At 36.2% G+C, this 122,863-nt stretch overlaps 6 protein-coding genes across 10 annotated transcripts; 3 read left to right on the top strand and 3 right to left on the bottom strand.

Annotated features, from left to right (window-relative positions):
* Window positions 1-19,232: 19,232 nt before the first annotated feature.
* Window positions 19,233-26,298, top strand: LOC139146316 (serine/threonine-protein kinase MARK2-like). Its single transcript, XM_070717722.1, has 9 exons — window positions 19,233-19,445; window positions 20,369-20,476; window positions 21,365-21,567; window positions 21,789-21,844; window positions 22,577-22,715; window positions 22,887-23,002; window positions 23,600-23,718; window positions 24,543-24,720; window positions 25,514-26,298. Exons 1-9 carry the CDS (start codon window positions 19,233-19,235, stop codon window positions 26,296-26,298), a joined length of 1,917 nt encoding a protein of 638 aa, XP_070573823.1.
* A 798-nt stretch (window positions 26,299-27,096) lies between these two features.
* On the bottom strand, window positions 27,097-60,600 carry LOC139145907 (RING-type E3 ubiquitin-protein ligase PPIL2-like). Of its 2 annotated transcripts, none has more exons than XM_070717356.1 (18): window positions 60,466-60,600; window positions 59,159-59,208; window positions 58,546-58,600; window positions 58,034-58,148; window positions 57,445-57,496; window positions 56,780-56,871; window positions 55,140-55,305; window positions 54,105-54,205; window positions 52,256-52,300; window positions 51,928-52,003; window positions 51,299-51,405; window positions 47,012-47,101; window positions 46,143-46,176; window positions 45,556-45,673; window positions 37,074-37,130; window positions 35,855-35,987; window positions 35,286-35,422; window positions 27,097-28,183 (listed from the first exon to the last, which is right to left on the bottom strand). In XM_070717356.1, the coding sequence occupies exons 1-18, from the start codon at window positions 60,495-60,497 to the stop codon at window positions 28,084-28,086; spliced, it is 1,560 nt and encodes a 519-aa protein (XP_070573457.1). In that variant the 5' UTR covers window positions 60,498-60,600; the 3' UTR covers window positions 27,097-28,083. The 2 variants fall into 2 exon arrangements, with proteins under 2 accessions (XP_070573457.1, XP_070573458.1); XM_070717357.1 differs by lacking the exon at window positions 60,466-60,600 and adding an exon at window positions 60,158-60,333.
* Window positions 60,601-61,008: 408 nt separating this feature from the next.
* On the top strand, window positions 61,009-68,645 carry LOC139145899 (uncharacterized). Its single transcript, XM_070717345.1, has 3 exons — window positions 61,009-61,289; window positions 62,753-63,734; window positions 66,447-68,645. The coding sequence occupies exons 1-3, from the start codon at window positions 61,089-61,091 to the stop codon at window positions 66,566-66,568; spliced, it is 1,305 nt and encodes a 434-aa protein (XP_070573446.1). The 5' UTR covers window positions 61,009-61,088; the 3' UTR covers window positions 66,569-68,645.
* A 2,503-nt stretch (window positions 68,646-71,148) lies between these two features.
* Window positions 71,149-88,603, bottom strand: LOC139145902 (centromere protein Q-like). The gene is made up of 10 exons (XM_070717347.1): window positions 88,475-88,603; window positions 81,146-81,368; window positions 79,009-79,066; window positions 78,400-78,517; window positions 76,489-76,560; window positions 76,047-76,122; window positions 75,529-75,605; window positions 75,065-75,152; window positions 73,484-73,570; window positions 71,149-72,199 (listed from the first exon to the last, which is right to left on the bottom strand). Exons 2-10 carry the CDS (start codon window positions 81,332-81,334, stop codon window positions 72,062-72,064), a joined length of 903 nt encoding a protein of 300 aa, XP_070573448.1. The 5' UTR covers window positions 81,335-81,368; window positions 88,475-88,603; the 3' UTR covers window positions 71,149-72,061.
* Window positions 88,604-88,665: 62 nt separating this feature from the next.
* On the top strand, window positions 88,666-97,853 carry LOC139145901 (replication factor C subunit 2-like). Its single transcript, XM_070717346.1, has 9 exons — window positions 88,666-88,917; window positions 90,252-90,363; window positions 91,157-91,263; window positions 92,964-93,065; window positions 94,247-94,347; window positions 94,912-95,069; window positions 95,662-95,727; window positions 96,238-96,432; window positions 96,826-97,853. Exons 1-9 carry the CDS (start codon window positions 88,799-88,801, stop codon window positions 96,928-96,930), a joined length of 1,065 nt encoding a protein of 354 aa, XP_070573447.1. The 5' UTR covers window positions 88,666-88,798; the 3' UTR covers window positions 96,931-97,853.
* Window positions 97,854-99,248: 1,395 nt separating this feature from the next.
* LOC139145880 (coiled-coil domain-containing protein 74B-like) lies at window positions 99,249-119,602 on the bottom strand. 4 transcript variants are annotated; one of them, XM_070717309.1, is made up of 7 exons: window positions 118,563-119,602; window positions 114,779-114,856; window positions 112,479-112,547; window positions 106,813-106,942; window positions 104,882-105,074; window positions 102,667-102,779; window positions 99,249-101,777 (listed from the first exon to the last, which is right to left on the bottom strand). In XM_070717309.1, exons 1-7 carry the CDS (start codon window positions 118,864-118,866, stop codon window positions 101,591-101,593), a joined length of 1,074 nt encoding a protein of 357 aa, XP_070573410.1. In that variant the 5' UTR covers window positions 118,867-119,602; the 3' UTR covers window positions 99,249-101,590. The 4 variants fall into 4 exon arrangements, with proteins under 4 accessions (XP_070573410.1, XP_070573411.1, XP_070573414.1 ...); XM_070717310.1 differs by having other exon boundaries at window positions 114,809-114,856; XM_070717313.1 differs by having other exon boundaries at window positions 106,885-106,942; window positions 114,809-114,856.
* Window positions 119,603-122,863: the final 3,261 nt, after the last annotated feature.

The following is a 122,863-nucleotide window of genomic DNA, read 5'->3' as shown; positions in this document are numbered from 1 at the left end:
AGAGACTCATTGGACGAGTGCCAGAACATGTCTCCCACGCGCTCTGTACATACGTGTGTAGTGCACACACACTATCCTGAACCTGCAGAAGCGCGTCCGAGATAGCATTGCATTGTACATTGAAGATACTATGACATAACATTATTGAAAGCTATTAGACATTTTTTACTTTAGCTGATTCCTAATTTGCATATTTAATAAATTGTCTAATTAAGGCTATATATCTCGATTGACATGAGCAAAGTTGACGAAACTTGCTACGTACATTGATGATACTATGATGCAACATTATTCAAAGTCATTCAGCATTTTTACGTCAGCCAATTCTTATTAGCATATTTAGTGAACTTTCCTAATTAGCGATATTTATCTAAATTGATGAGACCAAAATTGATGAAACTTGCTATGTACATTAAAGATACTATGATATAACATTTTTGAAAGTCATAAAGCATTTTCCTCCAGGCAATTCCTAATGTGCATATTTAATGAACTTTCCTAATTAGTGATATTTATCTGACTTTACTTGATCAAAGTTGACAAAACTTGCTATCTAAATTAAAGATACTATAATACAACATTATTGAAAGTCGTTAAACATTTTATGTCAACCAATTCCTGATTTGCATAGTTAATGAACTTTCACAGTTTGGCTGTCAGGTCTGTAAGCCAAACTGTGAAAGCTTATTAGATATGCAAATTGTAAATTACCTGACATGAAAATGTCATCGCTTAGGACCTGTATACCAAATACTTAGGCTATCAAACCAGTTGTTGAGAAGAAACAGATTTTTGCCCAAAAATAACATAATTTGTTTAAAAAATACAAATTTCCATATTATATCAAAATTCCTATAAATTTGATCATGGTTATCCCTGGGGACCTGTACTCCATGGAATAAAGGAATTAGAGTTTTTTTGAAGAAGATTTGAATGTAAAAAATTGATGAATGCTGGACGACAACACACACCCACTTATTAGATAAGCTCGGTGGAGCTAAAAACATGAAAGATGAGGTAGAACTGAAACATTTAGGTAAATGGGTTCAGCATTGATAAGAAAACAACATTATGAAATACGTGTCTCAGTCACTGGCTATTTTGCAATTCAACGCACAGACCATATGAAAATGAAAACATAGATCTCCACACAATTATTTGACGAACAGATCATATCTTAAGTTATAAATACATATACGTTTTAATCACATCATAGTTGTTGTTGTTGTTTAATAGTTTTGTTCATGCTGGTCTGACAGACTTGGCTTGCTTCCTCTAAGCTTTTTGCTTGCAAATAGTTTCTTCATAGTTTGGTTCACGCTGGTCTGATAGTCTTGGCTCCCTCCTCTCAGATTTTTGCTTGCAGAGATAATATTCCAAAAATTCCTGCCTAAGCTTAACCCAGCAGTATACTCACACAAGGTAATGATTAATGAATTGCACTGCTATAAAATATCTGAATCTGTTTTAAAACTGCAATGACTTTTAAATGCACAGGCTGAGTGTCAAAGTCATGATTTCAACCAATAGAATTGTCCCTTGTGAAAGGAGATCTCTGTAAATACAGAGTCCAGATTTGTTTGGTCCATTTTGCTTTGCTGTAGGACCAATTGTGGAAGTTAAGATGTAACCCTCTGTTGCAACTCTACTTCAAAAGATGGTACTTGAGGTGCATGACAAATCCTGGTAGTGTGAGATCAACATAATAAGGTCATCATTCTGCTTCCCTGATCACAGCTGTTCATGTTTGTTGACATTAAATAATGCTAAACTGTTGACTGACCATTTGGCACACTGTCAAGCATAGGCAATGCATCTCATAAAGGTTGTCTCTTATAATTTCTTGCAAGGTATCATAGGTATTAATGATCACATCAACATAAATTGTCCGCTTGAATGAGCTGTCTGGTGATACCATTATCAAACAATATCTTGATGGTGTTATGGAACTTGAAAATTGCCTGATTGGTGAATACATATTCTTATAGATTGCACCCACAGACACTGTGGAACATTTTCAGCGTGCTCATTCTATCTTGATGTACTTTCCAATCTAGAAAGGGCTCCTTGGCAGTCGTATTTTTGTTCTTCAAGCCAGACACGGTGCTCCTCTTTCTTTTTCATTCATCTTCAGTTTCAACACAATTTTCTAGAATTCTTCTTTCAACTGGATGCAGAAAGGAGTACAAAGAGAGGTTTCAATTGGGCAACTGTGGTCGTAAAGAGGGCGCTGTCACCATAGCAGACAACCTGAGGAGTATCACAACAATGGTCGTTACTGACTGCATGAGAAATTGTCCAAAACTTTTCTGAGTATTACCAAACTTTCTATTATACAATGTCATTATTGATATAGGAACACACATATATCAATGCCTTAAACAGGAAATTACACGACCGTGGGCGCACAATAGGGGGATTACTGATGACGCAGCCATGTGCGTAACACTGGGCAGGAGTGTTTGAATTCTCATAGCATTGCTTTGACCGTGTGATAAATTTGAATAATCATGATGGGCACTTTCATGACATATGCAAAGCGGGGTCAAATGGTCGTTCAGTGAACACATTTTGAAACACGTGTTCTGCAACAAATAATGGAGCATTTTTTCAGTTTATGTTTGACCCAAGTTTATTCGCTATATATTCACAGACATCATATGCAATGTTCAATGACAATGAATGCCTGAAACATGGCAAAATTATGAGATTATGGGACCAAACAATGCACTCCTATCAGTAGCGTGGCTTTTTTTACATTTGCATTAACAACATGTTTAACAACAGTTAGGGGCCGTGGATAATAAAGCATGTGCACGGTAAACAAAACTAAATGTGTTTGGGCTCAACCCCCTCTAAACGAAAGTTTTGAAGTGCAAAAATCCAACCCATCCTCATTCTGTATCATACCTACAATCTGTAATTACATCACTATGAATATACAGTATTTTCAATTGGGTCGAACCCACAACATGGCATCAAGTCACCTGGTGGAGAAGCAACAGACAGAAATACTCAGCCAGATCATGGCTCCTAACTCTAAAATCAATCTTTGTATGCCAGTGGTGGTGGGATCGTATCCATGGTATCTGGCAGTCACTGCTCAATGATTTTTGAAAAAAATCTATGACAGTCAGTGTTTATACTCACCAAAACTGACGCATTTCTTGTCTGTGTTTCCTATGAAGTCTCAGCATGGCTAACATGCACAACATAATATACACGAGCTATAGCAAGTGGAAACACAGAGTGAAAACTGTGGCAGCTAACCATGACAGTTCTGAAATCATCTTGGCTATACTACACAGGGATATCTGAAAGAAAGGTCAAAGGTTATTATTCTGAAGGTTATAACGTGACCAACAAATCACAAGGTCATCTTTGATGCATTTCTTTCAGCATTTCTTCCACAGGTTATTTTGTTTCCTATTAACCTCATCTAAACAACTAAAAAGAAAGACTGGTGTATTGTTATCATTGATACAAATATTCATATGAAACAATGATAAACACGTAAGGGAGGATTTCATCACTGGGATGATAGGTGTCCCATTTGAGTACACTACCATTCTGCTGCTTTAATATTGTATAGGTATGTATTGATACCTTAAAGAAGATATTTGTTGTTTCAATTTTTAATTCTCGATCAATATGACACATATTGAAGTTCTTGTTGACAGCAAAAAATGTCTATCTCAACCAACAGCAAAAGTTAAAGAGGAAGCCATTGATATGTTAAGAATAGCAGCTACCAGAGATCAAATTATGTATAAAGCACCTCTGAATTTCAATTTTTCAAAAAGAATTCGTTTCAGTCTGGCATTTGTTTCTTCAACGCAAATTTCAAAGTATTATTAAGGAAAGACATGGAAATGAAATGACGTACTGCAAATAATAGATTATACTGAGTGCTTAGACATTCAGCTCATTGTGATATTATGGAAATTGACAATCACTGAACACTTCATGGAAAAATGTTGTTTGAATTCTTTTAGCTCACAGGACTTGAAATTCCTGGTAGCCCCGCATCCACAGACTACCAAAGTTGGTCGTTGGGCTACCAAATTACACACTTGGTAGCCCAGATGGGATACTGAATTTTTTCAGGCGATCAAACCTGTCAAACTTGATATATTTTTTTTCATTACTATGTACACGCTGGGGGAAAAATACTGTTACTTTGTTAGAACAAGAACAACTAACTTTTCACAAAAATTATGGAGCTTGAAACAATGTAGCATAACTTTATTTATCACCAACTTGAAAATGAAGCAGTTCACCTACAACAGTCACTTAAGAATTGATGTATTCTGACATTGACACAGCATACATCTGACAGCCCACTAAGAATGGTTGCTTATCTTGGATGCCTATGTGAGTATTTGGTCTGCTTGAAGTTCATGACTTCAGAATTTTGGTGGCAAACAGATCCCTTCTTGCTAAAATGGCATTTCTAATTGCCTTTTGAAGAAGTCTCCAGCAACATTCAAATCATCTGTAGCTGATTGGACAAAGACCCTGCCATGCCTGAAGTTTGAAGGTCACATTATAGTGTATGCTAATTACTTCCATGTACAGTCAAGATCCCCCTGCTTGATTGTGGCTGATCTCAAGGAACCAACTAGCTTATGAAAAACAATGCTATAGCAAGTTGTGCTAGTTGTAGGGAGTTCTTCCAGATTTTTGGTGCTTTCAATCTATTGTTTTGCAGTATTCATGCAATGTCTAAATAAACAACACAACAATAGGGAACTTTCTATCAGCAGTGTCACAAAAAGAAAAGGATTTTTATTGTCTTAGATCACTTATAGCAGTCATTGGTATATTGATTCATCGTCTCATTTATAACCTTGACTGGCAAAAATCCTGCTAAAATAAATGAATAAAAGACACTGGGAAATTTGACCACTGGAATGTACCGTAATCTTTTAGTATTTAAAATTATAAATACAAGACCTCTTTGTCAAAACCTCACAAAGGAGAGGTACCCCACAACCTTAATTTCCAAGTGAACACATTTAATTATCATCAGGTAGAAAATGAAACCCTGAACACAGCTAGAACAGCATGTGTGTAAAAGATCCATAAATATTTCTAAGGTACAATTTGCAAAGAAGTAAAACCAAAATATGCAATCATTGTTATGAGCTACCAGTCTGTAACTTTGGGCTACAAACTTGAAAACATGGTACCAAGACAAAAAACAAATTTCGAGCCCTGGCTGGTGATAGACAATGAGAAACAAGGTCAAATCAAGGGCATGATTAATTCAAGGAATAAAATCTTCTCTTATCAGATGCCTTTGCAAAGACTTTCTTTCTTTTACCGTACCTATGTCAACAAAACTGGACTTGGTCAACTGAAAGTAGTCTCTGTCAAGAAATACAAAGAGATGAAGAATAAACCACAGGCACTGATGTTGGAATCTTGTCTTCTAGTTTCTACTATTATAAATTATGAATTTTAAATTAGTTTTACAATTGTAGGAATAAATGCAAATATGATTTTGCAACTTTTTCATAACTTGATGGTATTTTGCCAAAATACTCTTCAATTGGTTGAAAGGCTTTCATATAATTCAGAGCTGGGCTAATTTTAATTCAATTTATGTTTACAAAACGTGCCTGACATGCCTTGATATTCTCCTACCACTCTTTTAAGTGGGTGCGCCCTCTTGGGGTGACATTTAACAAATCAAGTGAGGTGAGTTCAAGGTTGCTATACATAAGCTTTAAAAATATTCTACAGTAGCAAATGACTTGGAAAGTACATGCCTTTGCACATGATTTGCATTCTAGGGCCAAGTAGATGTATAGTGGCTTGCCTTATAATGAGCCCATGAAACATCGCCTGTAACAAAGTTGTTTTTCCTTCAGTGTTTACATTCTAATGAAAACAATCAAATTTGACATGATTGACTGTCTCAAAAATAAGCAATAAGCTTTATGGGCTACCTAGTGTGTAATTTGTTATCCCACAGACGTCATCTGTCTGTCGACTCTGGACTACAGTGAACTCATTCTGATTAGAGACCCACTGAAGGGACACTGTTTTCAATTTTGTGTCAAAAGATGCAAGAATGTGGTCAGGGAAAAACACCGTCTTTGTAATGTTTTGGTTTGAAAATATTTTGATTTACCAATTATAAGATATCCTTGTTGTACATACAAACATTTTGTCTGAAAGTAAACAATCAAGATTCTCCAGAGTAGGATCCCTTGAAAATCTTTGAGGTTTTAAGGGTGTAATCTTCAATAAATTATTGGAATAACATGCTAGATCTCTGAACCTTTGATCTTAAAAGCAGAGAATTCAATCTTACAGTGAGACTAAAATTTAGTAAAGTGTTCTGACATTGTGAGCATCATATGTAGAACCAGTCCAGCATCCTATAGACTGCCAAATGTATCTTGTATAAGAGTCTGGCGAAGGATTTTACAGTAAAAAGTCACCATTCTTGCAAGAATTGGTGATCAGGCTGCAAGGATTGACAAATATTGTAACCTATGGAGAAAAACAAAATATGCTGAGATGAATGACTCTTTGGTATTTAAAAACTTGATGAATATGTTGCACAGATATTCTTGGAGCTCCTGTCAGTAAATGAATAAGGAGATGTTTTGTTCCCACAAACCCTTTCTCAGATGCGGTTTAGTAAAAACCACTGATTTTAACCCTTTCAGGCCTGACTTTCCAGTAACTTACCAGAGATACCCCTATATGTACCGGTAGGGTTAAGGCCTGAGAGGGTTAATCATAAAAATAAATCTGATACACAGACCTACAGCATTTTCAAAATTACTCTGAAAGTAGTGGAGGGGTTTATACATCAGCAAAGGGTTACACTTGGTTTAGTACAGTAGTACTAAATATAGGAGCTAGGTCAAAATTACAAAAAGGAACATATTTTCAGTTTTTTTCATTGTGAAATAAATGTTTGTTCAAGCCATAAAAACAATTGAAGACTAATTATCAATAATTGTACTTTACAAGCATCACAAAAATTAACTCCCCTGTTGGTGAAAGTATTTTCAAAGGAAATGAACAGAAACTCACCTGGCAAACAGGTTGTTTAAGTCCAGCAACCTGAACATGAACATGTATATAGTTTGCATAAAACCACAACTGGTTGGCAGAAATCTTCATTTAGGGACAGTATAGCATCTGGTTGAACTCTGTCAAAGATAATACAAAAATACTTTCATTACTTTTAAATTTGCACAACTGCATTTTAAAAGTTAACAGAGGTCAGATTAGACCATAAAAAATACAGTGGCTTAGAAGGTGTAAGCTGATAAGTTTTAAGATTTAAATGATTAACAGCAGTTAAAACAATCTGAAACTAAGGGTATTAATACTATTATGAAGTTGACTTGCTTTTTTGAAATGATTCATACACATCAATGATCAATGATATTCATACACATCAATGATCAATGATATTCATACACATCAATGATCAATGATATTCATACACATCAATGATCAATGATATTCATACACATCAATGATAAATGATATTCATACACATCAATGATACATATGGATGATATTCTCTACCAACCAATCAGCTAGAGCTTCCAAGACGCTGCACAATGCCAGATTTTCTTGAATGCGTTGAATTTCTAATGAAGCTGATTTGCAAATGTTTCTAAAGTTTTTATTAATAAGTAAATATACTAAATAACTTATGAAACTCAGTGACTGTGTCATCACAAGTACTGGTATACATAGTGTCATCCACTGACACACTTTCAATTCTTTTCCTGACAAATCTACACAGCAAGATAAACTTGATAACCAGCTGAAAAAAATATTTTTAATGCATATTTAACCAGAGCTGACATTGGAAAATTTGAGCTCTACAAGTGGAGGATAATTCTTTCACTCTCTTTCGGTCTGCTTGGTTGCTGACAACTTTAAACACCACTGAGCAGTTTCGTAAGATACGTTTTTCATTAATAGTATATTTCTGTTCAGTAAGAACAAATGCACATATCATGCAATGAAGTCAGTCACAATTGTACCCACTCTAACTTGACATAATTTGTCAAGTGTTACATTGACACTGGCATACATACTTTTGCAAGGGTCAGGAATTGGTGTACATGTGCAACCATTAACACTTGAATTTGGATAATACTGACTCACATCCATTGTCTTTTTCAATTTGAAAGAAGTTGGTGGAAATGGTTGATATGACCAATGGAATTGATATCAATAGGCTGTTTCCATGACAACTACCTGACCTGACAATCCTTCTATGCCTAACATTGTGAATTTTGTTATTCAAATTTTCCTCTCAAAAAAGTCAATTCGAGATAAGAACGCATTGAAGTTAGTACCAGCTTTTGATATGAAAAAAGGTAATGTAAGGCAGAAACATCCACATGAGAGACAGTATCATCAACTTTTGAATATACCAGTAGCACAATTCCTTATCTGTACCATTTGTAACCATGACAACATCACAATATTCTGTTTGTTACCATGACCACAAGCATATTTGTAAAAAGAAAATATCTCTCAAGCCATATTTTGGTAGTTGTACATTGCTTTGTCATCGTAGAGCAAAGAAAAGAATATCCACTTACAATTAGGACATCCAAAGAGAGAGACAGTACAGCTACTGCAAGGTTGAACACAGCTTTCTTGGTTACTGTATGACTGGAGTAGAAATACAGCTGTGGGGGAAAGACAAAGTTTTTGAACAAGTTAAAATTACATATCGTACATTCAACATTTCTTGAATTGAGATATGAAATTCCTGTTCCTACAGTACCATACTTGTTAGCATCATAATATTTATAGTAATGGAAACTTTAAAGGGACAAAATCCGCCATTTTTTCATGAATTTTGTTTGATATGAGATACTACTTATATTGTTTGACATGTTGACAGATACTGAACGTATAGGTAACCATGCATATATATTTAAACCCAGTTTTAGACGCAATACATGAAACCATGGCGAAAATTAATTTATGGTCATGACCATTAATTCATTTTTGCAAATCGTTCTATGTATCGCGTCTAAATTGGGGTCAAATATGCATGGTCACCCATACATTCAGTATCTTAAAACATGTAAAACAATATAAGTAGTATTTCGTATCAAACAAAATTCATGAAAAATGGTAGACTTTGTCCCTTTAAAACCAACAATCATAGAAACGCCTTAATTTTGTGGAAAGGCAGCAGTATTTATCCTCAAAAACGTAATGAAAGTAAACATGGCTACAAATGGACATTATCTTGGGAAACGACTTTGGCGGGAAATAGTTGATGAAATTATTTATGCCATCATAATTGCCTAAAATTCCATTAATGCAACACGCGGTCAAGGTGTCCCCTGTTTGTACCTTTTTCACAGTAAAACCAAAATTGTTAACTTTGAATACCCCAGAATCCACAAAATCATGGAAGAACCCAAAGGCAAAATGCGGCAAAAATGGGAAACTCAATCAAAGTGTTATGATATGTGCCCACTACATATAGTTAGAACACTTTCATTTTATAATTATGGTAGTGACTGATCATGATGGGACTGATCACATTCTTGGCCTGGGTGTGCACACCCAATGTAATACGTGTGTATTACATTGATCACACACCTGAAAATTTCGGTTACGCTGATGACATGACTTTACTCAGTCCAAGTGTGCAGGGCTTACGCCATCTTCTCAGGATATGTGAAGTGTATGGCAAGAAATATGATATAATTTACTATTATTATTATTTCTTGCTCAGGCAATTGAAAGCTTTTATGAGTTTTCTACACTGCTATACATCACAAACATTTGATACATGAAATCAATCAACATGTATCCAATTACTTTTGCAGAGCATGGCTTCAATCCTCTGCAGAAAGAATTTCATTCTGAATGTGTTGTTTTATTTTCAAACTCATACATTTGATTGACAAGTGCTATTGGCAAGGTGTGGAGGACAGAATATGCTGTGTATATCATAGATGACAGTGTTTATCTGAATTTTAAACAGAAAGCCTGATGTAATGTACTAGGCTATCACATTTCAACAAACTATTCCATCATAAAATGATGGATACTTTGATTGTCTATTGAGATAAAATGACAAACACATGAAAAATAGTTCAGAATATTTAGTTTTAAGGGTCTAGCTGCTTTATGAGATATGTGAGAGCAGCTCAAACCCCAAACTGGGACTGCAAGTTGGTTCAAAATGCACTCTGGGACCGCTTCCGCAGGCTTCTAGGACCAGCCCAGTTGGATTTTAGGACAGGCCCCATGCCTGTTGCAGTCCCTGGCAGTAGCTTTCAGGACCAGTTCCAGTTGGCTTTCAGGACTGGACTCAGTCTGTTTCCGGTTTCAGTTCACCTCTAGGACTATATAGACCTAGAGGTGAACTAAGGTGTAACTGAAACCATATGAAATAGGAATTCCCACCCCACCACATTATGTCCTTTATATAAGTATGCATTTCATTCATTCCTGTTCTGTGTACATATGCTGTTGTAAAAACTGTATAATATTGTTTGTGTAGGAAAGCTATAATCTCCCCGTTTCATTCTGGGACAGTGTGGTCTTGTTCAATTCTGGGATGTATATAAATTACATAGAGCTATGACAGACACACAGACTAAAATCAAAAAACACTGAGACAGCAATTAACATTTATATGCGTCATATCTACTAGCTGTCAATGAAGTTTTGAAGCAGTGCTTGTTGTTAACTTCTAAATTAGTATATTGAAAACCCTTTGAAGTAAAATATTATCACCTCATTGATGTTTCCTCCCATAACAGGAAATGATTCTGCTGTACATGCATTTCTATTGTTATAGACCTAACCACTGATGATTGCCTCTCTCTTTATGTCATAAAACTAGGTCCAAATTAAGATATCAATCATACTTCTGCCTTCAAATGAACTGCAATTCTATTAAACATGGCAAGTTTTTGTTTAACATTTTGTTTGTTGTTTGTAATATAAATTTTTCCTTGAGTTGCTAATCTTGCATATTTATCTCTCTAAGTTTCTTCTTTTTTCTTATGTACACAGTCTCTCTATCACCATGATCAGTACACAATCTCTCTATCACCATGATCAGTACACAGTCTCTCTATCACCATGATCAGTACACAGTCTCTCTATCACCATGATCAGTACACAGTCTCTCTATCACCGTGATCAGTACACAGTCTCTCTATCACCATGATCAGTACACAGTCTCTCTATCACCATGATCAGTACACAGTCTCTCTATCACCATGATCAGTACACAGTCTCTCTATCACCATGATCAGTACACAGTCTCTCTATCACCATGATCAGTACACATTCTCTCTATCACCATGATCTTTACACAGTCTCTCTATCACCATGATCAGTACAGTAGGGCCGTTCACATTAGCCAAAAAAGACTAGGCCCTTGTCCTAGCCAGGTTCGTGGCCGACCAAAAAAACAGCTGTGAACGGTTCTGGCCAGCCACAGTCTGGACAATTTCTATCCTAGTCGAGAGGGGTGGTTTGTGGCCGACCCAGGTCTCTGGCCGAGCTGTAAACAGCGTATGTGAACGCGTTTTGTCCGACTCAGGTCCAAGTTGACGCCCTCTGTAGTTGACATGCAGTGTAGTCTTTGACCTATTCGACGATTCAGTATCATTTTAGACATGGCGAGTCGAGGAGTCAACTGGGCTATGGAAGAAATCAAGTGTCTTAAGGCATTTGGAACGAAGATATGGTGAAAAATCTGATGGAGGGCACGTCAAGGGATCGAATCGCCTACAATATCATCTCACAGCGTTTGTCAGAGCATGGGTTTGATCGTAGCCCAGATCAATGCAAGCGTAAGATGAAACATTTGAAGTCAGAATTCAAAAAAGTTTCTGATAATAATAGGACAAGCGGTCGGGGAAGAAAGACCTGTATGTTTTACGAAGAACTTAGCCAGATTATGGGCAGCAGACCTGCAGTAAATCCCGCTGCAGGCTCGGTTGTGGACAGTTGCAGTTTAGGCGAAGAATTGCAGCGACAGCGTTGAACGTAATGTGAACGCGGACAAAAGATTAGCTTATCTTCTCACATTCTGCCGGATTAGTTCTGGCCGGCCCTGGGCCTAGATGTGAACCCCATAAGTCTCTCTATCACCGTGATCAGTACACACAGTCTCTCTATCACCATGATCAGTGTCTCTCTATCACCATGATCAGTACACAGTCTCTCTATCACCATGATCAGTACACAGTCTCTCTATCACCATGATCATTACAATAAGATTTCCACACACACCATGGCACAGGACGTACTACTGCTAAGAGCATGTAAATCACAGTTCGGCCAAAGTAATCAAATTCTTTGTTTTGCGTCCACTCAAAATATTGAAAACATGAATGCGATGGCAGTACCAAAATGCACATAAGAAAATTAAAACAAGTGATATTATTTTATAATTTAGCCTCAAGTAAATCTGATTGAAAATCACCGAAATACATTACCAACCATAATTGTCTCTTTGAAATCAGGAGAACATGTCCACTGCTACCAAATGGTAGAAAATAAATATCAATGAAGCAGACACACAAATTGTACACCTTTTTGCTAGACAAATTTTTAATCAATCTCCCCTAGAATTGGAATTTTCTGAGCAGTGAAATTCCAACAATGGTGGCGCTATACAAACTCTCGCTAACAGCTAGTGTTCACTACATATAACCGCAAGTATGCTTCACCAAACCAATTAATCTGTTAGACTTGATGCGAATGCGATCAACATCTCCCACTATGGTGAAATAGAATTGAGGATCTTGGATTCATTTTTATATCATTAATATTCTTTCAGCTGATTCAGCAAAATCAGAAGTTTGCTTTAGTTTATCTAAACTACATACCAAAAGTATGTCAGCATCGTTTTCTAAACAATACTAAGTTGATGGAGATGTTGAAATTACTGCAATGTTTAACATCACAACACAATGGAAAAGAACTTGTAATGGTTGAGTCTACACTATACAGAGAGGACATGGTATGGAAATTTAGATTACTTTCTCGGTTTAGGATTCCATTTGGAAAAGTTGTGATACTTTTATGCAGATTTAGATACTGACAGAGACATAATGACTTTTGTATACTGTCCTATAGTACTATCAGAGTAACTTTTCAAATTTGTGTTATTCTGCAAAATCCACTGATAGGTCATTCCATTAGTTACTCGATTGGCACGGCGACCGGCCGTACGCGACCTATTAAAATGCATATGCATGGTCCAAATCAGCGAGCAGTGATACTTCTATACATGTCCTTCAGTTAGCACATATATAAAAACAGACTTTGGTTGGAAAATAAAACCATACAAATAATGCATAAAAATTCACAGCTAACTTACAGACTATTTAAGACAAAATTTGAATTTGAAAGTTACTTGCTAGATATAAGATCTTTTACCTATAGGAGGTGGCTGACAAAACAAAGAATTTCGGATCACAACCTACAAATAGAACTGGGTAGAAGGTCAATAGCGTTGATCGCGATTTCAGATTTGTTACTAAATATAGCTGCACGCGCGCAACTTTCGGACAAATATGCTGAAATTCGGACAAATTTTGTCGTTGTATGCGCGGCTATTGTTGCAGCTTGTAGTCTCAGTCGTCAATTCATACGAACAAGTGTGATGCTAAATAGCCTTTCTAACACTCGCAGGTTTTATTTTCGTCGTTTATGCGGAAAATACGGACAAATGTTTATTTATGCATATTAATGAGAGAACAGTGACGTCATTTGCGATCAGTGCTATTCCAAAAGTTCCTGCAAATGAAAGATTCTGCAAGTATTGTAAGTCTTTAGTTGAGGATGAATTTCACTTTGAAATAGAATGTCCAAAATACAGAGCTTATCGAGATAGTCTACTTTCATCCACTAGTTTGTATAATCCTGGCTTCTTGATTTGAATGATAGAGAAAAGTTCATGTATATCTTTACTCACAAAGATAAACTACCTCTTGCCAAATTTATTTCTTGTACGTTAGTTCCTCCCCAGCAGCAGCTTCATCAAGTGTTTGTTGAGTTTTGTAATTTGGCCTTACCGCACTCCTTGACTGAGTGTGTTTTTGAGCGATAAAGTAAAGTAAATCTATACTCATAGGGCTAGCTATAGCACAAGCACTTGACCACAGGCGCATATACCGTCGCTACGCGAAGACGGCCTGTATACCGGAGGAAGTTTCTTCAGGCCGGCTTCGCGTAGCGACGGCATATGCGCCTGTGCACTTGACCCGTACGTCGCTTTACGATAGGTACTGATTCACGGTTCTCTCTGTTTCTGTGAATCAGTACAGTAGACAGTGTACCGATCGGGAAGCGACTGGTCAAGTGCCTGTGAGCTTGCACCGATTTAGTCATTGTTACGATCTCACCACTCACCTTCGCCATCCTTTCGATCGCACTATAAATGTGTGAAAAAAGCTGCATCTGTTCCTAGCCTAGTAGCCATATAGGCATAGCCCATGTTTCATGAGGTGTTGTGCCGCCATTTTGGCCCTAATAAAATATAAGAGGACGGATCGCGGATCCCTCACGCCGGTTGTAAGTTCTTTCTAGGCTTTGTCTCGCACTAGCATATAATTATCCTTCAGACTACGGCAATGTCCAACTTACAGGGCCGTGCTGGTGACATTTTCAATGATACGCTCATACCACAGGACAGGACCGAAATCACTCTGAACAGATAACGCTCTGAGTCCAACGTAACTTTACACCAATCCCCAAGCCTGACGTCGCACAAACGCAATACGCATGCGCAAAAATCTGCTGTTTGTTGTACTGACAACTATGGATTTATTTATTCAGCAGTTACACATACGTGACATTGGCATGAAAGAAATACAAAACAAAAGAATGACGAGATTGAAAAACTTTGCAAGAAAGAGATGAAAAACGCCATCTTAAAATTACATGTTATAAGCTTTCATCAGCTCATTAAAGAACTTTGCAGTAATATGCACAAAGGAATCATCAGAACAAGACATTATGTATTAGAGCCTGAATATCAAAAATTATAGAACTATAGTGAGTGTCTCTTAAACTTGTGCAGGTGCACTTTGACAAATCATAAGAAAATGAAATTCATCTCCAACATCACTTTTGTATAGTGTACAAAGTCTAAGGTGTCTAAGGATATTCTCAATAACGACCGACTTCAACTGGAAAATATAATTTGAAGTTCTTGTTTTTGTTAATGCTATTCTATCAAAGGATTTTTAACAAGGGAAACATACTTTTCATATTTGAAAAAAGTTTTAATCTTACAATAAATATTTAGTTTCTCATTACTTTCTATGGATTTCTTCAGGACATCAACAAACTTTGCTTTAAAGGAATGTTTACTGTCCTATAACTGTAGAGAATTTAAAATTCTTCACTCTAATGCAGTGTGAACAATTACAGAATGCAAGACAGATTTAACAAAGTCTAAAATGTAGATAGACCCTTCTCATGCAGTTTGTTTTCAAGTTCAAAAGCTACAGCAAGGAGACTACTGTTTTTAAGGCTTTCTAAACGATCCCAATATTTAATCACATTAATGATAATAGGCCTATATAGCAGAAGTGGGAGACGCCCAGGTTCCCCAAAACAAGCATGAATGCATGCACTTTCATTGACACCAAGACTGGTGTTTGCATGCTCTTTGACTTGTCTACGTTACTGGTTGATTTTATACGTCATTGGTTGATTTGACCCCAAAGCTACATTATGGGTAGATTTGATACGCTATCGATCTATCTATCTGTCAATCCGTCGATCGATCTATCTATCCATCGACCCCCCACACATGCATATATATATATATATATATATATATATATATATATATATATATATATATATATATATAAAAGGAATCTGTATGTTTAAAATTTTTCGGCCCGTCCTTCTGGCGCACTACTTTAATATATATCAGACATATGCATAAGAAAGCAACATGCACTAATATTTCACAGTACATTATTTAGTACAGATAAATATTTCAGAAAGAGAAAAATGACAAGATTCTCTAGGTTCTCATTTATCTCAGTTATTTTCCTTCCTGTCACAGGTTTTCAAATACTAGGTATTGTCTTTACTTTACTGCTGTTCTCTGTTTGATATTAGTGACTGACATATATTTATGTACAACAGTTCTTAACATCTGGGTATGCATAGAAAGTGTGAAATACATTCACAGTTTATTCAAAATACTCTATTCAAAACTTGAAAATTGAAAATTTTGAATTCCTATAATAAATCTCGCATGTCGAGAGAGAGAGAGAGAGAGAGAGAGAGAGAGAGAGAGAGAGAGAGAGAGAGAGAGAGAGAGAGAGATTTATATTTCACCTTATTTCACCTTGTTATCGATATTTGGAATAGGAGCTGGTCACCCTGCTTTCGAAAGTTAGTATAGGAGGCGTCAGCCACTTTCTGACGTCCGCAAAAGATTATCCATCGCTCCACCCCGTGCCAAAGATATTGACCAGTCCCTTACCTTGCTGCAACTTCCCTAAGGTTGCCATTATGTGCAACGCTTTCAGGTGGGAAGGTACACCTTGCTTATAATTTGGGATATGACTAACGTTACGGCAGACAAATTCATTAAAAATAGCAAATGTGCAAAACCAAACTTTTCTACGTTTTTGCCATTTTTTATTTTTATGTATGTGTATATGGATGAATCAGGATTAAATAATCCGAGAGTTTGCTACAGAACGTATTGGCATAATTACTGCCTGTGTCGAAATACACTGGTACACGAAAGGACCAAACTTGAAAACTCACTGTGCTTGTCAGCATTTATGGAAACCGTTCATCTTAATGCCTCGTTCCACCCTTTAAAATGAGGAAGGTTCCCATACCAATTCTTTATAAAAAATTTAAGAGTCAGCAAACTCGATGGCTGGAGACGTTGTCGAAGACAAGTGGCCGAAACATCGTAATGGTGGAGATCATCTGTAAATGCAGTTCTTACACCAGTACGTTTTAACAAAGGCTGAAATTTCATGAGGTATTACACTTTACTCTCGTGGGATGCATGAATAGAGACTCTTGACATCGTTTTGTTCTTATATGTAGACAACGATGCTTACAAAAGAGCCCGCTGATGATAAAAAGCTGATATACCAAAACGTCTATCCAACTTTGTACCTGCTTAGCTTAATTAATGTTGCACTCAACCCACTATATTAACTCAAGGTAAATCTTATCATGCAAACAACTTTAGAAACAGCGATTTGCACATCTTGACAATTGGCGGGTAATAATTTACATATCTTGATTTTATAAGTGATAGTATGAAGTTACTCTAAAAGGAAAACTAATTAATAAATCACCAACGAAAACAACAGATTTTATTACAAATGTCTACCTTTAAACTTCCAGCTCGTTTATACTGACATCAACTATAGACGACATCGTATTGTCTAGATAGTATGTATTTATATTACTTTACCATCAACATTGAGTCGTTTCAATTATCATGAAACTGTAAGATTTCATGACATCAGCCTACGTAAAATGTATTGATGGCTTACATTAAATCATAGACAGTAGGTCTGCTGTCTATGATAAAATATGTCAATCTTTGTACCGGATAAAGCAACGAAATCGAAAGTTCTGCAGGTGTGAGTTATCTCCTTAACAGAGGCAAGTTCCCTTTTCCCCTGATGGTGTCACTGTTCGGAGGGAAATGGGTATCCATGCGTGTTCCCAAAATCACGGGAAAGGGGGGTTTTATTCTCTATCACGGGTCCGTGAAATCGAGAAAAAGGGGTACTTGTCCTAAAATATGGCCTTAGAAAGGTTTGAAATATCCCGGAAAATATCTATCAGACACTCAAACTTCACCAAAAGTTTCATTGTGCGTTTCCTATGCTTTGATCGGGTTTAAAACTGTGATTCGAAATCCGGTTCGGGACTCACCCTGCGATACGATCCCTGCTCCCCTAAATGGGTTGTTTTGTCCTGGCTATTTAATCTGTTGTGTATGTTTAATTTATGAGTTTGACACTCCTGTTCAAAAGTTAAAAGTTACTTTCAAACTCTGATGTGTTATTATGTGAAAACAATATCATAATTAAGCATTGACCTGACTCTAACATTGCGTCTCCCTCTTCTGGATTTTGTAAGTAAGGGGACATTTTTTGGTCGTATTTTCTCCCATACTAGGGGTTTCTTGAAATTTTGTGGAACGAGCATGGATGCCGATGCTCTCTGAGAGTGTCACCACCGGGCCTTTCCAGCTGATTACGGTCAAACGAGGACTGTAACGAAACCCTAAGCAATTGTACAATAAGATGTACACTTCATTTCTATATTTGCCCTCGGTTCTCCTAGCCTCTTTCTAATACAACTTTCAAGTGTTACATCACTTTCTGTATCTCTACCTGTTCTTTCTGCCGAAGACCTATCGACAATGCAAGACCAACAAGCGCAAGAAAACTCTACGACGATCACATGACCACCATCAGCGACGGAAATCTTCTTCACTTTTGATAAATCATACATCACTGCTTCATCTCATATTCAAAAAAGCTGTTGCTTCAATAATTTAAACAAGTTATCGCTGCCTTTTTCATATTATCACTTAAAAACATCAAAGTGTTTACAATTCAAAGGGAAAAAGAAAATTAGTCATGATATATAAGTTGATAGTACGGATGATTAGCCTACACATGGGAAAATTACATCGAATGAGGAAGAAATTTTCTGAACAGGTATCCTTTCGGGCGTGTTTTAACCGAGGAATAAAAGTGGGTCATTCCAATATCCTGTGGTGCAATGAATCGGCAAACACACTGATGAAGTAGTTGATGTCTAGATCTCTTCCTTAGGATACCTTAAAATTGAGTGAAATACTAGCGTTACATGTCGTGGCCATCACCTTGGTGACGGGAACATCGGCGTCGAACTTGAGCGTCGACGCGTCGCGTCGGGCGAGAGGAACCATGGAACATTGAGTGCGCCCTGTCACATGACTCGTGATGGAAACAGAACATGACTTGTGAACATCTGTGTTGAAAGGAAACTCGTGTAAATGAATGTTTACACCTTCACCAGTGGTTTTCCAAGTATGAAGTATACGCTGAACGCAAATTTAATCATGCAAGTTTTACGCTGTGAAAGGGTGGTTCTGTGAGTAACAAATTCGGTAAGTAACTACCGTTTGAAAGTTTGTACATCAAGCGAAGAAGGCCGTTGTCAATGAGCTCATGGAAAGAAGCAAGATGACCAAGAGAACGTCGTACACCTACGAGGAAAAGCATTTTCCGTACGCTTCGACGGAGGCTGAGGAGTGTTTACGTCACGGGTATGTTCTTTCCGATCGGACTCTAGGTAGCGGAGCGTACGCCAAAGTGAAATTGGCACAAGCAATGGAAAGCAAGTTCGACAGAAACGCTAAATTGGCTTATGATTTAAAAAAGAAAGACCACAATATGGTGAGTACCGAATAACTCGTCAATGACCTTTTCCATCGCCTATTTCAAATATTTTCCGGTGTTCAAAACTGAAATTGTAGTCGACTTTAACCATTATTCATATGTTTTGCTCATGCAGTTTATTAGTGTAGGCCTAGGTCAGTTTCGGGGTTTCGTTGTATCTTCTATCGCACCAGGTTGTCAGTCGGTCTTTCCACTCTTCATTTTCAGGAAAAAAATCTTCACACGTCTTTTACTAAAACACGTGGATGGAGAGACTGTGATTGAAACGACAAACTGGCCCGGGATCATCTCGCGTTTTATTTCTGACCGATATCTCTGTAGGTCAACTATACAAAAAATCTATATCCACAGTGGGCCCAGTATATCTGGTTGTTGCTGTTGTTTGCATTGTTGTTTGTGTTTATGTGTTGTTTTTGTTGTTGTTGTTGTTGTTGTTGTTGTTGTTGACCAATAATATTCAACGAATATAACTATTGTGTCGTTGTTGTTTCAAACGTAATGTAGATGTCATAAGAAACACTACTGACAAGGACACTATCATTATTTGACCTGGTGTAACTGTCTGCCAATGTACAATCTCTCCCAATACCTCACTAGCATAGGTAGAGAGTGTACAATTGGAAGAGAGTTGTATTGGGTCAAATAATGAGTGTGTCCTTGTGGTGTTTGTTATGCAATCTACATTAAGTTTGAAACAACAACACACTAGTTATGTATTTTGAATTGTACTAGTCAACAACAACAACAAGACAAATATATACATAAGCAACAATACAAACAACAACAACCACATTACTGGGCCCACTGTGGTCTACCCCTACCCCCTTCTCTAATACAATACTGCATAGCCAGTTCAGACATGACTACCATTTTGAAGTGTAGTGGTAAAACTTTGGTGTATCTTGTTCATCTTTTGTCAGGTTGCAATCAAAATAATATCTAGGAAGGATGCACCTTCAGAGTACATACATAAATTTCTACCCAGAGAAATCGAAGCCATGAAGAGTACATACAGACATGAAAACTTGGTAAGAAATTAACTTGACATGTAATATTCAGAATCACCATGACAGTTTATACTGTAAAACACTTAAAATTAACTGCATGTTTTATTAGCAATTTTGGATTTTCATTGCAATCAATGGGTTTAAATTTAGCTGAAAAGACATCTTGGCCATTGTTAATATGGGGAAAGTGATTAGTGACATCTTAATAAACACTTGGCAAAATTAGCAAAAAAAGGATGCTGGCTAATAGGTCTTGTTTTACATGATTCACACATACTGTTTATCTGCCTTTGTGTATGTATGCATGTATGTTCATATGTAGGTATATATGTGTGTGTATGTATGTACAAATGTATGTATGTATTTATGTATGTATGTATGTATGTATGTATGTATGTATGTATGCATGTATGTTCATATGTAGGTATATATGTGTGTGTATTTATGTTGTATGTACAGTATGTATGTATGTATGTATGTATGTATGTATGTATGTATGTATGTATGTGTGTGTGTGTGAGTGTGTGTATGTATGTAGAAATGTATGTATGTATGTATGTATGTATGTATGTATTATGTTACTCTATACAAAAATGACTGGTTGTTAATTTGAACCTTTGAAATATTAGTTCATATCTGTGTTTTCCAATGAATTGCCATTTGATGGATACACAGTGGCTATTTTGATGTTCACATGAACTGGTGAGAGAAGACTGCAATATACTGTGGATGATTCATAATCCACTTGTATGTATCGCTTTGATCATGCGATGTAATAATATATAAACATGCATCTTTTCCCTCATTTTAAAAAAAATGTTGATAAACAGTTCTACAGTTTTCACTTGTTAGAAACTGTAAAAAATTCATATTTATAAGTTTGTTTCTGAAATGTTTCATTAACTTCAGATTCAGCTATACGACACATTCCATAGTGACCTCAGAGTTTACCTGGTCATGGAGTTTGCAGCTGGGGGTGATTTGTTAGAATTCATCAACAACACATCCATGAAAAATGGTCTTGGTGGAATTGGAGAAGAGATGTCCAGGAAAATGTTCCGGCAATTAGTGTTAGGAATTGCACACTGCCATCAACTCAATGTTGTTCATAGGTGAGTTACTGATACTGTCTGGTTGAATTGGATCATCATTATGAACTTTCAGCATGAGGTTGGGTCAAAGGTCAGAGGGTCAGGGTGGGTCTGTATCTACCTGTAGTTGACAGCAAACACAATTTAAGCAATATGCATAAAGCATTATATCCAAGACATTGTTTAGGTATAAGTACATCACTGAAACGTGTCTCACAATCTTTTTCACTTTCATCTTCCAGGGATTTAAAATGTGAAAACATATTGCTTGATGAATACAATAATGTCAAGATTACAGGTAGGTCTACTGTTCAATTACTTTTAGAAATATTTAATAACACATGTTTGCCGTGCCTGTCTTCTTTGTTGTATTCTTACATGCAATATCCAGTGATAGTAGAAAAAATATAGTCAGCGAAAATCATTGTATCCAATGAAACATACTGTAAAATACTCTGAATAAGCTATACGCATTTTTAGTGTCTGAGATTTTCATTGCAATCAGCATGTTTTGAATTTAACTAAAAAGACATTCCAAGTATAGGGGAGAGTTTCAAGTAGCAAATTGATGGACATATTTTATCAGCTAAAATGTTTGCTAGCTGAAAAGATATGTTTTACAGTAGACCCAGGACTGTGGCTCAGGTCAGAGTTTTCAGAAAACTAGGAATGCACAAGTGGTATAATTACATCCCATCAATCCCTGTTTCCCTCAAAAGAGGTCCACCATTGTCATAGAAACAAAAAGGGCCTACCAATGTTTAAAGAGGTATGAGGGCCTGGCTTTAATTCTTCACAAAGTTAACCTGTTCATTCCATTTCCTGTAAATCAATCCAAAATCACCATTGATGACAATGGGATTGGACCAAACCATTGTGATGAAAGGGGTAAACACATATCAATGCTGTTGTTCATTAGATTTACCGTACTGTACAGTACATTCTAGTATCCAAGACTTTGTATTGTCTTGTAATATTTGAATGCACACAATGAAATCTTATTGAATGATTCCCATTTTTCTCTGAACAGATTTTGGATTTGCTGTCAGGGTTCCAAATCATAACAAATCACATCTCTTGAAGACATTCTGTGGATCCTATGCTTATGCTGCTCCAGAGATTTTAAATGCAACACACTACGACGGAAAACTTGCGGATGTTTGGAGTCTGTAAGTCAATATTCTGATGAGATCTACAATATATATTGTGTTACTTTTTAATATTTTGTTTCCTTTCAATATGATGTTATAAATTTATTATTTAGCAAAATTTTATGCAGATTCTATTCATTGCACTATTCATTGAATAAATAATTTTTCCTTCTCTAAATTATTTTTCAGAGGTGTGATTTTGTTTGCCATGGTAAATGGAAAACTTCCATTTAATGACAACAATTTGAAGACCTTGTTGGAACAGACAAGACAAAAGCTGGAATTCAAACCATGGATAACACACGGTGAGTACCACACTAGCTCCTTATGCATTCCTGCGCATTTTTTAAATACTTCCATAATTTATCCTGAGATTATTTGTAATACAGTGAAACTTGTGGAATATTACTGATATAAATATATACATTTCAAACGGTCAAAATGAAAATAATCTCTTCCTTTTGATGTGGATGTCATTTATTTTTATCATTCAAAGTAAAAATGTTGACCCCAGAGAATGCATGGATAATAATTTACCTTGGTATGGCATATGCAGATATCATTGAAAGTGGAACAGGGTTTTTGTTTCTACAGAGGCTTTTATTGTTTCAAATCTGACAAAAGTGACCACTATAAAGAGGTGACCATACTGTTGAGGGTGAACAGTGATAGATTTGCTACAGACCGTCAACCCAATACAGTATTAGGACTTATTCACTCATTTTCTGTTTATTAGCCATCCTTAAGTTGCCCTTATTGTACTCTTCAAACCTGTCCAACATTGATAAAGTCAACTTTTACTGAGATATTTATGTTTGCACAACCATCACTTCAAAAGAGAAAGACCAAAACATTGCTTGTCCTAATTGTCACTAACATTGAGTTCATTGACCTCCTTCCAGACTGCCAGGAGCTGGTTCGTAAATTACTCAGGGTTAAGCCATTATCCAGGCTAAAAATAAATGATATTCTACGTCACTCTTGGATGACCAGAGGTAGACCTAAGAGTCCAAGATTACAGGTCAGTATATGCACATACAATTTACAATATCCATCTTTGAGTATATCCACTCAGAGACAAGTCTGTGTGTACATATATCTCCATCACTGAAACACCAAACAGTTACAGCTGGATTTATGGAAACAACTTTAAGAAACACACAGAACGTCTTTTGGAAAAATTTGTTCACTGATGAAAATAGTAAACTAAGAATGTACGCAAAATTAAACATCATTTTAGATTAGAATCCTACTTAACACAATTACAAGGTGAGAAAAGAAAATTACTCACCAAACTTCACATTAGCAATCATGATCTAGCAATTGAAAAAGGGAGACACACTGTTCCAAAAACCCCAATTACTGAAAGATACTGCAATAAATGTAACACTTACAATATTGAAGATGAAATGCTCTTTTGGTTTGTCTTGAAATGAAAAGCACTGTAAACTGACTTGTGACAAATTATTCCTAACCAGTACACACAGTTGAATTATGCAGTTTTACTTCTGTTCAGGCACTTTTCCATGTCAAAAGGTGCAAATAAGTGCAAGATTTAGAACTTTTGTCCTGAGCAATTGCTTCATGTAATTCCTGTCAGTGATAAAAATAATTTGTCAGTTGAACTAACTGTGTACACAAAACTGTCTGGCACAGACCTATATTTTTGCTGGAGGAAGTTTTGTAGATGTGAATTTTGTATACGTATACAAGCATTGCTCCCACTGTCTATGGCAGACTACTTAAGTTGATATTGAAAACATAACTACACACAAGTAGAGTCTGACATTCACATGTTCACTGTTTATCTTCCAAAAACTTCAGTTTTACCTTTTCCATTGACAGAAGCTGTTGAAATTCACAGAGGCATGTCGCATTTCGCCAGAAGATATGAGTATAGAGGACATTGAAGATAACGTGGAGGATTTCCAGTCCGATCACAACGACTTGATTTCAAGAAAAACACCATCTTTAAGAATGTACAAAGCACCAGGAACTGGTAGGAAAATTGCTCTATCTCCAGGTGAGATGTGATAGGAAAACAAAGTGACACAACCAACTGACAAGTCCATTTCAACTTTAGAATATATGATTCCCATGACAAATGTGCAGTATTACTTGATACAAGAGCATTGAAAGGATTGATGTGCAAAGGTTACATGAAGTGCTATTGTAGATGATTTCCATAGAAAGTCAAGGGCATTTTGCCATTGCTATAATTCTACAAAACAACAAAGCTCAGTGTAAACTGATATGAATTTCTAGAATGGTAAGAGTTCAAACAATATGCAGAGACACACAACAGTAATTTGATTGACAAGGAAGAAACGGAGTACAATTTATCACTGTCTAGATTGAACAACTTAACTGTCTGTAGATTTTTGTTCAAGATATGGAGTACAGGGATATTATCTTTGTAATCATGCCAAAATGACTCTTACATCAATGTATTTTATTAGAAAATCATGTGAAACTAGCAACTTTAACTCGTTTTAGCAATGTGCAAAAAGCACTGTACAGGTAGTCATATGTACTGGCTGCATTGCAAGTTATAGAGCTATCACAGTCCCTGGCTTTTGTTCAGTATTGTATTGTACAATTCTTTTTCGTTCCTGCTGTTTCTGTTCCTGGGTTCCAATCATGGTGTAAAGTGATGGTGTTCACAACAATATACAGCCCACTAATTTCTAGTACAAAATCTACCAACTGCCATATGAAGAACTAATTTTGAATCCAGAAACTTTGCATTTTCTTTTCAACAGATGTGTAAGAATGAAAGAAAAAATGAATAAAAAAAAGATATCTTTTTTATTCAGTCAAACAGGTCAATACTGCTGCACATTGTCAAGACCTAGTGCTGAATGGTGAAAATGCACTCAGATATAGTAAGTCCAAGTCAACTCAAGAGGGCGCTGTTCCATCAGATAGCAATACCACTGACACATTGAAAAAGAAAACTCAACCAAAGCAGAAACCAAGGTACACATTGTCTAAACTACTTCAACAAAAGAAAAAAAGTGCTAATGAAGTTCGAGACAGGAAAATACTTGATGTCAAAGCAGCTGGTGAGAGCTTGACTGCAAAGAGTGTTTATAGCAAACAAACAAAAGGGACACTACCAGGGTCACAGAACAATGCTAAGGAACAAAAAAAAGAGAAAAGACGACGAGAAATGCGACGGAAATTACTTGGTATCCCCATGTTGTATGGAGATTACAAAGACTACCTGAAACCTAAACAGTATGAAAAAGCAGCAATGTCACTGGGACCATTGCATGGACTTGGAGCTATGTCTCAGCGGGGAAACCTCAGCCATGCAGAAGCCCGTGTTGGTTTACCAAACATTGGTACTGGAGTACCTCTCCCAGCGTTGCCACCAGCTTTGAAGGAGAAATTCAAAGAAGAGCCAGTCACCATGTCGTTCAGGTACAAATATTCAAAAGAAAAGAAACAGGATGAGTCGAAGGATCCACCAAGCAAGTCACAACAGAAGATGAAGAATGCAAACAGGAAAAGCCAATCTCAACAAGATAGCTTCATGAGACGTCGAGCTAAACAAGCTCTGGAAAACCACTGCAAAAGCTTGACTGAAATTCTTTGACATACACTCATAGGAAAGCAAAAACAATGAAGATACTGAAGTGAAAAGCCCTTACCAAGCTAAGGACAGTCGCTATCTTTCACCATACATGGCAACACCAACAAAATTCAAACCACAAAAGTTTCCAAGTCTTCAGCACAAACCAGCAAAGGTTGTGGTCAACTAGTTTTCATATTTACCACTGCAATCATGGAAGTTGATAACTTAAAACAAACCTCATCTTGTCAAAAAGAAGATGATGGGAAAGTGATGACATGCTGCATAAATGGACATGTTACTGTGATATGAGAAGTCAGATATTTGAGGACACTGACTTCTGCAAGACTTTGTGTTTGGTATTTATTTGTAGCTACAACAATCTCATCAATATTCTATCTTGTATAATTTTGATGAAAATGCAGGCTTTGTAAATGCAGAACACACTGGGAAATTTCTCTGTTCTTTTGTAATAAAGGAATGTTCTTTTCTGAAAATTACTGCAAGTCTTTTAGCATTAACTTTTTCAGCTTTTCTAGACAGCTAGCATGGATGCAAGGCTTAACCCTTTGAGCCTGAAATTCAATTTTTGTCACCTTTATAAAATACAGCCCAGACAATTTTTCAGGTCCAAACATTTTTCAGATTTTTCTCAAAATTTTGATCAAAAAGTGTAGCCTATGAAAAATGCTACTCATTTGGTCCAAATTATTAAAAGAATTATAGAAAAATCCTAAACAGTGGTAAAATATTGCATAACTTTTTGGTGTGAAAATGTGATGTATTGACAGAACATCAATCACATATACCCAGACAAAGAGATGAAATGTAGAAATGCTACATACATTCAGTTTATTACATATTGCATGCTTTTACAGGGAAAAATAACTGAAATATTATAAAATGGCATTTTATATGTATCAAGTAAATCCACAGCAGGAATATGCATGTTCAATGGGACAAGTTACAAACTTGTAACATTATTTTACTCATCGGTGTAAGAAATTTTGTATTCTACTGAGCTGACCAAAATATTAATTGATGTGTTTTGGTGCTGTTCACATGTATTACAGTAAAACCTGTCCCTGCCAACATTCATGTGAGCTATGAAGTATAGACACTGAGTCTCTTCAAATAGGTCTTACTGTAAATGTTCTGTGATTTCTGGCATATGCCATAAATTTTGTCATCAAAGCCTTTTTTCCACAAAATAAAAGAGAGTAGAGTTATGACACTAACTGTCTCTATTCTGCAGTCAAGTATATGCCAAATCTTATCTGTAACTAAATAATGGTTATTTTGCACAGGTCTTTGGTTTTTGGCGACTTAAAAAGAAGATTTTACCACAAAATTGACAGCCATTTACAATCACATTTAATATCAACTCAGCTTAAAACTGCATGTTGGTCTGAACTGTGATTTTTTTTGTCCTCATAAAGTCTCCTGTCCTTCAAGTGGGTCGACATCATACAGTATGGAAAATGCTTTTTTACAGGAAAAATGGGATGACATGTACTTTGGGAATATTAATACAATAACAGGAATCTATATGAATTTATTGTATGTTTGCTTCTGTTGGAAATGACAAAGGTTTAAACTAAAATGTCCATTCTTGCCATCAAATTGGGTATGAACTGAAATCAGACACTTGATGTTAAAAATTGATGACAATCTTTAGTCATCAAGTCTGTCAGATTCTCATTATATTCTAACAGCTGCTCAAATTCTGAAAGTGAATATCAGAGAGGGCATCTTTTTCCAAAATCTTCCAAAATATTCAGCTAATGTTTGGTCTTATCACTCATACTGTTACCAAGAACTGAAATTTCCAAATCCTCCAGAACTCTTTGCTTTCTTTTTTGATGTGTATGACGATGTGGATTCCTCTTCCGTTAATCTCTTGGATGTGCTGAAACAAAAACAACAAGTAAAATTTTGTATCATTTAATAATAACACTGCATGTACAAGCAACAAAACAACACTTTATAGAGACAAGTGAAATTACAGAGATCATCTTTGAGATAGACAAACATAGCAACGATAACAAGTTTGCATCCCTTCAACCCTTATTGCAAATATGTATGGATCCAGACATATCATTTAAACAACCACTGAATTTAATGTATGGATCCAGACATATTTCGAGACAGTAAGAACAGTCCGAGTCATTTCCAAAATTGGCGACTCATTATGATAACGTATTCCGACTATAAGCCAATCATTGACCAGATTACATCATTAATAAAGTAGAGGTCATGTCAGGGTCACTAATCACTAGCCTAGAGTGAGTGGGATTTTTGTCCGCTTATAAGCCTCTGTCATATGAAGTTCAACAAATTTCTATGTCAACATGATCTACATGTTCTGCACAAGATCATAGCCACCAACGAGTCCGGTAATGGAACAAGCGACCTAGCGGCCGATATAGCTCCGCTGTGTTTATGTAGAGAATAACTATTTTTGACACATGTTGATGAAGAAGGTGGAAATCTTTGATAGCTCAATGCAGTGGCCAGAAAAAGTGGCTAAAATAGCTGCAAAAATACACAATTGAAGATTTCATCATACTTTGAATATATCACATCGGATCATCCCTAAGAACATGTCAACCAAAGCTATCTGATGAGTAGTTTTTTGAGAATAAAATTTTCTGACCAAAAATGGCAACAATTGCCCCAAAAATAAAAATTGCAGATTTCATCATCATTTCAATAAATATCATTTAGTTAATCTATAGAAACCTGTATACCAAATTTCAAAGCTATCAGATGAGTAGTTTTGGAAATACATATTTTTTGACCAAAAATGGCAAAATTGCCCCCAAATTACAAAATTGCAGATTTCATCATAATTCAATAAATATCATTAAAGTGATCTGTAGGAACTTGTATACCAAATTGCAAAGCTATCAGATGAGTAGTTTTGGAAATACACATTTTTTGACCAAAAACGGAAAAATTGCCCCAAAAGTGCAAAATTGCAGATTTCATCATAATTTCAATAAATATCATTTAGTTCATCGTAGGAACCTGTATACCAAATTTCAAAGCTATCAAATGAGTAGTTTTGGAAATACACATTTTTTAACCAAAAACGGCAAAAATTGCCCCAAAAATACAAAATTACAGATTTCACAATAATTTCAATATATATTACTTAGCTCATCTGTAGAAACCTGTATACCAAATTTCAAAACTATCAGACCAGCACCTTTTGAGAAATACATTTTTTGACCAAAAATGGCAAAAATTGCCTTAAAAATGCAAATTTGCATATTTCTGCACAATTTGAACAATCTGAAATAGATCATCCCTAAGGACATATGTACCAAATATCAAAGCTATCTGACTGGTAGTTTTGAAGAAGAAGATTTTTAAAGATTTTTTTACCAAAAATGACAAAAATTGCCTTAAAAAATACAAATATGCAAATTTCACCAAGATTTGAACAAATCTAAATGAGGTCACCCTCAGTAAACTGCATATTAAATTTCAAAGAAATCGGACAAGCGGTTTCAGAGAAGAAGATTTTTTTACCAAAAACAGCAAAAAATGCCCCAAAAATACAAATATGCAAATTTCACCACGATTTGAACAAACTTAAGTGAGGTCACCCCAGTGAACTGCCTATAAAATTTCAAAGCAATTGGACTTGCGGTTTCAGAGGAGAAGGCAATTGTTGACGGACGACGACGACGACGACGGACGACGACGGACGACGACGGACGACGACTGACAACGACGGAAAATCAACCTATTTGATAAGCTCCGCGTCGCTGACAGCGGAGCTAAAAACACAGTCGAGATATTTCCCATTCATTTCTACCGCCAGTTTATCGATTTCTCTCGAGTACCAAAAATAATGTTGTAGATAATCGTCATCTCTATTAGAAATACTCTTTTCAAGGTTATTTGTATAGGTACGCATATGGCATTTCACTAACAGTAAGAGCAATGTCAGAGCTTTAAAATGATACCTAAGTTGTGGTTGTCTGACTCAGACTAAAAATAGTATGTGATTTTGAAAATGTATGTTGACAGAGTGGCCACACAACTGTTTGAGATTATGACAGAATACGGTGCGATTAATTATTATTTCACAAACTACATCCGTATTCCCATGAAATGTGCAACGCAAAGTGTGTTGGCAAAACCCCTCTTTCACAACTGACAATATTTTTTACACAGATCTACGACAATACACGAAAAAGTATTGTGAATGGTGCACGGGGGAGTTATAGCAAGATTGATTTCAACACACTATGGCGTACGTAACCATGGACACATCTTAAGGTTGCCAGGAAATACAATTTTTACATTATATGTAACATAATATGGTATAGCATCGCCAATTTTGGAAATGACCTGGACTGAAGAAGTCTAAGGCCAGTCATATGGGGAAATGACTAGCAAAACAGCCAGTCATTTGATGAAGTTGTAAACAGTTTGGTGATTAACTTTGCTGATAGCATGGCCACTGTAAAACTGGCCGTTGGGCTCCCCTGTTGCTAGAGAGGGTTGTAAATGAGAGATTACAATGGTTCTACTCCGGAATAAAAAGGACGCGATGCGTACGCCGTTCTACATACTCAGTACGCCAAAATAATCACGTGATGCCGGTACAAACAAACCCACATGTGTACTGAACGCGTATGGAAATACACGTACGTCTGTGTGCGTTTGCGCACATGGCTTTATTGTACCGTGGTCGATTCGAATTCCGGGTTTGGCCTATTGGCATCCGTGTTCAAGATTGAGATAATATTACCATGCATAACACCAGTCCATATACAACCGTCTTGTCAAGACAACTTATTTGTCATATCTACACGATAAGCAGAGGGAAAAAGTAGTGTTATTGTAACTTACAGACTATTGTCTGTAGACCAAAATTATTTTTCTTGAACATAGTTTTCGCCTTATCACGGTGTCTCTTTAGGTTTACAAAAAACAGTGCAGCTGATTTCAATTCCCTGAGATACACTGTCTGCATTAAATACATGATTCTATAACACTAACAGCAGTGATCCAATAAAAGAGGGATTGCTTCAAATAAACTAATTATTGAGTACTGGCTGTAATGTATGGAAGTGGTATCTTGGACATTTCAACAGGGGAGCTCCAATTTCAGTTTTACAGTGCCCATGCTGTCAGCAAAGTTAATCACCAAACTGTTTACAATTTCATCAAATGACTGGCTGTTTTGCTAGTCATTTCGCCATGAGTGGCCTTAGTCTTCTTACTCTCTCAGAGTAAACAACCAAAATGAACCAACATATGATTGTAAACATAGGGCCAAAGTCCCTGAAGCTACTATAGACATGGATACAAAATTAAGTATTTCCTGACTGTATGAAATTATCTCACTAAGGTCATCCTAGGGACATTTTAACTTTCAAATTAACATTGTAAGTAAGTTCTGTTGAATAAGTTGAGACTGTACGTACTCAGAGAAAGCACACTGAAGAGACAAATGTTTGAAACTTAAGAAGTTCAAGGTCATCAAAAGCATTATAAGGAATCATGTTACACTTTCATTGCACTGTTTACACAGATTGCATAATTGCTATAAATAGCACATGAGGAATCTTACAGCCCAGCTTACCATAAAAACCCTATCACTTTGACCACTCTTTTAATTGACCACTCTATTTTTTTCCTCAAAAAGTAATCTTATTTTATCCTTACCAAGTCAACCATAAATGGAAATTAGAACTTTCTCTATCTCTATTTATTTGACCACCCTATCATGACAAACTATTATGAGCAATTTCTTTTCGATAACATAAATGGTGGTTCAGAATATATCAAAGTTGGGATTCAGGAAAGTTGCCTTTACAGTTTTAATCCTCAATTCACGATGAACTGTAAAAAAAAGTTGAACTTTCTGATAATTCCACACTAAAATTATTTTGGCTTTGACGATTTCCTAATTAATTCAATTATTTAAAATCATATTAATTATTTTTTTTCTGGGTGAATTGATAGGGTTTATACAGTACAAGAATTACATACAATGTAAGTCAAACTTTGACCAAAAATGACAAAAAAAATTCCTTAAAAATACAAATTTGCATATTTCATCACAATTTGGACAAATCTAAGTTGGGTTATCCTAGGGACCTGTATACCAAATAACAAAGCTGTCTGACCAGCGGTTATGAAGAAGAAGATTTTTTACCAAAACACCTTTTTGGCATTAATTTGCCTATTTTCAACAATATCAAAAAATTAAAAAAAATAGTTTCTCAAAATCATATTTTTCATCTACACAACAAATATCAAATCAGTAAGTACTGCGGTTCTCAAGATATTTGAGTGGACGGACGCCTCACAAACGGACATACATACATACATACATACATACATACATACATACATACATACATACATACATACAGACTGACGACGGACGCCGGACGGATACCCATCCCAATAGCTTCTATAGACTATAGTCTATAGTAGCTAAAAAGGGAAATGTGATTATGATATTTCACGCTCAAACACAAATAACATCACACAGATTGCTTACTTTCATAAAAGTTGTGATGGGGCAATTATTTTACAATATTTAAAAATAGTGGCAATGTCACTGTTCGCTCCCATATAGTTATCAAAACAAGCCAACAATTGTATGTAACATACACAGACTGGCACAGAGTGATGACATTGGCCCTCAAGTGTGCCTTGGCCCATGGAGAGTGATAAAGATATAAGAAACAGCTGAATGTAATGATAAAATAGTTAAATATAGGCGAGCAGGCACTCAGGGTGAATTTGTTACAGCAATTTGATTAGTTTCTTTTCCTTTTCTACTTCTGTGATAATTTTTAAGACAATCAATCTGCAATTCAGTTTATGTATTGACAAATATGTTATCTTTTACAAGCACACAGCAAACTGTTCTTGATTTTTCATTTACAATATTTAACATAGACTGAAATACATAACATGCAACCAATGTTTACATTTTGCCCACACACCAGATACATGGAGAGATTTCAACAAACAATCATTAACTCAGAAACCCTACAGGGAAAAGTAAACATTGTTTTCTTCCAGAACAACTGGTGCATCCACATCTGGAACAACTTACAAACTTAACCAATTACACAAGGATGATGACACAAGAGATAAAGTTATATACTGCATGGTTAATTGCCCGCAAAAATACATCAGGGGTGGACCATTTGATAAAGGGGGTGTCTGGAAGATTGATGAGGTATATTATCTTTTTATCCGATCCATTGTACATTCTTTTCCCCCTCTCCCACCTTTTCTTTTTGTCAAACCTTCTCTGGCTGATTTTTTTATTGACATTTGTTTGGATTTTTTTCAAAATCTGCCAGGAACCCCCCCCCCCCCCCAGGATATCAAATGGTCCATCTCTTTGTATTAACCATCTTTGCATGAGATATACAATGACCAGATGACAGGAAGTGTGTTAACTATTTACAACCTTGATACTCTTAAACATTGAACAAATTTGGAATATATTTGTTGGAAACCAAACCTGCTAAAGTCACCTCAGCTATGTTTTCTAATGATTTTTTACCTCATTTCAACACCAAATACAGTTTACCATATCAAATGCTTACTAAATCACCACATTATATACTCTTAGTTCCAGTAGGTATAAAATTACCGAAAACAATCTTGAAAATACAAAATGAAAGATATCCCTGTAAAATTGACAGTTTCGCAAAGTTGCCCCAAAAATTCAAAATTCCAGATTTCAACCTAATTTCAATACATCATATTAACATAAACCCCTAAGAACCGGTTTACTAAATATCAAAGCAATCATGACCAAACATGACAAAAATTGCCCCAAAATACAAAATAGCAGATTTCATCCTAATTTCAATATATCTTATTAACATAAACCCTAGGAACCTGTACACTAAATATCAAAGCTACCAGATCAGTAGTTTTAGGAGAAAAAAAATTTTGACCAAAAATGGCAAAAATTGCCCAAAAAATTAAAAAAATTTCCAGTATCAACCTAACTTCAATACATTATATTGAGATAAATCTTAGATACCTGTATACCAAATATCAAAGCTATCAGATCAGTACTTTTTGGATAAAAAAAATTTTGACCAAAAATTGGGAAAATTGCCCTAAAATTACAAATATGATAATATCAACACAATTTGTACAAACTAGACTGAGGTCATCCTGAGGAACATGAATATTAACTTTCAGAGCGATCAGACGAGCGATTTCAGAGAACATGATTTTTTGACTAAAAATGAAAAAAATACCCTAAAAATACAAACATGCAAATTTCACCCTAATTTGTGCACACATAATTTAGGATACCTAAACAAATCTGCATACTAAGTTTCAACCCAATCTGACCAATGCTTACTGAGTTTTAGCCATTTGCAGGATTTTTCTTTTTTCCCCCTCATTTGCATATTTTTGGCACTGACATGTTCATTTGAACAAATTCACATCTCCACCCCTAGGTGCACCTGTACACCAAATACTAAGACGGCAGCCATTGTGGTTTAGGAGTTTTTGATCTGGACTGAGACTAACAGACATACATACATACTTACATACATACACACAGACGCCATTTTGCCACCTTATAAGAATACCTCCCATTTGCATATATACATATGCATATATGGGAGCTAAAAAATATTAAATTTACAGTACTAGGAAAACTACTGTTTTTATAATGTATTCTAGCTATAATCTTATCTAATATGTTGTTTTGCATGGAGATACAAAGAGTTCTTATACAGCTAAATTTGTGTCCAAGATGGAAACACAAACACTGCACATTGACAGACATGTATGTGGTTGGGCAGAAGATGTGTAATCACAAGGTACTCCAGCCACAGAACAGTGTTGACACAACAAGCTTTGGCTGATTATTTTAAACCTTTCTTTCTCAAAGGAAATAAAATACGCATAAAATATGTTAATTATTACTGGCTACTGTTCATTGTCATTATTACTAATTAATTAAAATGTATTCTATGATGGTATTATACCTTGGCGTGGGTGAGATGTACTTGCCAACACCAGATCTGTAGGTTTTCGGAGCCTCTTCTGTCTTTGGTACAACTGATGTTGCTTTCATTTCTGCTTCCTTCTTTTCCTTGGCATCCTTTTCTCTCTGTATCCTGAGCTGAAAATTCAAGGAAAGATTCAAAATTTAGAATATAATTGCTGGTTATGTTGATTCACATAGTAAAAGCAGATGTACTGCTTAAAATTCTAATATACATGTAATTGATATTGTGAATATAATTCAGTGTGCACATCATATTATTCATTAACAGCTTGAGTCCATTGTAGATTTGCAACTTCCTACACTAAATGTGGCAGTTGCCCTGTAATTTTCAAAATTGAGTTTTTACATTTTGAGATGAGATGACTTCCAAAGTGTCATTACTTACACAGGCTTAAAAATACTTAAATATATTATACCACTGATACAACAACATCTGTATATGTGGTACAAAGTCATCATCAAATTTCACCAGAGTTTTGGTGTAACACTGAAAGAAGCTATACGCATAAGAACTAAAACTGAGAGTAAATGCTACATATGATTTACCTTTTCATCTGCTTCCTCAAAGGGATTGACAAATACTTTGATTGTTTCTATGGTAATGTCATCCTTGGGTCTGTCCTTTTTATCAGTCTGCACAGCTTCCATTGCATTCAGTACCTCTAAACCTCCAACAACTCTGAATGAAATCAAGTGAAGAAATCAGATGTTTATTATCTATGTTTAACAATGCATTTGAATTAGGGCCCTACCACAAACCAGACTGGGACAAGGGCTTGTAATCAAAGAAGCTCCTTACAATGTAATCATATTTGTCAACTCATGTTTGCACTGTGTCTCATCTGTACGTACACATTCCAACCATGCTTTCCACACTGCTCCAACAATAATATACCACTGCGTCTGATATTGTATTGTCACTGGTGGACAAAACTTTTACCCATCAGGCCCGACTTGACACACACAGCATCCCTCCCATGTGACAATTTTTTGACCAATCCCTGTGACTGCGGTGAGTGGTGACTAATGCTCTCCACTTCATTCAAGGTTATATGAAAGGTGAAAAAGTAAACAATTCAGCTAGAAATGTTTACATAAAATAATGGAAGTACATCATTCACATGTCATTAGTCTGAAAGGTGTGTGAGATCACAACACTGCAACCACAGCTGAATACATTCTTATATATGGGATTTCAGACATTGGGAGAGGGGGGAGAGGGGGCAGCTACTCTGCCTAGATAATTACAAGACGGTGATTCTAAAATAAATTGTACATAAATGTCTGAACAACCAGCAAAACAGACACCGCTACATAACAATTTATTCAAACTAACTTGAGGAGCTCATGCAAAGCAAACAGGATAATAGGGATAGTGGTACCACTAAGACACACAACAGGACATGATATACAACACTTCCATACATTTGCCATCTGAAAATACATGTATATACATTTTTTCATACATTTGACTTTGTAGGGTTTAGCAATCAGGCAGAATATTGATCAAAGTACTTGCACATTACTTTTGCATACACAAATAACAGAATTTATAGCATTAATTATCAGGGGTAATAAAACGCTGGTTAGATATTAATGTTTGCCATCAACAAATTCTTGGGGGAAAATGAGCTGAAGAACTGGCATCAAATGTAACAGAGTGAGTTATGGTAGGAATGGCTGAAAGGAAGACGCCAGGCTATTGTTTAAATGGAAAGGAATAAATCAGACTGAGAATTTCACTCTTTACAAATGCTACACTCACCTGCCAAAGACTGAATGCTTGTTATCCAAATGTCTGCATGATCTGTATGTGATAAAACTGAAGAAAAAAACACCACACAGTAATGTTAGGCTTGATCCACCAGTTTACAAGTCTACAGTTTGTTATCAGAGACTGCAAAACGAATTGACCAATGTGTTTACACGGAGATTTACTGGTCTATTACTGTACAACACAAATCAATAGTTGTCTGGGTAAAACCATCATAGATATTAAGGAATCCCCTATGACCTTTTGATGGTGAAAACATTTGCATGACAATGGACTGAAGGGTCAAGATTTAAATGACAATTGCAATGGAATATTTTTCTTCTTTAAATGACTATTGGCTATTGTTATCTAAAGGGTAAAAGATCGCTAATCAAATTTAATGCTTCACTGCCTCTGTCACTTTACTTTCAAGTTGATTTTTTATGGGATGTATTTATACAAACATGTTCCCATTACCTTTCTGCAGCAGAAATTGGGGCAGCTGTTTTTCGCAAATGCTTGTTATACCTAAAACCATGCATTAACTGCAAATTAGTGATGTTGTCATCTCCAACAAGGAAATTTATGACCAGCCTTGTATATTGATCAATATATATTGCTACTAAGTAGCATTATGCAGGGCTGTATCTAGGCAACACAGGCGACAATGTCAGCATGTTCTATATTACTGAACATGTACAAATCATCAAATACAGCAAAAAAGAAAGATCTGCATGTTGAATATTTGGATCATTCTTTTTGCTGTCCGTGGCCAGATTGGCTTCCATAGGGGTCAGGGGTTAACACGATGAACAGGTCAAACTCTTGGGCAGTCTGCGGTGTACAGTCAAATAAATCAATCTTGAAATCGTAACATCTTGAAGGTTGAAACACGATTCTTCCAACTGCTTCATAGAATAACAGTACAATGGCAATTTCATCAGATATCACATTTCAATTTGGCCCAAAAATAATACACGAGATTGATATACCTTGTAGCATAGCCATAGCAACAACTATGGTCAACCATATAGGATATATCAGTAGTCTTGATACATACCGGCATTATTATATATTAATCATCGAGAACAATATATTGTTGCATGCACTAAGATGCCATAGGGAATGGGTGTTCTGTTACATTGACTGTTTCCAGGCACCCTAAGCACAGTGCACTCTATGCATGCCTCTGTGTCTTCATTTTTGAAACTTTCAGTTTCAAGGGACCCAGTGGACGATTGCCAGAATGTGTATTATGCTGTGTATATGGAGTTGCACTGGCTACTAGGAGCAAGTCAAGGATAGTGTTCCATACTTAATCCACAAATCAGAAGAAATATTGTGACATTTCATGGAAATGGTCACTACTTGGCCATTTCATGTCCCAGTCATAAATGTAAGAAGTGTAGTGATTAGGTTATTGAAAAACACTGCAAAGGATTCACTTGGATATGAGCACTGTGCATCACCCTATGCCAATCAGGTGATACACTGTGATAATGTCCTTATCATCCTTTGTGGTATTTCTGTAACAATCTTATGTTATACAGATCTGTTTACGGAACCAACATACACACACACAGATTCATGTATTCATTCACACAACTATTTCATTGCTAGCAATTTTCAAGTCACTTATATGCCGTTCATACACAGGCCATTGAAACGCCTCTGAAACGGTTCTGGGCCAATACTGACACAGAAAGTCATGTGTGGACACTCTGAAGTGGTTCTGAAGCGTTTCAGATTTGAGACGGTTTAGTCGGCCCGACCAGAGCCGTTGTAGGGATTAACTCTATCCGCAAATCGCTGTGTGGACAGACTGAGCCGCTTCAGAAGCGTTTCAAACGCCCTCACGCGACAGGTATTTGTAACATAAAACAAACAACAACCAACATACAATATTCACTTTCGCCATGGCTGCCGAACACAGTACTACATCTCGCGGTATACTGGTCCGACGAAGAGATAAGCTTGCTACCAAAAACCCTATCAATTCGACCAGAAAAAAATAATTACGATTTGAAAAACGTCGAATTAATAGGAAATTAAAACTGCCGAAATAATTTAGTGGTCGAATTTAATTTGGAACGACGAGGATGAAATTTAAGCGAGACATGTTTGCCATGTTGAGACTGCTTCAAAGCATGGACTGTGAAATTTTGTGAGGTCGACAAATTAGGTAACAAAAAAACCTCAAACGCATGTTGATGTCACATCAAAATCAAAGTGGCCGCGATTACAGACGGAACAATCTGTGACACTGCCACCGGCCGCTCGACGGACGACACGTAAATTGACATCGTGTGCCAGCCCTTGGAAATATATTGTAACTCCTTGACAGGCAGATGAGATAGTCTTATGGCGTTTGATGCATTGAAAGTTTGTAAAAATAATAAAAAATTACATCACCCATCATAAGAAACGTGGTGTTGAAGATAATAGTTTTTAAGAGAAGACTATGATGACCATATTTCTGTAAGTATTATCTAACTTTAGAAAACCAACATCTGAAGATTTACTTCAACCAACACTTTTGGATTTGTTCTACTCTTTATTATAAGATTAGTCGAATTTCTGGAAAGTAGGTGTACATTTTCGATGTCTGTGTATCGTCTAAACTGAAGTCAAATCCGAAAGAGTATAATCAGTTCGCGACAGCGTAAACCTCTCTCTCTCTCCCTCTCTTCTCCGGCATTTCAATGTTTTATATTGTTGACATTTAGGCCTATATATCAGTCTGAAGTTTCAGGTCACTGCTCAATGCAAGTAGTTGATGTCAATTTTTCCGTATCGGGCATGGTCTCTATCGTCACTCTAATCGTTAGTGTTTTCCTGTTATATTCTATATCAAACTCAAAACACAACGTGAACAACGCTGTATGTTGCATCTTTCGTATCGAAAACCGGTAAAGTTCGCAACTGGTGACATGTCACGGCCTGGAGAAAGTTCATCACCATCGATCGAATGTCCGTGGCGCTTTTGCTTCCAAATAGACATATTGAAATGCACAGGAAACTTCGCGGTATGGCAATTATATGAATTTTACCTTGAAGAAAGTCTGTAACTTTAAACTGGCCATACAACCAACAATAAACATGGCGGAGCAATGATACCGATTTCAGAGACTTCGATTTTTTTTTCATTGCGACCTCGACCGCTGGTGAGAGCGAGTCGTCTAATTTTTTCCCACTGGCTATTTGGTTTTCAATTGCCATCATGTGCTAAGTTAAAGCTAAAAACAAGACGGGCGTTCTCTGTAAATCAATAAGCCTTTTAAATATGAAAAAATCGGACATCTGAACCTCAACACGCAGCTTGAAAGTTGTTCTCTGAATCAGGACAGGGACATCGGCCCGGGACATCGGTGAGGCCTGATTTCACGTAGTAGCTATGGAAACCGACGGCTCTTTCGTTGTAAGAAACCGTGCGATGTGCGCTCCCTTGGTCCCTGGAATTCGCCGTATCGCCTCTACAGACTACACCGTCTATTACCTAACCATGCTAATAAACAATCACACGATAGTTCAGTAACATATATTTTCATTAATCTACCGATCATCGACCGTCGAACACTTCGAAAACAATGGTCGCGGTCACGGATTCAAAGACATTCACAAGAAGAAACTATCAATAAGTGGCGCGCAGAATTATTTTTACTGGTTTTGAGAACTTCTAAAATAACTTGTAATCTGCATATCTTCGCACATCGAACCGATATTGTATACCTATGACCGTCAAAGTTTATGTCTTTCACTGTAGAGTTCTTTTCATCCAAAACACATATCCAGAAGAGTTCCACAGAATGGTCAAATGAAAGGATAATTGCTTCAAACGAATGAAATTGCACGAAAGAATGAAAATCAACAGCACAGCCTGGACGTGATTTAAAACAATAGCGCTTGTGGATAGGACTATTCTATTTGAGTAAAAAGTGCCGTTTTTCTCGCAATTTTAGCAACTGTAACGACCCTTTATTCTTTAATACCTTTCCATAAGTTTAGGGCTTATACACACAGTGTACACTGATGTACAGAACTTTAAAAAGTATTCTGCAGGGAACGAGCAGGGGTTTACACTCTAATGGGCGCAGTAAAACAATGGTCACGTCCATAGGTTCAAGGCCGTTCACGGGGAGACACGATGGCAAATAGTGCAGTGTCGTAAAATTGCTTGGACTAGTTTTAAGAATGGTACAATATCTGGCCATCGGTGTACCGCTACCTGTGAATCGAAACGACAAGTGTAGACCTATGGCTTCGAAATTTTATGGGAGAGACACCACGACTGAGGCCGACAGTAGCACAACAAACTACCATGTTTAATATAGACATCTCTGTAGGTGATTCTGGTTTCTCAAACGAATCAAAAGTCCGACATTGACAAAATTGACATAAAATAAGTCCGAAAAGTTATGTTTTATTCATTGTCAACCAACTGATTCATCTCCTTTGATATCCCCTAAGCTACATGTAAACAGTCCGGAAAGACTGACATCGATGTCTCCCGGGCCCCAGTTTCTTCACCGTTTTGCAAAATATCTCATCAACCGGACGCATGGGCAACGTGTTTGTACGTTGGTCAAAATTAATGACAGTATAGGTCAGGATGTAACATCGGTCAAAGTAATATTGAATATGGAAGACGAAAATGCTTTCATCGATTGACAAAAATGAGAGGGAACGAGTCAGTAAATATCGAACCATAGAGGGGAGATCGAGACTGCCATCCCCCATGATTAATCAACTGGGAACAAAATATATATTTCGATCAACAGACTTATACAACCAGAGACAGCATTTTATTCAGCTTTAAAATAAGTCACCGCCTTTCCTATAATAACACCCCTTTTGCGTTTCGATCTACTCTGCTCTGTCCCCGATCGGTATGGCCGTCTGGGTTTCGCATGCCATACTGACTGATACATGGTTATTTCTTCACATATTTTTTCATCGTTTGGCATAAAATACAGCATCTCTTTTGGTGCACAAGGCAAATCAACGTTTAGAAGGAAAGTCACAGGAGGTTAGGATATTATATACCGTAGGTGAAATTAGAATGGAATATTGAAGATGAAAAGACTTTTATCGGTCGACAAAAAATACCGTAGGCCTAAACCGAGAATTGAGATTGCCTATTATTTATTAATTGGGAACAATATATACTCGATTGAGTCATTAAGTTTGTGTTTGATTCGTTTCAAAAATGTGTTCCTACATTCTTATCCGACTGTTTGTGTTAATAAAACTGTTTGTTTCGCCTCGGATATTTGTAGGGAAGTTTGGATTAGTGTGTACGGTAATGTTTTGTTTGTGTGGGGAAAGCTTATGGCGAGGCGAAACAAACATTTTTATTAACACAAACAATCGGATAAGAATGTAGGAACACATTTTAGAAACGAATAAAACACAAACTCGACACAAAAACATTTGGATAGTTAGGTGGGGAGCCTCTTTCACATTCTTTACAGCCAGTACGACGTCGTCCATTTCAGCCATCTTGTTACAAACAATGCTTGGCCATACACACCTTTTGAACTCGAGAGGGCGCATTAAGACGTCTTAAACATCAAAACAATGGCTTAATTTTGTGCATGTGGACGCAAGCGGACTCAATCTATTAATCCCCTGTGTTTACAAATCACAAATAGTGTTGCAGAAGCGTTTCAATTTTTCCCTGGTCTGAACATAGTAAAATGCTCATCTTTCGTCTGAAATAACTCTACAGCCTGTCAGATTCATAAACTAAGAACACTTATCGATCATTAATATACTTCTGTTCTTGTTTACATCTTTTGCCCTGAAATCCAAAAAGTTAGACTTTCCGAAGCATTATCCTTACACTGCTCAGTCAGAGGTATTCTGTATAATGAGCACTGCCTCTATCTTGTTCTTTTATACTTTCATATTTACTCATTTTACATCCTTCATTTTACTGTGACAACGATACAATCCTTATTGAATATGCAAGAGATGGTATATTCTGTCAGCAGGCACGGTTTAGACTTGGTAGATATGATCACTGTGTTAGATTAAACGGGAAGTTACAGGACCATGGGCGCACAGTATGAAGATTACTGATGACACAGCCATTTGCATACACTTGGAGGGGGGGGGGTGAATTCTCATAGCATCACTTTGACCGTATGAGAAATCATGATCAACACTTACGTGACATATACAAAGAGGTGTCAAATGGTCGTACAGGGAAAGATTTTGAAACATATGCATTCTCCGACAAAAAACGGAACATTTTTTCAGTTTATTTTCAACTCAAGTTTAGTCACTATACATTCAAAGACATCATATGCAAGATTCAATGACAATGAACGCCTAAAACATGGCAAAATTATGGGATTCTTGGACCAAACACGGCATGTCCGATCAGTAGCATGGCTTTTTCACATTTGCATAGATTTATGATAATCAAGCTTTTATAGGGCAAGTTCCTATTTAAACTCTTATCAACATGTGCTTTAATAAAATAAAATTGTCAAGGTAAGTATAGCTATGACTTGTGAATGAAGAGTTTGTCACTAAGATATTATTTATGAGACAAAATCACAATCACATTTGAGGTGTACAGATCAGTTCTATGGAAAACCAAAGGTGTTAATACTTCCCTGTCTGAAATCACAATTCCAGACAGACAGTGGTTGAACTGCTAATTATCATGAACCTTGATTAACCATGTGCATACAGCTTTGAGGAAAGTGCTGTCATAGTTATTTAGTAATTTACTATGCTACATCTTGGCCTAATTGTTATTGATTTGTATGAAAGCTGATCAACTGCTTTCTCTGTGGTGATGAACGGTATGTGCATCGATATCTGTTATCATTTGATGTTGATTCATGTACAATATTACCAATGCAGCTGCTATTGGCTGAATTTTGGAGGATTGTACATTATGTACGATACAGCGTTTGGAGGCCATATAGTAACCTATGAAGTGAGACAAATATTTCACAGATAAAAGTCTTTCCTTGTTGATGAGCTGATATGCTCTCCTTTCCATAGATGCTGCCACTGTATGGTTTATTTCTTTTCATTGCAGAGAGAAATCCACAATCACATGAAAAACATGCATTATCTGTCAGCTACACCACAAGATGTTCACAGAGCAATCTTTGCCAATGCATGTTTGTGTAATAAAAATTTGACAACTCTTTATTTGGGCTGAATCCTAATACATTAGCATTACTATCATAAGTCAAAATCTATACAGCGGTTGCAGCTATGGTATATTGTCAGGTTAGATGCATGATGTTTGAGCTAACTTTCATAAGAATGTCATCGAGAAAGACAGATGAGTAGCATACAAAAATGAAAAGAATTTGAAATTTATTTGGAGAGTGCATGTATGTTTGTCCTTCACTCCTACAATAGAAGCTTGACCTATCAAGTGTAAAATTTCCATGAGGTGCGTGGCTGTCTGCAGAACTACCTGAGATTTTTTTAAATGAGTACTGTCGGAAATGAACTGGTTGGAGATTTGTGAAGTCTTTAGCACAATGCAAACTGTGCCTATAGCAGCTTGTGACACTCAGTGATCAAAACACAGTGAGACAGACTAAGGTAGAACGCACCTCAGGGACAGAAATTCGGGTCTTCAAATTTTATCAATTTTCTTCTGACCTACCACTTGTGGGGGCTCATTTTGAAGCTCTTGGCGAAAGAAAAGCTTTCATGGTCTTAGTTTTTCGAAAATCGAAAATTTTATTTTTTTTACCATAGAGTTAACACAGGGATGGCGGCCATTTTGAATTTCAAATATCGAGAAAACGCAAGTTATTTGTCTCTCTAGTGCCAAAGTTTGCACGGTGACCCCCCGACTTTTATTCTTGCTTTCGTAAGAGAATGGTTGAAAGTTTCACTGAGGAAACTTTGAGCAAAAGTTTACGTCTTTCACTTTCGAGGTGCATATTACCTTAAAGCAAAATAGCAATGCAACGAGAGAATCATCCTTAATGTTATATGTACAGGGCTTGTAGCTTTAAATTTCAGTGATTTTCTATCTATTTTTGTTTTGTACATTGTATATCAATCAATCAATCAGTAAAATTTCATATAGCACCAAAATCCAAAGGAATGTTGTGCTCTGTGAAATTTTATGGTTGGACCACACTGTATGCACTGGTCAACAGATGGGTTTTAAGTTTTTGTTTGAAATCTTCCAAGTTTGTAATTTCTTGTTCTATTCCCCATAGCATGTTAAAAAACACCAACTATTTAGCTTGTCAACATGTCTAAATGTGTAAAATGCACTGTTATTGTTTACATTTGAATTCTAGTCAGGATCAGACTTAATGTCAACAATAACAATGCAGTCTACACATGTACAGGCTGAGTTGATGAGCTGAATACTGTGTATCTCAGTATGCTTTAGGGATAAGAATAAGAAACTGTAGTTGACAGTTAAAAAAATTTGACATCCTCAAAAGTTACACATCCTTGCCCTTCAAGATAATAGTAATAGTTAAGGACAACTTACAACTGTGACTTGTTAGTGTTGGTTCCTGAGTTTGCCATACTAAGAACACCTCGGCCAGAATGGGTCAAATTAGGTTTGAATTCATCTTTGAATTGACCACCCCACGCTGACTCTCCACCTACAATACAGTAGAAAAAGATAGCATATTTGTTGTATGTCAAATAACGTGAAGTGAGATTCTTGAAAAATGAAAAACAATACCAGAAGTGCTGAGATAAAATTATACTTGTCTGAATACAGAAGTAGTAAATGTCATACAAACAAAATAAACCCTTGACAGAAAACAAAGATTTCCAATATTTATCTCTTTACCTCTTTTTTGTAGGAGACACACTGTAGATTTCTTCTCAGTTTTTTGTGGAACTTATCAGAAAATTAAAATGTTTGAACAGAGACTTGACAACAATGCATTTTATCCCAAATTGAATGCATGTACCAAGCACACCTAATATTGACTCTCCAGGATTTTACATTTTAGAATTCCTTAACAGTGAGAATATGAAGGTTAGTGTTAGCGGCAGATTGTCACCAGGTAAAGTTTATCTATTAGAAAAGCCCTGGCATGTGATATTAACTAGAGTACATACCTTTGCCTGTACCTGTGGGGTCTCCTCCTTGAATCTGATAAAAGAAAACAGAAATCAGCATCTTTGACACTGTAATAATTTATATCAGTGTTTTAGTCTCATTTACATTAATATTCATCCATCTGATATCAGTTCACAAACCTTAATGACTTTTCAAATCTTTCATGACACTGTCAGTTCAATAACTGATGTATTCGCTGTTAATATATACCTATGACCAGAAGTTCCATATCTACCATGATATTTATGGTAGTTTATACACTACGGTTCAAATGTGTTTTGGGAAACATGTCAGGTGATCTTATGATGTACTAAGCTGTCACTATTACTGTGAAATTAGTCAGTGTTTTGTAAGCATTGTTGTACACCATGGGTGGTTTTGAAAATATGAAAGTGGCAATATGGGGTCATATATACCTATGTCAATGGATATAATCATACTAATAGGTAATACCAGTAATGTAGGAATACAACAATATCCAAGAGTGCTTTTCTGTATACATTAGACGTTAGGTACCGCATTATCTAATTTGATAGTAAAGTCACTATTTTGTGTGTGTATTTATAGAATGCTCTAGTCTTTTGTATTATCTTAATCTGTATTTGATGAGTCTGAAGGCAAATTTCTACATGTATTTGTGGACAATAAAGTATTTGAATGAATTGAATTGTCTAAAAAGGTGAATATGTGTCCATATTTTGTTCTAATCTTTGATGTTCAAGGTATAGTTTGGGCAAGAATGTAGAGCAATCTCAATAACATTCATCAAGACATGGACAAAGATGAAAGTCCTCCAATATGTTTCCAAGCTGTTATGTGAGTATCGACATGACAAGATCATAATATCTGTAATTTCTTTCTGTCTTACCATGAAGTTTCTTATTGATCTGTGGAACTGTGTATTATTGTAATATCCTTTGGAACTTAGTAAAATGAAGTTTTCACATGTCTTGGGTACCTGTGTTGATTAAATGATAGTCAAATGTTACCAGTAGTAATTATCTAAGTGATTTAGTAAAATGAAGTTTTCACATGTCTTGGGTACCTGTGTTGATTAAATGACAGTCCAATGTTACCAGTAGTAATTATCTAAGTGATTTAGTAAAATGAAGTTTTCACATGTCTTGGGTACCTGTGTTGATTAAATGATAGTCAAATGTTACCAGTAGTAATTATCTAAGTGATTTAGTAAGATGAAGTTTTCACATGTCTTGGGTACCTGTGTTGATTCAATGATAGTCAAATGTTACCAGTAGTAATTATCTAAGTGATTTAGTAAGATGAAGTTTTCACATGTCTTGGGTACCTGTGTTGATTAGATGATAGTCAAATGTTACCAGTAGTAATTATCTAAGTGATTCAGTAAAATGAAGTTTTCACATGTCTTGGGTACCTGTGTTGATTAAATGATAGTCAAATGTTACCAGTAGTAATTATCTAAGTGATTTAGTAAGATGAAGTTTCACATGTCTTGGGTACCTGTGTTGATTAAATGATAGTCAAATGTTACCAGTAGTAATTATCTAAGTGATTTAGTAAGATGAAGTTTTCACATGTCTTGGGTACCTGTGTTGATTGAATGATAGTCAAATGTTACCAGTAGTAATTATCTAAGTGATTTAGTAAGATGAAGTTTTCACATGTCTTGGGTACCTGTGTTGATTCAATGATAGTCAAATGTTACCAGTAGTAATTATCTAAGTGATTTAGTAAGATGAAGTTTTCACATGTCTTGGGTACCTGTGTTGATTAAATGATAGTCAAATGTTACCAGTAGTAATTATCTAAGTGATTCAGTAAAATGAAGTTTTCACATGTCTTGGGTACCTGTGTTGATTAAATGATAGTCAAATGTTACCAGTAGTAATTATCTAAGTGATTTAGTAAAATGAAGTTTTCACATGTCTTGGGTACCTGTGTTGATTAAATGATAGTCAAATGTTACCAGTAGTAATTATCTAAGTGATTTAGTAAAATGAAGTTTTCACATGTCTTGGGTACCTGTGTGATTAAATGATAGTCAAATGTTACCAGTAGTAATTATCTAAGTGATTCAGTAAAATGAAGTTTTCACATGTCTTGGGTACCTGTGTTGATTAAATGATAGTCAAATGTTACCAGTAGTAATTATCTAAGTGATTTAGTAAGATGAAGTTTTCACATGTCTTGGGTACCTGTGTTGATTAAATGATAGTCAAATGTTACCAGTAGTAATTATCTAAGTGACTCAGCTTCAAAGCAAACAAACTTTAACTATATGTTCTTCTATATATATGTATTCATGCAAATTCAGAAATGTTCTTCATTCAAAAAAGACAAACTTTCAGACTGGAAAACATACCACACAGCTCTCAGCTTTGCGATACATATGGGTGTAAGTAAGATTTGGGTAAAATATGCAACATATAGAATAAGCCAATGGGCAATTGTATCAAATTAACACCTCTTACTACTGTCTTATATTAAGTTTTGTGTTCCTGACATTTAAAAGTGGGTTTCTGCATAGTTTTAGCATCTACATAGGAAAAAACAGATTTTAATTCATCTATCTTTGTCAAACAGAAATGAGCACTTGAGACCAAGAGTTGTTACATAGAGGGATACATGGCATGTGGGAATATATGTAGCTATGATGGTGGAAATGAGGTAGATGACAAAATGTGACAACACAGGTAGGTGAAGTGTAAGCCAAATGTTCTGAATAACTAAATCCTAAAGGCAAAAAAGTTTTTAAAGTTTTTAAAATCTTTGATCTCCATGTTTTTTATCATTAATACTTCTAACACCGATTTTTGTTATTATCTAAATGCTCCTGGATTCAGGTACAGCACTGGCCATCTACACTAATAAGCCGTCTGTTATAGCATTTGTATATTACCACTGCCTGCCTGAGCTCTCATCCAATCAAAATGAAGCATTAGTGTAAACACTGATATAATATCATTCATGGTTTTTATTATATCAATGAACTGTATTTCAAATGTTTGATCAAGTATTTTTCGAAAGAGTATATCAGCATCAATATCAATTGCACACCACAAGCAGATACCAGGTACTACAATAACTAGCAATATTACAAGATATTAAAATGTTCATATGTATGGTTGTCATCACTGCAAGTCTCAATTTTAAAAAATAGTGACAACATCACTGTTCGCTCCCATATAGTTATCAAAACAAGTCAACAATTGTATGAAACATGGTCATACATATACAGACAGACTGACATACGCAGACTGGCACAGAGTGATGACATTGACCCCAAGTGTGCCTTGGCCCATGGAGAGTGATAAAGATATAACAACAGCTGAATGTAATGATAAAATAGTTAAGTATAGGCCTATACAGGCACTGAGAGTCAATATGTTACAGCATTCGATTAGTTTCTTTTCCTTTTCTACTTCTGTGATAATCTTTAAGACAATCAATCTGCAAGGCAGTATAAGTATTGACAAATATTACAAGCACACAGTAAACTGTTCTTGATTTTTCATTTACAATATTTGACATAGACTGAAATAAATAACATGCAACCAATGTTTACACTTTGCCCATACACCAGATACATGGAGAAATTTCAACATACAATCATCAACTCAGAAACCCTACAGGGAAAAGTATACATTGTTTTCTTCCAGAACAGCTGGTGCATCCACATCTGGAACAACTTACAAACTTAACCAATTACACAAGGATGATGACACAAGAGATAAAGTTAAACTGTGGTGAACTTGACTATTCCTTTCAAATCCTTACCTAACTTGACATCTTAAACTAAAATACACTGCATGGTTAATTAGGCACAAAAATACATCGGGACGGACCATCTGATAAGGGGTGGTGTCTGGTAGATGGATGAGGTACATTATCTTTTTTATCCGATCCATTGTACATTCTTTTTTCCCCACTCTCCCACCTTTTCTTTTTGTCAAACCTTCTCTGGCTGAATTTTTTATTGGCATTTGTTTGGAATTTTTTCAAAATCTGCCAGGATTTTTTTACCGCATTTCAACACCAAATACAGTTTACCATATCAAATGCTTACTAAATCACCACATTATATACCCTTAGTTCCAGTAGGTATAAAATTACCAAAAAAAATCTTAAAAATACAAAATGAAAGATATCCCAGTAAAACTGACAGTTTCGCAAAGTTGCCCCAAAAATTCAAAATTCCGGATTTCAACTTAATTTCAATATATCTTATTAACAAAAACCCTGAGAACCGGTTTACTAAATATCAAAGCAATCAGACTGGTAAATTTTGAGAAACAAATTTTTTGACCAAAAATGAGAAAAGTTGCCCCCCAAAATACAAAATTGCAGATTTCATCCTAATTTTGAATATATCTAATTTTAACATAAACCCTAGGAACCTGTACACTAGGTATCAAAGCTACCAGATCAGAAGTTTTGGGAGAAACATGTTTTGACCAAAAAGGCAAAAATTGCCCCAAAAATAAAAAAAAATTGCCAGTTTCAACATATCTTCAATACATTATATTGAGATTAATCTTAGATACCTGTATACCAAATATCAAAGCTATCAAATCAGTAGTTTTTGGATAAAAAATTTTTTATCAAAAATTGGGAAAATTGCCCCAAAATTACAAATATGACAATATCAATACAATTTGTAAAAGCGTGACTGAGGTCATCCTGAGGAACATGAATATTAAGTTTCATAGCAATCAGACAAGTGATTTCAGAGAACAAGATTTTTTGACTAAAAACGGAAAAAAATCCCCTAAAAATACAAACATGCAAATTTCATCCAAATTTTTGCACACATAATTTAGAATACCTAAAGAAATCTGCATACCAAGTTTCAACCAAATCTGACCAATGCTTACTGAGTTTTAGCAATTTGCAGGATTTTTCCTTTTTTTCCCCCTCATTTGCATATATTTGGCACTGACATGTTAATTTGAACAAATTCACATCTCCACCCCTAGGTGCACCTGTACACCAAAAACTAAGACAGTAGGTGCTACGGTTTAGGAGTTTTTGATGTGGATGGACATACATACATACATACATACAGACGACATTTTTCCACCTTATACAAATACCTCCCATTTGCATATATACATATGCAGATATGGGAGCTAATAAAATACAATATACAATGGTGAGAACTCCTCATATCACTTACCATGTCACAGTGCAGTTCAACATTCAAATTTCCTTTATTGGTGATAATCCTGACATAACCTTTAGATTTGACAAGTGCATATCTGACAATATCTTCATCAATGACAGCTGTGAACAAAACAGCAAAATTAGCAACTATCAATTCTTTCAATGATAGTCCAGAAATACTTGGGTTTTTTTCATTAATGTCAACTATTACATGGTGAAAAGCACTAATATCTTGTGATTGTAAATTACATGGAAATGTGTCATGGTTTAGCTGAGAACAACATTGGAAAAACTGATTGATTGAGTTGGCATGGTTGAACAAAAGTTTACTATGAAAAGAAATTATATCATGGAACAACTCTGCACAACAACTAACTAGCAGAGTTACAACTGTGACATAATGACAGGAATGGAAAATCTTGTCAAATTAGACATGTTATTCCATAGCGATGTGACATCCTACATCTGTGCTATATGGTGATATGATTTCTTTGCTATTCAAGTATAGCAGAGTCATAGTCAAAATTCAGGAAAACTGGTACTGATTGTCTCACTGTTCATCTCTCTAACTGATATTTACATATCATTGTTTGCAAGAAATGACACCAGTTAGGGTATTTCCTGTGAGGGCGCTCTACTTACCAGCTTCATGTTCTGTGACTGGCACTGCAGCAGTTGATGTAAAACTGGCAGCTACTGCACCCGTACTGTAGTGAGCCTAGACAACGTAAATGAAAGGGGGTGTGAAAATTCCATGATAGAATTCCACTCTGAGGCTAAACAGACAATGGGTATATTATTGGTCTGTCTGACCAACCACGCAGCAAAACATGTCCTGTATACATCTGAGATTTTCTAATTGATCTCACATTTAAATCTTAATAAGAAACTTGAGAAAAACGTCTCTTCCTACAAGAGGTGTGACAGATTATGCCAAAATACTGAAATTTCAAAAGTGGACCATACTTACGGCATTTGTTTTGTCAGCTTTCTTTGCATCTCCTGCCTTTTCTTCCTGTAACCATGGCAACAAATACATGAAAAGTTAATTTGAGCACAGTACTTCACGGTTGTGGTATTCTACAACACTGCATTGAAGAGAACAACATGTGAAGTGGTACTTTCATGACATGTGACACAGTGTTCCCTCTAAGGTTTTGAGAAGGTGCCCAACTTGAGATACGCCTGATTGCCTCACAGCTGGGTCCATTCATGTATATGCTTATTTATTGGGGTATGTCACAACGTACAATGAACGTTGGTGGCAACTGCGCCGCCAACGGGCGCTAAACTTGAAACGCGAAAGTAAAATCTACGCTGATATCGCACATTTCGCCCTGAGTTATCGTTTCCAAAACTAATACCGATTGAAATGACAGACTAAAGTTGCGCAAAACATGAAATTTCACTGCGAGAGCAGTCGAAGACACTGCGCAATTAGCGCGCAAGTAAGCCTTAGCGGGAACACTGATGTGACATGTGACCAGCTTTAGACTGCATATTAATACAAGTTTGGATTTGACACCTTTCTCTCACACACTTTTACATTTTTTAGTTGTAAAATTGTAGAGAAAAACTTCTCAACTGCAATTTGCTGCAATTTAAAACCTTAAACATTGAATGGGTATTGAGCTTTTCAATAAAACAGTAACTTCGTGACAGGTAGATACACGCTGATGATGAACATTACTGTATCCATTGTTTACAGTGAAACTTATGTCCCCAACAATTTTTAATTGAGTTATAAAGGTATTCCTTGCGTATCATTTACACAAACACTGTGCATTATATTACCATGCCCTGCCCGTCGCATTTTGATTGGTCGAGCTGAACCACGTGACTGACCACAAATACACAGTAATGGTTTGTTTGCATGCCCGTGAATATGAATAATAAGATTAACAACTCAAAGTATCGTAACTTTACACCTCAAACGTAAATCATAATCAATCACAAAATAAAATGGAGCACTTGTAGGTCAAGTTGAGATACTTTTTTCTGAAAGCATCTCCGGATTTGCCAATTTTTTACAGCGCGCGTGACAGTGCGTCGCGTATTGCTCAGTTTCTGGGGCCAAGTTGTCGTTCGCTCCTGTAATTTCGGAAATTTTGACGGTTTTCTTTGGTTCTCTGATAATATAATGGAAATAACAGACTCCGCTCTGACCATTAACGTTTATTTGTGGGCGCGGGCTCGAGGAAAGCCAAATTAACGGGCTCGGCAAGCCTCGCCCGTTAATTTTTGGCTTTCCTCTTGCCCTTGCCCACAAATAAACGTTAATGGTCAGCGCGTCGCCCGTTATTTCTATAGTATGAGTTGCTGGTGGTGGTAAAAGTGACTTGGATTATTACAGGTATTATAGCGTATAAGAGACTTTCAAGGAATTACTGCACTAGCAGAGTTGCAGTAAAATAAAATTTCAGTGGTCAGACTGCGCAATACCAGTGTTTTTTCAAACATCATATTGAATAAAATACAATGTCTATATGGTGTTTTATGTGCTTATACCAGTAATTTCAGCATGTCCTTTCTGTGTCTTTTCTGTGAAAGAGCTAGGGTCATCCTAGAGAACTGTGATTTGTGTTGGCTCTCAGCAAACACAGCAAACAAAGACACAATGAATCCCGGATGTGTATCTTTGATCATCTTTCATTGGTGCTTGAGACAAAGATTTTCAGTTTTTAGTTAGACCTTGGACAGCAACGCATAATTTCACTTTAGTTCAAATTTTGTTTTTCAGCCAGCACAGATGTACACATGTATATGGGCAAAGGGTTATATTTGCCATATTAATGTACTACTAAATTGACTTGCTTTACCTTGGGTTTGTAATCTCTATAAAGCTCTTCTAAGATATCTCTGGTTTCTGCTGAAGTTGTCTTCAAATGATATGATGGGTCCTCTCTTGCTTTTTTCTCTTCTAAAAACAAAACAACAATAACATCATTAAATTGAAATACAGTGATTTACCTAGGACCTGTGGAAAGCAATGAAATGGAAACTTGAAAAGGACTAGATCATGCATTAAACAACAAATGATGAATAGTGTTAGATTATTAGAGATTATAAATGTTCATAAAATACACCCAATAATTTAGGACTTTACTGTAGAAAACTTGATCATTTCAAATTTACACAGGCAAGGTGACCTTGTTCAGAATCAGTGACCTTGTTCAGACCACAGTCCCTCCACACACCGGTTGGGAAATGCCTTGGTCCCTATTGTTACGATGCGCTGTATGGTTTGATAAGATGTCTGTGTTTGTAATTGTAGGGCTTCATTTCGATTTAAATACAATCAAACCCCACACCAAAATAAACACCACATTTCATAAGATACCTGTTTTAAAAGTTTATTATCAGGCGACTGGTAAGGTGAGAAAACGCCGTTTACTACATTGGAATGCAGGCGAGCTACAGTAACCGCCATTTTGTTTTACGGAAATCAAAACAACAAAACCAAATGACCGATAACCTAATGGATTGTTCATTTTTTTGAAATAGTTGACGCAGGCTTCACATATTTGAGTACAATATCAGTGGTTCTGGGTAACAAATGTTCGAAAGAAAAACACGACAGAAAATGGGTATGAAATGCCCATACAATTCCTAGTCCAGTACTTCACACGTTAAAACAATAGATGATTCCCAACCAGTGTGTGGAGGGACTGTGTTCAGACTGACAAAATTTATAAGTTCCAAAAGTTTTCTGATACAGCAATACATCCTTGATAGTGGATCACATGAAAACTGAAAACCGATCTATTCTTGTAAACTCCACTGTGTACAGCAATACTGACTGTTATTTTCATGCGGTCTTACCAGATGACTTGTACACATAAGAGAGATCTTACCTTCATCATCTGCTTTCAGACTGTTTTTTACATGATGAAATTCAGCAATATTAAATTTGTCCAAGTTGTGTGGATCTTGTAATGTGATGATATCTTTTCTGCTGAATGGTTCATCAGTCAACAGATCCATCATGTGTTTTGGTTTAATGTTCAGGGTTTCCACTGCCTGCCAATGGTGAAAGCAAAACACAGTCATAATAGAAATACCCACCATGGTATGTGGGGATATTGTCATTTGCACAAAGTTGAAATTGTTACAGGTAAGATGACAGTGTTAATGTGATAAAAATATTAGGAAAGCAACTGAATTATGTTGGCAACGTATGAAATATAGTCAATGAATGTTTTAACAGGCATCATGGTGGCATGTACAATACACATTTCATGTAATGATGTACATGCAAGTTTTTTCTTTTATTTTTATCTGTAGCCAGACTTCAAACTTTATGGGCTGAGTCTGCTCTACTTTCACTTCTTGAAGAAATATACAGTCCCTTTGATAACTTATGCGCAGATAATGATTTGTGTATCCTTGCATCTATCACCGTATCTGCAAGCTTTACATAGCAGCCAAATTTTGAGACTGGCCACTTTAATACAGTCCCAATGCAATTTACATCCAAAATGGCTGTGACATAGCAGATACTTTGGTTCTGAGTATCTTTTACTTTAGTAGTTTAAACCTTTCCAATGCGAGTACAAAAACTGCAACAAGTGGTTGGTTGCATTCCAGAATATCAATCTGCTGAAGTTACTGTTTTTGTCAAAACTTTTTGAAATACTAGGCTGTCATTTAAAGTCACTGAGATGACAAGAAACAAGAAAGAGTAAAGTAACACAATTCATACCCTATACAGTGACATTTTGAGTAATAGATTGAAGGAGTACGACTAATTACTGCAAATAGAATGTTCTGGGCTTAGCTAAAGTCTTACTTACTCTTCGAAACAAAGATATCAAAGTTTAAAGCCAATTCTTATCTGTCCACACAGAAAAATTCATTTTAGCTCAAGGTTTGCATCTCCTGGCTGGCCATGATACAAGAAACATTGACTACAATGCACTAAATCCCTGCCATGTCACTAGCCATCCCTTTGCTTGAGATGGTATAACCTAACAATCAAGATAGTGGAAGCACACTACATTGCAGTTGATGCTGGCAGAATCCAGGTCAGCTGCGAGATGCAAGTCATAAGCTGAAATGAATTTTCCTATGTGAACTGATTTTAAATTGATATCTTTGTTCAAAAGAGTAAAATGGAATTCAGGTATATCTTGGGCAGTTTCTAGGCAGTAATTTGGAGGACCTGATTATGTATGCCGAAAGAAAATTGTTGATTGAAAAGTTAAGAGACATTTGAAAAGTCAGGTTCTTCTAAGACTGTCAATCAAATGGTTGGCTTCTGAAAAGCTGGTTAGCATTGAGCTGTGCAATGTGTCAAGTTTGAAGGATTAATACAACTGCCCTGCTGCCAGAACTAAGTGTCATCATAATCATCATCATCATTATCATTTACATTGTTATTCTTATACTTTTTTTACAGAAGATAGTTTGAGTTCAATTTGTAATTTCCATCAGAATCCTCTGAGAAAGTGGAAAAAGTACACTTTCTGTACATGTATATGAAAACAGAGCTTACCTCATTTGTATACACATTGCCAGTTGGTTTGATGGCAACAATATGTGAATTCTTTGTGAAGACTTTGTAGGTAACCGGACAGTGGAACTTTCCTATGGACATGAAGTATAAATGTACACACGTATAAATAAACCATCTTTACATGAAAATGTGACAAAATTACTGTTGCCATTATATTTGTCAAGTCTTTTAATACTACCTGCACTTGAAAAACCACTAACATTTGTCAGAATTTTGAAAAGTGTTGAAAGAATGGTTGACAAAATATATATTCAGCCTTGCTTTTATAAAGAACAGGTGATGAAAAATATTGACATAATTTCTGGTACCTATTAGTATATACTGGTATATGCCAATGAGTTTATGACTGCTCTGCCGAACTGTAAACTTCTGCATTCAGTGCAGCAAGACTTAATCTGACACTCAAGCTGCAAGATGTCAATGTTTTTAATATCATGATTGATTTTGATCATTTTGATAAGAAGAATGCTAAAAACTGCCAATTGTCCCTGCCTCTCTAACCAAACATTGATTTTCTCCTACCAATCTAAAACTGATTATCATTACAGAAAATATATCATGACAGAAAATACCGTATTGATAATCTGTATTTGGCGTTTGGTAAATATACTGAAACCACAAGAAAACAATTCTGAGTTTCTCACCGTCTGCATTTTTATGGAAATGAAGCTTTATCAATCCCTTGGCTTCCATCGGCTGAAAGAAAATAGTTTGTACAGGATAAACTACAACTAGTAGCTACTATCACTTGGTAAGAAGAAAAAATGTATGGAAAAACAATGTAAAGATAAATGCACTTATAATTTCATTCTTTGAAAAATGCTGAAACATGGAAGGTTTGTAATTTGATTTTTTCTGTTACAGGACAATGATGTCAAATGAATGTATGGAAAGTGTTATCTTTGATATGATTTCACTGAAAATAGTCATAATTTTGAAAACTGAAAAACCCTGTCACAGTATAAAATGTAAAATATGTAGTGAAACATCAACAATATGAAAATTATCAGAATGAAATGGTTGATGTAGGAACCAATTTTCCTTCACTGTTTAATGTTACCTATTGTAAAAAGAATCCCAGTGTCACAATGACTATGTGATCCTTTGAAATAAATCCGTGGATGATTTCAAGAGTCACATTTCTCATAGAAAACGGAAGGTTGTCATGAAATTTAGTTGTGAAGGGTCTGGGTATCAAAGTAGTATATGCCTGAATATGTTTGGAAATCTCACCTCTCCAGTGATAGGATTACTTCCATATTTCTTCAGGTATGGTATGATGTTTGTCAGATCATAGACAGTGCCATCTGGTGTACAGTAGGGGTGTTCAAATGGTTGAAGTGAAAGACTGCAAATACAAAGATCATTCTACTTAGTCGGTGACAGAGAAATAACATATGTTTTAACATGTAAAGGGTTACACCATATTTTGCCTCCTATACATCTTATTTAGAATGGGACCACATTACAGATCCCATCATTCATACACAAACAGTGTCTGCAATTTTCTATTTTACATTCCCTGCTTATCACAGGGGCTTGCAGTAAAAAGCAATCACTAGTGCTATATCTATATGTACCATCGCATCAACTATTGAAAATTAGCTAAAGGACATCAGATTGATATTACATCATTTAAGAACTGAATTTGATGATTCCCAAGCAAAAAGTATCTTGCTGATATCAGTTCCAATCACAGTTTATGTAAATTGTACAAGTACTGCAGTTAGGCATACAGTACATACCTGCAATGATCAAATGGTAATCTTCTGAATGCTGCTTTCTCACCAATATCAGATCCTGCAGGAAAAAAAGGAGGAAAATTGAGTCCTACTTGGCAAAGCTATTTTTGTAATGCTCTCACCATTGAGAGAACCCTTGGTATTGGCTAAAAATATCTTTACTTGAGTTGTAATTTTTTGGTCAAATTGAAATTACCGGTGATTACATACAATTACTTTTTTTGTGATAATTTTGAGAACTAGAGATTTCATATATTGTGTCAAACATTATGCGACCATGCTAATAATGAAGCATTGACACTGGGTATAATATATTTGCTATGATGAGACATGACAGTGGTAGTATTGATTCTTGATACACAGCTTATTTAATTGCATCATTGTGAGTTTAACCTATTGTTTTTTTACAGTAAAGATGGACACAGGAAACGGAGGTGACTTATTTATCTCTTCACTGTTGCGGTTGTACCAAAAGGAACTTGATAATGATTTTCAAATGACAGACTGAAATCTTCTATTCTGTAAATTATTTCTTCTCCCATAAATTGTAAGATTTGTCACGTCCCTTTTGTAAATTATTAGAGAAAAATGACAACTATTTCAATCTTTCATTTACCTGCTTGCTTTCCTCCATATTGTGTAGTCCATTCAGTGTACGTGATGTACCTGGTAAAATAAAGACGTTTATGACAAAGTGAATAGCAAAAATGTTATAAAGGCCTAAAGGTGTTAGCATTAGCAATTCTGCAAAGTCCAGTGGCATAACCAGGAATCGATGGACAAAAGCTCATCAAAGGGTAATTTGTTAAGTGGTAGGGAAGCAGACAAGACACCTTCTCCACTGCTGCAGATCCGTGGCCAATACCTTTCCCTGACGCATGAGGATGGAGGGGGAAAAGGGCCCACCTCCGGGAGGGCGATGGTCCTATGGAGTATGGCTATGGAACTGCAGCAATCCTCTTCGCTGCAACCTCCATGATCGGGGCTTGCCCCTTCCCCTATACTTATGAACTTTATTGATGGTGAGGCATATTTTTAATGAATAAATTTGATTTCAAAATACCATATCTCGTTACAGCATAGGTGATGGAGGGAGCATGTATGCCACGATTTAGCACAGTAGTACACTGTACTGCTACTCAGTGTAGCCCTGCGTACCGTGCTGTGTTTCGGGTGTAACGCCCGAAACACACAGCACGGTACGCAGGGCTACTACTCAGTGTAGCAGACAAGGTAATGGTCGTTTCGGCACCAAGTCGTTTCGGCCCAAGTCGTTTCGGCCTCGCAATTTCCGGCCCAAAGTCATTTCGGCACCGCAACCCAAGACGTTTCAGCATCCCTGTTTCCATTTGTTTTCAAACTATTTAGTAATTGACTGACCAGTCATATTCGTAAGCGTGACCTTTGCGTTCTGACCAGTACTTTTCTGTGCATTTGTGTGACATTTGCCGTGCTGTTTTGGCACCGCTTTCAAACATTTGCCGTGTCGGCGGCTATTGCTATCGATAAACTTGTGTCACAGATTTAAAAACGATATGAAGTTTTTTTCTTACGGTCTCTTACTATGTTCTCACGAAGTGAAGCATGATGTACATGAATGTTATTTGACACTTACTTTTTTAGTGCTTTGATTTGCAACATTCCATTACGCTCCAGCACTAGTTCCCTCAGATAGCCCTGAGCAGTGCCGAAACGTCTTGGGTCGCGGTGCCGTGCCGAAACGACTTGGGGCCTGAAATCGGGAGGCCGAAACGTCTTGGGCCGAAACGACTTGGTGCCGAAACGTCTAGAAACCGCATACAACACACACTCTGTAGCGTAGTGGTACGATGAGAGTGAATGTAAACTTGTGTAGTGAAGTTATGACTGAGTTCCAGTTAGATAAGAGACAAATTTCACGTTCATCATATACTCATTACTTACATTTTATCCTTTTGGTGTTGACGTTTCCCCATGTTGATCGGTCGTTCCTGATATAGTGCAACTGTTCAAGTTAAATTTTGTAAACAGACGTACAGTAGGACGTTTTCCGGTTTACTGAATACATTACAGGAAGTCCAAAAGGTTACACAACCTTACATGCAGGGATACACGGCACCAATTTAAAAGCTATTACCGTCAAAAGACACTGGTTTATACGACATAAGTTGCTTTTATGTGGAAAAGAGACAGGTAAATTCGAGTTGCTCGCGCAATGACGAAATATTCCTGAATTTCCTACTGACATGCCTAGAAATTTAGTGGAACGTTCCAAACGAAATTTGTTCTACGAATTCATGCACATGATGTTACAACTTAAAATCCGTTTTCCAATTCCAAAACTGTGTACTTGTCAAAAATTAAGCTTTCTTTGATACTAAAAGTATTACTTCATTTTTTTATTTTGATTTTTGTAGGACGCCAAGAAATTACTTTTTCGAATAAACTAACTAAGTATATTTGATATTGTCAGTACAATATACCTTTTGGGAAGTTCAGCTAGCTCAATGCGACAAGTGGTGTGTAGATAGTATGTACGTGTCCCCCTTACGTGTAACAGTAGCAGAATGTCACTCCGGTATAATATTATCTTGTCAACTGTCGTTATTGTAGTTTTGTTAGACTCTGGTATTTATAGTAAACCACTCGATTCATTAGATAAGCTAAAGGCTTCCCTTGACGACAAAAATGGACGACTGTGGACACTCTTCAAATCGAGGAAAAAAATCAGCGGTATCGAAACAGCAGGAGCGGGTCAAGCTTTGAAGGTGGGTCAAAGTTTGGTGGGGACAAGTACTTGTTTACATCTTATTTGTCACCTTTCTTTCGTATTGCCGTTCTGTTGAAACAGAGAAACAGAGACCGGTTTAATATGAACTCTCTGTTGGAAATATTCCAGTAGCTTGTATACAAGCCGTTCGCTCTTTAAATCATTTGTGAGTGTGTTAACGATTAAAGATTGTTGAATTGTTTTACTATTGTTCATTTGTTGTGTAACTGAACTTTGTCCGATAAAGCACAAATCATCGCTTATATCTAATTTGTACAGAGTGTATCAACACGACATGCACCATGGAGGTCAAAATACGATATCTCTTTTAACTCCATCCATGGCAACACAAATCTCACAATAAAGAATCTACGTAATCTATTGCATGACGATGAAAATGACGATGATTGTAATACTCAGTGTATCTACGTTTCTTCAAACATGTTGCTCCAACAGTGCATTGTGTCTGTCATTTATATGTAAATCTTATTTTATACCTATCCTATGAATAATGAAATATATACAGTTTTCTGTTTTCCTGTGCATCTGAAACATCACGGAAATGGCTTGTCAACTAATATTATGGACTATGTCATCAAATTTCATAAGAATCATTATTCCTGTACATGTATATGATTGTGTATTTCATTACTCATGCAAAATACACGACAACTTATTTTCTTTTTTTGAGATCATTTGCATTTCAGAATACCTATTCTCATAATATTTCTCAGGGTCTAACAAAACGTGCAAGGTCAAGAAAAATCATTGTTAATTCAAATCATGTTTATCTGTGTGAAGTACCTTTTTAGGAAGATTAGCTGGTACCGTAAATTTTCTTCTAGAGTTATTTTCCGAGCAGACTGCATCGTATTTATAGAAAAAACTAATGTAAGTTGCCTGAAGAAATGTTTCCATGCTGACTTACCTGTGTAACAGACATTTCCTGATCATAGGGAAAAAAAGGTTATATGCATTGCACAAAGGAGTAGAGTCCCATTCTCCAAATTATAAATTTAAAACGGAATGCTCAAATATTCAGTTCCTTTGTGATTGAAAGAGAAAGTGGATGTCTGGACTGTTAACATGGTAAAATAGCCTCACATTTCCCCATCACTTAGCTCTTCTACGTTAACATTTAGTCCTCCAGGCATCATACGTATTGTCTTCTGAAAGTTTGCCATATGCCATATCTGTAAATGTCTTCAACCAATTCTGAATGGGTGCAAATTACTTATTTGTTTTGTTGAACAATAACTTTTTCATCTTTAGGCCAGTTTTTATCACAAAGATTAACTATTTCTTGCACATATTTGAGATATTTGACTTGTTGCTTCGTAAATTAGTTTGTGAGAATCCTAAATTTTTTAAGCCAAAAATGCATTTACCTGGTGTTATTTTTGAGTATTTAAGTGATGTAATTTGATGTGATTTCTACCGCATAATTTCATTTCTTTTAAGATGGCACAACTGGAGCATAAGATGAGCCATCCAAAGGCACTGAAATTGGAAAGGTTTAGACGGTCACAGAATGACATGGACCATACGTTTGATTCTGAGAAACAGAGAACATACAGAGAAACTACTGGCACTGGAATCTCAGAGTCACCAGCAAAAGCTGAAATAGCAAAGCAGCCAATGGTACATGGAATTCAGCCCACTGCTGCAAAGGTCGTACCAGGTCAAGGTCATGCATCGGCCAACCCTATACAACTACCAGATAAGGATAACCCAACAATCAAGCCTATCACAGTAGTGGAGAAAGCTCCAACAGAAAAATATGTGCAGGAAAATAACCAAGGAGAAGGACCTATTCCGGATGACCTTGACCAAGGCCATAATCAAGTCGACAATGACCCTGGTCAAGTGATTCCCAAAAAGACAGTCAAACCAACTGAAATAGTGCATCCAGCTGTAAAGGTGACAACTCAGAAAGTTGAGTCAGAAACATTGAATCGGGAAAATACAAATCAAGATGAGCAATCCAATTTGAAAACAACTGTTATAGAAAAGCCTGCAGTAAAACCAACAAGTACGATTGCAGTGCCAGATGAGGGGAACAATGGATTAAAACCAGAACAGCCTAATCATGTATCAGAGCCAAGTATTGATAAAACAACCAAAGCTCACAGGACAATTCAACCAACTGTGAAAATTCCAAGTGAAGGTATCACAGTGTCAAAGAATACACCTGCTACAAAAAGAAATGAAAAATCTAGTGACAGTGGGAAAACAACTGTCAAACCATGTGAAGGCAATGAATGTATACAAGTACACATGCCAATTGGAACAAATAAGGATGCTTTGTGGGCTCTTGGAAGCCTTACTTTTCTGTTGTTGCTGTTGACTGGAGCTGTATTGTATACAGGACTCTGGAAGAAAAGACACGGTAAACTAAAAAGATGGCACAAACATGACAGGAGAGACTCTCTTAGCGTTGCAGGTATGTCATAGCATCTCACCCTAAGCATTATAATTTTGCATTCATGATAGCCATAGTGTTCAGGTATATCACAATATTGCAGATACACGTATAGCATCATAATGGTGCATATTGTATGTCATTACAATTACATGTAAAGTGTTTCAGGTGGAGCATCATAATGCAGGCGTTATGAATGTCACAATGTTGCAGATATAGTATGTCTGTGTAATGTTGCAGGTATGACATGTTACACTTACAGGAAGTATGTGATCATATCAATGTGATAGAAAGAAACATATCCAAGTGTTCATCATTTGGTGTTTTGGTGTTTGAGAGCAACAAAGTTGTTCATGCTTTCCAAAGACTTTCATCACAGCTGTATAGTAGTGTCTTTCAGACAGATGAAGATTAGTATAAGGCTGAAATCACAGTGTCCTTCACATTGATTGATTTTAGCTCCCATAGCCATATGTATATATGGCAATGGAAGCTATTCTTATAGGCTAGGGAAATGTCTGTATGTATGTATGTCTGTATGTCTGTATGTCTGTATGTCTGTCCGTCAACATCAAAAACTCCAAACCGCTGCACATTTCATCTTGATATTTGGTGTGTACATGGATGATGAGCTGTAGATGAGATTTTGTTCAAATGAAGTTGTCATTGCCAAAAATATGCAAATGAAGTGAAAAAATGTAAAAACAGTCAAAATTGAAAATCTCAATAACCACTGAGCAGATTACATGAAAAATTAGCATGTAAGTACTTTGGGCTGACCTGAAATGATTGTGCTTTTTTTGATTTTTTTGATATTGTTGAAAATATGCAAATTAGTGCCAAAAAAAGGCGTTTTTGGTAAAAAATCTTCTTCTTCATAACCGCTGGTCAGACAGCTTTGATATTTAGTATACAGGTCCCTAGGGATAACCCAAGTTGGATTTGTTCAAATTGTGATGAAACATGCAAATCTGTATTTTTAAGGAATTTTTTTGTCATTTTTGGTCAAAAATTTATTTCATCAAAACCGCTTGTCTGACAGCTTTGATATTTGATATACAGGGCCCTGGGGATAACCCAACTTGGATTTGTTCAAATTGTGATGAAATAAGCAAATTTGTATTTTTAAGGAATTTTTTTTGTCATTTTTGGTCAAAAATTTATTTCATCAAAACCGCTCGTCTGACAGCTTTGATATTTGGTATACAGGTCCCTAGGGATAACCCAACTTGGATTTGTTCAAATTGTGATGAAATATGCAAATCTGTATTTTTAAGGAATTTTTTTGTCATTTTTGGTCAAAAATTTATTTCATCAAAACCGCTCGTCTGACAGCTTTGATATTTTGTATACAGGTTCCTACAGATAAACTAAATATGATATACAGAATATATGATTTTTGCCAATTTTTGGTCAAAAAATGTGTTTCTCAAAAACTACTTGTCTGATGCCTTTGATAATTGGTATACAGGTTCCTGGGGGTTCTCTTAGTGTGATACAGTGAAATATGATGAAATCTTCAATTTTTGTATTTTTGGGTCAGTTTTTGCCGTTTTGGGTCAAAATATTTGTTTCTCAAAAGTTACTCATGTGATAGCTTTGATATTTGGTATACATTTTTATACATAATTATGATGAAATCATCAATTTTGTATTTTTGCAGCTAATTTTGCCATTTTAGGTCAGGCCATCCTGAAATGAGCTATCAAAGATCTCAACCTTCTTCATCAATACATATGTCACAAAAAGTTGCTCTCTACATAACACAGCAGAGCAGACCATTGGGTCGCTTGTTAGCTCCCATAGCCATATGTATATATGTTTACAAGTTTACATTTTATTGAAAATCTCAATAGCCACTGAGCAGATTAGATGAAAAATTAGCATGTAAGTACTTTGGGCTGACCTGAAATGATTGTGCACGTCTTGGATCAGTATCTTGGACTTGCTATTTTTCATGAATTTTTTTGTAATTTTCTCCCATTTTTGGTCAAAAAATCTTCTTCTCTGAAACCACAGTCTGATTGATTTGAAACTTGGTATGGAAGTGCATAGGAGTGACCTTTCCCAAGGCAAATCATGGTGAAATTTGCATATTTGCATTTTTGGGCTATTTTTTTCATTTTTGATCAAAAATTTTTTTTCTCTGAAACCACACGTCCGATTGAGTTGAAACTTAGTGTAGAGGTTTTTACGGGTGACGTCAGTAAGATTTGATCAAATTCTGGTGAAATTTGCATAATTTTATTTTATTGGGGGAATTGTTTCTATTTGTGATAAAAAAATCTTTTAGTTGATTCTAGCTTGTTTTGATAACTATATGCGAGCGACCAGTGACATTGTCACTATTTTTTGATATGCTTGTGGTATCATTGTTGCATATAAGTTATGCAACAGCATTTAATGTACATAATTTTTGAGCAAGGCAGATAGATTGAAGTAACTGGTTGTTACCATAGATACAGTGTGCCTGTGATGTACATTTCTGCTACCCTGCCCCCTAGGTCAATTATGAAGTCTGTTATTTGGATGTAAACATGCAAACTGCAAACCATGTTAGTGACAGAGATGCATGTAACCAATATATTCCCTACCAAACCAATATATTCCCTACCATACCAATATGATATTCTCTATCAAGCCAATATAGTTATAATAGATTGAAAATAAATGTTTTCTCCAATGTCTTTTTCTCGGTCTCAATGCTTTTACATAAACTTTATTCATCAACAGCTCTCCTGAAGAAATCTTCCAAGTCTGCTGGCAATGGCTACCATCAAAATGGTTCAAGAAGTGAAGCTAAGAATCTGTCAAGAATTGGAGAAGAAGACACTACCGATGATGAATTTATGTGAATATTGTGTCAAGATAGGATGAGAGAGCCAATAATAATTGTCAGTGATCAACAATGCATGATTGTCACTGTAAATGACTAGGGGAAGGATAGACAAGGGGAAGGATACAGTTGTTTTGTATAAATATCAATCATGAATGTTTGTGGGATTTGCCTTGAGGAAAAGATATAATTAGACTTTTGGTGGTACAGGAATATTTTGGGTGCCGATAGAATAAATTTGGGAAGCAGAACAGAAAGTTGTTCATATCTTTGTCAAGCAACCAATCTCAAAAGGCTACAAAATATGAAAGGCAGTATTTTGAAAAGATGGCGTTTAAACCTGACAGCATTTGATGTGGATTATGGTTTGATAACAATACAGCCATCTTCACCTATATTGCTGCATTCATGTCAATTTTACACAGATGGTGACACACTGGTATGACATCTTTGATCCATTGATGTCCAGGATAATTTTATACCTCTGTCCAAGAAAAATAAAGTCAATTTACCAGTATGTCATTCACATTTCTTCTTAAATATCAAGGCTAACTAACATTAGGTGAAAATATTCTAAGAATCAGTGTGCTAAATATTCCTCCTGAACCACAATAAAGCAATGCTGCATAATTGCCAGTACAAAATCTTAAAATTTAATTGTATTTTTGAAATTAAATCTTTTCATATTAATTTATTTTTATACAGAAAGTAATAATTATGCAACTTTTCACAAGATTGAAAATCTTTAAAAAAGTTTAGTCTGGTGAGAATGTCTTGAAGTACTGATAGTTTGCTGAACCTATCACTCTGAACATTTTACTACCATTAGAGACTTATTTCAAGCATTCTTTGAATTGGAATGACTATATTGTGTATATGTATGGTCAATTATTATTCGTTGGTACTTTCATAAACCTTGTCTTCTTTGTGAAACCTTTAGTTTTCAGTTGTTAGCTTGCACAAGTAAGTAAATGAAATGTTCATGTGAAAAGATTCAGATCTAGAGAATGTTTACAAGATCATAAGTTTATGTAGAATTGTAGGTCAGTTGAGAATTACTTGACAAGTCTGGAAAAGTAGTGAATTGAAGATCTCAGAGATTAGATATATTGTTCTATTTCACGTATTGTAATTTTGTGCGTAATTTTCTTCCTGAGAAGTAAACTCATGCTCTATAAACTTCAGTTTCAATACGATCTACACGGCACCAACATCTCTTATTAGCACCAACAACAAACTTGATTTCATGGACCAGTGGATGGAAAACGATGCTTTTAAGAAGAAAATTGTTCTCTTTCAGACCAATGTAAACAGGTAGCAGGTATATGTGGCAAATACCAGGTTGTTTGTACCATGTACTTGCATTTACCTTTGCTCACTTTTGTTTGTTGAAATAATTGTTGATATACTGTACTGCTAGTTTGTGTAAGCCCTGCAAAGTGAAAGATTTGATTTGCATCAAATTTTTCATCTTGACCTACCCATAGAAAATGTTTTAACTGTTTTTAGGGAGCCATTCATTTTACTTTGATAGGGTACAAAATAACATTTTATTGTCTACAATAAGTGTGATCTTGGTCAGTTGAAAGAGTATTCAAGCAGCTTGTTCTGTGTTCAAACATGATAATTAATTACCTATGTATTATTTATTGTCATTTTGTGTCATCATTCACTTTTCTAGACACTGCAGCAGTATTTCATGTTGTAACACAGACGTAAATTTGATGTGGAAAGGGCTTTGAGTCTTTCATTCCACAGTACTGCACGTATCAGCAATGTTGGCACATTTATGCAGACAGATACTATCCTTGCTGAGGTTAGACAATACAGGTTAATTGCTTAGGAACACGACCATAACTTGTCTTGTAACTGCATACAAAAACCTCTAGGGTATTGTTGGTAAAACAATCGGGAACTCCACTAATGTTTACTACTACAAGCTGCCAAATCATGTACTGGCCAAGCATTGGTATGGTAAAACAAATTTCCATACATCAGCCATTGCAAACTGAAGGTGTGGCTTGTGTATAAGTTAAGGGTAACAGTTTACAAGTTAACTTTGAAATAATATTGGACTCCATTACTCCTATTTACTACTGTATACCGTTTTATTTTTGCGAACGATTTATTTTTGCGATATTCGCGATTGCAAAAATCGCGAACTTTTGACGTCGCAGACATAACATGCTCACTGCTCCAATGTACCACACTGCCGGATTGATTAAAATTAATAACCAACTCCGGGGGTATCGCCTCCCTTTCTACTACGTCAGCAATACGATGTAGAAAATCGTCCTTAATTTCAGTGAAATTCTCGGGTAGTTTTCTTGCCGCACGCGTACCTTTCCTCCTCACATACCCCACTCTCTTGAGAAACGATTCAGCCCGTGTGCGAGAAAGTTCAATGTGGCCCCCATTTTCGCTCAGTAGTGCTCGGTTGCGTTTCATCACAATGCCCTTCGCACCAGCAAGCAGTATGGCTCGGTTGACGATACCGCCGGAATCACGCACGCCAGTGACGTAGGCCTTGACACGCTCATCGAGGTCACCAAGTAGAAGGGGCCTCCCACGCTTACAATGAGGCAGACAGGTTACGGGCTCTGATCTCGATGATCTCTTTTCTTTGAGATAGGAAACTTTGAACGATCGCACCGTACTCTCGTTGATTTTTCGACCAAGTTTTACTGCAAAATGACGTACTGCTTTCATGTTGCCATTTTCGACAGCAAACTTCCCAATCTCAGCTCGGAGCTCGGCGTCATAATGTGAATACTGACCTCGCTTTTGTTTCAACCCATTCGTATTCAGTTCAGCTAACACGATGCGAGCGATGTTATCACCTCGGGAATGCAGTGGAAAGTGAAATACTAGTATTCTTGTCAAAACCTCGGCTTATATGCCATTTTTTTGTTTGATCCCCAGAAATTTACATCGAGAACAAAAGATTTACATTCAGAACTAAAGCTTTTATTTTCATGACGATGACAAGGCTAATCGGTGATCACAACGTGTCCATGACAAGTCTGTTTCTTGATGTTCGTGATCGCTGTAATAACACCTGGGCGTGAACAAAGGTATCCAATTCACGTTGTTTGTTTCCTGTTAGTTTTACCGCAATCTGTGAGACTTCCTGTAAACGCAAACTTAAAACGCCGCAGAGTGCTACCCTTTTACAAAATCGCAAAAAAAAATATTCGCAAAAAAAATACGGTATACAGTATATAGTCCTATTGCTGTCAGAGAGGTATGGTTTGACCCATATACAAGGAGATAATGGTTAAACAGCTGTTACCTGTCTCTGTGTGAACTACAATTACCGATAACCAATGCATGCCTTTCCAACATAGGTGATTCCAGTGACATTGTCATCATATTTTAATCACATTTATTTTATTCACATTTTAATCAAAATATGCTTAGCCAGAAAGTTGGTTCTGGTTGGCAGAAATTCCCTTAACTGAAGCATTATATAGGCATAACAAAAGTATGTAATATAGCAATTATATGCAATTTATAAGAATGTAAATAATATATCTAACAAGTTTCAAATGGTCTACTTAAAGAATTTTATAAATATTTATGTAAGATTTCCAATTTTGCAAACTGTGAAATTATGAGCAGAAATTCCCGAACAAAATTCTGAATAGAAAGATGTGACTTTGCACTACTTGCAATCAGCGTTCACTCAATATCAATTTTGAACAATACCTTGATGAAAACTAGTGTGTGACTTTACAAATACAAACTTATTCTGATTTGGTATTGTACTAATGGTAGAATAAACAGCAAAGCCAATGAATAATTTCCTCAAAATGGATTGTCCATGAGTGGTTTAGCAACTGTTACCAGGTTCTGTGTATTTGCTGTTAAGAAATAAGAAATATTAATTATTGAGTGACTGTTACTGATTAAACTTTTGAAGGTTGTCAGGCAGTGTTCAGTGAAACAACAATGCAAACATGATCTAAGTATTCAACTGTGGTGTAACCTTTTGAGGAGTATGATTCATGATTTGAAAATCCTAGTAGTGTTGCAGAACTCTTTGGACTTCAAATTCTGATAGCTATCAGAAATGTAGAGGCAAGACTAAGAAAAGGCATAAAAGTGATCAAATCAGGTCTCCATACATAGAAATGAATTGATTAACAAGCTGGCTGTAAGGCTGTGCTGACAGTGTTTTTTCACAAATTATACTACCGGTAGTTTTCTGCAAATGTTGTATGATCATACATCACACATTCCTTTCATTTAATCATGCATAGTAGCCTTGAACAAGCAAATTAGGTTTTCAATTTTTCATCATCTATACCATACTGCCAATGTTCCTGCAGCTGGTATTCAGGATTGGAAGTGAATTTACTAACACTACTCACAAATCTTGCCTAGTGACATTCCAGATGCCAAATGTTAATTATTGGGTTCTAATTCAATACAGATTAATATATTGCTGAATCACCATTTTACTAACTTGTCTGTATATCTCCAAAACAGCTGATAAATACAATGTACTTTGAGTTATTTGAATGTAATATTCAAATGAGTGGTTTTATTTTTGTTGTCATAACACTGAAATAAAGTTGGTCGTTATTCAAATAGTGCTGGGTTTGATAGTTTATTTATCCATCATATTCCATTATGGTATACCTTGCCCTACATAGACTGGTTAAACACACAATCAAGCTATTTGATATATCTACCATCAACTTTTTCTTCCAAAGCTGTTCCATGTAAACATATAAGTGCAATACATAAAATTTTTTAAATTCACGATACATGTACCTACTACATTGATACCAGCAAATATCTATCTCTAATACATTATTTACAAAGGTTGCCACTAATGAGGGCCAATCTTGCTTTGAGACTGACATGGGCAAGGAACCAGTAGGCCTCATACTTGGCCTCATTACAAAAACATAAATTTCAATGAAAAATGGTGGCAAGTAGTGCGATACATTGTGCATTCCTGATGTAAAACAAACAACAACATCAGCTGTCAAATTTATCTTCTCAACCTGTTGTTATATGTAATGCTCATTGATTTTTGAACACCAGTTGTTGCTACATTCTGTGAAAGGAAAGTCTGATTTTAAAACAGATATGCCCAGCTTGCAAGATGAATTTGAAGTATTTGCTGACACTCAGAGTCTGTACAAAAATTCAACTGACATGATGAAATATATCTGCATATTGAATATATAACATTTTGATAAGAAGTACAAGTAGTCTTTTCTTTTGGAAACTGTTCATCTAATCTGAATTTGTCAACAGAATTTCTAACTGTACATCTCTAACCCCAATGTCTATCAGCATGTTTGGAGCTTCAACCAAGATTGGCAGTGGAAGGACATAGATTATTTGTAAATATTCAACTCCTCATCGATATGCTCACTAAAAATCAAAGTATATACAATGAATTATGACACAAATCAACATTCACTGGCAAAAGATCAACATTGAAGTGTGGTATGTATGGAATATCATGTTCCTGTAACAGATGTTCATTGGTAATTCATTTTCTCGTTAGAACACTTGCCACTGTAGCCACTGTTTCCACATACTCTGCCAGTTCATTTGCAGTATGAGAACTTTGTAAATCTGTAAGTCTGTGCAGTAATCTGGACTGATGTACATCTATGTCTTCATCAACCTAGAGGAATGAGCGAGAATGGAAATTTTTATCAATTAGAATTTTCACTGACACAGGTTGATAATTTTCACCTGTGCAGTCTCATTGCTACAATCATGATTAATTTTAAAATGTTTCATCCTTCGAACGTAATTACATTTTTTATCTCAGCAGTGTAATGGTACTTCTACCAGTTCTGGGTAGAATCAAGAAACACTACACTAACTTTTCATATCTCTGCCATAAATTAACAACTGTCAATGCATCTCAAGTTAGGTGAAATCTTTACCTCAAAGCCTGCAGGGACTTTGTAATTCCTAGATGGTTTCAAATACTGACTTGCCAATGAGGAATATATATTACATATACTATTGTCTGTGACATTATTACATAAATACCACATTTTACTTGCACTGGGGCGAGTGAGCATTTAACTGGGATTTGCGCTGCAGTGCAAATACCAAAAACATGCCATAATCTTGTGGTAATGAGCATAGGTAACCGGGACTTTTTGTTTGCAAGGAATAATTATTTTGAAACTGTCTGCAAGTGTGAGATTTAGCTACAACAATCTTAATGCCTAATAAGACTTCAAAGAAAACACAGGTTGTTTTGTGTCGTTCTTTCCAACTGTGAGTGCAGTGAAAGACTTGAACAAGAACTGCTCCGCATGTTCACTAACCATTGAACTGTAAACAAGTGAACATCACACTACACAATCAGAATTGGGTGTGTGGAGAAATTAGCCTGTAAGAATTCAATGACATTGTCATACCTCAGACTTGATTACAAAAATAGGAACGTGATATTATTATCATGAGGGCTTGCCATTATTCTGCTGTCCTCACACTCACTAGACACTAGTGTGGGGAATACACTGCAAGCCCTTATGCAAATACCTTGAGTACAGTGTGCTTGCACTGCATGGCCATTAGGTTCTGTCATATTAGTATATGCCTCGAATGTGAGTGCAAATCAGTGCATTGATTTGAGTAGGAACATCCGGGGAGTTAGCGGGCTGGTGAACGATGTACTGACTGCTTTCCACTGTTACGCGGTCCAGTGAAGCCCTTTGACGTTTTCGACGTCAAAGTAGACGCTTAACGCCCTGCATGTCTCTAAATTCCATATAGCATTAACTGTGAAGAGGCATGTAATAAAAATATTATTGCCTGAATACACGGGTTTATGTGCCCTTGCAGCAGGAGACAATTTGCCTGACACCAGGAGGCAAATTGTCACCTGCTCTTGGGTACATAAGGCCATGTATTCAGGCAATAATATATAGTACTGACATACATGTACCTGGGATATGGGCAATTTAAAACTGTCCTCTGGCAGTGCAGTTAGATTCAGTTCATCTTCATAGTCTTCTCTGAGTATAGGATGCAACTACAAATAGAAACAGTTTGCTGTCAATGTTAAAGTATCATTTAATTGGCATCTACAGGTATATGACAAGCACAAATAGAAACAATTCTTACACCTCGTGTATCATTCAATTATTGTGATTGGCTTAGACTAAGTCACCTGGCATATTTTAAAAAGTGATAAAACATGGTTTAGGGAACTCTTGACCAGTATGTGAGGTGATCTTGACCACTGCAGATGTACATCTTTTCTGCACTGAACAAATTGTTGTGCACTGTGGTAAAATAGAATGTGAACTCCAGGGTACAAGTTGAGACACAACTCCAGTTGAGTATTAGAATACATTTTGGTGATTAAAAAGTGTATATATGACTAGCTACAAACAATGCTGTGTCTGTACTTAGAAAAATATTTGAAATTTTAGGCATGGTGATTGGAAAATGAAGCCATTCACAGCAGTGATTCTATGCCTGTGAGTACGGTATATACATTCTACACAGCTGCAATGATTGTAGTCTAAGGGGTAGTTTGATGCAGTTTGATATTGACTTCCATATTTGCTCCCTCAAGATGGCGGTCTAATTTGAATTTACTGTCTGATCAATTGGATTAACTTTCATTTTGCAGCCAAAAGAGAGAGAAGTCCTCAATTTGATGTGACATCACAATTTCAAAACGATAGCGGAGTAAGCCTACATTGAAATTTGCACAAGTGGAGAGTTGCTGGAAATGCAACCCTTGATATGCATTGCAGATTTGCAGTGTGAAATTGCCATTGTAGATACAAGGTACAAGATGTAGCCTTAAACAGGAGAATACAAAAGTCAACATCGAACCACATCAAACAATCCCTTAGGCTACAATTACTGCAGCTATGTTCTGCTATGACCACGATTTCTATGCCTAGGTTGCTACACAAACATTTTGTTGTAACATAATTGATAACACATGATAGCAAGAGCAAGATCATGATTTGTAGCTCACTTGCAGCCTGGTGCTCACATTGATGATAGTCATGTCTTCAGCCTAGCCATCATCAATATTACCGTCATGAGCAACAAATCATGATCTTGCCCTTGCTATCATGTATTGTTATTAACTACAGTTGACATCAAGTGCTTCTTTTCATTTATTGCACATGGCAGAAAAAAGTCCAAACCCCAACTTTATGGTTTTCCTGCATTTGAAAATTCTTGGCATGCGTATATGATAAATCTGTTCATACCCAATATCCCCTGTTCCTTATTCGGAGTAAGAATAGTGTATTTGTGCCGTGTCAGACATTTGACTTCGTCATGTGTCCAATGCAGTACAAATGACACTCATCTTGATACGGAAGGAATTATTATTATGTACTATTATGTACTGTAATATTTGACGTTGACTTTTATATTATATATTATTATGTACCATAATATATGTGCACTTTACTGTTTCTCAAGTATAATATGCACAATTGACAAGGAATGTTGATGGTTTACTCTCTAGTTACTTGATGGGTTACAAGATTTGTACCTTTTTCTTCCAGTTTGCCTGGTTGTCATTAAAATCACTGACAGCATGTTCCAGTTCGGCAACTTCTTCTTGTTTACCTTCAACGGATCTGAGGAAAGTACATGAACAAAAGACAAAAATCATGGTTTCTTCATTCCTAGAACATATTCTGAACCTTTACGTTAACAAGGTTTGTTCAAAACAGATACAAGATCTGATTAAAACGTAAACATTTTTCAATAGGTGAGTGTTTGGGTACATTTTTGCTATTCTACATCCAAAATAGGTAGATGTGTTTGTATCCAGTGGTTTCAATGGTCTACTTTCAACGTTCCCTCAATGAGATAAAAACTTCCATATATATATTGTTTCCCTAAAATCTTCATTTGATAACCAGATAACACACTGCTATTGTCCTCAAAATATCTTTTTTCCTAGGTTTGTCGACTTTTAAAGGCAAACCGATAAATATATTTATTACATACACATCCAACTGTTCAGCTTGATCCTCCATCAATTCCACCTGTAATGAACTCTGAACTAAAACTTCTTCAAGAAGTTTCTGTAACAAAGAAAAAAAGCCAGAAACTTCTTAAGTCACATGATTAATGGATGTTATACAGAGCTATTGCTGGTCACTGGAGAAAATCTCAAAATCTCAAAATTCTGCATAGTTTTGGGTCAGATTGCACTAAAACTTGTGACCTTATTGCCACACACTTACAAGTTAGCAAGAAAACTAAGTCTTTGTCTCCTGTGTTCAGTGACATTAAAGATAACTACATACTTTTCCCTCATTTGATATATAGTAACCAGTGCATCTAATATCATGCTAAATTCTATCAAGGGAATCAACTTTCATATTTTCACCCACATAGGCAGTGGACTCTAAAAGTGTAACAGTAACAGTATAGGGAATGCAACAAACTAACAATTAAGTTTTAAGAAGAATCTCTCAAACACATTGATACAAAGTGCACATATTACTCTTTGTTTAACTTACACAGTGACTTTCCATTTTCTTGTAGTCTACATATTTGGCAGTTGGAGCCTTTCTTTTCTTCAGCGTAGCAGTAATCCTAAAAGAGAAATGAGAGAGTGTCACCACTTATATTCTAAGTAAACTTTCACTTGCTGTTCTCAGATGTTCAAAAGTCAGTCCATTATCCCTACAAAAATTGATTTGTGGCATAGAGGCACATATGGCATGACTGATGCAAGATTTAGCTGTCATCATCAATATGAATGTAGAAATTTAACCACCGGTGAGTTGAAGGAGTTCAAGCTGTACTTTTTCGGATTGCTTTTAAAATACTTTAGTTGTACAATCATCAATTAGTATGCCAACATCACATTAAAACTTACACTCAGCCCATCTCAAGGAATGTAAGACAATGCTGGTAGATGGGGAAAGAGCATAAAATCACATGAAGAGAGGTATATACCTGGTCTTCAAATTGTCCAGATGTTCTTGAACATTGCCATAGCTCATAGCACTTGTCTGATTCAGGGAAGACCTTCAACAAATAAGTACAGAAAGGAGAATTAACATGGATCTGGGTGTTTAGGGCCCAATAGCTGTATCTTTTAGCATTATTTTTGTGATTTTAATTCCAAACTAAAACAAGTTCATGGGAATGTACTCATTGAGAATGTACTCATATACAAGTAGGATAAACTGTCCACTGGGAATGGATGTGCAATTTTGAGAAAAATAAATAATAAACGTTTGCCAAAACATAAAATGGCGCCCTCATGCAAATAAAGCAAAAACAGTGTATGTTGTGCATATATGTATTGGAATCTTCACAGAAACAACAGAGTAGTCCAATATAATGCATAGTGTTGAAGGTTTTCCACTTGAACATCATATGCTTGTTTTCTTTGTTATATTACTAGTTTTTAAAAATGGCGGGAATAAAAATAACACTTAAAAATTAAATCTACTTGTCCAACTTTTCAGTAGTAGAAGACTACATGGGGACAGTATATCCTTTAAATTTGTAGAATTTAAAGAAAACCAGAGAAAATAGGAAGCCCTTTTCAGTTCAACAAATTTCAAGAGTTACAGCTACAGGGGCTTTAACAACTTTAGTGTGAGCTTACTTTTTTTATCAACTGTAACATATACAACAACGTTCAGACAGGAAAAAATTGGAAATGTTTCTGTGACACTGTTTGTGATTTACAAACCTAGGAGATTAATAGTTTGAGTCCGCTTGTGTCCACATGCGCAATATTAAGTCTTTGTTTTGTGTTTCAGCCGGCTTAATGCACCCTCTCGATTTCAAAACGTGTATATGGCCAAGCAACAACATTGTAACAAGATGGATGACATGAACAATGTAGTACTGTTGTACTGCCTGTTGCTGTCAACAACTCCCTTGTACTTAAATTTCAGTGCCTTTATCTTGCAGTGGCACTATTGCAGAGTCCTTGCAGATTTTTTGTAAATGATGGGGCTGTGTCAACAGGTTCCATTTAGAATTCTCTGTTTACTTTCGTCAGCCCAGACCATCGATGTACAGAGATTTTGTACATCCATGCCCAGACTCAGATAAGCAGACTGATCTCATCATCAGACCAATTATTGCCACGAGATGTAGTGCTATGTTTGGCAGCAATCACGAAAGGAAATTAAAAGTTGGTTGTTGTTTGTAATATGATACAAATATCTGTCGTGTGAGGTGTTTAAGATGGATCAGAAGCGGCTCAGTCCGTCAAAACAGCGAGTTGCAGATAGAGTTTATCCCTACACCAGCTCAGGTCTGAACGGCTAAACAATCTCAAATTTGATATGTTTCAGAACCACTCTGGAGCGTCCACACATAACGTTTTACACCAGTATTGGACCAGAGCCATTTCACAGGCATTTTAATAGCGTGTGTGTGAACGGCACAATTTAATATTACGTGGTTTTTGTGAACTTGTTTACTCAGGGGTGAGCAAATCCACTGGTCTAAGCTCATGGACCAGTAGTTTTTATTGATTCAGTGAGTAGTTTTTCTGTTGTGTTAGTAGGTTTTATGGTTGGGCAGGCACTTTTTTATGATCAGGCCAGGCTAGTAGGTTTTATGATTGGGTTGGGCTGGTAGTTTTGGTTGGGTCATTAGTTTTTTGCTTCTACAGGCAAAGGTGGATGAGTGAATTATTCAGCTGGCAACTAAAACGTTGACTGATGCACTTGTGGGAAACTGACACATGGTTTGTGAATTTACTTTGATACCAGCCAGTGAGGCTGGTGGGTTTGTAAATTATTTGCTTAACCCTGTATATTGTACATAATGTTGAAGACTAGCTGGGTGGGGCATGTGTGTGCATTTGTTGCATAAAGAGATAAACAGCATGAGACTCACAAGATGGCTTGATTCACAATATTGCTGACCAGGTCTTGGGTTGATTTCTGTATTGGTTTCCATTTTAACAGAGCTCTTGCAGAGACCCTTTTGTCAAGGAAGTCATCTTCTCTTTGAACTGAATAAAAGAAACAATTGAGGAAAGGTGATACAGTTATGTGAGTTGACGGCCTCACTAATTTTTCTGATAACTTTACATGCTCAAAATCTTTTTCTTTTTTTTATCTATCAAATCAAGTAATCGAAAATACACCATTTGCATAGTGTATATCAATGAATAGCATCTGGATAGATTATTATCTACAATGATAGGTAGATGAATTTAGAAAAGAAGACAGGGAAAAACATTCACCTCAGCTAGCTGTATACAGAACTACATGGTCACCTAAAGAATTTCCATGGGCACATCATCCTCTCCTTACATTAGGTCAAATATTTGACCATGGTATTGACTTGTCCTATGATCTAAACATGTTACCGGGGTGACCCTCACATTAGAAACTCTTTTCAATTTAACTTTGAATGTCACAGGATGTACTTTCAATGGTAGATGGTGATCTTAGAAGATAAATTTATCTTTTCTGTATTGTTGTATATATTAATCCTTACCCTTCCTCTTCTCTGTTTTCTTGGTCACTCTCGGCTCTTGGGTTCCTCGCTTCTTTTTCTACATTTTGAAATCAGAGATAATAACACTTAGTGTGTAATCAGTCATAGAAACATGACTTAGTATACTGACTCTATTAAGGAGATGTTCAGTCTGCAAATAAAGTGGTGGACACACATTCACTAATTACAATGAATATTATACTGGTATATTACAATAGTTTAAAGTATGTTAAATATTCAAACTGTTTCTTTTTAAGAGGATAATGTAATTGACAAATCAAAGACTTATTACAACAATATTTCGTTAGATGTTTGTTTGTTTCTTTGTCCTTACAGCGCCTGTGAGAGATTCTTGTTTCAAAACAATGTATTTTGTGCATGATATCTAGTTGCATCTCATCATCATGGCGGGAACATTTAAATTATACAATGTAGATTATGACAGACATGTTTTAACTTTCATCAATCACCATCGTACCTTGGATACAGTGTTTACATTGGTTGTATGGGTCCCATACAACCTTTGGGTGCGGTCCCTACGACTGTATCCCGTAATGGTTGGAATAAGTCCATAGCACGTACTTGTTTCAAGGAGATTATGCCAAAGTCAATATACATAATTGATTTTCTACTGTTATATTTGTCTGTTAGACCATATCATAGCTACTTTTATTACTGTGTAATACTGACCACTGTCAGGGCCGTAAACTGACATATTACATGTTGTTTGTTAAATGTCCAAAATAAAAACAATTTAAATAAAATGAAGATGCACAGCTGATAATGGACAGTCACACTGAAGCAAAACAGTCAATTTACAATTGAATACCAGTACCAAACAAATAACTTTCTATTCAATCATAGACCCTCGAGAAATTTCTCGAGGGTGTATGATTCAATGAATATATATTTTTCACATTTTCTTTGATTTATTTCAGTTTATGGAAGGTATGGCATAATATATCATACTTCATAATGATGAAGAAAAGGAAAGAATGGTATATATGTATTGTGATTAATGCAGAGAATGATGAAGAATGTTTGAAATGTGCCATCTCATGTGTTTAGAAGTAGTGACTGGTGCTGCAATAAATTACAAGATAGATTCCACAAAACAGATTCAGTTTGCTTTTGTTGTATTGAATGATTGTAAAATTGATCAGAAAGGATACAACAGAAAATATTAAGAAGGTTTAATTATTCAATTAGCCTGTAGTCTGTATTTACCTCTTTTTTCACTCTTGTTGTACGATTGTGAACAGCGGCAAAGTGAAATAAAACCTTGTCAGGTAGCTTAAATGATCTAGAGGGAAATCCTTCACAGAATTATAAGGCCCCTAACTCATAAACAATACCAGTTGTTCAGTTTCATACAATATGATGAAAACAAGCAACACAGGCCCATACAGGAAAAATGTAGAATTGATATTACCAACAGAATAACAGAGAACAACATTCTTGATAGCCCATGCTTGAAACAGAACTAAAATTCTAAGCCAGAAATCTGAGAAAATTGACTAGGCAAGAACTATTGTGTTTTTATCATCTCCATCCCTTCAACACTTTATTTTCACATGACTAATGACACAATGTTTCAATTATGGTACCCTACCCCTGTTCAGTGACACCCAGTGAAACCATACTCCAGGAGGGTATGCTTTATGATTTCACAAAATTTAGCATAACTACTCGACTGGTCCCTCAAAACTTTGTACAAAATGAATTCTTTTTGACAAGTTTGACTGCGCTTACAGGTTAGGCCTGGCAGACCTTTAATTAATTAAGAGATCTTGCAAAGATCTCTGATGACACATATCCTCATTATTGTTTGATCAAGTAATAAAGACCTTAGTTGTCATTAGTTGACACCAACTTGCCTGGCTTTGCTACAGCTGCGCACCAATTGCTCCAGTTTTTCTGTCCACTTAAGACGACAATAATATGTTGTGTGTGGTCAAGGTAGTCAATTTTATGTCTTTATCAATTCCTGAACTTATCATCTGAAATCATTGCGTAATAGTCATTTTGTCTTAGGCCATCTGTATGGAAATTGAGACATTGGCTATTGCAAAACATATTGAAATAACCTTGGCCTAAACCATTGACAAATGCTGACAACTCTGTCATTCAAACTGACCTGTGCTGTACTGGGATTTCTTGAAGGGCTGACAGATCGCTTTTTCCTTGATGTCACTTTCACTGTTGGTGTTTTAGATTTTCTGCCCTGCTTCTTTGATTTTGATGTTCCAGGTATTGGGGCGATTTTCTTTGGTTTATTTCGATAACTTGAAGCAGCAGTAGGAGTCTTGCTCTTGCGAGGGGGCATTGTAAAGACTTCACTGATTTAAACAAGGAACAGTCTGGAGGAAAAAAGAATACTGTGTGAAACAAATGTAAGAGCCATCTGTAGTGAGGTGCATTCTCATACATGTATCAAAAAATAAAAAAAAACAACAAATAAATAAACAAATAAATACAGCAAATACTGTATACAAATATTACAGATATCTCATTTTGTCAAAGAGTCGTAATAGTGGGGAAACTTGTCATGTTTATGTTTCTTACACATACAATATTGTACTCAGTGTTTCACAGGTAGTTTCCTTCTCGGGACAAGTCCTTGGTACAAGCAGAGCGTATGTGTACATCATTAAAAGACAACATCGTACCTGCAAAGGCGTATACAATGGAAGTAGTCTCACTTCTACCTCCATGAATATAATGGTGCCAAGTACAACACTGATAATTAATACGACAATCCCTCCTTTGGTGGAGGGGCTGTGTCAATACAAACAGAGTTGCGGTGTGCATGGATGGGTTGCTGGTTACTTTGATAAACCGTAAGTCACTCCTGGTCACCTCAACCCTTCCACCATACTCACTTCAACCCCCTTGGGCCCTCATACCTTTCCCTTCAGCATTACAGTGACAAACTAGTATCACTATCGTGTTAGTACCGGTATGTTGTCAGTTATGTTCAATGCTCATGGTGCTTTGCAGGGTTCTAGCAGAAGCGAGGAACACCAGGAATGCACAACACCGCACTTTGGGCTAGGCCTGGGGCCATGGAGGTGTCTACACGGCCAATCACTACGGCATATTGTATGTGTAGGCACTAGTCTAAGCCTTGCATGCAATTCACATATTAAAACAGCTGAATGTTGTTTTGAACTGAAGCCAGCAGATTTCTTCACAGAAACATCATTTCCCCAAGCCACGTTGTATGCTATAAATGCTGTCATACAACAAGAAAAGTTTGACGAGGTCAAAGTGACCTGAGTAAGGGGGTTGAGATGACCACAAACAGAAACAAATGAGAATACAAGAGAAATTGGCCAGTAAGGGTATCCAACAGAATATATGAAAGACTCTTAGTTCCAGCCATCATGCAAAGGCGATCTTCATGTCATGCATTGGTGTAATGTTTGCCACCTTTCTTGAAGTTATTGTACATTGCAATCCTAACTACACAATGACAACAACCAATCTATATGTGCTCAGGGTGGTGGACTGCTGTGCACCATTCTCTGAAACCAAATTTCTTACAAGTGTATGTGTATTCTTGACCACTGAGTGACGTCAATTGGTGAAACACGTGAGCGAGGTGAATGAGAGGATTAGATGATACAAAAGAGCGAATGATACAGAAATTGTGTCGAAAAAAGCAGAACTGAAAGTTATGTCATTTGTGTATATTGCAACTTTGAATATTGGTTTGGTGGTTGAAAAAAAAACTTCAATTATTTGTTTTCATCGCTATGATGCAAAAATAACACAAGTACCAGGATGGCCCGCAGTTGAGAATATACATGCTATATAATCATGTGCTAGTAAAGGATTTTATATTTCTGTTGTAGAGGATACATTCCATAGTCAAAAGTATTAAAATAAAATAACCGTGCTGAGACCAAGACCCCCTTCATCCCCATCCATGGCCAGAAGTCGGGATTTTTTCATTTTAGACATTTTTACATTTTAGTAGTGCATGTTTGACATGTTAGGTCGGAACTAACGTGACCAAAAAGCCAAACTTGCAAACCTATCGTGTATCGTGCAGACCCAACATATCCACACCTATCGTTTCTAAAATGTCTAACTTGTATGCCTGGTCGGAACTAACGTGCCTAAATGCCAAACGTGCAAACCTATCGTGTATCGTGCAGACCTAACATTTAAGAACCTATGTCTAACATGCACAGCATTTAGGGCGTACAAATAAGTCCTATTCTATCATGCCAATCGTGCAAACCTATAGTGTATCGTGCACGCCAAACATGGATGCACCTATCGTGTCTAAAGTGTCTAACGTGTATATCACGACTGTACGATTGGCATATGGTACCATTCGACTTATCTGGACATGCACGTTAGACATTTTAGACACGTTAGGTCCGTACATGTTGGGTCAGCACGTTACACGATAAGTTTGCACGATTGGCATGATAGATTTTGACTCGTGGACAACCTAAAATGACATACACGTTAGACATTTTAGACACGTTAGCTCCGTAAATCTTAGGTCGGCACGTTATACGATATGTCTCAAGATTCACGTGATGGCCTACAAACACGGTAAGGTCTAACTCTATCATGCCAATCGTGCAAACCTATCGTGTATCGTGCAGACCTAACGTGTACGGACCTAACGTGTCTAAAATGTCTAACGTGCATGTCATTTTAGGTTTTCATCATGAGTCAAAATCTATCATGCCAATCGTGCAAACCTATCGTGTATCGTGCAAACCTAACGTGTACGGACCTAACGTGTCTACAATGTCTAACGCGTATGTCATTTTAGGCTCTCAACATTGGTCAAAATCTATCATGCCAATCGTGCAAACCTATCGTGTAACGTGCCGACCTAACGTGTACGCACCTAACGTGTCTAAAATGTCTAACGTGCATGTCATTTTAGGTTCTCCACATAAGTCAAAATCTATCATGCCAATCATGCAAACCTATCGTGTATCGTGCAAACCTAACGTGTACGGACCTAACGTGTCTAAAATGTCTAACGTGTATGTCATTTTAGGTTCTCAACATGAGCCAAATCTATCATGCCAATCATGCAAACCTATCGTGTATCGTGCAAATTAACGTGTACGGACCTAACCTGTCTAAAATGTCTAACGTGTATGTCATTTTAGGTTCTCAACATAAGTCAAAATCTATCATGCCAATCGTGCAAACCTATCGTGTATCGTGCAAACCTAACGTGTACGGACCTAACGTGTCTAAAATGTCTAACGTGTATGTCACTTTAGGTTCTCACATGAGTCAAAATCTATCATGCCAATCATGCAAACCTATCGTGTATCGTGCAAACCTAACGTGTACGGACCTAACGTGTCTAAAATGTCTAACATGTATATCTGACTGTACCATTCAACTTATCCGGAGACCCTACAATGACATGCACGTTAGACATTTTAGACACGTTAGATCTGTACTCGTTAGGTATATGTACGATACACGATAGGTTTGCTCGATTGCCATGATAGATTTTGACTCGTGGACAACCTAAAATGATATACACTTTAGACATTTTAGACACGTTAGCTCCGTAAATCTTAGGTCAGCACGTTATACGATATGTCTCAAGATTCACGTGATGGCCTATAAACACGGTAAGGTCTAACTCTATCATGCCAATCGTGCAAACCTATCGTGTATCGTGCAAACCTAACGTGTACGGACCTAACGTGTCTAAAATGTCTAACGTGTATGTCATTTTAGGTTCTCATCATGAGTCAAAATCTATCATCGTGCAAACCTAACGTGTACAGACCTAACGTGTCTAAAATGTCTAACGTGTATGTCATTTTAGGTTCTCAACATGAGTCAAAATCTATCATGCCAATCGTGCAAACCTATCTGTATCGTGCAAACTTAACGTGTACGGACCTAACCTGTCTAAAAAGTCTAACGTGTATGTCATTTTAGGTTCTCAACATGAGTCAAAATCTATCATGCCAATCCTGCAAACCTATCGTGTATTGTGCAAACCTAACTTGTACGGACCTAACGTGTCTAAAATGTCTAACGTGTATGTCATTTTAGGTTTTCATCATGAGTCAAAATCTATCATGCCAATCATGCAAACCTATCGTGTATCGTGCAAACCTAACGTGTACGTGTACGGACCTAACCTGTCTAAAATGTCTAACATACATGTATGTCATTTTAGGTTTTCATCATGAGTCAAAATCTATCATGCCAATCGTGCAAACCTATCGTGTATCGTGCAAACCTAACGTGTACGGACCTAACGTGTCTAAAATGTCTAACGTGTATGTCATTTTAGGTTCTCATCATGAGTCAAAATCTATCATCGTGCAAACCTAACGTGTACGGACCTAACGTGTCTAAAATGTCTAACGTGTATGTCATTTTAGGTTCTCAACATGAGTCAAAATCTATCATGCCAATCGTGCAAACCTATCGTGTATCGTGCAAACCTAACGTGTACGGACCTAACGTGTCTAAAATGTCTAACGTGTATGTCATTTTAGGTTCTCAACATGAGTCAAAATCTATCATGCCAATCATGCAAACCTATCGTTTATTGTGCAAACCTAACTTGTACGGACCTAACGTGTCTAAAATGTCTAACGTGTATGTCATTTTAGGTTTCATCATGAGTCAAAATCTATCATGCCAATCATGCAAACCTATCGTGTATCGTGCAAACCTAACGTGTACGTGTACGGACCTAACCTGTCTAAAATGTCTAACATACATGTATGTCATTTTAGGTTTTCATCATGAGTCAAAATCTATCATGCCAATCGTGCAAACCTATCGTGTATCGTGCAAACCTAACGTGTACGGACCTAACGTGTCTAAAATGTCTAACATGTATGTCATTTTAGGTTCTCCACATGACTCCAATTTCTATCATGTCAATCGTGCAAACCTATCGTGTATCATGCAAACCTAACCTGTACGAACCTAACGTGTCTAAAATGTCTAACGTGCAGACTTTTATTGTGTTTAGTCATGCACGTTTGCCTTACACGTTTGGTGTCTATAATGTACAATGGCATACAACTCCCATAGCACAATAGCTTCAACAATGTGAAACGTGCATTTTTACCAACTACTGGCCATCGCTCTTCATCCCAGCTCTAACCCCTGGGGACGGACATGTCAACTGCCCCTAAGCAAATATTCGCTCACTACTGTAGTTACGGATAGCCTCATTACTAATTAGTTTATAAAGTGTGTATGTGCGATGTATGATAGTGAGCATGCGTGCGTGAGTGCTTCACGAACTCTACAAAGTGTTGAGCGGTCTCAGTCAGAAAAATGTAACAACTTAGCCGGCTATTGAACCACTTTTTTTTGGGAGTGGAGATTTAGCCGAGCGGTTGTCTGTGGCCTCTCAGCTAGGCGACTGATGCCGTATGTTGTGGGTTCGAATCCGATTGAAAACTAGCCGTATTGGTAGGGCTAAGTTATCCATGGGCCAAACCAAAATTTGGGGGCCAGGAAGATGCATAGACGTTCTGCCAGTTATCTGCCTAAAGTCAAATAAAACATTACAACCCTCGACTGTTACACCATAAACAGAAAATTTTGTTTTCAGTCACATAAGTAAAGCAAGGCACACTAGACCAAAAGGGGGATTTTCTCCTGATCGGGAGAAAAATTGACCACCTGATCAGGAGAATTTCTCCCGATAGTGAGACTTTTTTTGATAGAGTAGTTTTGCGCAATTTAATAGACATTTGCACATTTACAAAAGTGTACCAGTATGTTCATTTATCAAATTTTAGGATGGGTTACCATTTTTCCGAAAAAGTTCACCACTGCTTCCTTTGAATATTTTCACACTTATTAAATAATAGTGATACCCTCTGTAGAAAATGCATACAGCAAATTGTCACTTTATATAAAAAATGTATTTCCGAAGTCAGGATCAACTCCATTTGTACTTTTAACGTCAAAGTCATGTCCCGGAATTCATTCGTTAACATTTTCAAACTGGTACACATTTTGGACAAAGTCTCCCGATCAGGAGATTTCTGTCATTTTTGAGAAAAACTGTCATCGAGTAGCTGTATCTAAATACATGTAACATTTCTAGGAAGTCTCCTGATTGGGAGAGAATCCCTATGTTGGTCTAGTGTGCCTTGCTGAAGAAGCTGCAGAGCTGTAACTCAGGTTTTTCCTGGGTATAATGTAAGTCGGTCGGCAAAAACAAGATTTGCTGGCCGGCTCGCATACTAAAGCAAAACCTCCATGTGGGTCCCACAGCATAGCACATTGTATAGCCCTACGAGCGCGAGATTGTCCGGCTTTGGATATGCCGCAGGCGGCGAAGCCAAAGCCGGACACTCTCGCCATACTCGTAGGGCTACACATTGTACTGCAGCTATGGTTACGACACAGGGCATTGAGTAATCTTGTTGTTGTTGTTGTTGTTGTTGTTGTTATTGTTGTTGTTGATGGTGATGATGATGATGATGATGACGATAATAAAAAATATTAAAAAACAATGTGTCATTCCTTGCTGTTGTTTGTCGATGTTGTAGATAATTGTAAAAGAAAACCGTAATCGTGACCAAAAAACGACGTAGGTCGCCCAACGTCACTCCTGTCCTACTATTAGTAATCTTGTTGTTGTTGTTGTTGTTGTTGTTGTTGTTGTTGATGTTGATGATGATGATGATGATGATGATGATGATGACGATAATAAAAAGTATTAAAAAACAATGTGTCATTCCTTGCTGTTGTTTGTCGATGTTGTAGATAATTGTAAAAGAAAACCGTAATCGTGACCAAAAAACGACGTAGGTCGCCCAACGTCACTCCTGTCCTACTATTAGTAATCTTGTTGTTGTTGTTGTTGTTGTTGTTGTTGTTGATGATGATGATGATGATGATGATGATGACGATAATAAAAAGTATTAAAAAACAATGTGTCATTCCTTGCTGTTGTTTGTCGATGTTGTAGATAATTGTAAAAGAAAACCGTAATCGTGACCAAAAAACGACGTAGGTCGCCCAACGTGTAGCCCTACGAGTATGGCGAGAGTGTCCGGCTTTGGCCTTTCCCCCAACACAACCAACAACAACAACAACAACAAGATTACTCAATTCCCTGTGGTTACGACTGTAACTAACAGTAATCACAGGCACTACTAGACACGTCGCTTGGCAATCGGTACATGTACATGTACTGATTCACAGTGAACAGTCTCTCTTTGTTTACTTTTGCTGCGGTTCCGTAGCCCTACCACTCCCTTTGCTGGTTGTGTTGGGGGAGTGGCATTCCCCCAACATAACCAGCTAAGGGAGTGGTATAGGTACTATAGGGCTACGGATCCGCAGCAACGTTTACTGTGAATCAGTGTGATTCAGTACCGATCGCGAAGCAACGTGTCTAGTGCCAGTGGTAATAATAACCTGACAAAGTGCAGCCTGTACCGCATGGAAATGAAAGCAATGGGTATTAGCTCACCTGTAACTCGGAATAAAATTGCTCATTTCGCTTCAAAAAACAGGCTGCCTATCTCAGTACATGTATCTCTCATGACAGGCCCGACGACAGTTCGAAATTTGCGCTGCTGTACATTTACATTGTGCGCATGAGCAAAGACCTCAAACGACCTGAGCCAACCCCGACATGTTCTGCATGCAACGGGGCTTGTTATTCGTTCACAGTCTACTACTCTGTAGTAGTCGTCCAATAGATATGTCCTTTACATTTTGGTGGCAATCTGTATTTACAGAAATATATGGCGGGAAAGTCTTACGTGGGGAGCAATATTGAAACAAACTGAACATGGAGGAAAAAACAGGGGAAGCGATGGAAGTAGGTGACGGCGCCAGTACCAGTAATAAAGAATCAAAGCCAACAGCGACGAGACCTGGGAAATCATCGTCAGGTTATGAACTTCCATGGTAAGTATGATCATAGATAGTGAGTCTCACATTTCCAGTGTAGACTGAAACAACGCAAAGCATAATATGCTGTGCGTTGTTTCAGTCTCGCCGTTCGCCAGTCCCAGTAGGCTACCATTACCTGCAAATTACTGCCCTTGTTATTCAAGGTGGTGCAAGGACCGGGTCCATCAGTACGATAAATAGAGATTTACATCATGACAGTGAAACATACTTGTACACAAGATCAGACCGGAGACTGAGCACCAGGACACTTACATTGAAGAATGTGAAGATTGTATTTGTTTATTTGTTCAGTACTGTAGATTATAGCACAGACTATAAATTATAGTATCGGAGGGTGGAGAAAGGTACGATAAACTATAACAAACGAAGTATATTTGATGAAAACGTGGCATTTATGATCATATGCATGATGAAACTCGTAAGTGATATTTTTGTTTATGCATAGAGGTAGTTAACCGTGGTTTATGTCACTTTGTCATCATGATTCATTGAGCTCAGCGATACTCAGCCAGTACAATGCGAGGAGGGGAAAATTTACATCGTTGCAATTAATAACAACTAGAGTTTTGTTTTGTTTTCTCAACATTCCGTCATTTCTTATCCTGGAGTTCAGTATGAAAATGATGATCTGCATCATCCATGCGATTGGTTTCCATGGAAACAGAAGTTTATAAAGGATTAATGAGTAATACATTTCCCCATGAGCTCAGTGTCAAATATTCTTTTTTTGTACCATGGTCGATTTGCAGTCCCTTATGTCTATTTTGGCAGGCTGTAGAGTTATTGCATGTGACTATTGCATGTACGGGGGTACTTGGCCAAGGTTTGTGCTTACCACATAATTGGATTTTTTAATCATTACAAAAGTGAAGTCAACGAACAAAAAGGACACAACTACCTGTCTAGCATTTGAAGCATAACGCTATCAATGTCACAGCTTCATGTTTACATTGTTAGTTCAGTGCATGTACAGTTCTAAGAAGCAGTGTTTCATCCAGGATGGTATCAACAGGGGTGATTTCCAACTTTAACTAGACCAGTTCATGTGTTCCACTTGTATCTGTAAGGTGTGACTGGCACCATTTCATGGGGGTGGTCCCTTCCCCCTTGACAAATTACTAGGTGCTAACATGTCCACAGAGGGGGAATCCCCTCACTCCCCTCTCTGGATGAAACACTGTAGAAGTTGTACTGTACATAAAAATGCCATCCAATTATATCTGTAGAATATTTTTCCATTTCTCACGGAGAAAAAGGTCAATTATTGCAACAAGTACATCAACAATTTTAATTTTGTTATTATTCTTTAAATCTTTTGTTTGTAATAGGGTTGAGAAGTATAGGCCAGTGACATTGGATGAAGTTGTCGGCAATGAAGAAACTGTCAGTAGACTGGGAGTATTTGCCAAAGACGGCAATGTTCCAAATATCATTATTGCTGTAAGTCTGTCCTAGACTCTAATTTTACCATTTTCAGAGTTGGCAAAATTCCAGATAACATGGTTTCATTTTCATCTCACCAGTTTACACATAATTCTTCACATCTGTCTCTGTTAAATTGACTTGTTATCTTTGATGGTATCACATCTAAATACACCGCAATCAAGCTTTGTTCTCACTTCATCCTGTGAGGATGTTGCAAGGCATGTTGTTTCTGACAACTGACAATCTGCAGTGTTTTTGCTAAGGTTAAGGTACATAAGTTAGGCATGTAAATACACTACATGTGACTTTCCTGGTTTAGGAACCCAGGTCACATTTCTGTTGTCTTTTAATATGATTGCATTTGATATTCTCAGGGGAACCCTGGTGGACCCTGGTAAAATTTATGTGGTCACCACCCTAACAAAAACATTAATCTGTTTACAGTCCATCGTGTGTGGAGGGACTGTGATCTGTTACATTAATATCAATGTACAACATTCTGAAACACCAATTGTTCACAAGTCTTTGCAGGGTTAATGATAGGAATGGATGCAACAATTGTCCCATGACAGTACAAAGATGACTGCAGTGTGTCTGCATGATACCAATTGCAGTGATAATTATGGGCTGTTCAGGTCTTCATAGACTTCTACCCAGAAATCCTGATCATAGAAAAAGAAATATATCTACAAGAGAATCATTTATCTTGGCAAAAACTGGACAGGGAATATTAAAATCTGTTTATTGAACTGTAATCAAGACTATATCATCAAAAAATTCAATGAATCCTTTTATATTTTTTTTACAGGGTCCACCAGGTACTGGCAAGACAACAAGTATACTGTGTTTGGCAAGGACATTACTTGGATCAGCTTTCAAAGATGCTGTCCTTGAACTCAATGCGTCAAATGACAGGTGAGTTGTTGAATATCATCAATGAAAGGGAAAAGCTGTTTTTAAAATTAACTTTACAAAATTGATGAACATTTCATGAGCACATTACAATGTACATGTGACTTTCCTGCAAACACGCATTTCTGATGTTGCATCTTTTGTTGTCAATCCTTTACTCAACCATTAAGCTTTACACTCTTGGTTCTGTTTGATATAGATACAGAGAAGTAATATCAAAAATTTTGCCAAAGTTAAATTGAATTAATATCTCCCTACTGTCCTGTAGTATAACATTTTTTGTATGAGCAAAAACATTGAAAAACTAGAAAGCATTTGCAAGCAAAAGCGAAGTTCCAGAGACGAGAGCAGCGGAAGAAACAAGAGAATGTGTGACAAAGATAGGTGCAGAATGAAAGAGTGCTTTGGATTTTAATATTCAAGCACGTATCTATAGTTAGGGCTGATAGCAGTAAACAAAAGAATGCAAGTAAAAGCAAGGCAGTCCGGGCAATTACAGTACACAGATTACAAATGCCTACATGTACGGTAAAAACGCAACAGATACGTAGGGGGCGACAACGCACAGAAATGTATATCAGACGACATTCTCGCGAGCCAGAGCAATAATTTTCGCTCCGCTGACCTACGCAAAAATCAATCGCTTGACGGGTAGCGCTGAGTTGTTGCCGTAAAGAGGCGCGTGGTTTACGACGATGATCAGACGAGAGGAAACATCGGACCTCGGCCGTTGAAATTGAAAACCGAGGCCACATGCATTTTCATTTGATTAAAAGCACAGACTAAAACAATTTTCATTGCTATGTCGCTGTTTTCACAAGATACTGACCGTTTGATCTTGGAAAGTTGAGTTGCTTTTACGTGCAGCCAATGCATGCCGGTGCGGTGACAGACAGTTCACTATGAATGCCTAGCTCTGCATGGCAGGGCTAGCCCTGCTGTGTGCTAGCGGCATTAAACGGCCTCCCACAATCTGACCATAGCCCCGCAGACTGATATAGGAAAATCCTCTCGTGGCTCCTCAGAAATACGGCGGGCAGTTTCTCTCCGCCAAAACAGCCGATTTTGAATCCAAATTTTGCATTGATCTTCGTTTTCGAGCACACCCACCTCGCCTAGGTACACGATGTGCCCAGCCGCGCTTTTAAACTTACGGAAAGCCTACTTTTCTCTCTCTATGCGAGCAACACGATCGTATCCGTCGCCATTGTTAATGTCATTCAACCATGAGCATTCGGGCGAAACAGTATAGCGCCACGTACGGCGAGTATTTAGAGAAAAATAAAATCAAAAAGCAACAAAAAACAAAGCGAAAGAAAGCTAGAATTATTAATAGCTGAACGCAATATGATAGTTGAGCAATGCAAAATAAAAAATAAATAAATAAACAAACAAGAAATGCCCGTAAAACCCGTCCGAGCTGAGCGATGACGTCATAAGCGTGTCGCAATGCATTCTGGGTAATTAAGGTAAAATTTGTGTATAGCATGTTCTATGGTAGTAATACCGGAAATAGAGAAAGAAAGAAAGAAAGAAAGAAAGAAAGAAAGAAAGAAAGAAGGAAAGTGAGCAAAAACTAACAGTTCCAGAGCTGGTCTCTGGAACTAACTACAGTAATGACAACATAGTTGTGGTAGTTTGATTGCATACATAAACCTTTCTCAAAAACAACTAGCAAACAGAAAGGATAATTTCTGTTTCAGAGGTATTGATGTTGTCAGGAACAAGATTAAAATGTTTGCACAGCAGAAAGTAACACTGCCTAAAGGAAGACATAAAATTATAATCCTGGATGAAGCTGACAGGTAACAGTGTCATCAAATAGTGTGTCTGTAGTGTTCATTCATTTGAGCTCTGTTTATCTGGTTTTGTACTCAGCAATTTTCATGTCCCTAAGATCCAGTATACATTTCTGTCTGGAAAGTAAACCTCATGGATGAGTGTGAATCTTGATCTGAATATATTGAGCACTTTTCCTGAAAATTTCAGTGCGGAAATGTGTGATATCATAGTAGAAAACAACTGTGAAAATGCTTATTGGCTAACTGCACGATTGTGCTGATTTTATGCAGGATAATAGTCGCGCCAGCGGCTTACTGACTACGCATGCGCTTATTCATAATATACTATGCGAGTAACCGGAAGTGTACCCTTCTTTCGTGGGCGCCGCCATGTTTTTTTTTTGAGTACTCGTAAATAAACAAATACGAAACAAATTATTATTATATAACATGCCATTTATAAAATATACCTCTTTTATTAGCCAGTAAATGTTATTATGCACCTTGTCGCTGATACAGAATATCGTTAATATAGATAAAGGGAGAAAACAGTCGCGCATATGAACGGTGGCATACGCAAAGAATGCTGGGATTGAATTTTAGAAAAGCGCCCCCAGTGTCAATAATTAAATTCAAAAATTGCCAGTTTTTAGACGGAACGCTATAGTTTTCAGCTTGCAAGTGGAAGTTGGGCAGTGCGGTTACCATTGCAATGATAATGATTGCATGATACGTCCCTTGTTTAACGCAATAGGCTGTTATCAATGTAAAACTTGCCAATTTTTGTCCAAAATTTTTACACGTTACAGAAAATCTATAGGCCTACCTGCACTGCTGCAGGGTTTGACGTCCGCGCGTGTACGTACGTGAACTGCTTTCATCAGAGGGAAACTGGGCATAGTTGTCATATATACGTTTATGAAGTAACAATTAATTACATTTTATCATGAATCAATACAAATAACATTGCCAATCTTAACCCCTGGCGCGACACCAAGGGCTGAGCCCTATATAATATTATGTAAACAAGAAGTTAATCCCCTTTCTCTCAAGTTGTATTTATTTCTATGGTTTGTCTATGGAGCATGGTAGAAAGAGGATTAATTTAGACAGTAAATTATATTGTCAGAAAATAACATTATTATGATATTTCAACAAAGTCCACACATCTTGATGAAAAAGTATCGTCCTATGATTGTTTTCAGTATGACAGATGGAGCGCAGCAGGCACTGAGGAGAACCATGGAGATTTACTCCAAAACCACTCGCTTTGCATTAGCTTGCAACACATCAGATAAAATCATTGGTAAGCAATGCCAGGATATGCTTTCTGTCCAACGCATCAGATTTTTATGCTCCCATGCCATTATGGCAGAGAGTATATTCATGTAGTTAAGAAATTGACCAGATTTTCTGATACATACTGTAGTTTTATTTCTGAATTAGTTTCAAGAATGGTAGCCAAAGTCAGCAAAAGTTGAAATTATGTTTTCTTTTGGAAAACAAAACGTGTGACAGTGTTAGGTGATATTTAGTATATATACACACATGTGAGGATCTTGATGTGAAAAGCTGAAATCATTTCTGAATTTTAGAAATGGCTGGCTTGTTTTGTTAACAAGACCTTGCAATTTTATTTTGAAATTGCAGGTTACTATATTGAATTTCATTAGATACTTCTCTGGCTTTGCAACATTATTATAATAAAAGTTGTGTATCTGCTATGATCTATTTCAGATCCAAATTTTATACAGGTTTTTGTTTAATGACTGCTAAATATTTCACTGCAAACAATTTCTTTCTTTGAAAGAATGAATTATGACCGTCAAATAAAACTGTTCACTCAAGATGTGGTGTTATTAATTTTCAGAACCAATTCAGTCCCGATGTGCTGTTTTGAGGTACTCCAAGCTAACAGATGCTCAGGTTTTAAATCGTCTGTTGACAGTCATTGAAAAGGAAAAAGTGACGTCAGATGACAGTGGACTGGAAGCTATTATTTTTACATCACAGGGAGATATGAGACAGGTACAAATGTTATAAGATTTTATAATGCGTCTGCGCTTGATCGGCACACAAAGTGCACCATGAGCAGCATAGCTGTGAGTAACTGCAGGTTATGAGGTCTTGCCAGAACCACTGCTCAGGAATGTGATGACATCAAAAGTGGGCTGTTGTTCCTATGCTAATAAGTATAACTCAGGACCACTGCACACTGACAACTACAACACATTTTCACTGTATGTATGTCCTGGATGTTTCACATATCCACACGTAGTAGTCGTACTGTCTGAGGTCAATGCAGGACAGTTCTCTCACAATGGGATAATAAATTGGGAGGGATGATTTGGATATGTTAGAATTGCATAAGAAAGATGGATGATAAAGAGCCTTTTGAGATTCAAAACATAAGACAATGTATGAACACAATCAGTTGTGTCAGTCACATAGCGATATTTGCCAGATATATGCTGACCTAGAGAATGACTGCAGTCAGTTGAGCAAAAAGATGACATACATGCATTGTATTTTAAGTGATTCATTTTCTGTCGTTTTTGTATTACCTTCACCCAGAATGAAAACTTCAATATTAACTATTATTCACTTTACATTTACACAGGCACTGAATAACTTGCAGTCAACGTGGCAGGGATTTGGTGATGTCACCGGAGAAAATGTCTTCAAGGTGTGTTTTCCATAAAAAATTTCATTACAAATGTATTTTTCATCAAGCAAAGGTGACAGGTTTCTCACCTTCATCAATAAATCAACTTGTTAGATATCTATGACATATCGACCTCTTTCAATTTTGACAGTGTTGGAAATTTTTCACCTGTCACATAAGGGCCTGTTTATACCTATAGAAATTCTGGCATTCTTTACTTATAAATGCAGACGGGGACTTTAAAAAAAAATTGACATTACACTTTTTTCATAACGCTTGCAACCCTGCTGTTTGTCAGTGATTATCCATCAGGGCTGCTCTAGAATTGTAATTTTGTCATTGCTATTCACAAGTATCAAAAATACAATCCCAAGCCTGAAATTTCCCCATTCAGAGTTGTAGAAAAAACGGTTGACAAAAACCACGGATGGCTTTAAAGTGCAGATTTACCAGTGATACAACATAGAAAACACTACATCCTATTTTTCTAATACCTTTGTCAAAATATTTTGTTGTTCTGCATTTTTGTAGGTATGTGATGAACCACACCCACTGATTGTGAAGAATATGTTGCAACATTGTGTGGACGCCAACATTGATGAAGCTTATAAACTGATGAAGCATCTATGGATGATGGGATATTCTTCAGAGGATATCATAAACAATATGTTTAGAGTCTGTAAGAATGCCCAGATACCTGAATACATAAAGCTAGAATTCATCAAGGTAAGGCTGCAGATTGGGAAATTTGTTGAAAACTACAGTTTGCAATATATTCCAGGGCAGGGAAATTTTATATTTTTGAATACTTCATATATTTAAATACCATTCCCATGCTGTTAAATTATGTAGAGTCACTATCAGCAGTTATTTCAGATGTACGTTCATAATTTGCTGTAAATGTATAGTTGTGTCAAGACTGTTGAAGAACCCAGAATAGCAAGGGAGCCCTCTAGTGTCATTACCGGGTACATGTATGTCTGGTGTACTGCTGCATGCCGAATTTGTTACCATGGCTCATCTTGCCACCGTTAATACTGTTGTCGGCCAACGATTTAGAGTTTTCTTGATGAGAGTGAAGCTTTTCACAGTGCAATCCTTTATTTTCATTTTCCATAGGAGATTGGTTACACCCACTTACGGATAGCTGAAGGTGTGCAGTCTCTGTTACAGATGTCAGGATTATTGGCAAGGTTGTGTCAAAAGACTGAATCACCAGAATGATCTGACAAAGCTTGACATTGCGGGAAACATGAAATCAACTACAGGAGATTGTCAAGAACTGTGCAGCAAGTGACAGACCAAAACGATACAGCAAGTGAAAGACCAAAACAATAGACTGTTTCACAGCAAACAACTTCTAACAATGATACTTACATTTATCTACTGCCAATAGATTTATGTCTTAAGAGTATTTCTAATGGAAGTATTTTTTTGTATTTTCTATTCAGAGCACCACTGCTGTGGAGTGCTTACACAATTTTCTTATCAAGCCAACACTAAGCATGACTGTAAGGTTAGCATTTCACAAAAGATGGCGCCCTCAACGGCAGCCATAAGAGATGAACACATTAAGTGATAGCATGATGACATTGATACTGATGTAGCAGCTGTTGTTGTCAAAAAGGATGAATTAGGCAGACAGTTTCATCTCTGAATGTTTATTACACAGAGTAACTCCCGTGTCTTTGCAGACATTTGTGACATTTCATCAGAATAAATGACTTGCGATGTGTACTTTGTTCCAAGGTCATTTTGCATTCTGTTTAAAATCATAAACAGGGTAGACTTCTGCAGATTTAATTTCTAATACTTGAATAAAGAAAGTAGATGAGGGAAAAACAAAATAACAGACTATCAACTGGGGTTTCCCTATCCTTGCAAATCTTGTTCATTTAAAATCGCCCTCCACATATGACCTCAAGAAACATGACACACTCAAGGATGGCAGGGTTACTCAAAGTCTTTGTGATATTCTGCCCAGGCAGATTTCAGTTTTGAAGGCAATCATTCAAGAGAAGGGTTGATGTCTGACGGTATATCGTCAGGGGAAGATTTAAGTTTTTGAACTTCAGTATTAATGCTGTCATAGGTTTGTGAAACCTACATGTATGTAATAAAAGAAACATGGTTTGAGACATACTGTACCATTGCTTAATGTCCCTTTACATACATAACAGCTTTCTGAGAAGAAGTGGTAAACGCCTTGGTTTACCACACTGACCAACAAACACAATGAACTTGCCATGTTTTTGGGTTCAACAACCACACTGGTGACCCTGTTTTTTGTAAAAAGTCTGTTGCACATATGAGACTACCTTGAAGGCTTATACTATAACACTGTGACACAGTATGAATTTCCTTTGTGTCCAGAATAACCTCAATCCAGCTGGACATTCAAGTAGGTGTCAACAGGTAGGGACAAAGATGTTGACAAAGACGTTGACCTTGAACCAAATTTTACTTAACTTGGCATATTGAATCACCTAATGGTGCCGCCATAGATAATTCTGTATCTATGGATCTGCAAGTGTGTGGAGAAGGGTGTTAATACAAGTGGCATGAAATTGAAAAATATCACTTTTTATAAAGACTTATTAACCTGCTACCATGGTGATAACTACCAACAGGAAACAAATTTAACAGGAAGTACCGGTATGTACCTAGAAGTATGCTGGACATACATTTGAAAACAACAATGGATGTTGCTGATTTGGACAATTAGAATTAGAGTCTTGTGACAAAGGGTGGATATGTCAGTTTTGAAAATTGAGTTATTTCATAAAGAACAGTTTTGAACTTGTGATATTAATTGTATATTTCATGAGCAGGGTTAGGATTCAGTTTTACATCAGCTTCTTAACCCCATGCAGAAACTACAGTAAAGGAAGTAATCATACTTAAAAACTATCTACTGTTGATTGACCAATTAGAGTGCTCAATTCAGGGGTTTTATTTACTCATAAAGCCTTGGTCACCAAATTCCAAAACGAATGACAGCGCCGTAGTAAAGTGCTGTCCAATCAAAAATGAACATGTCATAATTTGTAGACATCTGGTACGTTTTAATATTAAAATTTGGTAACACAGCGGAAACCAGCTGCAACACAAACTCTGCTGTGCCCTAGGGCATTTATATAATGTGCCCTAGGGCATTTATAGGATGTTCCATTACATTGGGAGGCTATTTCACAAATAAAAGTTTTAATTCATATCCTAAACATGTTACATTGACAAAGGGGACGGTTGACGTAAACACATTGAAAATGAAAATATACCAGTTAGGGGCGATAGTTTTTAAGTCGGATAAAACCCTCGTACTCGGGCTCTTCTGGTATATAAAGTCCAACCCTAAGATAAAATGTCTCGGCCTGCGGCCTCGCTCGACATTTTATCGTTGGGTTGGACTTTATATACCAGAAGAGCCCTCGTACTTGGGCTTTATCCTATACTTGATTCATTTCTTCTGAATACAAGTCATATTGAATAGCCTAGATTTCTATCAAAGTGCTGGTGAAATAAACAACAACATGACCAATGGCTTGATGTACTGCAAGTAACGTTTATTTTATCTTAATATGGGCAAAAAGGCAATAATATCTACAGTCAAATAATGTCTCCTTTGCAACAAAAAAAGACAGGAAAATTGCACCTCTGAAGAAGATGTACCGAACAGCTCTGTGTGTCAGCAGTCTTTACATCAGTAAAGATCTGCAGAAAAACTGGTGTAATGGTATTACCCCTCTTCCTGTGATATATTTCCCAATTTGTGTGAAGCAAAACCCAAACTCAAATGACAGTTTACCCCTTTTGTGTGATGCAATGCCCACACTCCTATGACATATTACCCCATTTGTGAGATGCAATACCCACAGTCCTATGACATATTACCCCATTTGTGAGATGCAATACCCACGGTCCTATGACATATTACCCCATTTGTGAGATGCAATACCCACAGTCCTATGACATATTACCCCATTTGTGAGATGCAATACCCACAGTCCTATGACATATTACCCCACTTCTTGTGATTTATGACCCTACTTACAGTTATGTACACATCAACTTGACTACAAAAACTGGTATGACAGGATTAAATGAAGTCCATGGTACAAACTGTTTCACTAAAAAGAGTTGAAACGTTGTGCTGGGCAATGCCTTAGTTCAGTCAGTACAATTGCTTTGCTGATAATAATAGTGATTTGGTTGACAAAATAGATCATGGATTCACTCATCCCAAAGACAACTTGACGCAGGCAAGTGAGTTTGCTTATCAACTGGCTTGAGATGAACCTTTATCAACACCACAAATTTGTGTCCATAGAAACGGTTTATTATCCTTTATCTGCAAATAATGCGACAAAAAACCACTCTGTCACTCAGAGGGGAAAAAAACATACACAGCATTAAACTTTCAGAAAATCCACAAACACCACTATTACTACAAACTCTGCTACACAATCTAAACACTTCCATCTTCTTTCAACACAGACCTGTTAAGAAGAATAACAGGATATCGCTGTCCCATAGAGGTATTTTCTGATTTCAACCACAGAGAAATTACAGAAAGCACGTCCAATAGCTTCAGCATTATGTAAAATATTTACCCAGAAGGGGTTCTATACCACAAGCAAATAATCAAATCTTTCACATGATCATTTTACAAGAAAATTAAATAATTCATATTTTATACAATCCTATCATATATCTAGTCATGTCATATTTTTCATTGTACTCTTAATAGCTCTCCTTATGGCTTTGTGAAATGACACAAATAAATAAAACATAACACCAAGTTGTCCAAAGATGTACAAGGCTGATAGACCTGTAGACTTAAAGAGCTTGAAAAGAAAATCCCATAAAACAAAATAGAATAGTACTGATATAGAGGAAAAAGGAAGCAATGGATGTCACTCCGAGTGGTTAGCTCAATTCTAGAAAAAATATCTCTTTTATCAGTATTACAAGTACACTACCTGTAATCAAGCTTACAAGATACCTCATCCCTATAAAAGACCTTTTTCAGAGATGCATTGAGTACTGGCAGACCATTCCATTCTGTTGTTGGTGGTCCACGTCCTGACAGGTGGGTGACATATTCAAACCTACTACTTGCCTGCTACTATACTTGCAGTCATAGCTGTTATGTTGGAAAGCCCTTTTGAATCAGAGTTATGGTACTTTTTTCAAAGGCTTCCACCCTGTAAAAACAACTTTGGCTAGTACAATGCAACAATAAAATTTCAGTCTGTATTGTGTAATTTTTAGTTTTCCAAATCAATTTTGGCATAAATTTAACCTGAGCTGCACAAGATTGAAAAACAAGCCCAACTAAACACAACAAAAAATGTGAGAAATTTTTCTACATTTTTAAAATTGACTTTTACTTGCTGAGGCACTGTTGTGTGTGCTTTGAGGTCCATTAGTTTGGTAATTACACTGTGAACTAGACCTGTTTGATCATGGATGGCCTGTAACCTTGTAAATTTTTTCCTGTGATATCAAAGAAATACTATACTGAAAGTTCTGTGAAATCAAGGTTGTATCAATAATCATAAAAATTTGAAAATATGAGTAGCATCAACAGAGAATTTCATAGTGCTGGCCATTTCTGGTCATTGTCACTACACCAAATATGACAAATTGACCACAGGGATTTCAGGGTTGGGATTGGGTTGAATGGTAAGGGGGCTCTTGAAACACTGGGATAAACCTAGGTTTGGTGGGTTGACAATAGTTTATATGCAGTAGATTAAAAAAGTGTGTCTGGGTTTGGTGGGATCAAGACAGCAACAATACCTCACAACCAGACATTGTACATACACAATAATGAAGATAGAGAAAGAACAACAAAAGTTCTAAATATACAAGTTCTCATCATCTACAAAACAACTTCATTGCGCTGCCTTTGTTTTTTCAGTCCATCCATTCTCTTTTTCCTTTCGACAACTTTGTTGCCCATGGTTTGTTTCAGAGCCGGCAGGCTGACATGTTCCCTGGCTTGGAAGGCCGCCTCTGGTAGTTTCCGTGATTGGCCTTTGAGAGCAATTTTTGGCAATTTTCCAGAACTGCAGAGAAAATTGGAGGAAAACAATAATGGTTCATTACATAATGACAGATAACATCAACTCTCTGAGGTGTTCAAAGACTGTACATAGACAACTGTCACCGATTAAAAATCAACTAATCTTCAAATATATTGTGCAAATACATTGTGGACCCATTTTGTAGTGATACCCAATGATAAGATTAGCTAGTGTGACATTTGGATGGCAACACAAATACAAGCTATCAGATAAATTCAAGCCTTATAAGAATACTCCACTATGTTAATTAAAATTTCAATTAGTTTCAGTGCTAATTTTGTTTACTTTGCCTCTTAAAGAAATAATCAATGCTTGATTATCAAGCAACAAGTCATTGGAGATAATAAGGTTCTCTTCAGTTATGATAGGGGACTATAGCAGTTGCAAGTGAAGGTTGTCATGTTTCTTCAACATTTTTAGACTGACTCAGAGGTCAAAAAGGTTTTTCATTCATACATGTACGAAGGGATATATTTACGCATTTATTCAAAATGATAATTATGAAAACATGTATACAGCATACTGATACTGTCTTTTCACACTGCAGACTGTGGCTGCTGGTATTATTGTACATTGCTGTACTACCGGTAGTACATATTGAACTTTGCATGGTTTATCTTTGTCACCATCACAACTATCTTTCATTGTTTGTGTGCTACTATTTCCTCCAATGAATGTATTCATCTCTTTGATGTGATGGCCATTTTGCTCATTTCAGGATTATACAACCTTTACTTTGCACCATGTATGAGAGGCAAGTGTTCTATACACAAAGTATCTGGCACAACTTTCATAAAATAATTCAGTTGGTAAGAGATGAGCTTGGTTTTTGTAATTATGTAAGGTAACCCCCATGTGTCAAAGCCATTACCTGTGTGGGTTTTCTCCCTCTTCTGCCACATAAGCTTTTGCTAATAAATATGCATCAGGAGTCCACTTATGTGAGTACAAGACATCTTTCAGGTCTGCTTTCAATCTCATAAGCTGAAAAAAATAAATCAATAAATTTCAATAAATCTTTTCAACTTAAAAGTGATGAAAAAGTGTCCATGTGGGAATGAGAACATACAAATAGATAATTCATGGCAACTTTACAGCAGTAGGGATCTGGAACAAGAAACTACCGTGTCAAACAAAGACTTCTCTCCATATAGTACAGCAATCATATGACTTATAAAAACATAGGGCCAAAGTCCCTGAAGCTACTATAGACATGGATACAAAATTAAGTATTTCTCACTAAGATCAACCTAGGGACATTTAAACCAAATATTGAAGCTGTCTGACCAGCGGTTTTGAAAAAACAAGCGACTCAACAGTTGACAGAGCTCTGCTGTGTTATGTAGAGAATAACCTTTTGTGACACATGTATTGATGAAGAAGGTGGATATCTTTGATAGCTCATTTCAGGATGGCCTGACCAAAAATGGAAAAAAATTCTGTAAAAATACAGATTTGCATATTTCATCAGACTATATTAGTGTATAATAGCAAATAAACGAGAGTTAATTACATTCTAATCAAAGTAAACAAGACTTGCTTAAATCAAGATTTACATCATAAAAAAACAGCATATCTGTCAGGTTATAAAGAATCTTGAGCTGGTTATCTTTTGGTAATATCAGTATTTTCATCCTATTAACCAAGCACATTTTAACTTTCAAATTAACATTGTAAGTAAGTTCTGTTGAATAAGTTGAGACTGTACTACTCAGAGAAAGCACACTGAAGAGACAATGTTTGAAACTTAAGAAGTTCAAGGTCATCAAAAGCATTATAAGGAATCATGTTACACTTTCATTGCATTGTTTACACAGATTGCATAATTGCTATAAATAGCACATGAGGAAGCTTACAGCCCAGCTTTACCATAAAAACCCTATCACTTTGACCACTCTTTTAATTGACCACTCTATTTTTTTCCTCAAAAAGTAATCCTATTTTATCCTTACCAAGTCAACCATAAATGGAAATTAGAACTTTCTCTATCTCTATTTATTTGACCACCCTATCATGACAAACTATTATGAACAATTTCTTTTAGATAACATAAATGGTGGTTCAGAATATATCAAAGTTGGGATTCAGGAAAGTTGCCTTTACATGTTTTAATCCTCAATTCACTATGAACTGTCAAAAAAGTTGAACTTTCTGATAATTCCACACTAAAATTATTTTGGCTTTGATGATTTCCTAATTAATTCAATTATTTAAAATCATATTAATTATTTTTTCTGGGTGAATTGATAGGGTTTATACAGTACAAGAATTACATACAATGTAAGTCAAACTTTGACCAAAAATGACAAAAAAATTCCTTAAAAATACACATTTGCATATTTCATCACAATTTGAACAAATCTAAGTTGGGTTATCCCTAGGGACATGTATACCAAATAACAAAGCTGTCTGACCAGCGGTTATGAAGAAGTAGATTTTTTACCAAAAACACCTTTTTTGGCATTAATTTGCCTATTTTCAACAATATCAAAAAATTAAAAAAACAGTTTCTCAAAATCATATTTTAATCTACACAACAAATATCAAATCAGTAAGTACTGCGGTTCTCAAGATATTTGAGTGGACGGACGCCTCACAAACGGACATACATACATACAGTACATACATACATACATACATACATACATACAGACTGACGACGGACGCCGGACGGATACCCATCCCAATAGCTTCTATAGACTATAGTCTATAGTAGCTAAAAATTGAATTTGGAAACTAACTTGTGCACAGTTTGTTATCATTTGTCAAAACTGGACATTGACACAAACGACATTAAGTACAATCTTGAAAACAGCAATACCACTGTTCAGTCCAATTTTTGGTGAAATGAGTTTTGAGACTCAATCCCTGTTATAATGCCAACACAGCCATACCATGTCTTAAAGATAGGAATACAATGCTGCCAAGTGTCCAAACATATGCAATAGGATACATGTAACTCAGATATACTATCCCTGATACTGTTATCAGAGAGAAAAACCACACAGAAATCATCAGAAAAAATCTCTCTGTGATCAATATGACAATATTGAAGGCCTCTAGGATTTGTCATAGGATATACTTACTTCATGTGATTGTTTGTCATTTTGCCTTTGTAAATGTCTAATAATTAATTCACATTCTTCTAACGTAGGTGGTCTTGGCATGCCTGCTTTAGGTCTGACTTGCAGTGGGTCCATACTTGGATTCAATGCCTCTACTGCTATCTGTAACTGTGAGTGTGGGCTGGTTTGCTGTGATACTTCTGTACTGGGAGGTCTATTGGATCAAAACATCATCAAAAGAATTTTTTCATAAAGTAATTGATCTGCTGATATGCTATGCAGAAAGCTGACCCTGGCAAACGCCAAATGCAAAGTCCCTCTCTAGTTTATACAAGAACTTGATGCATGTGGCCCAGCCAGGTCAATGGATGTCTATATTTTTATATCACAGTAGGCACAGAGAAACTTGTGATTTTTAGAAAAATATTCATAAATGTTAATAACAATAATTTAACAAAATTACAGGATGCTTTTTGGTACAAGGATTGAGCCATCTTTAGTTTGCATAATCTATAATATTTCAGATTATTTTTCTCAGGCCCGTATTTTGAAGAAAATACAGCCAAAAAAAGTTACTAAGATTATCCCTCTTTTCACATACATGTAATTGTAGCTTTATCATTGTTGAACATAATTATGCAGATACAGCTTGGTAAGATCCTTGACAGAATCAGATTTACCTGTCCTGATCTGTAATAACTAAAAGAAATCTTGAGATTCTGTGAACTTTTAAACCAAACCATATCTTGTTTAACAAAGTATAAATCACAAGTTTCACCGCAATGTTGCCAATTTATATTTGAAGCATGGATCTTCATATGCAGATGACACAGGATGTGAACAAAGTTAAACTTCAAATGTAGTTACAAGATGTTGTGCTTCATCTTTTGTTCCGTCTGTTTCAAATTTCAACTCTCAAAGATTCTGTCCCCTAACTTCAGTTCTGTGCTTGGTACAGCAACATTTTGGTACCAAGGACATCATAAACATTTTGAATTAAAAGCTTAATTTGTGAGTTTTCAGCAAAACGTTCCTAGGTTTTCACTTAATAATTCCCTAAAACATGTTTAATTTCTGATTTCTTTCATACAACACTAAAACCATGAAATTTCTGATTTCTGTACAAACACACAGAGAATGAAATTTTGTTCTGGTATACATACATTTAAATATATGATTGTGTTAACAACAAAGCAAGTGAATGTTTCAATCCAAATCTAATTTCTGAGAAGATCTATGCTTCTGATAAAATTGACAGTAGTAATTCAGTTAGTAACAATATCGTTTGAATTATCAAACGGCAAACACAGGACAATATAATTTGCCTATTACCAAACACCTATTAATACCCCACAATACAAATTTCAACTCAAGAGGTGTGAAGTATGTGTAAAATGAAGATGAAGAACTGCGCTTGAAGGTTAAATATTATTCTTTAATATTATCCTATAATATTTACATGAAAAATTTGAGATAGATAATTTGCACAGCTCCCTTAGTTTGAAGCTACAGCAGATGAAATGACACTTATTCCCTTGAGAAGAATAAATTACATGAGACAGTCTGAGTAATGATACACCTGAGGCTATAGAGATTAGGAGGGCACACAATGTGTTGAGGAGCAATTTAGCAATGGACAATAATATCAACATGAAATGAGACACTGGGGAACAACAAAACATGTACACTGACATCAACAAGGACACAGTAGACCTACCACCACCACCAATTTGCCATGCAAATAATTAAACAGTTATAAGGACAAGAATTGCAGGTTGAAGCATACCACAATGGAAGCACAAAGCTACTGGCATTGATGGATGGCACACAGGTGACATGGGAGACTACATCCACTGGCTGTCATGGTGATGTTACCATGGTGACATGATGACACACTCTGGAGGAAGAACAGCACTGCAGCCTTGCCAACTCTACACATTGTGCATGCTTACCTCTTGTTTAATGTTTGCTCTACAAGTTGTTGGAGATACGCATTTCTACTTCTGGCATCTCGTAGTGCATACCTCAAGTTTTCTACTTCTTCTTCCAAAAACATTTTCTTCAACTCGTCTAATTTTTGTGCTGAAAATCACAGGGAAAAAATTGCAAAATTGAGAACAAGACACCACATGCCAACACATGAAAGGAAAACACCTTCTTGTACACACTGCACTGGCCATGAAAAGTTATATCACTTGGCAAATACAGTAAATGAGTAAAACATTTGTCAATAATACTGGTATCATCCTACCATAGAGTGATCTAGATTTGCTAAGAACGTATAAAGTGAGATAAATTGTGTGCAACTGCCAAAGCTGTCAGTGTCCAGACGTCAAACTTACAAATTTGCAGAGACAATGGATTTGGTACAACATGCACTGTTATTGTTGAGAGATGAATTCCATTAGTTTGGACTGAAATACCGGTAATACACAGTAGATTTCTATTGTCTGTACTAAAATTCATTTGTCAACAACAACAACATTCAAGATAACACGCATACATTGACAAGTTGGACACAAGGAACTTTGACAAAATTGTGGATGTTGAATAAGAAAGTGTATTTTATGAACAGAACAGGAAAGAATTGAGTCAATGGAACTTTACAAACTGACCAGGAATCATAAACCAAGCAAAGCTAGCCTTGGATATGATAAGATTCTATCACTGCCATCATTTGTTTATTTGTTAAGAGACATGGTGATCTTTTGATCTCAGTTACCAACAATGCCCCCTCTCTTTCCCTGTCTTGGCATAAGTAATTACCTTTTGATTATATCAGTTAAATAAAATTGTCTTGCAGATAGCCTCTAGAGATCAAACAACAATGCTAAATTACCACAGGAACACTAAAAAGCTAAAGAGGCATATCCCAGGATTCAAATTGTTCAAATTAATCTGACCTTTGAACCCAAGGTACAATCTAACATTGGGACCTACAGCACTGTTTGCTATTCAGTAAGACATGCCTGTCTGCAAAACAATTTAATTAAATACAAAGAGACAAACACACAACATTTTGATGTTGTTTGTCCATTTAAAATACATATATGATATTCTTGAATTACATTCATATCGACAAGAATATGTAATGAAATATTTAAGAGATAATATTTTAATTGCCTTGCATTGTGGAGAAATTTCAGTTATTTATCTTTCTGATAATTAATATTAGGAAATGTGAAAATCTGGTAAAACTTACGAATAAACGAACTTTTCATGAAAATTTAAGTTTACTTGGGAAAGAATAGAAACTGTATGTGAATAATTACCAGAAATACCACAAATCTAGCTTGGTATTGACACATGAGTGAAAATATATGTGCAGCAACAGCACAAACCTTTGAAATTAAGACAGCAGTGCTTAGAGTTAAAACCACATTCTAAATGCTGAGTGTTGACAATTCCAAGGGTCTATGTATTTGTTTGGTACAAAGAAGCCGCCTTAAACTGGAGCATAGGAACCATTCAGTGACAAGGGCATTGCAGTAAGACAGAGGTCAAGAGGTCAGGTGACAGTGGTCAGCTTGCAAATTGCTTTGACAGGCATCAGCAGACATGATTAGCCAGCTTATAAAACTGAATAGGGTATTGATTTTTCCTACTTGGACATCAAAATGCTGTGAAGCTTTATTGAAAAGTTTGACGTTTAGCCAGCTGAAATCATTTTATTACAGGTCTTAAAATTGAGCTCATTTATTCTTTTGAAAACTTCTGATGCCAAATAGTTTATAGTTTAAATTCAGTGAATTCTCAATGGGATTCGAACTCACGATGTACAACACAAAGACACCTATCGAAGACATCACAGTCAAAACTGCTAAGCTAAGATGTTACAATACATGTCATGACAAAGACCATGATTTGGACAGAAGATGGAGTTGAATTTGATCAAACTGATATAATATCAGCAACTTCAATTTTGTAACATTTTTTGGGGAGGAGCAATTTTCCCAGTAGACTCCACAATAGTCTAAGATATTAAAGTAAATACAATTTTCTTTGTTGATTTCTGAGCTTATAAATTCTCACATAGACCTTGGATTTACTCAACTATCGACTGTTACATGAAATTCAACATTACAAAATGTACTGAGCTCTTCAAATTTCCTGGTTAGATTCCTGTCAGTTATAAGCAACACTTACAATCAGCTCAGTTCAAAAAAGTTGCCACTGAAAGAACAGGTTTTCATATCAAAGCACAGTGACCAAATTCAGATCAACATTCAAACTATCAGGTTTGTGTTAGAGCTACCTGGCCAACATCTCAGTTGCAAGCTACAGTTTGGACTACCGTACCATCTCAACTTCACTGAAAAATTGGTCCTACTACCCGGACAATAGCTTATGCCAGATCACATGACCGGTTGCTAGGTAATCATAGAAACCAGTAGAGTAATGCTAAGTAGAAAGATGGAAACTACATGGGACCATTATTGATTGTCAAGTAGAGACTCCAGACAAATGTAAAGGGCATTGGTAAAGTTGCAGACTGGTCAAATATATGTTTAGTAAATACTACTGCTTAATTTGATGCTCCTGTTGTGATCTGATTAACATAGGATAGTGCCTGCAATCTATTACCATAAGAATCCGACATCGGTGACAATTGGTACTCAGACTGGCACCAGTCACTTGGCTTTTCGAAGCAGCAGCTACTGGCTGGCCAACGTGTTCAATCAACGATCTAAACAACAGCCTACCACTAACAGTCTGCTGAAGTTTATTCTTTCAATTTATTCTGTTTTAATATTTATATGCCCACAGACTTGGAGCAAGTCTGGTACTAACTATGCTAATGGTAACCTACCTGATCAAAAGGGAAAAGAAGAATTAATGCAAAAGTCAATGATATACTGTGCTGTACTGTAAGTGACTTATCTGTTACAATAACACCTGCCTTCACTTCTGGTGTCAATATACACTTTGTAAACAGTACTGAACACACAAAGAGTATATGGCTGAAACTTAACTTTGTCAGAGCTACAGAATCGACAGCAAACATTGTACCAGCCATTTGGAAGGTCATTTCATATTTGATCTACAATGTTACGGAGAGGTAGTTTGAGACAAGACTGGTCATGCACGTATCACATAGCAACCACACAACTTGAAACACTTGAATTGCATCATTGTGTTTGAGTTAAGGTGGTTGGAAAGGCTATTTTTGCACCAATTCTTTTCTCAGAGTTAATGTCAAGTTTCAAGTGTTAGAATCAAGATATTTAGTTCAAATTTTCAGGATAACTCCCTTAGTTAATATTTTCTCCAAAGAATATAAAAATTGTATATTTGCAGCCATGATTTTGAAATATGACACCAGTAAATATTAAAATTTAATTTTTCATATTTTTTTTACATATTTGAATTTAATAATAATTGGATAGTATTAATATTACCAAATTAGTTATAAATATGTTGACACTATTTATTGTAAGATTTGTACGGCAGGATTTGTAAATAAAATTGTTTTTATGATTTTACATGGGTTTATATATCAAAAAATTATTAAAAATTCTTTCAAATTTCAAAATGTGATTTTTCAAAAAGTACTTCAAATACAGGAAAATTGTGCCGTACAAATCTTATCTGTAACCTTGTTAATAGGCTGTAAAAAATTCCATGTCCATATCTCATTTCAAAATTGGATTAAATTGGTATACAATTATGTAGGAAAACTGTTATTCTGTCAAAAATGTTGAAAACAAGCCATATTAGCACCCCTCTTTTGAAGTCATAGAGGAGTTTTTTTGGTTAATCTCACTTTTGACACATCTTTGACACTCAAAGAATCTAAAAGTGCATTTACAATAGCAGTCACTCACTCTGAATGCCAGCACCGCCTTGTCAAACTTTCCTGAAAAACAGCAAATAATGACTTTCCCTTTTCAAACATTTTATTAAAAGCTAGGGGACCTCTACCATAGTTAATACACTAAGGACTCCCCAACTTCTTCTTATTTGGTCAGTTTTTCAGAAGTTTTAACAGGCTATAACTCTGCAATGCCTTTGTGCCCAAATGTCTAGTTTTTTTTATTCCACAGAGAATGTTGACTACTTTTATATTTTAATAGTTTTGTTGACATTTATAACTGACGCTCTAGCCTTTCCAACCACCTTAAGGCTGAAACAACTTACAACTTAGAAAGTCATTGAGACGATTGAAATAAAAATGTCAGCTTTCTTGACAACAACAAGTGGTTGGTCTTACTTTGCCATGGTAAATTTACAGATTCATTAGACAACAAAAACCCAATGGCTTGTTGTTGGACTAGTCCTTGGCAGCCTGTCTGGCTTACAAATGAAAGACATTGAAGTAAGGTTTTCATTTCAAGCAGGTTTCTTTGTCGTGGTTGAATACTTCAAGAAAACATCGTCAAGACGGTAAGGTTGTGTGACAAAAGATCAAAACATGGAATTCTAGGTTCAACTTTGCCCTCTGGAAATGTCTTTGCTTTGAGTTGACACCAATGGAGTTAAAAAATACTATCTCCATTTCAGTAAAATGGCAAACAAAAATGACTTCAAGAAATTGTATGAGCTCTGCTTAAAGTAGGTATTGGTTTCAATATATGTACCTAGGTGACTAACCCAACATCCATGTCTTTTGCTATTTACATTTGAGGTGAAACACTGCACACCAACATTTCCTGATCTAAGAGACATTTCACCACAATTAAGGCAAATATTTTCTATATACTTTATATTTTGTCATACTTAATATAAACCTGTATAACTGACAAATAACAGCAAATCCAAGTGTCTCCAAGGGCAGTGTTGCAAATAGATACGCACAAATTTGGAACTGTTCTACACTGAAGAATTAATGTGCACAGCTGCTCAATAGAAAATACTAGTATGTAGTTGTTTACACTGTATAGTGACATTGTCTTGATGGTGTGGGCATTTGGCTGAGCAGTTTTGACTGTGATGCCTGCACCAGGTGACTGGGTGCCGTAAGTTGTGAGTTCAAATTTGATCAAATTTCTACTGAATCCATACAAAGTCATGTCATACTGCTGACAAGCCATGAGTTGTGAGGGTTTTTTGGTCAAGGCATATATACAGTAACACTGACTATAAAGAAAGAACTCATCACAGATTCTTAGAGTAAAGATGAACAAAATCCCTGATGAATGATAGATATGTTACACAATGTTGAAAGTTTTGAAAACTTATCCACAGTCTCGAGTAGCAATGAGGCAATGCAATACTAGTAATTTATACCTTGAGATGTTTAATACAAGCAATAGAATGTTCCTGGTTTTCCTGTACTTTCAGTCAGATATAAGACAACGCTAAGAGAGCTTGCTTTCTGTCTCACACTTATGAAATCTGGTGAACTTTCTCATACATGTCAGAAAGAGATTGATCTATCAAACAATGAGAAGGAACTAATTCCTACTGTCACAAAGTTTACTGTATTTACACAAAATGTAGTGATTTTAATGTTGAATACGGTATTGCTGACAGGTTAGAAAAGTGGACACCCAAGTTATTACCCTGTATAGTTCTGCTATTACAATTCTACGATTATAGGTTGAAAGACTTGTTTGTAATATTTGTTCTGCCATAAGAATTGAATGATAAATGGTGCTTGGTGAAATTTTCAGCTTACCTTGAGAATGGTGACTACCACCACTACTGCTGTCAGCTTCTCTGGACAACATTGAAACATCACTTAATTCTGCAACAGAAAACAAAAACAGCGTTATGATTCATTGTTACAGCACTGGTGATAAATACTAACTCTAATGAATGTGTAGAAATATCAAAGAAATATACACACTTGGGCAACAATTTCCTTTTCATGAAACACTTTGATAATTCAAGTTGTTTTGAGAACAAGATCTTTTCTTTCAGAGTTTCTGAAATATTTTGACAGTTGAAGATATGCAGATCTCAAATACAAAGTGATATGAGATCACACAATAGTACACACACTGGAGATTTCATGACTTCCATATTAAAGAAGGAATTGAATATACCTTGTAGGTATCTTAGAGCAAAGTTCTGTAATTCAACTTAAAACCCGATTCTCCATATCTTGAACACTAATACACACACTACCTCAATTCTCAATAACACTTTCGCTTATAAGAAGTCTTTCCCACATACTAATTTATAACAGAAAATAATTTCAGTTTAATATACACACACAGTGACTACAAAAGTAGAATTACACATCATTATTTTTCAATACTGTGAACTATGAAAGCCTATGTTGATTGTTACCAGTATACCATCTTGTGTTCAAGGATTTTAACTTGCGAAATATTAATCTGAGATTGTATTACTACATGATGTTCTGTGGCAATTTCATAGTTTCATGAATCTTTGTAAAAAAATTCAAACCAGATTGCTGGCTACAAATACCCTTGCTGCAGAATAAGTGTACATTAGATATTCAAATTTACCACCATTCAACTTTCTCTCAAAGTCGTGGAAAGCAATTATACCAAACGAATTTCTAAATCTTTAATTTTGAAACACTAAAATTAAAGCATCACACCATGGCAGGTTTAAAAGGTCAAATGATTTTGAAATTTTAAACTACACACTAACTGAGCTGATTATTTGATTGAGTTCCTTTTCAATAGCTACGTGTATGACGTGATTTGTATGTAACTTATAACACAAACAATTTTCTATTTCAAATCATGTAAGAAATCTGGGCAACTATGTACTTTCTAATAACTTACATAAATTAAATTGTTTACAGAAAGAAGATTGTCTATTATCCAATTGATTGAAATTTTCATAAAAGCAACAAATGGATAACATTCATCTTTGAGTTTTTGAGTAGAATTTATTAATTTGTTACTTGAGATTCACAAATTTGACTGCTTCACTTGTGTATAAATTTTAGTTGGTAAGTTGCATTGTAAGTTGGAATAAAAACAACTGGTACATTCTGTATCAGATTTTGGCAATTCTTAGTTCACATTTCACTCCATACATGGAGACACGAAACACTACTTAACACTGGCAAATGTCTAGATACATGCAATTTGATATAATATTCCAAATCTAAAAAGCCTTTATAAATATCTACTTCATGAAAGCAACAGTACACAGTTATCAAAGATCACTAGCTGACAGAAATATTTTCTCAACTGGTGTATACATATTCACTGTAAATGCATTTCCAGAATGGCTCACAGTATATACATGATAGATATCTTTGACTACAGAGCTTATTTAATCCTTTGAGTCTTGTAATTTTTCCCTCCAAAATTTTCATGCAAAATTTTACAAATTTTTGGTGAATTTTTCTGTAATTGTTTGATAATTTTATACGAAAGGGACATCACATTTCAGCTTTACAGTTTTTTATCAAAATTTTGGCAAAATTCTGAAAAATATTGATTTGGGTATATTTTTTAAAGGCAGCAAAAATTGACTTTGGCACTCCAAGGATTAAATATGGGCCAGAGTCAATGTATTCACAAAATGCTATGATAAGAAGTTCCCAGTAATTAAAAGTAATCTATTGCTGAAAGTATGATGAAAAGTAAAGGGGCACTTTAGATGTCCTGAAAAAAGTGACACAAATGTCAGTGATAGCGGCAAGAGGGTCAATTACTATGGCGATAAGATAGATAGTAACAGCAAATGACTTGAGTCAAGCCATGCATACTCTACTGTCTTTATGATGCCATAAATCAATGGGATACAGCTAACAGAACAGTAAACTTTCAACACTTTACAAGGCCATAAGACTCTGTCACTGTGCAGCATGAATAAACATTTACTATAGGCCACAACATCTTAACTTCAACTATGAAAAGCTTCAGTGCACTGTAGGTAGTCAGCAAATACCATAGACTCTCCCAGCCTGCAAGCAATATTCAAAATAGCTTCAACTTCAATTCATTTACTTTCAGCAAGCCAAGAATAAAGTGGGAACCCATTTACCTGATAAAATACTGTGCTTAATGCACTCACCTTTCTTGGGACTCAAACCTTTTGCCATTACCAGTTTAAAATGTAAATCTGAAAAACAAATAAAAAGTTCAAAAAACATTATAATTGTGCACTACCAATATATTTATTTGTGCTAAACTTTAGGTAGCGGTCTCTCTGACTTGTTAAATTTACTCAGAAAACAGTATCCTTTAGAGCAGACAGCAAAACTTTAAATATTTGCAATATATTGCTTGAGTAACAGAGCAAACAGGCCTTGAAATACTTCCTAAATTTAGGCATTTAGTCGCCTTAAGTAAAACATAACTTACTGGTATAAGTTACCGATATAAGCTTGGTTTAAAGAAAGTAGTTACAAGCTAGCAAAATCTTATTATCTGGTGAAAGTTTCTACAGAACTACCTTAAATTTCAGAAACAGTTCAAATTTTTACCAATGGCGTTTTAGTGCTTCAATGTTTTTGAAGAGTAAACATTAACTTGGGTCTAAACATTAAAACTTTATCGGAAACTTTTCCTATTTGAGTGCGTGGACACCATCAGTATAACTTTTTCTCAATCATTCCTTTATTTTCATGATTGCTTTGATACAACCATACATCCAACAACAAGGGATGTACAAGGTTGTTATAGCACACTGCAATCGTTCAATTGTTAAACAGCTTCTATTATTTACACCAAATTGTTATCTAGTCATTTTTGATATTAGTATTCTTATACCAGTTACCAGACATACAAGACAGATTTGACATTAATGGAGAGCTATCAACAGTATTCAAATTGCCTATCTCTGAGATGACTGACTTGACAATCTTAGAAAGTATCAAAGGCTGTCTAAGTTGTAAATCAGTCAACAAGGACCAACGCATTTCTAACCAGAATGATATGAATTACATATCTTTATCAAAAAGATTATCATATAAGATATAGAAGCTTTTTACCCATGCCAGTATAGCTGGACATGTTTCATCCCATGCAATGTTCAACTGTTCAGACTTCTCAGAGGAGTTACACTTTCAAAGGGGTTGATTCACCCTTGTTTTGGATGCAGTCTATTAATTTGTTCATAATCCAATTACAAATATTACTTTACAAAATACTAAGTATGGAAATGCAGTATTAAATATGCTAATTAGCCAGCCCTTTTGTTAATCAATTTGAATAGGGAGAATGCTGCATGCCATTTGAAAGACCTTGCAAATATAACCAAGATTTAGCACATGGGAAAATTCACTTCAATGGTGACACACTTTTTCCGCCAATGAAAAAAATTACACTATTTACAGTTTGCCCTTCCTTTCCATTTAATCTGAGATAAACTAAAGTTTTTTTTTATTTTTTTGTTAAAATATAACAACATGTTATTTCTTATTATTCATGCACCTACACATTATCACAAAAACAATAATTTCTCCCATCACGTCTTACTATGGAACAGGTACAAACTGCTCATAGAGAATACAGTGTGAAATCTCTACACTTTGTTGCCATACAGCAGTAGTGATAACAATGATATAATGTTTCTGGTCATCATCTTTCTGGACTTTGAAGAAATTATTCCTTCCAGTTTTGCAGCTTACTCTCAAAAGGTTACCATTGTTGAGCATCAGCGAGACATAAACAGGGAACTATTTTGAATGCAAATTTTGAACACCTAGGGAAGACTAATTTGAAGTTGCATATAATTTAACTTTGAGCAAAACTCTACATGTTGAGAAAAATCAATTTAAAAACCCCCAGAATCACAATGTTTGAATTTAAGTGGATTTCTCTGTTATACATAAAAAAGAACTACAGCAGTAATATGATATTGTAAGAAAGAATTTTTTGATTTAACGGCAACATTTACAACATTCACAAAAATAAAAAATAAAATAGCCGTAAACTGGCTCTTCAGTAAATTTCTGATTATTTTCTCTTTTATGAGAATGAAGGGCAAGTACTCTGTTATTTGTTCTGTAATCTGATTAATATGCCTAATCCCACCACTCTAGAAAATGGCAATATGGCGCAGTATCCGATGTAAGCTAAGACCCTGTGAAAAACCCCGGCATGTTATAGAATTGCAGTGACACAGAAACCCACCCCCACTGGCATTTTCAGGAGAAATGGCGCAAGAAACCTTTTCATTGATTGTAAAGATTGTGAGTACCATACAGGTACACGTCATTGTAGAGTTCACTTGTATATGGGTACAATCATGTAGTCTACATGCACACAAAGAAGCCAAGCAAACCTCTAGGCAAAATGACTGTGGAACAAGAACAACATGAATCAGGAGAATTTCTTTGCAATCTGCGACAGAATTTGTAAATTTAAACCAACTGAGTGGATATACAAGAGAGCATTTCATAAATATTTGACACAATCCTTCTATGCCAGCATATGGTAAACCATTACACAAAATTTGCTGGCTAAATTTTAACAGAATTTACACATATTTCATTTAACATTCAAGCAAATTACAAAATTACTCTCAAACTATTTTATGAACAAAATTCACCATTACTTTCTGACAATAGATAAAACATATATTTGAATAGGTGAGTCCATCCTGATTTCTCCATTGTACAAGTATATTTACTTTCAGAATATTGATCCATAAAGAAACATGGACTGCTCTCAATTGTGTTGGACTGTACCCTCTTTCTATGTCTACAAAAGCTTTTATTAGTATGGAGTTGAATTTGCATACAACACTGAATAAGTGTTTTTTTCTTGTAACTTTATGTTACTTCATCTTGCATAAACCTAACAAGCTTTCAATAAGTCTCCATGATTATCTGTATATTTTTATATGACATATGGCAACTGAGCAATCAAAATTTAGCATTGACTAATTGCTCCAATCTAGAAGATGAATATTAAATTGGTAACTCAAAAAGGATCTTCATTGCTTCCCTGTGTAATAATGTTATACTGCATTACATTATGAATAATAATCTATTATTAATACAAATATTACTTGCATTCACTTCTCACTAACAACTTACATCAACATTTGTTTTTCACAGGTATTCTGCTTTATCAAATCTGATTGAATTCAAGGTTTTAATTTCATTTGTCTTTTAACCAAATCATCACTTCCAACATTTTGTAAAGATCTATTGTGTTCTATAGCAAAGTAGGACCTATACATCATAAGCAAGAGGGATCATGGGAGGATTGAGCCTCCTGTTAAGTCTATTTTTCATTTCATTTATTTAACGGTTTCCTCATCACATCGAGAACACTGACTGCATACCTAACATATTCCATAGCATAATATTTGTGTGAATTCTCAAGTATGCCACTGCTCAGGGATTTAAGAAACATAGTATGTTATTCAATACACACTTTTTTGAAAATTTCAAAAATGAGGACAATGTGCACATGGAAAGATTTTCTAATATCTGCTGGCATTAGTCGTGATACAGCCCACCAGTTTTCTAGATGCTTGACAAAACACGTTCAAAAACTTACCACTTCTTTTCAATAAATTTAATCAAATTCCTGGTGTTTTTTGTTGTGATTAAGTCAATGTACAGAACTTTACTGTTCATAAATTTAATTTCAGTATAAATGACCCTTGACAAAATTTTTTTTCCAAAAATGTATATGTCAGTAGATGTATGAAAATGTTAACATTAACACTTAGGTATGAGGAAAAAGATTTCCAATTTGTTCATAAAATGTACACGTATTTTTATTATTCCAAGATATGCATGAATAATGTGTGAGATTAACAATCGAATTAAGTTGTCAAACAGAATGGAATGAGATAATAATTACTCTACCTTTATTTTCTCTTTTTAGGATATCTATTTCTTCATGTAGACTTCGAAGGACATCTTGATGTTGCATCTTCAGAAACTCAAGGCTCTTTTCAAGATGATGCATTCTTTGAACAGGATCCATATCACCTGTATCGGGCAAGTCGAACTCGTCGTACAGTCCTTCTTTCTTGCCCGGTGGTCCCGGCAGGACTTGCAGACGATCTTTCATGAACGGTCGCGGGTACCTTGCTTTGTCTAGAGTAGCAATCCGCGACCAGTGCGGCATATTTTGCATGGGAGGCAGCGAATAGCTTGAGGACGACATTGTATTTCGCGAGTAATACAAGACGTGTAACACTAGTAGCTACCGCAGATAGAAATACTTAACTGTGTTTTGATTATATTTATCGCTATAGAGCCATCTGGCCTCCCTGTTAAATTACAGTCAACGTCGACGAATATATGAATAAACGTCGATCTGTTGAATGTTGAAGAATTCCTCGATATGAACGAGTTTATATTATTTGGCACGGTGGGTAGATATGACACACTCGTTAGAGTGCCACTTCATATAATGGTTGACAATGGCCTGCGACGATGAAGCTGAATATACTGCGACAGTGGCTCGCAACACTTGCAGCAATACTGTCTTCGACGAATGGAGAATGGAACGGATAGCTGTAGTACGTTTACGCTCCACTCGAATTTGAGAACTGCGTGTGAATTTAGTTCAGAGTCCGGTATCCCATCATTGGCACTGCACAAAACCCAACAAGATGGCTTCCTTCATGTATCCACAACAAACCTCACGATGTACCCGGCTATGGGTTCGAACGTCCCTACCTCTCCAAGAAATTCTCTCGAGCTTTCAGTTCAGGTGAAAATGAAGCCAAAGATGTAACTCATCAACTGATGTCCCTAAAACGACGCCCGACTTCTGATCACTTCGAAATATCGCGGTTATGAATCCGTACCTAGGCTGCTCTTCCCTATCGTTTCATAGTCCTTCAATGCAGCGTCTATGGTATGTGTCTACAGATGCAAATGTCATGTTGCCATGTGACGAAATTTGCATATTCCACGCGAAGCAAAATCAGCCTTGCTGTCGTAGAGGGCTCTATACAACTCGTCACCGGTATCTCCTCGCCGATCGATCGCTCACTTTGAAACCATGGGTACACGTATCAACAGTTTACATGCAAGCTGTACAAGCACATACGTTAATTGTGAACATGAATAATTTTGTGGACGTCTGTTTTTTTTTCTCAGTTTCTTTGAGATTATATTTTATATACTGGTTTCTCCCTCAGTCAAAGGACCTATTTCCAGGGAAGTCCAGTATTAGGAAGAAATACGAAACTGTAAACACTGATGACAACATAAGGCGATTCAAAATGAATCACACAGTTGCGCGAAATATTAATATCAACATCAAAACATTTAATATCAAATATTACATATCGCTAAAGACAAAGAATTGATAGACGATTAACTATAAACAAGAGTTTCAAGACTGCTGGTAAAATGCAAAATAAGTTTTGCTGATAAACAAAGTATTGAATGATAAAAATAACAACACACAAAAAGCACAACGAGTTAATAGTAAGTCAATAAACGAATGTATAAACACTATAGCGCTCTCAAACGAAAGAGAGTCGGGAAAGCAATTGGATCAACAGGAAACAATAGGCTATGCGAAAAAGACGAATGTATAAAGAGCTGTATTTCATTGCATTATGATGACTTCGTAACGGCTTCAATGGGTTTACGAGTAATCCGGACACCAAACTTGTTAATTACCTAGCAAGTTCGCTGATGACATTGAGACTTTTAATAGTGAATAAGTGAACGAAATACGCATACGTGTGCTGAGCGATTGAAGATGTATGTAAATGCTGGTAAAAGGAGCCTGATATATAGTATTTGGTATAAGAAACATACCGACGGCGTAGATGGAAATTATCAAACAGACATACTAAATATATTACCGATGGAAAGTTCTGCCCAACTGTCGTGACATTATACTCCTAAACAGTATATAATTTAACATAGGTGATGTTTATCTTGTTTCAGACACTCTAATTCAAATCACTATGTCAAGAATGTATATAAAGATATACATTGGTGTATATATATAATATATATATATATATATATATATATATATATGTATATAACTCTGCAATGAGGATTATGTAACCTATCTCTGTTATTAACATCATTTTGATTAATACCACAATAATTAATAGGAGATTGCTGTCATGTCAACACTAGATCGAATATGACATAACATTTTACGACGGGAGGAAAATACTTAGTTCCACCAGATGAAATTCCGATTACTATTATTGCTCGTTCCGTGTGAGATATTCGTCTAAATGTATCCATGCGTATTTCAAGGATAAAACACGGGCACTCTCAACAATGTAGTCTGTCAAAACCAATTTCACACTTGTTAGAACCTAAAATAGCTGTACTGTGCTTTGGAGGAAAACGAATTAAATTATTTGATATATTTTCGAGACAGTAAATGGGATGCAGCTATCAGACGGTGGTTAAACAGTAATGCAATCTTAACTTATTTCTATACAGCTGTTAGTTTGACAAGAAAAGTAACATATACGGCGAGATCATCCGCGCCAACTTTTAGAAATTTCATGTGGATATTGTTATTGGCTCGAATACTACGCATGTAGTTGAAAATGAACAAACCATAGACCCTTTTTAATGAACTAACCGGACATCTTGAAGAACATTCGCGAATAAAGGCTGACTATGATACTTTTCGTAAAATGGGACACCGATTCATGACACCGATTGTTAGGAACAAGGATTAATCTAATGATACAATGCAATAAAACTGCCAAATTAATTATCCCAGTTAGCGGAAACAAAAACGCGAACAAAACACTTAGCGACTTCAACAGGCTTTAAATATTCGATAATTCTTCAAACATTTGCCCGACTAAACAGGCCTACCTTTGTCAAGTCTTGACCGACGAACGGTTTTTGAACTTCAATAGAGGCATTCCCTTATTTAGTAACAGTCCATAGACATTAAAGGGTCTTTTTCTCTGTCTATGGATAAACTTAAAGTTCACTTTTACACCGAATTATATCAAGACTGATATGTTGGTCAATGATGACGTTAGTTCAAACACGTGGTCAGTCGAGGACACCACAAGATAAAACTTTCATAAAATATCGAAAATATGACTATGCCCGGATGTGAATCGACGTAACCGTCATGACACCGATTGTTAGGAACATGCAGGCATAGTTTAAATCACGGTTCAACGTTTTAATTATCCTACACTCTGTCATCAATCACACACTTCTTTGTCTTCGATACAGGGGGATTCGATGCATATTTTTTTATAATTATGTTCATGAGATATGTGCATAGAAGGCATGCAGTACATTTACACCATTAGACCTATCAAATCTCAATCAAATATCATTCCCAAATTGGTAAAGTGCGTTGATCTTAAATATTTAATTTTTACTACTTTACAAATAAAACCAAAGGGCACAGCAGCAGAAGTAAGTGTGACTTACGTTATAAAGGTATTTGGTCTCAAAAACTGAACAGATCCTTCGGAACGATATGAGTGCATCACGCAAGTATACACTCTGTCTGATGGAAATCTGATTTACAGGATGCCTATACTTTTCTAGGTTTGCTTGGAATTGTTTTTATGTATCTTTGTGACTGTAGTTCTGTTGCTATCGGTGCCAGGCGCTATCACATATGTCATGTCGTCACTACCTCTTCCTTCACATCGCCGCTGTACCTTTGGATCTTCTTTTACACAATAAATCAAAATGTAGACGTCAATTGTCACCTGAATTTCTTGCGTTGGTAAATTCCAGATTTGATAGGTTATATAAAGTCTGAGTGATGAGTATATCGACTAGCAGGCGATTTCGCCGATTTTTGTTGGATACTGTTACAACGTTATTTTTATGATATCGTCTCCGAGAACTTATGAAGCTTAATGATTTGGTCAGTTCTTAATTGCAGAGAGTGGCCGACACTATCTGATGCACACACATTTCGGTCATTTGTAAGGCTGACATCGTCTACAGTTACACTAGTCTTACGAAATCTGATTTTGTCTGATGTTCAATCTGATTAAATTCCGATGTAGAGATGGGTCGGTCTTTTACTCTATCCCTCACTATAGGAGGAATAACACAAAAAGACCGTAATAGGATAACGTAAAAGACCGACCCATCTCTACATCGGGTTTTAACACTTTGAGTGTAATTTTTTCCAACTAAAATTTGAGTGCTACATTTTACCAATTTTTATGAATTTT

This window comes from Ptychodera flava, chromosome 12 (genome assembly GCF_041260155.1).
Source record: "Ptychodera flava strain L36383 chromosome 12, AS_Pfla_20210202, whole genome shotgun sequence".
In the NCBI taxonomy this organism is placed as follows: domain Eukaryota; kingdom Metazoa; phylum Hemichordata; class Enteropneusta; family Ptychoderidae; genus Ptychodera; species Ptychodera flava.
The sequence above is the reverse complement of the archived record's forward strand: the minus strand, read 5'-3'. Positions and strand labels throughout refer to the sequence as shown.

Coding starts and splice junctions, on each gene's coding strand:
- LOC139146316 (XM_070717722.1), top strand. CDS start 19,233: ATGACCAAGAGAACGTCGTACACCTACGAGGAAAAGCATTTTCCGTAC. Junction 21,568..21,788: donor CAACTCAATGTTGTTCATAG/GTGAGTTACTGA, acceptor TTCATCTTCCAG/GGATTTAAAATGTGAAAACA. Junction 23,003..23,599: donor CAAACCATGGATAACACACG/GTGAGTACCACA, acceptor ACCTCCTTCCAG/ACTGCCAGGAGCTGGTTCGT.
- LOC139145907 (XM_070717356.1), bottom strand. CDS start 60,497: ATGGGGAAACGTCAACACCAAAAGGATAAAAT. Junction 58,601..59,158: donor ATATGGAGGAAAGCAAGCAG/GTAAATGAAAGA, acceptor TTTTTCCTGCAG/GATCTGATATTGGTGAGAAA. Junction 45,674..46,142: donor CCCCACAGGTACAGGCAAAG/GTATGTACTCTA, acceptor ACTGTATTGTAG/GTGGAGAGTCAGCGTGGGGT.
- LOC139145899 (XM_070717345.1), top strand. CDS start 61,089: ATGTCACTCCGGTATAATATTATCTTGTCAACTGTCGTTATTGTAGTT. Junction 61,290..62,752: donor GAGCGGGTCAAGCTTTGAAG/GTGGGTCAAAGT, acceptor ATTTCTTTTAAG/ATGGCACAACTGGAGCATAA. Junction 63,735..66,446: donor AGACTCTCTTAGCGTTGCAG/GTATGTCATAGC, acceptor ATTCATCAACAG/CTCTCCTGAAGAAATCTTCC.
- LOC139145902 (XM_070717347.1), bottom strand. CDS start 81,334: ATGCCCCCTCGCAAGAGCAAGACTCCTACTGCTGCTTCAAGTTATCGA. Junction 78,518..79,008: donor GAAAACAGAGAAGAGGAAGG/GTAAGGATTAAT, acceptor TCTTTTATTCAG/TTCAAAGAGAAGATGACTTC. Junction 72,200..73,483: donor TTAAATTGCCCATATCCCAG/GTACATGTATGT, acceptor TCATTCCTCTAG/GTTGATGAAGACATAGATGT.
- LOC139145901 (XM_070717346.1), top strand. CDS start 88,799: ATGGAGGAAAAAACAGGGGAAGCGATGGAAGTAGGTGACGGCGCCAGT. Junction 90,364..91,156: donor TTCCAAATATCATTATTGCT/GTAAGTCTGTCC, acceptor TTTTTTTTACAG/GGTCCACCAGGTACTGGCAA. Junction 95,070..95,661: donor CACAGGGAGATATGAGACAG/GTACAAATGTTA, acceptor ACATTTACACAG/GCACTGAATAACTTGCAGTC.
- LOC139145880 (XM_070717309.1), bottom strand. CDS start 118,866: ATGTCGTCCTCAAGCTATTCGCTGCCTCCCATGCAAAATATGCCGCAC. Junction 114,857..118,562: donor CCTAAAAAGAGAAAATAAAG/GTAGAGTAATTA, acceptor TTTGTTTTTCAG/ATTTACATTTTAAACTGGTA. Junction 105,075..106,812: donor GAGCAAACATTAAACAAGAG/GTAAGCATGCAC, acceptor TTGATCCAATAG/ACCTCCCAGTACAGAAGTAT.